We start from the raw sequence: 144,179 nt of genomic DNA on the forward strand, positions 1-144,179 counted from the left end.
GTTATGAGATAAAGTTTTACAAAAAAATGTTAAAAGAATGAAAAAAAACTTTTGGAACAAGACACCAAGTCATTTCTTAGTGTTCAAACATAAGCCGATAGATTGATATAGTGTTAATGTTATATTTTTTATTGAAGCTGTGTTTTTCTGTTGTTTGTGTCCTGTGATTATTTTAATATTCATAGCAAAATCCTTAAATACCTTTATCTTGTTGTTATTGTAATATACTTGCAATATACTTATTAGGCTTCAAACATTTTCTTCTGTTTTCTTTTTCTATATTTTAGCAGGATGCTTTCAAGAACAAGAGTACATTTCACTGTAGGTTACATAATACAAATAAAGTTGAACTGAATTAAAACACTTTTTAACAGTGTTTGATAGTGAGTTGTTCACTGGTCAATCAAACACAGAATAAAAAACCATAGGTTAAAAGCTGTATGTGACAAAGTAATGTAATACCATTAGTGTCATTATTGAAAATTGATTGTAAATCAATAGTGATAGTAGCTTGATATCCCAAAAGAAAAGAAACAACATGTCATAGATGTGAACTTGTCCTGTGGTGGTTATAATTGAAGTTGTGTCCATGTCAGTGCCATCAGGTGTTTCCTACAAATGAACTGGGTAGTGTCAGTCTGCAGTTTGCTGCGTGGCTCAGAGCGCCTTGTTGCGACAGCCGTGTCGTCCTCTCCCTCGTTGCTGTTGCCATTTATGGCTGATCGCCCAATGAACCTAAACCATCTCCCCTGACAGACAGCCGGTTCACGCGGACATGCAGAGTTTCACAGCTCCAGCCGCCTCCGAGTGACCCTCTGACATGTGGCACACTGACACTTTCCTCTGGTGGCCAATCAGTTTGGAAACAACAAGGCACAACAATAGCAGCTTCGTTACTGTCAGCGCGGATCATAGCACTTCTAATGCTTAATGTCACCTCCATAAAAAGATAACAGAGATGCTTTAATTAGAGGAGGACATGGCAGCAGTGAGCTTGTGTAGGTCCGCTACAGAGATGAGAAGGAAACAGCTTCTTCCTCAGTGAGATATCTCACAATTGTCAAGCAGTGAGAAGTTAGAGCTTCTGAAAGAAGGGGTGGTCTTGTTTTCATCTTGTTTTTCTGTATCACTGAAAACAGAGTGAGCAGCCTGACGATCCGATGTGTATCACACAGCTCCAAAGATTTGTTACGGGACGACTGATAATATGAACACAGTGTGCCGCAGATTAATAATAAAAAAAGACAGGATTTAATCTGACCAGGAATGGACTTTTCGATTAGAGCCAAAAAGCACTTCCGCTGGTGGACAACGTGTACTTTACAGAAGCGATGTGCAACCTTTGTCCTATCAAGAGCCATTTCAATTTTTACAACATTTTACAAGGGCCATATTGAACACACTAACGTAGCACACTAACCTCTCTAATGCGTCGGCTGGAACCGCTTCTCTGGAGTGAGGCATCTGATGTCAGATGGTAGTGATAATGATGATGATGATAATGATAAAGCTCAAAGCTGGTTTTAGGAAACACGACTTTCGTCAAATAAAATCCTCAGCTCTGGTAAAGTCATGGGTGGCTTACAATAGTTGCTTCCAGACGCGCACTGAACTACGGATGAACTTTGGATCTGCTGATATTCTCTGGAGGGGCTGAATGTGAGAACGCAAATTTCTGAGTGAACACATCCAGTCTTTCTCTGTTGTTTCTTTGGCCTCCGCAGGATTCATCATTAACAAGTGGGTCTGTTGATGTGATTCTGACATGTAACAGACTCAAAAATGTAAAGATACCAAAAGAAAACAAATATCTCAGAATGAGATGAACAAGCGATGCCATTCACGATGAAGACTCCAGCCGGTTCATAATTTTGTTCATGCTATAGACAAAATTATAAATTGTTACATTATTACAATTAATATTTTACATAACTGCTGCATGACCCCTCACCTGAAGGCTCTGGGAATATCTCTCTTGTTGTAAATGCGTCTGAGCAGAAAATCTCCTTTTTGCATGGTTCATGTGTGGAAGCCAAGGCAACTCCAGAGAAAGGCCACACAAAATTCACAATTATGTTTTTGTGATTCTGACATAGATTTATAAATCAAAGGTTACTCTTCAATTCAAATGTTTGAATGTATTACTGCAATAAATCCAATGAGGGCCTCTGTGAATAAAATATCAGTTATAGAAAAACGTGGGGATCCAAAAGCTTCTTGAAATGCGTTCATGCTGAACTTTGAGGTTCTGCCTGGGATCAATTCATCCCTCCCTCTATCTGTACACATTTCCTGTGGCACTGGCTGGTACTAGACCCCAAAGCAAAATATTTCCACCCCCACTCTGAACAGTCAGCACACTGTTCTTGTCATCAAACACTGCTGCTGTTTTTTTCCCCTCCACACACAACTTTGGTGATTTTTGGTAAGAAAGCTCAATTTTAACTTCATCTTTCCATGGAACTTGTTTGCAAAACATGTAATCTCATTCAGATGTTTCCTTGCAGACTTCTTAAGAATTTTATGATGAGGTGGCAGGTAAAGTTTCCTCCTGACGTCCGTTCTGTGCAGTTTATGCATCACTGCTGCACAAAGGAAAGGTGCACCCGGCTCCTGTATCAGCGAGCCTCTCAGCAGCTCTTTGCTTTGCCTGTCTGTCCAGTTTTTTCTTGATCTTCCAGGTATTGTCTTGACTTCCCGTTTCCTTTAGTAGCCCTTTTGTCTACTGGTTGAATTTTGAAAGCTGGAAACACTGATGTGTTTTTATTGCTGCCCCTGATTTGAAGGCATCTGTTAGCTTCATTTCCACACCCACAGTCAGTTTCTTACAGGAGCCTGTGGTTGTTGAGGGGTTTCACGAGTTTGAGAATTTACCAAACTTTGAAATTGTCATCCGCTGACAGTTCCTAATTTCAATTCTTGACCTGCCTCCCAAGTCTTAATGAATCAAGTAAGGCCTCAGGAGTGTTGCACGAGTAGAAGGCTGTCCAAACTTTTTGCCGAAAAACATCTCAGCACTTGAAGTGATCTGTGAAAGGAGGGGGAGATGAGGAAGAGAAAGACTCTCAGCTGGCAAATGCGTTTTCAAGCAGTGATAACTTCCAAAGAGGCTGGTCAATAAGTTCTAACTCCATTAGTTTTTATTTTCTAACTTTACAAAATATAAAGTCACAGTGGATTATCATTTCTATGCCCCTTTGCTGCAGCGGTGTTATGTACTTCTTCTCATCTCTAGGAAAAATATGCAAATCTGCCCAGCAGTGAACTTTTGCATACAACTGTTTTTGGAAAGAAAAAAGGCGAAGACGATGGGATTGAACATAAAATACAAATAAAAAATCTGTATCTGAATATCTGAAGCACATGCATGTTGCCATAAACCAAAGAAACCTGACATGTTAAAATACTGTTGATTTAAAGCTTGAAAAAGGAGTTCAGTGTGTGTGTGTGTGTGTGTGTGTGTGTGTGTGTGTGTGTGTGTGTGTGTGTGTTTGTGTGTGTGCGTGTGTGTGCAGTTTAAGTAAACACACACAGTTTTACTGAAAATGGGTGTATAGTGGTAGTGTCATGCAGACGCTTTGTGATAAAGGTAACATTAATCCAGATTAATTCAATCATTACTTATACATTGTATCAAGGGCAAAAAGGATTAGTCACAATTTGCATCATAAATAGGCCAAATAAACAAACAAACACAAAAAGCAGAGTTAAATAAACCTTGAAGTGAAGTCCTTGTCTGCTTCTGTCCGTTTTATGTGCACTCTTTATTAATCAATATTTGTTGGCCATAATTACAGCTGCTTCGCCTGTTTCTGAGGTAATGGAGATTAATTAGTGACCTGCAACAAACGCTGTACGTAAAAAGGGCTAATGAGCTCTGCGCTATGCTTTAATTTTTAAGTGATATGCCAAGTCATCTGAGAAAGCAGGGAATTAACTTCACTCTTTAATTGTGTTTTTTTCCCCACTATTTATCTGTGTTTGTTATTGAAGACCCCCGGCGGGTCCATCTTTATAGTCAGAGTCTCTCAAGCAGCAGAGCAATGATGAATCAGGTCCAGTCGTGTGAATGGCCTGTCTCCTTGGGACTAACCCTTACTTAAGGTGACCTTCCACAAATAAAACAAACAGGAGTCTCTCCGTCTGAAATCATGTTGTTTATTAGAATCCAAGATCTGAATGCTTTTACACAAACATCCATAACTAGTTAGTTATAATTATACATTTGCTTGTTTTAATAATGAATGCAGACATTCTGAGGCTCCATGTTGTACTTCTATCTTCACATTCACCTGCTCTGGAGATTAAAATAATAGTTTAATACTTTCTTTCTTCACTTGCTGCAGATTCAAGTGTAACACTGAAGTATAGGTAAATTAACAGACGGGGAAGTCGTTAGAAAAGGCTTTTTAAATAGGCTATCAAGACTTCCTGACAGAGTTTGTTTTTAACAGTAACACTTCCGGCTTTGAAAGCTGGAGATCACGATTCCCTGCTCGGACACCGCCGAAATTTCCCAAATATAGAAATGATAAAAGATTCCTTTGTCAAAAAATAACCATCAACAACATATAATTAACCACCAAAACTTGAAAAAACAGACGAGCCGGCTCATAAACAGTAACAAAAAACTGAAGAAGACTCAAAATATCCCTGATAAATAACCTTTATTGTAACAAGAATAGAACAATACAGATGAGGTGGGTTAAATCAGTGGCATCAGTAGTAGTGTGCATATGGATAATGTAGTGCAATGTGTTATGTTGTGAAAAATAAAGTAAACACTGAACAAAAGCAGAAGGTTGTGGCTGGCTGGGGCAGGGGGCTGACTGCAATTGTGAAATATTTCACAGCAGAGCAGAGATTAGAGAAAAGAAAAACTCATTTGTGGTGCAGAACTGTTTCTCCCTCTCCTCCTCTCACATGAATCATCTCGTGCCCCCTCGGATTTACCTGGCGACAGTTTGGAGGGGGTGTAAACCAGAGTGTATATGAAGCAGTTAAAATGAGCTGTACACACTAAAACTGCTGCTCACACATCAGTGTTTACAATCTAATAAAGTCACACAGTGTCAGTGACTATTTACATTTGACATTAGATCAAGTTATTTGATGTTTATTACTGTGAGAACATTTTGCTGATATTGCATGAGGTAGATGTTTGTTTTTTTAAATATAAATGTCGTGAATATTTTACTTTCACTAAAGGATATGAATACACTCACTTCAAATAAAGGCTTTCTCCAATTTTCACTCTCATTGGCTGCTCATCAAATTAAATCAGATCATGCAGACATCTCTGGGTTGTGGAGACCATGTGACAATCTGCAACAAGTCATGTTTCTGTTTCTGTCTTATGGTACAGACTTCAGCCGTGTCACCATCTAAAATAACTTTTATTTTGTAAATAACCAGAGCCGATTTCGTAACGATTATCAGTTGCCATTTAAATGTGTTTATGTTGTTGGTTTCTAGAAGTGCTGCATAGGCTCAGGATCACAGGTTTGCCCCTGCCAACAACTCCCTCCACCTCCTCCTCCTCCTCCTCCTCCTCCTCCTCCTCCTCCTCTGTCATTTACACTATGCAGAATTTGAATTTGTAGATGACACATTTATTCGAACAAAAGTGTCTCCCCTGTTAAAACAAGGAGTTGTGTGTCTCCTGTCCCTGAGGACACACAACTCATCAACTCCTTAAAAAGATGGGGAGGTGAGATGGACTTCTGGGCATGAGGATGCCTCTCTGCTCACACAACACCAACCTGGTTTTATTAGCCCTCATGTACATGTGTTTAGTTCTGATTTAAGGTGACGTTCTCTTCATTTAATTTTAGAATTTTTTTTCAAATAGCAATTTCATATTTTGTTGAGTATTGTTATGCCTTCTCTGATCATAGTTTTGCACTGTCCTCTTTCTGCGCTGTCTCATATTTCAGCACCGTAAATCTTGAGTGCTTTTCTTGCAGTGTCCAGTTTAACTTTTTCAGGTTTATTTTATTTATCTCTTTATCTCTCTATCTATGTATCTGTCTATCTATCTATCTATCTATCTATCTATCTATCTATCTATCTATCTATCTATCTATCTATCTATCTATCTATCTATCTATCTGTCTGTCTGTCTGTCTGTCTGTCTGTGTGTCTATCTGTCTGTCTGTGTGTCTGTGTGTCTATCTGTCTGTCTGTGTGTCTATCTGTCTGTCTAAGTGAGTGATAGACAGATGAGCTTCTATTTAACCGAGGTGACATGACAGGAAAAGGATCGTTTGTCTGTGGAGTTGCTTCACACATCGATGCTGCGGTGTGTGTATGTGTGTGTGTGTGTGTGTGTGTGTGTGTGTGTGTGTGTGTGTACAATAGCATCTCTTGGCCTTTTCCTGGAGAAAACCAAAAATATGTGATTCAAGTTGTGACAACACTTCCTACGCCGTACCCCCCCCCCCCCCCCCGCGCTCCGCCCTCCCACCCCCCGCACCCAATGGCTCTTCGCCTCCGTGACGTCTCCTCCTCCGGGCTGCGATTGGCCCGATCCTCCGCCTGTGCCCGTGACTGACATGAGCGGAGCCACAGTCTCCTCCCAGCGGCGGCAGACGCTATTTGAGTGGAGCACTGGCGGACTGTTGTACACAGAGCCGGGCTTGGTGGCGTCAATGGGAAGCGTGCGAGACAGTGGCAAAGCGAGTTACGGTCTAGAGTGAAATCCGCAGGCTGCACCATGCTCTCCAGGTCCATCCCGTGCGTGTGGATTACATTTTGCCTTCATCTCTGCTGCTACGTGGACAGCGGGGACGCACAAAACGCGAAAGAAGGTAAGTTCCCCTAAAGTTTGGGACTCTCCTCCATCCCAGCGCATTTGGAAGACATGCGTCAGAAATGACAAGAGACGTGTCCAGATCCTGAAGACAGTGTCCGCGTTACCTTTAATTTCGTCAATCATATTTTAATCACACGTAAAGGTAACAACCCAGAAATGTGGATGCGTCCTCCGCGCCGGGATGAGGCCGGCGTGCGCGGGGATGACAGCGCTGTGGTGCCTGTTCGCGGGCTGTTTGTCGGCGACCTCTCCGGGTTTTTACGCACCGCGATTAAAAGCCGTAGGAACACAGGCACAGACGCAGGAGCTGCTGCTTTAATTCCCCCCCGGTGCCAGCCAGCGGCGAGCCGTCGGGATAAGTAGCCTGTTGGTTATAGATTAACAATCTATTACGGCAAACCAGGGGAATACCAGCGGATCGATCGCTCCGGCAGCCTGGAAACGAGTGTGCCGCGTCCGAGCATGGACGCAGTTTCCTGGGGGTTTACTTCCTCCCGGCCAGTCCCGTTCGATGGCCGCAGAAAATACAGCAAGACTGACGCGGAGTCGTTAACTGCATCGGACGCTCAAGTTGGCAAGAAAACAATAAAAACAGCAGAGAAAACAGGAGAATTTCAAACTCTAAAAATAACACTTTTAATTAGTCGGATTTTGGCTTAAAATCAATGTCACGTCATGCGTAAAACCCGAAATCGCGATTCCTTTTTTCTCGCTGATAAAACTACATTAACCTACAATAATAATTGTAATGATAATACAAATTAATACTAATACTAATAGTAAAGGAGCCGATGTGATTGCGGATATGAAGTGAACATCCTCGGTGTTAGGGGGGGATTCCGCAGACCTCCATATCAGACAGTCACCTGTAAGACATCATATTTTAACGGCGATGCGTCCTGACTCCTGCACCCTCCTCTCCTCTCTCTCTTATAATATTTCACACAATTAAAACAACTTAATTTCTAAAGCCGCCGCCGCCGCGGTGCCGCTTTGCGCTCTCGCTCGCTTCCAGAACATAAAACAGACTGGTGTTATTCCCCCCCACCCCGCTCGACAAAATCTCTTTAGCTGATTCAAACCGCAGAAACATGCCGCCTGTTCACCTAATTTCACTGTAGTTTTTATGACCGCTTTGTGCCGAAAATAAACTCGCCCGTCTTCTGCAGCCAGTTTGCGCTATGGAAGCAGCTGCTGTGGCGTTAACGCACAACAACTTCCACGCTTCTCCCTTAAATCTGGTGTTTTAATAAACTGTTGCACCGAATAAAAGCACGGTAAGTAGATTAAATTCGCGTAAACCTGTGCGTAATGGTTCCCACCACATTCTCATAAGTGTGTTACGCTTTGTTCTTTATTTCTTCATAATGCGCACTGTCTGTGTCTTCATTTCCCAAAAGTTCCCTCCGCAGACAGCGCTGCAGTGTATGTATATGCTTATTATATTTTTTTTATGCTTTAGCTTCTACAACCAGAAATTGGGTCATGCTTATATATGCGCTATAGATATAGATGTGTGGCCTGTCACTGACACCCAGCCCCAGTGCCCCGGTGAGATTTAACCACCTGCCTCTTGGTTTCCTGTCACTAGTGATTCTGCTGGACTCCAAGGCACAGCAGACAGAACTGGAGTGGATCTCCTATCCTCCCAACGGGGTAAGTTTGCAGGATCTGCGCGCCACAGGCACACAGATGTACTCCTTATCTATATTTATATATATATGTCTAGCTTTCTCTGATGTCCCACATCTGTGATAGGAATAATAATATTTAAAGAAGGTTTGAAATGAATACATAACGGCCCCCATATTTCTTTGCTCAAAAAATTCCTTTCCTGAGCACGAGATAAAGAATACAGGTGGAAGTTTCTGCCACTAAACTCTCCGGGCTTTTGACATTCAGAGCACAGAGGCCTGAAGCAAAGCGCTTCCAACCAGCTAGTCTGATTAAAAGCAGGCGGCGAGAAACTTTTTAAATAAATAATGTGAGCAGAGGAAGAGCAGTCATCCTCTTAAGATCTGTTTGTGCGATAAAAATGCAGCCACTAATCTCCCTTAATTCACTGCAGTTTATTGTACAGAGCACCGACTGAAATGACTGTATTTCATACACCTTTGTCAGTTTCATTGCAGAGTAATGGTTCCCCGTTTGGTTTGATTGCTGATCATTAGACTTTTATTATATGATGGATAGACGTCTGTTACATTTGAATGGAACATGGTGAGGTTCCCTGATCGATGTATTCATCAAAATGTATGTTTTCTTTTGACAGTGGGAAGAAATCAGCGGCTTGGATGAGAACTACACACCTATCCGCACGTACCAGGTTTGCCAAGTCATGGAGCCCAATCAGAATAACTGGCTTCGGACTAACTGGGTAGAGAAGGGCGATGCTCAGAGAATTTTTGTGGAACTGAAGTTCACCCTGAGGGATTGTAACAGTTTGCCTGGTGTGGTCGGCACGTGCAAGGAGACGTTCAACTTGTATTACCAGGAAACGGATTCAGAGGTGGGCAGGAACTTACGGGAGAACCAGTACGTGAAAATCGATACGATCGCTGCAGACGAAAGCTTCACTCAGGGTGACCTGGGCGAGAGGAAGATGAAGCTGAACACAGAAGTGCGCATAATTGGCCCCCTGTCCAGGCGGGGCTTCTACCTGGCCTTCCAGGATGTAGGGGCGTGCATCGCCCTGGTCTCTGTCAAAGTTTACTACAAGAAGTGTTGGTCTATCATCGAGAACCTGGCCACATTCCCCGACACCGTGACGGGATCAGAGTTCTCCTCACTGGTGGAGGTCCAGGGCATGTGCGTGAGCGACGCAGAGGAGGAGGCCGACAACTCTCCCAAGATGCACTGCAGCGCCGAAGGGGAATGGCTGGTGCCCATTGGGAAATGTATATGCAAGGCTGGATTTCATCAGAAGGGAGATGCGTGTGAACGTGAGTGCCTCTTTGTTTCTATGATCAGAATGGAACATATTTTTAGTATTACTTTAATTTGCTCATTAGCATTACCGAAGTTGTTTTTCTTGCTGAAATAACTTTTGGCAATCTGTCAGGGGATTCCTGGATTTCACACAACATAAAAAAAAAAGTATTTATGATTTGATAATGCAAAGCAGGAAAATGTCACTTTTGTTGGCAAATGGGATTAAAGAAGCCGATGTGACAGCAGTAAAGATGGATAAAGTATTGAGGACAAACATCCTGATTATTATAATTGGAATCCGTGGCAATTGATTACGAGGCTCCTAATTTATAGCCATGATTCTGTTGACACTTGGATTAAATAATTGGAGTTTAGCTGCTCGGCGCAAACACTGCTCTGTTTCTTACTGGCAGGGGGCCAAGACAATCACTTGCAGAATAAACCAGTCCTGAGGAAGTCCAGCCAGTCAGTCAGTGTCTTACTGCCTCAGCCAAATGACCAGGACAGGGAGGGGAACAAATAGCCGCCGTGCTTTGGCATTTAGGCCTCAGGATATTTATGAAGAGCCTAAGAGGAAGGTCAAACCGAGCCTCGCCGTGGCTCATTTACGTATACGACGTTGAGTTGCTGCATTGTGCAACTGCCACTAACAATAATATGCTTTCTGTCACTCTGAATGCTCATAGGATTATTTTTTAGTGGCCACCTGATTTCAAAGATAAAAATGACTATGGATTAAAGGGAGGTGACTTAGGTCACAGAATTTAAGTGGCCTGCCTTGTCAGCAAAGCTTTTTTGTTTTTTTTTGCTGCAAAGAGGGCAGCCTCATTCTAAGGAGCTTATAGGGAGCAGCAGCCAGTAATAATTGAACGGAATGCATCTAAGAACAAATTAGTGTCCCTGGCAGACAAGCTTTTATGCCACGCTGTCTTCCATTAGAGACCCCTCTGAGGGAGGTGTGTTAATGAAATATATTAGGCCATGTAATTTAGAGCAACACAGCCCACCTCAAGTTGTGCTATGTCTCCGGTGTTTCCAGGCTATCACTGATTTAGCCCCACGGAGCTCCTCTTTTTTGTTCTTGTTGTTTTAATATGCAAAGATGTAGAATCCAGTTGTGCCCCTAGGTGGAAAGAAAGCCCGTGATTTATTTCCGCAGGGAGACTGATGCAGTGTAACAGCAAACAGCTCCGGCTTGTCAAAGTAATTTTAACCACCTTTTCTAATTATGTCTTAATGCAAAACCCTCAGAACCGAAGACTGTTGTGTGTCTCTATTAACTAATCAGTTCACGTGTCAATTAAAACAAATGCCTGCAGATATAATGGAGCTACCTTTCGGATGCTTTAAGCCTGAGGAACATGGTTCCTTAATGTGTATGTGGATCAAGTTCCAGTCTTGACGCTGCACCTTTATGAGCTTTATCTCCACTGAGGCATGAGAAGCCTTTGTATTAAGGGGTAGTTAATCTAAATAAAATGAGAATCACGGTGCACCATCAGCACTTCTTCCAGCAGCTCCACTGACATTAAATTGTCCATTCAGTACTTTTTCCCAGAACAATCTAAAAGCTATTCAGACTATATCTACCAGCTGAACAGCAGAGCAATAAGTCCAAGTGGCTGTGACCATTAAAAATGGGAGATCCCGGCTTTTGGACAATGGGCCGACTTGTCTCAGTGCTGTAAAGGACATCATCGTTCAGCTAAGGGGATTTTGTCTAACGGTATGTCATGGTACACTGTCGAGGGTTCCGCGTGCTTCCAACAAACGAGGCTGTACAAAGTGTCGTCCAAACATGTCTAAAGGCAAGGATATTTATACTTATTCGGAATGTTCAAACTGGGAAGAATAATGATAAACACTTTTCAAAAGCATTTGTGGGGTTGCACTTGGTTGTACACAAAAAAAGGAAGAGATTTAGTTTGGTGACAAATGAAAAAAAAATGAATGAAAAATCCCGGCCAATTTTTCACAACCGGCCACCTGGCCAATGGCTGCGTGAAATGGACATGCTTGAGGATTGTTGGTTTCAGGAAGTAATGTCCCTAATCCACTGATTCCGACGCTGGATTGAGGGTTTTAGATCCTGTTAGAGGATCCGACAGGCACGTTGTTTGAGGCATACAGTACTGCGGCTTTTAGGGATTAGCGCCACGTTCGTTTAACTTTTCAATTTTTTTTCTTCTGTTGGTGTGTTCTCCCCATCACGTTGGAGGCAGGATGTAGCGTCACTAGTTCATGATATCCAAAACTTTACTTCAAATGCAATTCAGCAAATTTGATAAACGACTCCACCAGACAGTCCTTAAACAGCCCGTTATTTGTTATCGGCAGTTTGCTATGGTTATTAAAATGGTCACCAAGTGAAATATTCCGAGGGCGGGCGCAGGTGGAGTAAGCATGTAGAGCTGTCGGTCATGACATTTGAGGAGCTGCCTCTGGGGATGCAAAGGCCTCTTCTGAAATGTGTTGTGATCCACTCATTCATCACCGTCAGCGAAGAGGGACCCCTTGTCTCTCACCCCTACGCCCCTCACTCCCCCTGTCCCTCTTTAACCCTTTGTGTGGCAATCTGTGGCAGTAAATGTCACTCATCCTCTCGGCCTGCTGTGTTCGGCGGGCCTCAGCGCGATGGGTGCTGAAAAAGGCCAGTTGAAGTGTCCCCGCATTCTGCGCAGGCTTCATTTTGCGAAGAAGTGCGTGTTGTGAAAATAGCGCCCATTCATTCGCTGGTCCTGTTTAGCACTGGCCACTGGTTGCAATGGAGCCACAGAGTCGTTAAGACAGAGAGAGGGCCCTTGTGGGAGGACACTGGTCTCTTTGTGCCGCTCAATCCCGGGAATGTATGTTGTCCGATTTTTGACACATCAGATCATTGTGGTCCTAAATAACCAGTGCCTGTGACATGATTAACTATTGAGCCTCGCCCCAATAAGGGAGAGGCCTGTATCCGGGGTGGAAAACAGATAAAACAGGCCAAACCGTGCGGCTATCAGTGCATGCTAACGAGAAAATGAATGAGAGGATACAGCATCCTGTAGAAGCTGGCACCATCCATCTTGGCTGTCAGGCAGCTGGACAGAAGTTAGTTGGAGACTGATTGATGATCGAGTCCCCCCCCCCAGGGAAGGGGCTGGGCAGTAAGGGTCTGACTGTGGCACCTAACGTGTTTGGAAGCCACCAGGCGGCTACCCGGCCCAGCGGCCGGCTGGAGACAGAACGCTGTATTTAGCATTTCAAATGAAGCCAGGACGCCAGGAGTCAAGAGGTCCTCATACAGCTTGACGCTCCCCTGATTGATAAGGTGTGAATTTAATACACCAAATGCCTGTCTTTACAACAGCTCCAGCGCTCAATTATGCAAATGACAGGTGTGCACAGTATCCACAGGAGACCCAAACGGACTTAAATCAGTCAAGACTGAAATAATGTGTTGATCGATGGGAGCTCTTCCCGTCACTGCCAGTGTCTGCTTCCTGTGAATGGTAGCATTCTTCCACAGCCCACGGCTTTTGCTCCTTGTTGTCCTGGCCTGGCAGGTAGCAGTCAGGCACAAAGATGGGCCATTCTCTGCTCAGGATGTTGCTACCAATGCAGCTGACAGGGTCCTGAAATTGATCGCTCAGGGGAGGACTTGAGACATGAGATTTGGAGGGACTGAAATGCTTAGTGCGAAGATGATTAATGGATTGATCGTTTAAGTCATTCGTCTAAGTAAAATGCCAGACACTCACAGGTTCCTGTGTCTCAACACTAGGATTTACTGCTCTTCTCTCTTGTTTTATTTGAGCTGGAATATCTTGGGCTTTTGGCCGGTTGGCCAGACAAAACACATTTCATATTTGATAACAACGCCGTGGGCACCTCAGAGTCTGAGATAACATCTTCAGATGTCTTGTTTTGCACAACCACTAGTCCAAACCCTGCAGATATTAAATATATTATCACAGCAAACCGAGAAAATCCCGAACTTTGCACTACCTGTTTTTATCCTTATTTCACAATTACTTGAATTATCAAATTATTAACAAAGTTATACATAATAATTCCTGAATTTAACTGATTAATTTGCTCAACTAAATATAGGTGTATATTTGAACATGGTATAACTGTCTCAAATGATAGGGTTCCTACTTTTTTTGTTTAATTTTGATGTTCATTGTATTTCTGTATTTTACAATTGAGCCTATCAGCTCTGCCCCCAAAAGACTGTTGAAATAATAATGATAACACTACGACTACAACTAGTAATAATGATTGCATTGGTAGGTTTCTGCTGGAGAGAACAATTGCTGTTGAAATTACAAAAAAGGGGGCCAGTCAGAAGGGTTTTACATTTCAATGGAAGTACCACTGAGATCAGATGATTATTACTGTATTACTGTGCGGATCCTTTGCTCTATCTGGTTCCCTCTCATTAGTGTAGACTCAACCACAGCTGCTCCCTCCGAGGATGAAGAGAAAGGCACAATGTTTGAAATCGTGATTTGGCAAGCTGTGAGGATGAACACTTATTTTACTTCCAAATCCAATGACCCGATTTAAATATACACATCCAAAATAAGAGGTAAAAAGCAAGAAGTTGTTTTCCGGGATACGCTCAGTTGAACTGGGGCCAGCAGCACTTTCTGCGGGATCCAGCTACCCTGTCAACACGTCAAATTAAGTACAAATGGCTCATTTAGCTTAAGAAAGACATTCACTGGGAGGCTCATTCACAAAGCCATTGGGTTAGGTGAATATTTTTCACAAAGTTATACACATATGAACTGCACTTATTCACATGGTGAAGCATAGGCAAGGAAACAAAAGAGCTGTCATGGCTAATTATTTGCTCCGGCTGACTTTCTGCATCTGTAGATGTCACACTGAGGTAAAGATGGATCTAAAACCATCCTCTAAGCACAGAGGGGTCAAACTTAGAGAAGGACTGGAGGCTGCAGGGGCCTGGTCACTGGTAATGGGGTTTGTCTTTCCCCTCTGCTAATAGGCTTCAGCTACTGACTCATGCATACATGAATATCAAGCAGGTGATGGGAAAGCTAGAATCCAACTGTTGTAAGCGCACAAGCCTTGTTCAGAAAACTCCACTGGGAACATCTTTACCAAAAAAACATCCTTATGGAGTTTCCGAATACAAGCACCCTCGTGTTTCTTTACACTTAACTCTTGCACGTTGGCCTGTTTTTTTGCTAATTTCTTTTACTCTATTTACAGGCAGACTTTATTTATGGTATAATAACAAGTTGTCTTTGCCAGGCATGCCATAGTCTGCTATTTCTGTAGTCATTTAGCAGACTCAGACACAAAAGCAGTTGGCATGCCAGTGCAACAATACATTTAAAAAAAAAAGAAGAAATAAAATCTAATACAAAATCATAAATTTTGCATCATAGAACCAACATCTGTCTATGAAAGGACAGAGGAGAGTAAGGGTAGAACATTTCGATAGGACTTTTTAAGCCTTAAACCTGCTGGAACTATGGCAGTTCAGAGACAAATCAACTGGATTTGTTTTGATTCTAAGGAGAAAGGTTCTGGTTTCTGAACAGAGGTATTAACAGCTCCCCAAATTGGAGACACTGATATCAGCAAATATGTTGAGGCCAGGAGAATGTTTTGACAAATGGAAGAAAAGCTGTGATTTTAGATGCACATTGCACCAAGCAGCTATTTAAAGCTGTTTCACCACAGTGCACAGATCATTGTGAAGGTCTTGGAATCTGACCTGCCAATCCAAATTTGAGACCCTACGTTGCATCATTTGAAAAGGCAGAATCCAAGTAAGCACCCCTCAGTCCCACGCAAACAAAGCCATATGGTCAGTTGTACTGGTACGGGATTTTGTTAAGCCCCTAAAAGGGAGACCTTTGTGACTTTGTGTCAGATAGTGTTATTTCCAAGGTGACATCAATGTCCAAATTAGAGGTCATTGAATATTAACTTCATTTACACATGGCTGCAGACCAGTGCAGCGCCACAATGGAGGCCCGCCTCTTGTGTTTAGTAACACGAGCGCCCCGGCTGACAGGACACTGTCAAGATGGAAGATGGATGATTGCAGCAGTTGACCCTTGATCGCCGGTGGAGTCACCTCTCTGCCCCCCCTCTCTCTCTGCATGACAAAGGAGCTCTCCCCATGGTGCAGCGGCCCTCGTCTCCACTTGCACTAACAGGTTCAGACATCTCCATCGATCCCTGCTTCCACATCTCTTGCATTTCTAAGCTTTTGCCCTTTTTAACTACCCAAACTGTGGCACAGATGTCTTTTTGTGTAATTGCGTGCCAGCTGACTGCTTGAGAGGGATGTGATCAGACAGGCGAACTCGACGTCACAACAGAAGACAATGCCCGCGGTGTTCTGTGTGGTGTCCCTGTGGCAGGAGGGCGAAAGTGATATGTGAGTGGGGGCCCAGGGTCTCGCCACCTAAAGAGGCAGCAGGGAGAGCCCTGTTGTCAGTGGAGCTGCTCATCTGGGAGGCCTCAGACCACTGGTTCTGTACTTTAATCCTCCTTTAAGAGGAAAATCAATAACTTGTTACATAACTTCACTTTTTTTTCTCTCCACCACTTAAATCCAGTGCAAAGGGAAGTAGAACTTAAAATGTGTTTCAGATGGCTCTGAACACATGAGAGATGGAGCTCTCAACACAGCACTGGCTGGCCACAGTAGTGCTGTGTGGCAGGTTCGACATTGTTCTATTTATTTCTGTCACAGCTCTGCAACTGGAGAGGCTGTGGGTGGATTTCAATGGGCGGGGGCTGGGTCAGGAGGGTTTGGTAGGAGTTGGCACAATTGGGAGATAATGCTCAATTGCTGACTGGGGACATTTTCAGTGCTGATTTTGCTTTGGCAGCAGGGGGCTTTGGATCGATCAGACCTTTGGACCCCGTGCTTTCATCCCCAGAATGTAGAGCCCTTGCTTCATCTGCATCGTCTTTTAGAACCGCTCCCTTTCAGAGCTGACCACCTTATCCATTAAAGGAAGGTTGCTGCCTGGCTGGCCTTAAGGGCCATCTCTCCTGTTTCCATGTGAGTTAAATAACCTAAACAAAAGACGATTAGGCACGGACATTTTCCTTGTCAGAGAGAATCCATTTCAGAATGCTCACTCTGCATGATAAGAAGCAGAGGGCTCTTAGTGCACAGACTTAAGATACAGCTCAGGCGGAGTGAGAGGGCGTAAATTCTCTGATGTAATGAGTTTAATCTTAAAATGCCCTTCATTTTCCACCTCCAGATCCACGCAGTAAAATCAGCAGGAGAGCAAAAAGCGAGAACAGGTGTTCACGTTTGTTGTTTGCAATTTGTATCGCTGTCAGCGGCGACTCCAATGCAGCTGAAGCAGTTGTCTTCTGTGTGATCCTGTTACCTCCTGCTATATATTTCACTCATAACCTTATTAGATGGATTTGTTTGATGGTCCTAAGTAGTAAAGTTTGCAGGATAAAACAGCATATTTTTCCCATCAACCAATTTCATACAAAAACAATACCAACTTTAGTCTGTCTTTAATACTGTGAACTCACTACTAGAGATGAGCCGGATACTCGGCTGAAACGAGTATCCGGTACGGATAAAGCACTTTTGCCGAGCACGAGTATTATACGAGTAATACGAGTCAATATCTGTGCTCGGACTGAATGAAAATCCTCACACAGCGTCACAGCGCTCCTCGCCTTCACACACCACTCTGCTCACTCACACACAGAACAGCTCTCTGTCTCTCAGTCACTCAGGTTCGCGGGTCTTTTCCGTTAACGTTTAGGGTTTCTTCAGCTTGAAGTTTGTTTTTATTTCAGTTTGTACTTACTTATTAACCAGTAGAGTTCTGTTAAACGTGGGTTCGTTCAGACGTGGTGCTGGTAGAAAGCGACTCGCGTTGCGTCTCTGCCTGTCGGAGATTTTTTTTTTTTTTTAACAGTTTTTTTTTTTTTACTTCACGCATAGAGTGTCTGACTACTCTCTAGCGTCTGGCTACTCTCTCTCTCTCTCCCTCTCTCTGCCGGTTGTTGGAGTTTTTTTTTTTTTTTTAAACCGTCAGTTGGTTCTAACCAGTTTTATATTACTTCACGCACTGAGTGTCTGACACTTTCTAGGTAGTAGTGGTATAACAAATATTACAAATTAAGCTACACACACACACACACACACACCTGGTGTGGAAATAAATTTAAAATAAATTAAAATAAAAAAATCATAAAAAAATTTCAAAGTTAAAAAAGAAAGTTATGTTGAGTATGAAAACACTTGTTATTACATTTCACTTCATAATTGCAACAGCATGTGTTGTAATCATTGTTGCAAAACTTGTTCTGTAAATAGTTTGTTTGCTATTGTGATCAAAATCATTGATCTGAAGCTCAATGCTGATGCTGTCCTGTAATAGTTTTCTAATCAGCAATAAATATAACAATTTCTGATCAACCCATATCAATTGCATGCTTAAAATAACATACTGGTTAAAGCCCCGCCCGTTTCAAGACAACCCGGCCTACTTCCGGGTTAAATCTAACCCACTCCCGGGTTAAATCACTACCACTTCCGGGTTAGGCCCCGCCCACTCCGAGTACGGATACGGATACAGATAATTCATATGGTTAACAGATACAGATACAGATACAGATAATGCTGTACTCGCTCATCCCTACTCACTACTATTTCTGTGGCGCTCAGCCCGAAGCCTATTCGTTCCTACTAAGATGAAAATAAATCATTAAAGGTGAGTCATAAATATATTTTTTAAATTCTTAAATAGGGGCTCATAAATTTCCCCCAAAAAAGCAGCACACAGCAGTTTTTATCAAGCATTGCTCACACAGCAATACATAGTGCATTTGTGGGTCATCGTTAATACACAGTTGTTTCTCTTGTGAGTAGTCACAAAAGCAAGATGGTGTTTGAGGAGGATAGCCTGTGGTTTTGGTCTTAAATAGGGTCTGTTGTCAATAAAAATAGTTTATCTCCAGCCATATTGTTTATAGGGTCGGTTCACTCAATTACCAAAAAAATCACATATGTTATTGACCCATGCAGATAGTGTTTGGTTTTATTACTACTGAAGATTTCGGCCTCCCTGAATAAATATCTTTTGCGCTCAAATTAAAAGAGGACGTTGACATTTTTTAAATATTTTTTTCTCTTTCCTTAAACACTAACCTGATTATTCTCAGAAATCCACAGAAGAACCAGAGTCGACAACTAGTTTAAAAGCATTCAGTTATTCCTTCATTGTATCGGGTTGGAGGCAGAAATGAGGTGAACTGACCCCTTCAAAGTGACTGTGCTCATTAACACGTACTCGTTTCATAAAGAGGGTGATCAGAAACAAATAGCCTGCAAATCATTAGTGCATGTGACAGTAATCTTGGTTTTGGAGCTGATCGCTGGTTTGCTGTTTAATTCCAAACTGTCCCACTTACAGGGTTAACCGACTGGACTGGCTGCAGCATTGCTCTTAGCACCGCAGCAGGAGCATTAGCTTCAACTGGAGTATAACTTAATCAGTGTGGGGCTTTGATCTTTGCTGTGTACTGCCAAGCAGGCATTTCCTTAAGGTTCTCCCTGCTCAGAGGGCAGAGCTGCATGCCCTCCAACAGGGTGTAAGGGAATGCTAATCTTCTCTTTGTTTCTCGTGGAAAGCTACTTATCTCCTGCTAAGCACAGGTACCTCAGCTGAATGGGTTGATTGTCTGCATGTGTAGAGGGCAGCAGCAGCAGCCAGACAGTCATTCCAAATATGTGGGGGTGGAGGGAGAATCCAGCACAATATGACATCAGATTCTTGAACCGGTCAAACTTGTGTTTCAGTGGCTCTCGTCTTTAGCCTCATTGTAACCATGTCCGAGCCTCCTTTCCTCTCTAAGCCCCGCTGGAGGTGTTGGCGTTGCAAATGTTTGGGATTGAGAAACTCTATCTCCGTCCTGTGAACAGATTTTCCGCACCACCTCAGTTCTTTTTTTCCCTTTTCTTTGTGTGTACTGCCACTGTATCCCAGAGCGAGGTAGGCGCCGGCTCTTCTCTTAAGTGGAAGATAAACATGTCTGCAGGCAAAAACTCAGCTTCTCTATTTTTACAAAGGAGAAAAAAATCGATTACTGCAATGTGCTCAGAGCAAGAAGAGGAAGAAAAAAAAACCACCTGCTGCTACCTTCATTACTCCAGTGATCAGGCAGAAAAACAAAACATGTTGGAATGTGAAGAATTAAAAGTAAACAGAATAAGATAATTTTTTCAGCATGCTATTAGTATACCCTGATTACCCTTTGGATGAACACAACGCTAGAAGTCAAATGTTAAGCCAGCACTGCAGTAGGGTTAAGAAATAAATTCAAGGTGGATTTCTTTAAAAGCCTTTGCAAGCTAGAAGAGTCCACACATCACCAGCAAGATGAGATCAGTTGAGCTGTCCTTCGGCTTTTCAAGCAGAAGAAATATACTCAGCTAGAAATTTTCCCAGGTCTGCCGGCCTGCGTTGCTCGGAAATTACTCACAAGATGTACTGCCTCTTACATTGCTGGGGAAAACACCACAGGCTCTAGTCCGTAAAAAGCGATGCAGCCATAGTTCAGCATGCATAAAATGCCAGTAAACACAGCCTGATGAATGTCCACACCAGGCCCTATTTATTGAGGCAAAGAACATAAGTCACATCTAATAAAAGCAACACACACGGGCCCGCGGCTACATTAATGCATAAGAACTAAGCTCTGTGTGAGCTATTGACATCCTTCCCTATAATCGTAACACACGGTCATGGTCCTAATCGTATGCCCTGAAAGTAAAACTGAGAAGCACAACACAGGAGCTGGGTTTTTAAATAGTATTTCATGGTTGTCTGAACATCCAGCGAGACACAGGGCATCTTGAAATAGCAGACAGGGAATGTTTATTGCAGTATTAACGTAGGATTTCAGAGTAATAGAAGTGAGCAGGAACGTTTAAAAGAGAAAATGTCTTTTTTTTCTCTTAGCTAGCACTGCATAGCAGGGATATCTACTGTACTTTGGTTACAACAGAGATGTTTCCTCTGCTCTATTGATTCTTAATTATGTTTCCTGTCATCACATTGTTTTTCACTAGGTTCAATAATTTCAATTTTAGACCCAGTATTTTTAAAGCACTTTTATATTTCGAGCTGGTTGTGTTTAGACAATTTTAAGATTTGACCCTGGTTTATGACAAGGAGAACTCTCTGCCCACCCGCTGGGATGGAATACTACCTGGCCACTGCAGCTTTAATGTAGGAGAACTTTTTGACACTTTTCATGTCAGGCTTCAACAAAGAAGACCCACTTTGAGGCCCCTTTATGGTCCATATTCTCAAATTAGCACATCGAGCTGACACACATGAAGGCTTTCAGGGCCCCTGGAGTTTTGAGGGCCTGAGGCACTTGTCCCCTCTGCATGGTTGGTAATCCAGCTCTGCATCGGAAAAGTGTGGCTTCTTTTGTTAAATGAAAGGGAGAAAAAAATCTATATTATAACATTCTGAAGTCAAGGTTCATCAATCGTCTTTATCCCAGCAGCTGGCAATTGTTCAGCTAGAAACATACAGTGTGTTTGCGGAGCAGAGATCTATATTGCAGAAAGGTGCCACTTACCAAAACTCTGTAATTGATCCTTGTAAACTGAAAATAAATTGATATAGAAACATTTCAAACAATACAAAGCCTTAGGAGGAGAGTTCTACACTGGTTGTCAGTATCAGACAGCCTCAGAGGAAAGAGACATGGAGGAAACATATTAAAAACCAACAGACCAATGGCTCTTCATGGTACCAGACCATTGTTTAGAGTTGATACATACAAAGACGTGTTCCTATCGGACTAGCAGCGGCCATTGCAAGCGTTTTGCTGAAATAAATGGTGTTTTTTGAGAAATAAGAAATAAACTGTTTCCTTTATCACGCTTGACCCGTTCCACCTGGCATTCATCAGCGACTGGGCCTGCATGTTGGTCCTGTCGGCTGCTCTCCTCCCTCTGCCTCTTTTATCACTCTAATGGGGTGCTATCTCTAGGCTGCTCTCTCCGGGTTTCCGCAGCCGCAGCTCGGCTCCCTTCAGCGCGCATTCTTTCCACATCCATCCCGACACATGGGCGGATTTAACACATAATCAGGCCGGACGGGAGGGCAGTGGGGGGGTGGCTGGCCCTGACAGGACTCATCATGCTAGGACTGTTGAGACAGAAAGGCCCACACTAGTCAGCATCACTGTGGCTCTGGCAGTCTGCGAAAAACGAAGCGAATCTCCCACATTCCCTCACTGCAGCCCACATTGACCCTCCTGTCTGCGGCAATATTGAGACAGATGGGGAGAAACTCAAAATCAAAGCTGCCCTACTTGGACAAGCCAGTCCCCTCCACGCTGAGCCGTAACAGGGATTGCAACCTTAATTGGATTTGTAGGTTGTAAGCAGGCAAGGACACCCAGTGTCCAGGTTTCGAAGACAGTAATCATCAGAAGCTTTTTGACAGGGTTTTATGAAAACAACACTTTACCTGTTACCATTCTTTCTGATAACTGAAGCTCGAACCTTAGATTCTAGATAAGCATCAACTCAAGGGTCTGTAAGAGATGGTGTTGGGCAGAAACTCAATATCCCAGTTGCTCAGCTCCGACAAGCCAGTAGTAATAAGGATTTTAGCCTTGATGGGATTCGTGGGTCACAAGCATATAAGGACAGAAGTTGTGCAGTTTTACCTCGACAGGTTATCATCATCAACTAGTTTTTAGAAGGGACTGGCATTCCTGGTATCAACATGTGAGCCGAGTGATCCGATCACAAGTGGACAGCTCTGAGTCAGTTCACACTCGACTTTAGAATGCGTCTCCACATGTGTCTCCATTGGCCACTTGTGATTGGATCTCACTTCCTCGCTTTATATGCAAATAAACATGTAGCTACATATTTGGGTGTTGTAGTCAGTCTGACTATGACAGAAGGGTCTGATGTGTCAGTGTGTTAGTATGAGAGAGTGAGAGATAACAGGGGGCTGCACACAGCTCTGTGATGAACTCATCTCAAGAAACAAAACTAATTCTAAAATCAATATTTGGAGGTCAGCGCTGATAGTGTGGAAGTGGCCACGAATAAATCAATGTATGTGAAACATTGAGACGTGTACAAATATTTTCTGTTTGTTGTGAAACTGTAAACGGGTCAGAGGACCTCAGATGAGTCGGCGGTCTTCCAGCATCCCAGACCACTAAATGCTTCCTCAGCATGCATCTCAGGTGCATTAATTTAAAAGTTTATGAACCAATAACGAAATCATACTCAACCTACTTATAATTATAGCTGGAACCTTTTTCAAATACTTCGTAAATCTTCTTTGGCGCAAGAGAAAATGTTGTCACTTGTCGCCATCCATGAGGGTACATCCATGGGTTCACACACTCGATAAATAGATCTTGAAAGTTGATCCTACTGAAACCGAACATTTTTCAAGGTTAACCAACCAGTCCGGGTGAATAAAAATAGAAAAACGCATAGAAAAAAACTAAAAGACACTTATGAAATTGAATCCGTAAGCAAAGGCACAGGATTAAGATGAAGCTCAGTCCACATGAAGAAAGTAACTCTGATTAGATTTGAGAATGGTTATCAACGAAGTTTGGTTTTCAGTGTTTTTGATACTTTAAAAGCTCAAAATATACTCATCTGTACTCCTTCAAAGGTGCAATGAGTACTCCTCGTCATATTCACTACTTTACAGATTTGATCCTTGATGCCATGGACTGACTTTCGGTTGACTCTTTTCTTTAATAACCAGCCCCAGCATATACATAGAAAAACTGGAACACTACACAGAGAGCGAAAGGGCAAATTTGGAATCCGAGGGCAGAAGATTAACTGAGGGGAAAAAAAGAAGTGCCACGGCGTCAGCCTCAACCAGGGAAAATAATTATTTTCTATTTTGGCCAGGATGGGATATGTCAGGCTGTCGCATAAGGAGTCATTGCTTCCCTCCCCTCCCTGGCTGTCCCTCACCCACAGTGTCATGACACTGCCAAAGCGTGAGAGAAATTGGATGTAATTCAAGAATGTTAAGAAGCTCAGCTCGGAGGAAAAGGAAATAAACCAAGATGTTACAAAAATACAGAAATCCGTTTCACCCCCTTTTTTGTGTGTGTGTGCATGTGTGTCTGCATAAGATAAGGAGACTTTGTTTTACTCTCCGGGCCAGTGTGGGTGCTGTGATTGAGACACGACAGTCACAGTTTGATTATCTCTATTCCACTACTCTGAGGTCGTCTGCTTTCCCAGGCTCCTCTTCCTCCCTCTGTATAAAATTGCTGAATGCAACTCGAACCCCCCTCGAAGGTGTTTGACCACTGGAAGGGAAATTAAAGATGCTGGTTCTGTAGACTTTGTGAAGAACTGGCTGAAATATAAGACTTGTTTTTGCCCATCTTCTCTCTATTGTTTCTGCTTAACCTCAACCCACTTCTCAAAGGACTGACTAATTTCTCAGTGTCGTAAATACGACGGTTGGTGTATCTGCGACAGAGCTTTGTTAACTGGTCCGTGTCAACAAGCACAAGCTATTAGTCGCTCATTATCTGTGCCTGAGGAAGACCAGACATACATAAACAAGCCCTTTTTTTTAAGGGGTCACACTTGTACGCTTCATCCTTTCAAATGCAATAACACAATGGATTGTGAGTTCCCTTGTCAAAGTAGGAGTCTTAGGTTTTGTGCAATGTTCCAACTTGTTTGTGTGTCAGTGTTCTCCAGTGAGGTGTCAGTCATGTTGTCAGTTAAAAGGCCACTGGATAAACGGACTCGGTGTAATTGCTCGGTAGATATTTCCACTCGGATGGGAAGTGTTGCTGCAGGGACGGGCGACAAAGAGCCTCTCACTCACCATCGTTCCCATCTCAGTGTCTCAGACTGAGAGCGTGTCTTTGGCATCTGGTGCCAGGGACGGGAACTAGCCAGCAGCGAGTCAATGTGCAGTCGCTGGGACAGGAATGCCGGGGCCCGAGTATAGAAAGCTGTGTTTGTACTTGTCACTCACTGATCTGCCAGTGGTGGGGAGAGCTGCAGAAACACTGAAGTGCCCATGTCATACAGGCATTCCAGTTTTGAGGCCTCATTTGCCGCCTTGTTGCTTCTGTAAACATTTCCGGGTGCCAATGGCAGTCGGACGCACTGATAAACACATGAGCTGTAACTGAAAAATGAACTGCGCTTTGCTTGTGAACATGAAGGATAAGAGCAGTTTATTAGAAAGGGGGCCTTTTGGTCATCATGGATTATGGTAACACTGAAATTACCAAAGTAATTAGCCAGATTGGTGACTGTGGCATCATGGTATCAGTCCATTTTAGCAAATATTACAGGCAGTCATACAAGTTATAAAAGCCAACAGTAACATTAGCATCGGTGGTAATACAGAGCAATAGGTGTGAGTGTTATTTCTCTGTTCTTTCCTGTCCGTTACTTTTAACCATGACTATTCCTGCATTAACATCTAAAACATGTCTACCTGTCCAGTAACTGCAGATAAAGCTATTTTAGTAGCTAGATAGTAGCTTTAAAACAATTGTTTTTTTTTATTTGGAATCACATTGAACAATGCCATGAAACATTAAAGGGAAAAGTTTTATTATGTTCAAAATAAGGGAAATGGATCAGAAAACAAAGACTGACGTTTCATCTTATTTATGATGAAATTCTTGACATCCACAGCATGAGCAAACAAATGTCACAGGTGCTGGATCAGTACATTGGGATGGTATTGGAATCGGTATTAACTATATATTATATGTCACTTTTCAGTATTGCAATGTCAAAAAAGCACTAGACCTGTTTGTATCTAGTTTGGAGAGTTGTGCAGTTACATCATCCAACATGTTTATAGCATTTCCCAAACCAGGAGAAATCTGTAATTTAATCAAAGTAACATTTAGTTTTATTTCAGTGGCTTCATATTGTCAGTGTTGTCTTCGTCTGCCAGAAAAGTTTGAATGGACTTTTTATCCAGTTTTAAGTTGCATTTTTATACACACATTTTAGATCGTGGTGGTTTTTCACTGTATGATAAAAGATTATAGTCTTTGGACTTTTGAATTTTAAGAAATAAGATTCACAAGCTGAGCACCAACTCGGTTCTCAGCTCTTCCCAGATGGCCTCTGAGCATAATTTGTCTCCTGAGCGATACAGAACATTAAAGGAATTCTAACCAGTAGAGGCTGACCGCATCACATCAATGATGTCGAAAGCAATACGTTTCTTGATCTCAGTTCACCAAACTAAGTCTTTTGTCATTGTTTTGAATTTATGTTTTGAGTTTTTGAATGGCCCTTGTGTGGCCGAGGGAGAAAAAACAACCTTAACCGATAAAAATCCTTACAAGGCCGTGGCCCTCCCAGTCTTTGTGCTCGTCCTAATCTTCACTGTGGATACTCTGGTTTTGTGGAGTGGAGGATGCGGTGAAGATAGCCCAGGTCCCTGCCAGGCTGTCCCCCTCCGCACACTGGCCACCCAGCAGATGAGCTCTGAGAAACCCAAAGGCAAACAGACTGGCTGGCTTATCAGAATGTTTAAACAGCACGGCATGGTGGGAGAAAGCAGTTTCTTAAACGGGATCTAGCCAATCTTTAACCTGCTGGAGATAGCCCTGCAGTGTCATTATAAACATCCATGGGGGGAGCACTTACTCAAGTATCACATACTGGGAATGGACATGGTTTTCTTCACTGTTTGTCCAACATTATCACTCATCGGAATTGCACATAGTCCATAGGAGCTAAATATATCGAGTACGCACTTGTAGAATGAGTGCCTCGCCTGGCCAGCGTTCAAGAGCGCCTCTCGCAGCCCCCCTCATGGCTCTGCTTTCAATTACTAGTTCAAAAAGGCAAAGAAAGATTAGAGATAAAATCTTGTTTTTCAACTTTTTTCCTCTTGGGAGTATGAAAAAGTTGCTGCTGGGCTTTAAATGCAGAGTGACAGGGCTTTCTTGTAGCTGAGACGGGGATACCCTGATCCTCAGCTTCCTCATCAGGCTGCCCTGGAAGTGTTAAAATGAGAAAATCTGTGCTTTTCATTCCTGACCTGTCACAAGAGATGGTGGTCAAATTACCTCAGGCAAAAAAAGTGCAGAGCAGAGCGGAGAACAGGAATGGCAGGAACCCAGTGTGAAAACCATCGCTCGTCTTCCCAAGTGGCTCGTGAAAAATGCACGTGTCAGTTTTTATGAAGAGCTATTTAGTGTTTCAGAAATCATTGCAGTTCTGCAGCTGTTTTTCCGAGGTGCCGCTGCTCTGCTCGGCACACACAGCCGGTCAGTGCGAATTAACTGACTTCAAGGCTAAACTAGACAGACCCAGAACAGACATTTAACTCCTCGCTAGTATTTAATCATTAACTCAACAAACAGATGTGATTCACACTGAGGTTGTTCTGTCTTTGTCTTTACGTGCGTTCATGGCTCTTTTGGGACTTGACAATCAATAGTAACTTCATAAAAACGACAATAGTGTTAACTAGTTGGGTTTGTAATTGTGAATTTATAGCAACGGGGTCTTTTTTGATCAGTCGTATAAGTCTCAGGTTTGCTATGAATTATTTGTTAAAGGTTAAATGCTGAAATGATCCATGCACATGCTTTGCTATGTGCACTTATCTGTGGGCTCGGCAGACGAATGTTTCCTCTCAGAGACGTGAGTTGTTGTTCTTAACATGCCAGAGCCCATTTGCTGACCTGAGAATTCACCAGAATAAAAATAGCCTTGTTATTTTCCCCGCTCAAAGTGAGAGGTAGTAGTTTATCCCTGTGTGAGCGCCTCAACGTGATGCCATTTCATGGCTTTGATAAGGGGGCATCTTCATTGTATTACCGGTTGCTTCATGATGTGAAACACAATGGGTTGTGCTGTCATGCCCTCCGCACGATGGGAATTCAGGAGCAAAGCGATGACTTCTTCAAAATGTGTTTGCACAAGAATAATATCACCCCGACACACTCAGTGATTGGTTGTAACTGCTGAAATCACCGGTGGATAAAGTCCTGTTTGAACCAGAGTTTACTCAACAAAAAAAAAGGCTGTTAGAATTGCTCGGCCTGTTGATATTTGATGCTGGTTATCTCTTTTGGAAAGATTTGTTTATAGCATGAGGGTAATAACACATCAGCGAGCCCGTGGGTGAAAATGAGCTGTATCGGCCCCGCTGACTCCTGGACATTTCGACTGCAACTAAATTGATTAAACATGAGTTAAATTACAATTTCTTTAAAAGAAGATGGTTTTAATATTATGTTGGCTGTAGCAATTATTCAGATACAAGATTTTGCAGGGAATTCACACTGCAGCTGAAGTTTCATTAAGCAGAGATTTTGTGGTTCACGGATAAGTTGCATGAGATCCCCACATTATCCGCTCTGTGCAAACAGGGTTTATAACTGTGTTTTTGTTTTTGTTCTCCTCTTCTTCCTGGAGCCGGACTCTTATGTTTTTCTTTTCTTTTCCCTTTTCTTCTTTCCACAGCATGCGGTCGTGGTTTCTACAAGTCTTCCTCCCAGGACCTTCAGTGCTCTCGCTGTCCAGCGCACAGCTTCAACGACCGCGAGGGCTCCTGGCGCTGCGACTGCGAGGACGGTTACTACCGAGCACTCTCTGACCCTCCGTCTGTGGCCTGCACAAGTAAGTCTGCCATGCCGTTGCTAGGTAAACACAGCGCACACCACTTGCTGGGATCCAAATTTAAACAGTCACACATGCGAGGGAAGAAAAAAAACACAACCTGGTCCCCCCCAGGCCAGTCCTGCTTAGTCAGTCTGCAGTGGCCTCATGAAAGCCCCAGATGTGTTCCATAGCAGGTCGTCTGCCTCCCAGTATGTCATTATAATTATGTTTGCAGGCTTGGATGTCTGTTTTCTGTCTTAGCTGGTTGCTAATGATGAGAGGAGCAATTTGCCATTTCCCGTCTGAAAGATTGCAATTACAGTCAGCAGCGGCAGCCCAGGCAGCACCCTGTGTCTTCATTTGTCCTGGCCAGTGTAACAGCTTTGTGACAGCCATCGATGGCTTACTTACACAGTCTGAAGGCTGGTGCTGATTCGCTTCTAAATCCAAACTCAAACACATATATATATTTTTATTCATTTCAAGGTGCTTCTGTTTTTTTTCTTGTTCCATTGCCTATGTGCAACGGATGGGGCACAGCCCAGCAGGGCAATGTAAGCTCCCTGCTTTATCTGGAGGTAGACAGCAGCCCTAAACAGAATCTCCGCACCTAATCTGTCTGCCTTCCTTTGCTGATAATGTGTCAGAATCCTGGATAAACTACTGGCTTCTGGCTGCCTGATAAACACCTCCTGTCATCCATTTTTTATATATATCTATTAAGAAAAGCAGATAAATTAACCTTTGGGATTCTGTTCATTTACCTTGTAGCATTTTTCTGCTGATTGAAAAAACAACAAAAACCCATATGCACATGGAGGAAAATCAGCACGCCTGGTTCACATCCTGAGCAGTGCTGCTTTTCTCCCCCCTGAACACCCAAAGTAGGCCAAGTAAAAATCTCTAATGTCTGAGTTGGTGTGTGTGTGTGTGTGTGTGTGTGAGGTACAGGGAGTGCTGGTGAGATATTATGCAAATATTATAATTTTATAGAACTGCATGGGCTTGTTGTCTGTGCAATAAATCAGAGAATCGACGAGGATTATAAGGATTTGAGTTTGGATTTGAGGTTGTAAATTTCATGTATAAAAAATGTTTATCATTTATGGGTATCGAGGGTTGAGCGACATCTCTGTTTATGCCTGCCCTTAAGCCTTTTCCAATTATTACGGCACATGCTCAGTGCAGAGGTAGATTCTTTAATTCAACTCTTGTGGAAGAAAATATTCCTGGAGGTTCCTATTAATAGGAAAAATATATTAATTTTAACAAAGGGTGAGATAGAGGTTTGTCTGGAAAAAAAATTAAGATTGCAACTCCGATAAGAAAGTTATCTGCCTCTCACTATTAATGAGCTGATATCCCACAACCATTATCTATCTTCTAAACATCAGCCTTCTATTTTTCTATTCTTTTCAGTCGGCTGTTTATCGCCTCCATGTTCGACAGATATGAAAGTAATGTTCCGTGGGTCTGTCTCCAACTTCGCTCTCAGGACATCAGCACATGAGCTGTTCAGAGAGTCTGCCATTTCCTTTTTGTTTCTGGATTCACGCTCTACAGAAAAAGTTGCATATTTTACTGTCTAAGTTTCATCACATACTGAACACTTATTCTTATTATGTTCTGAGTATGGATTGTGCCAAACTGACCAAAACAAATACAACATAAAATGCTGGTATTCAGTGAAATCGAAGCACGCAAAGTGTGGCAGCCTTTACAATAGTAATAGGAGCAGCTAGCTGGACAATAAACTGTGGCCTCATGTTGAATAAGCAATTAGGTTTGAGGCACTTTCTTTAGATATTTCCTTTTTTGTCCCGGACTCAGATACATTTGACCAATAAGGAAATTAGCAGGTTTGTGGTGACCTGGATTATTCTCAATGTGAAGAGAACTCCAAGAAAGTGATAGTAAATTCTAAAGGCAAAGAGAATGGAACAGAGTGGGGTGGAGAGGGAGGTCAGCCGGTGCCCAAAGCTTCTGTCCCCCCCTTGCCATGCTAATCCAGTGGTATCGTGTTAAAATATAGAACAAAATCATGTTGAAAATAGGAAGTACATTAGGACATAAGATATGGTGTGACGCTACCATGAAGCCCTGTCTTGCAATCCCCTCTCATGATTGACTTTGATCATTTCAAACAAGCAAGAAATGCCCTGTGGCGTTGACTAAACTGAAGTATCTGACAATGCCTGAAGAAAGTTACTGAGCTCAACTCGAACCTGTAAAAGTTCTTTACCAAGCTCGGATTTGTCTGTTTTGAATCCATTCCTGTTGTTGTCTAAAACAAACAAGGACATAACTCAGGCTAAGCAAATCTAAGGTCGGCCAACGACCACAAACCACCATCCAACCATACAGATCTTGTTGTAAAAGACAGGTCCATTACTCACTTCTCCAGCCATCCTAATCGGATGTTAACACTACACTCCAACATCTCCCACTGATCAAGGGCAGTGGATAGAACCGGAAAAAGTTCCCACTTCTTCTCAGTGTCCTCTGACTGTTCCCTTCTGGGTAATCACCTTGGCCAAGTAGTGCAGTAATTACTGAAGCTGGCTAATGCACACTTTCCATTATTCATTTTCATTAACTCGGGGTCTACACTTGATGACCCCATACCATTATATGTAAATATGTATTTTTAACTTATGAATATGTCCACCATCCTCCTCATTCACCCAGCGCAGTTTTTGTACGGCTTTCTGTTCGTGCATTTCCTCATTCATCGCTGGATTAAGTCAGTGTGACAAATGGTCACTGTGATTTCCTTATTCAAGCCTTATCCAGACCAGGAAAGAATAGTAATTGAAAATGAATTTGCACTGCCTGAACAAATAGCTTGATTGACAGATTTTTTTTTTTAATAGGGGTTTGTAAAGCTACCGTATTGGAGGCCTTAGCAAAACAGTGTGAGGGATCTCTGCCACACAGAGATTACGAATGTGGATTTGAGAGGAAATGAGATGAAGATGTAATGTAGAGACATGAAAAGCCAAACCCACGCTGAATAAAGATGAGGGAAGAAGTTCCAAAAACATAGTTCCAAATACATTGTTTCCCAAGTGATATGTGCCGAGAGGGGGCGGAGAAAGAAAAAAAGAGAAGTGCTTTGTCTGACGAATATTTGTCCAGGCCATTCATATGTAAAGTTCTGAGAAAATTAGATATACAGGGCCGGCTGTGGGGACGCATTTTCACCGGGGCCGAGGCACAGGGCTTGAGCTGTTGACAAGCTCGGGAGTGGACATCAATCATGCAACAGCTGGGAGCAGTGCTGGAACAAGCAGGGGGCTGAAAGCAGCAGGCGCAAGTGCTCGGCCCCTCCTCCCAGACCCTGCCGATAAACCCCCCCCCCCCCCGCTGTAAAAAATGTGCCACCTCAACAAGTTGATATCTGTCAGATGGCCCATCGTGCCTGGAGTGGTTGTGACAGGGCTGAAGAATGTAGGGGCTAGTGTTGCCAACATATATCAGAAATGGATTTACCAGCAAGGTGGCTCTTGGGCAGAAAATTAGCTGTGGGGACCTTTTTTGGGGAATGTTTTAATTGAAAGCAGTCTAATAATGGAATGTGATATGCATTGGATACTAAATCTAGATTGGCCATGAGGCTGATCCAAACATAAAGGCTGTTTGTTATCTCTTGTCCGTGTTGCAGTGAGATAAGGCCATACAAAGGGAACGCAAAACTGACAACTAACAATGTATATGGAGACATCGAACTTTTCGGCGATTGTTCTCTCATTGGCTGAATGTTTCCCTGTCATGGCAAGAGAGCCCCTCTCAGCTTGTAGCTCTGCAGTGTTTTCATAAAATGAAAAATGTCTTAAAAAAGAAAAACTCATGTTTCTTGCATATATTTTCTCAGGGAAATCTCAGAGCTCTTAGTTTATGCAGCTGAAGTGCACAAACGTGTGTGTATTGTTCGGACACAGTCTTAGTGACAGTTCCTTCAATTTTTTATTTTTTAACCTCCAGAGAGTGATGCTGAAATGGAATTTCAGCTTGTGGCACGCATTTTGTGCTAATTGCATATCCAATATTGAAATCACTATGGTGTTGAAGTAGTCCTGAAATTTTAGTTATCATGACAACAGCAGTCGGAAGCCCTTCAGCTAAACCCCCCCTAACTCTTCTTCAAGCCCTCCTCTTCAGCCTCATACAGGTTCTGCTGAAGCCACATCATTAGAGGCTAGGTCACGGGGCCACAACACACATTTGTAGAGTGAGGATTACCTCATGGGCGATTTGAATACCACTCACCCCTGCCGCCCTTCTCCCCACAGTTCCCCCCTCCCCCCCCCCCCTCACCCCCCAATTAGAGCACAGCCGGCTAATAGGCTGTGGAGAGTTAAGGCAGCCCTGAGCACATCTCAAGGCCGATAAGCGCTGGATTCTTCTCTCCTAAGCTTGGATTTAGTCAGGTCTCACAACTCTGCACAGAGTAGAGATAGGCTTTGAATAATGACCTAAAAACGACTGGTATGTTTCCTATATGGTAGATTATTAGATGTAGTGGTTACCCTGTGGGCTTTTTTTGTAATTTTTTTGAACCACTTTTACACAGGGAAGTTCTTGTCCACAGATTCAGAGTTGAATCTGAACCATACAAATTCTGAGGCACGAACTATAAACTGTGCATGTACGTATTCCATATGTATGCACATCAACAAATTTACCAGCAAATAAACAAATTCACCAACACACACATGCTCACTCATGCTTGGTCACAGTGGCAGTGTTGGAAGGAAGCTAGCAAGTGATTGAGACGTTTCAGGCTGTGGGGGCTGGCTGGCTAATCCGTGAAATGAAACTTGACTGGGAGGAGGGGTGAGAGGAGCGAACACGAAAGATAAGACAGAGTGGGGAATGGGGTGGGGAGGGGGGGTGTGGGGTAGGAAAAAAGCAGAGGGAGAGCGACAAGCCCTTGAGCCGTAAGAATGAGCAGACAGACAGACAGTGGAGGGCTCAGGATGCGGCGCAAATCTGTGCTGCAGGTGAATTGGGGGCAGAAGAGTTTCGTGTTCCTGAGTTCAGACAGAGGCTGTTTGGAGAAACAAAGAGACGCCAAGGCAGACGAAGAAGAAGAAAGACAGCTGAAGGATTGGGTGTGCTTCAAACAAACTAGGGTTGTACGATGTGTCAGATGGTTTGAAGGGAAAAGAGTGTATACCTTTTTACAAGTGGGCACACTTGTGGCTGCGTAGAAGACCTACTTTCTCCCATTCCCTTTAGCTCTCTCCAAGACGTTTGTGTCTTTAATGTTTATAGTCTTCACCAAGTCTCCAACAGCAAGTCGTCTATCTCTACAGCCCTGGAGAATGGACTGGCTACACCCATTGTCATTCTGTGACAGGAGAATAAACTATTCACGATCATCTTGGGTGGCGCTAAACCCAGGATGCAGTGACTGTGCCGCCGCAAATCAGTGGTGGGGCTGAACTTGTTTTGAGCTGCTTTCAGACTTGCACCGAATCTCGTGACACTCCTGCCAGCCCCCTGGTAAAAACTCGAGATAATGTCCCTGCGAGATAATGTCAGAAAACAGCAGGAGATTTTAGCGTTGATGTCGTTCCTAAAAGGTAACAACTGAAAATAACAAAAATAGAAAAGAGGGGCCATACAGATAGAAGATATTGATGAAGATGTCCACCTAGAAAGACAGCCAGATTCAAGGGGTTTGGCAATAAGGGTCAACGCAAGTGCTGTTGTCAGAGATCCCTGTGTTGTCGTGAATGCATCTGACAGGAGAATCTCTTGCTGCGTTGTGATATGTGAAGGGCAAACCATTGTGCGGACGTTCTCCGGAGTTCATTTCTGAAAATGACTTGCACTAGATTAGAAGAAGCGAACACTGGTGAAAATGGCAAATGCCCTGCAGAAGGAACTCCAGAACAGGTATCAGCTCAGAGGTTGCTGCAGTATTATCCTCACAGTCTCAATCCTGTGTGTCAGACTAGTCTTCATACAACCCATTTGGGAAGTTGTCAAAACCCAGCCCTTGTTCTTGCTTTCAGAGCAGTTCTTTTCAGACATACTGATAGCGGTGAGGGAAGAACGACAACTTGCAGGGTATAGCGTGCAACTGAAAACAAGAGAAAATACAAAGATTACACAGATCAAGGAACGGTCTAATCTAATTTCCTTTTGTCTCTTGTTGCTCTGAAATCACCGTTTTGATCTTTGGCACCTGAGACCTATATGTGAGTGGCACAAGGAAACTGATGCTATCATTACCAACTGTGGCAAAATAAAAGACCCCTGAGGCTTGGACTTGAGGTGGGAGGTGTGTGTGTTTGTGTGTGTGTATGTTTCTAGGTATGTATAAAGGGCACACCTTCCCTATTGTCTGCAACAAAGACTGAGATCATGGGGCTCAGAGTGTCAATGCCAAGGCTGAAGTGGAGTGGCGCTATCGGCAGTCACTCCTCTCCACTTCACCTGCCACAGGTGGCTCTTTCATCTTCCACGTCCACAGTCTGTCTCTTATCTTACCCGATAATCATGAATATGGATGTCTCCATCGAGGCCTCACTGCTAAAAGGGGGTGGGGACGGGGGGGGGGGCAAGGAAAAACAACCAAGTGCTGCATTAATGAATATTGTGATAGCAGCTTTGGTTTGGTGCATATGCATGACCTATTTTGTTAGTTAATGTGACAAACTTAATGAGTTGAGACGTCCCTCCCCGAGATTCCCTCAAATAATATTTTCTGAGAAAACCGAACGATTTCCATGAATCTCCCAGAGAACAAAACCAAGATGTTCTTCACAACCTTCATAAACAAAGAATACAAGTCATAAAATCTTTACTGTGTTACAGGGAGTTTATTTATATCAACATATGGGTCATAAAAGCCAACAGCCTGGAATTTGAAAGATCTAAGCAGCAATTTGTTATTCATCGTTTTACGAGATTAGCTAATCTCCCTGCTGTTACGTTTCCAGGCAAATGGTCCGTTTGGCCGTGTTCACGTTCGATGCCGTAGCGCTGGTTGTTTCTGTATGTCAAGTGAAACTGTATATGGCAGCTACAGGACAGCGATCATCCAGGTTTAAAACTCGTGCATAAATTCTGCGGATCAGGCACTTCTTTTTTTGGGAGGCATTCATTTTAAGTGTCCTGCTGTCAACGTGATATACAGTACCTTTTCAAAGAAAACCAGTAAAGCCCCTTCCTCCAACTGGGGGATAGTTGTATATTTTTGGAAAACAGGAAGAATTCGAGATTGACTGTCTGTGGCTTCTGATTCCCCGCGAAGCATTTTTCTGACCGTGTAACCATGTCTTAGTCATTTCCAGCAGCTGCAGATTTCATGCTGTTAACAGTCACTATGCGAGCAAAGCCTTTTATTTATAATCTATCTGGATGAATCACCAGCTAGGTTTGCATGTGCGAGTGCACTGTTAAAAAACATTAGGTTGCTTCCAAATCAAAATATGAGGCTGGTCTAATCATTATTTTCATATTTACAATAGCTCTTGTTATCTTGACAGGAAAATTATAGCAACCATCGGCTCTATAGAGCTATTGGTTCACTCCGCTCTCATAACAATTATATAATATGTACAATTGAATTCCTTAATCTATCTGTCTATCTGTCTATCTGTCTATCTATCTATCTATCTATCTATCTATCATAGACAGTAACATAAAATCTACTCTGACTATAGAGTTATTCTCCCTTTGAAACTCTGGACTCCACTGGAGGATTTCACACCCTTCTTTGCACTGACCTTGGTGTCAGCAAGAGCTGATTTCCTCTCTGTGTACCTGAACCTCTTTTTTTCTGGATCTGAGTCTTATTATAATTGAGTGTCAGTGTTTGGCTCTAGGGCTGAAGCTGGCATGTCCCGGACAGTTTTTTCTTTTCTTTCAGAGAACAGAGAAAACACAGATCCAGTCAATGCACAGTCTTGGCTGTCACTTTCCTGGGCATTCAGTTATTTAATTCTGGTTTCCTCTCCGTGTCCACCTCTGACAGGACCTCCCTCGGCGCCACAGAACCTGGTCTACAACATCAACCAGACCACTGTTAGCCTGGAGTGGAGCCCGCCGGCCGACACAGGCGGCCGCAATGATGTCACCTACAGGGTAATATGCCGGCGCTGCAGCTGGGAACCTGAGGAGTGTGTTCCGTGTGGGCAGAATGTGGGATATTCTCCTGCACAGTCAGGATTAGTGGACACCTACGTGACCATCATGGACCTGCTTGCCCACGCCAACTACACGTTTGAGGTGGAGGCTGTCAATGGGGTCTCGGACTTGAGCCGCACACAGAGGCTGTTTGCAGCGGTGAGCATCGCCACTGGTCAAGCAGGTAAGGCGTGTTTATTTACAATGATTATATTGAGCATGAACATTTCTCTCCAATGTTCTTTTGTGGGGTAACAGCACTTATTCATTGAAATTATGTTTCTTTAGGTTTTTTTTTATTATAACATTTGTCTCAACCACAGTAAACACTAGAATGGCACTCAGTATACCACATTACAATGTGTAATGATCCTGAATTCCTTTCTTTTAACCCTGCACCAAAATGGCATAGTTTCTTTTGTGGCCTGTGCCCCATTTTTCTACCGACTTTGGTACAAATCACTGCAGGATCTTTTGCATAATGCTGCTGATAAATAAACAAATAAACCAACAAACAGACACAGACCTCCTTGGCAGAGGTAATAAAAAGAATATGTTATGAGCAGGTCCTCCAGGTCCCTACTACAGCCAACCCAGAATCCGACATCTTGTAGAGCATTGAGTTGTTTCTTTCACTTGGGAGAGATAGTTTAACATTTGGGAAATATGCTTATTCACTTTCTTTCCGAGAGTTAGCTAATAAGATTGATAACAATCTCATGTGAGTGTATTAAGTACAAAGGTGGAGCCAAGTATCAGTCAGCCTAGCAATAACTTAAAGACTGCAAATGAGAAGACACAGCCTTGTTTTTAATGTTAAGCTATACACAAAATGACAATTAAAATTTAAAAAATGTTTCCTTAAAAAGTATCAGTAGAGTGAAAGTCACCTTTTTTAAATCTCCCCCAAAACCTTGATCTCTTTTTAAATTTCCATTTGATGGATTAACCAAACAAGGTAAATAATGTTGATAAGAGACCGTTAGAGGTATTAGCTGCTAAGCTAACCATGTCCTGATGTCAGTTTAGTATATTATATGGGTTGATTGATCCAGAAAAATGTCGCCATATTTCCCTCAAAGCTTAAGTTAACACATGGGGCTCAACCTTTGCTCCAGCTGAGAGAGCATTAGGCATTAGCAGCATGGTAGTTTCATTTTGAGAACCTCTCCATTAGCATTAATGACCATAGTCTGAAATGAGCCATAATGTTTCCAGTAGGCATATTACCCAGATTAATTTAATGTTTATATCACAGTGGTAAACATTATTAGCTCGGCAATGATGCAGACTCCCAGTGGCCCCTAAAGAGCCAATACAGTATTTGCAGCTCAGTCTCGAGGGGATCTACCGTAATTAAAATGGTGTATTTTGCTGTGACTCCAAAGCCTTTATTTGTTCATTATTTCTATGGATCCACCCGACAAGAGTCCTTTGTCATGCTCAGGCATCCATAACACAGTTGGTCCAAAAGACTATGATTTGAAAACTAAAAAAAAGAAAGCTACAAACTGATCACAGAACCTTCGCTGGATGAATAACTTCTCTTTCCCCTAACTACACCTGTCCCTGCGCCATGTGATGGTTAATTATGCCACAGACAAGTATTCCTACATCTTCTGCATGGTTTAGTTGTTATAGTGTTACTGTAAAGAAAAGGTGCTCACGTGCCAATTTTCTCTCCATCACATTTCAATAGGCTGTTGTTTGTTACCAAGAACAGTTTATTACGCAATAAACACGGCAGTGTATTCCCTGTGTGCATGTGTGGGAGGGACAGACATAGAGAAAGAGATGCACCGTTGAGTAAATGTGTGTGGGATACAGTGTTAGGGATGATGTATTTCTCAAAGCTCATTGTTCATGACAGTGACGTGAGCTGGAATGTGCCTAAGGGTTTCCCAGCCAAGGACACAAGGGCGTTAGCAGAAGGACGACCTGCGAAGGAAAAAAACTTAAAACAATTAACACATGCTCTTTTAGAGTCGCTCATAATTATACTTGTCATGTTGACAACAGACAATTACCCTGTTAACCCAGCTGAATATTTAGTCTTTAGCTATTTTGAAAGAGGGTAGCATGCTTGGCCAAGACAGTGTCATGTTTTATCACTTTGAAGTAAGTACCATTTAAATTGCTATAACACTATAATTAGTGTAATTGACCCGGGTGAAAAAGGTCGCTGAAAAGTTTGTTTGCCGATTCCATTAAGTTTTGATACGTTGTAGTTTATGCCAGTCATCAATACATTTCATCATTGTCATTTAATTAAATGCGAACACGCCTTGCTTTCTGGAATTATTTTATGGGAAAAGGTTGGAACAGTCTCTGAAACAGTATTTAGAGCATGATGCAAAACTAAAACTCCTCTTTGAGACCCAGGCTAATTAAATTCCTTCAGGGTTCGAAGCTTTTCAAGTCAGGGCAACCCAATCCATCTGTTCAATGGGACAGAATAATACATTTAAATGAAGGCTGAAAGTTCAAACCGCATTAAAAAGAATAAATTGAATATGCTGAAAGAGAATAAGCATTGGTACATCATGCTTTTTTATGCATGGCATGACTGAGTTTATCTGTACCGTAGTTAAAGCCAAATGGCAAGTGAACCCTGAGGGATGTTTTGACTGGTATACCAGATTTCTGTCAAAATGTTTAACTAAATGTACCAATTTACTGGCCATTCCTGGTAATTTTGGGTAGGTTTCAGAACAAAAAATATTGAGTTGGGCCTTCACTCAGGGACCACTTACCATCTTTCTCCAGAGCTTTAAGATCATTTCACACAGCTTTTATGAATGTCTGATGATGTGAGTTAAATATTTAACATCAGACATGTTATGAGTTCAGGAATGACTTGCTTCGGATTGAGGAAGGTAAAAAGTTATGATTTGGGTTCAAATAAATTCTTCAATTTAATAAGAATGAACTTATTGTCATAGTTAAGCGGTTCAAAGTTGAGGGAATATTTGCAGCCATAGTTAAAAAACAACTAGTAATTACCTTCAGTTTGCTTTGCTGATCCATCCATCCCAGCTTCCTCTACATGAACTCTGTGGCAGGTCAATACCCAGCGTTGATGCCGATGGCAGTGTGACGGCCTCTCCTATTTCCCATGTAGAGCAGGCTTTGGCTCCACGCTGCAGGGCTCATTGTCCCGCTCACCGGACCATCATTGTGTCCAGCGCTCTCTGGTTGTTGTGGAATGCTTGAGCGCTTTGTAATTGGTAGGTCGCTTCTTCCTAAAACAAACGTTTCTTCCTGAGTAAGCATGCAGGACCAGTCATTTGAAAAAGACTGCATTATTAAAGCTTTTATGGCTCATCATTCAGAATTGATTAACCTCTGTGTGGCGGCGACGCACCCGGGCCCCATTGCACTGAGAGAACCTTAAAAAAGAGAAGCCCTCTCCTCCATCCCTCCCATCTCCACCTCACGCATGATAATCAGCATGAACATAGGGCTTGTAGCTGGAGAGTGAAGGAATGAACACGCACGGTGTGAATGCAGATGGTGCTCCATCTAATGAGGAATTCACACCTCCCCTAATTACACTAAAGGAAATGTCTGGTGAGAGGCTGGAGCTTCACAAGGTGCTGAGTGCTTATTGTTCCCAGAAACCTAATTACGCCTCAGCTCTGTCTTAAATGACTTTAAGTAGAGGCTGTGAGTTCGTAAGCTGGATTTCTCCGTCCGCACTGCGTTGGAATAGAAATTCGTCACGTTGAGGATTTTTGCTGTTTTCGCCGCTGCAATGAGCTGGAAGTTAAGAGCGCGTTTCAGTCAGCACTCCATTGTGAGTCAACAGTGCCACAGAGCCACCCTCCGAAGGGCCCTCCCTGCTTTGGCTTTCCTCGAGCGCACTTGTAAACAAGGCCTTTTGTTCTTCCGGCACACTTGTGAGTGGGCACTGCTCGTAGAATAACCATTAATATTTATTCAAGCGGGTGTTCACATCTCTGAGCCAGAAGAAATCACTGTGGAGAAGGGCACAGAAATAGGATTTGAAATTGGTTATGGGTAGAAGACCTGTGTGCGTGTGCACATGTACTGTGTACACACTCACCTTGAGACCGGTGGAATGGGGTTTAGGTGCAATCAGTAAGAGGTACAAACAATGAGTGAAAGGAAGATTCTGTGGAAATTAATTTTAATGTTAACTGTTTGTGTTAGCCAGCAGCACAAAACCTGTTACACTCAGGTAGCAACTTTTACAAAAGTTAGGCTGGGCTGTGAAATATTCAACAGCAAAAAGTGGGTAATGTAGCTAGATGTCACTCTTTAGATTGTGGTGAGTTTGACTTAAAATGTCTTGGAATGCCAAAAATGCCTTAGCTGTCATTTGAAAAATGTTTATCTGGTAATGTAGACAATCAAATTTCAGATTATATTTCTGACTATGTCTATTTGTTACAAATATTTAAGTTTGTAGTAAAAGAAAATCGACTTCTGAAATATTTGGCTATTATCTACTACCTGCATCTATTGGTCGTAGGGAAAAAAACATATTAATTCAAGCTTCAAGCATTAGAAAGTCGAGTTGTTTTTGAGCCGTGATACACAAACTGCTGTTGGTAAAATTCAAGCTCAAACTCTTTTCAGCCATTTTAACAAAAGGCAGCCACAGAGAGGCTTCCTCGGCACGGTGTCAATTTGTTTGGAGTCGAATCGGAGTAGATGATAAAACAGTAAAACCTTGCAATCCTCATTAGGTTGAGCAAATTGAAAGTAGAAGTGGAAGTCGCCGCCAAAAATAATGGATTAATCCTGGAAGGCTATTGATGTAGCTCTTTCCTCTTTATAAATGTTACACCAGCAATTGTCTGTTCAATGACAATTTGTGTTTGTTATCCATGATGTAAATGTCATTAAGGGGCATTTATTGAAATAGCGAGACATCTAGTATGTATGAAAAGTATATTATAACAGTTTATTTTCTGTTAAAATAATTATTTTACCCCATGTTTCAGCCTGAACACATCCCCTTCACAAATAATAAAAGAAGCATTTGACCCCTGCCACACACCAACACTGCACTGTGCAACACAGATGCCCCCACCACTCTCATAGCTCAGATTGTTGCTCCATTGTCCTCACCCTATCTCAACTGATGCATTTCACAGATAACTTTTGATGGTCATTCAAACCTATGGAATCTTAGTTATGTATGCAACAGCTTTATCGGCTGGTTTTTCATTTCACTCTTTCGCCTGAGGCATCTTTTATTAACCTCAGACGCTGGGAGCAACATGTGAAAACTGCCATCACACTTACGTAACCGGATGAGTGTCTGGAAAGAGCTTTAGGCTGCGGTGACTTTGACTGGATTGTCTCTGAATGCCAGGCCATCAATCCAAACCATCTGATAAGAAAGTCATGATGTGGAATTTTAATCAGCCTTTGTGTGAGATACAAGCGTCACACAATTGACACCGGCAGAATTTGGCAATAGAGCTATCATCAGATTTTATTTTTAGCAATTCTTTGCCTCAGTTGTTGTGCTGCACCGAATGCAGAATGCAGGATGGTGTTATAGTCCCCCTCAAGTACAAACCTACTTACACATTCCAAGAGAACAACAGGATATTCCCTTTGGTTCAATCTCTCAGTGCAAAAGGAAGAGAGGAAAAAAAAACACAAGAATGTAAGCTAAGCATTTGACTTTGATCTGGAAAGCCTCGGTGCCCTCGCATTGCAGGAGCAGCGAATAGTTTCCCTGCCTCAGTCAAAGTCTGCTCCGCTGTCCTCCAGCAGTTTAGTGTCTGGAGTTCAAACAGAAGGAGAATTTACTGCAACAAGGGAGCAACTCATTAAGATATTAATTGATCTTTGGTGTAAATTGATAACCCAGCTCCTATGTAGGAATCGATACGGCCACTTTATTGACACTTTATCGTCTCTAAATGGATATTAGTCATTACATTTGTGAAAGTAACACTTGGGGAACAATAAGGCCATTGATTATCCCTTTTTGTGTTCTGATCTGCCATGGTGGCCCTAAACAGAAGGATTGATTGATTCCGAGGAGTCCCCAGTGACCAGTGGCAGCCAGTGTAATTTTCTGGTTAAGCGGATCCTCCTTTGTAGCATTTGTCCCCGGGTTTTACGTTACCTGGGAGCCCATTCTTTTCACCACAGCCACTCCACCACCACCCACCAGCCGCTCCACATGCTCACAGTAATTTGATGAGAGCTGGGCAAAGCACTGAGATTCAACAGCTGCAATAAAACGGTGGTGGTCTCAGAGCAGCAGCTCGGAGCACTTAACCTGTAGCTTTTCCGTAAATGCCTCCTGATTTGTCTGTCACCCAATCCGTCAGCAATGAATAATTTTCATGGAAGGTGCACTTTAATTACTTTCCCATTTAAATGGCATTATCATGGCCTATCTAGGTAATTAATCTCACCAAGTATCCTGTTTCAGCCTTTTATTGCTGGCAGACGAGCTCCCTAAATCCCCCTGAATCTGCCGTGCTTGAATGAGTCCTCCCTCATAGAAGCCGGTGTTGTCTCTTTCCCCTTCACTTGGTCCCTATCGCAGCCGTTGGACAGTCCTTTTCTCTCGGCGCAGGGAAGCCTGTCAGAGCAATGGGCTGTTTTAACGCCTTGGAAAGGACACAGGCAGACACATTCATGCAGGGTTGTAGTCAAGAATAGGCCTTGACTAATACGGGTTTAGAGGGCTGATGGCTGCTGATATGCTGGTGATATTCTGTTTTCCTTACTGTCAACAAGTCTCATAAAGGAACAACACCAAACAATAAATGTCTCCTTCAAACAAGTATTGTGTTATTATCCATAGCTTTGCACGAGTGTCTAGTTGTTAGCCTTTTTTTAAATGAAAGTATACCATGTATCTGGGAGCCATTTAAAAACATCCCCACAGTTGTCATAGAATATATTGATGTTGTAGAAAATATAGAATAAAACCATCTTTGTATGTTAAAAAAAGAAGACATTTTATACCTTAAGAATTCAGTGTGCGCATGCTTGATTTTATTCGAGCCAGTGTTGAAAAGTCCCATAAATGTCATTAATGAGAACTCTATAACTTGTTAAAGTTGATGTTTTAGTGTGACAGCATCATTAGAGGAAAGGTCAAAGATTCTCTTTAGCCTTGACCATGGATGTGATTAGTGAATTTGAGAGGAACCTTCAGGTGGATTGTAATGGTTCTTTTATTTTAAAGTTTGACATTTTGTGCATTTAAAAAAAAAGAAAAATAATCTACTGCAGCCATCTAAACAAGTGAATGACGGTGGATTAAACAGATTTAGCCTACATCTATAACAAAAAGACTAGGGTTGAAGCATATCAATCTGTGCTCCCATAACTATCATCAGGTCCCAAGACCAGATCTAGTTTCCCCTACCAGAAATATTACAGAGGATCTGGACCAAAAGAAAAACACGACATTAGCAATAGTAATAAATTGAAGATGGTCAGTGCCTATACACAAAAACAGCGTGAACTCATTTCATTGTTCCATTGTCTCCTAAAAAAACGGTTGTTTTGTTCCAAACTTAAAGCAGGTCAAATATCCACATAAATAATGTGACTGTTATAAAGTGTTTATACATATACCTACTGTTTATGGATGTTTATCATCATTATTATTATTTATTCATGGACACTGTTAAAACTAGAATTCCATTTACTGGATTTTGTGTTTATCTGTGCCTCGTCCATGTGTTTGTGTCTGTCTCAGGATCCTGTCTCCAGCCCTGTTTATTGGTGTTTGGATGCAATGTTATTAATTTGGAACATTTGTAGCGGGCGATATTATTTCATAGTGAAGACTGTCAGAGAAGCTGCAACATTGTGATGCTTTTGGCTCAGCTGGGAATATATGGAAGTTGAAAAAGGAGCGCTGATTCTCATTCAGCCTCATCCTATAGGCAATGTTCCCCCAGAACAGACACAGACACGGCTTTAATTATTCAGACCTCTGCGAGGCAGCAGAAAGAGACTCAGGCAGCTTTTTTCTTTCTTTTTCAGGGGTTTGGCAGTGTTTACCTTCCACATAACAGCTCAACTTCTTAGTCAGAGTCGCACCTTTCTGAAATCATTACTTTTTCTCTCACAAACGTCAGCCGATCTCATTTTTCAGCCCAGACATTTGACAACTCATTCTTTGCAGAAGTCGGCCGCTAACAAGTTTCCCCTAGTTTTGTTGCACTTATCAACATTTTAGTATATTACATTTTTGTGTTTGTTTGTGTTTGTGTGTGTGTGTGTGTGTCTGTGTGTTTTCACGACATCTTAAACTGCTCTATAAACAAACAAGGCTCCTCTGTTGGAACAAACCAGGAAGCTGAGACATTGAAGAATGCTGACTGGACGCCACTGCCTGTTTACATGTTGGTGACCCGCGGGTCAGGTGATGAGGGTGACAGCCCACAGAGTCAGACGTCGCCCTGAAGTCACCCCACAGAGCAGTTTGTTAATCTGCTGCGTAGAGCGATGAGCTAAATGCATTAAATGTGCCAAGTTATCAATGTGTCAGCAGGACTGAGATTAATACGATCCCTTTATTAGTAAATCTCTCTTTACGAGCAAACTAAATTCAGCTCCGTGAGAGGCAGCGCTAGAGCTGAGCATGTGTCATTCTCTGCTCTGGACTCTTCATGTGACCCAATGATATAGTTGTGAAAATGCAATTAAACGCTCCAGCACACAGGCTTTAGTTTTGCTTTGTCACTTTATGTGAATTAAAACTTATAACATATCCTAAAAATGTCCAAAATAAGATGCTCGTATTAGTAAGTATGTTAAAGGACAAAAACACCTCAAATTATAAAGATAGGAACATTACGAACCTCTTTTGTTATCAGGCAGGCAGTATTTAGATTTTGGGACATTAACTATCATTCTGATAATGAAAGAAGTTGAGAGCAGATTTGTATACACCTTTTTCTGTAATTTGTATTATAATAAATTTTTCCTAGCTTTGAATATAATGAAAAAACAAAAAACATTCACTTTCATTGTATAGGGCCTGAGGTGCATATGAATATACCAAAACATTTAGATGAAAATAGGTTATTTGTTTTCCTAATCTCGGTGAACCAGCTTTTAGTATATTTAAATAAGCTTGCAGTGTGAATAAACATCAGCTAACCGTGCTGCTGCCTTCATTAGGACCGTATTCTCCATATATGAGGGAGCAGCACATGAGCAGATTAAGGTGTGAGTGCCTGAGCCCTCCCCAGCCCCGCCACCACAGGGTGACAGATCACGAGCAGAGAGTAGTCGCTCAGTGAAATTACAGACCTGAGGGGTAGTTGATGAGAAATGTCACTGTCGACAAAAATGGAACTCTAATATATTCCGTCTCAGGTTTGTTGGACACATATTAATGTCTCTGCGAGAGTGCCACTAATTGAGGTAGTCAGTCTGGTGCAGCAGATGAGGCGCGGGACAAATAACAGTGTGACCTGCAGAACAAAAGAGCTGCATTGAGGATGTACATATTTAGCAGCAGGTTGAGCAACAAAGACCACATTGTAGCACCGGGATGCTCCTTATTAGGCATCACCGCTCCTTAAACGGGATTTTTTTATTTTCAACAATGAGCATTTTTAGCAATGAAGTTTATTAATAATCGAAAAATTCAGAAGCCAGGAGATGAAGCTGCTATATTTAGTGTTCGGCCTTACTGATTAGAAAAATGCATCAGCTGCAAAGCAAATCCAATAGATAGAATTTTTCGTCACTATGTAACTATAGCTTTGTATAGTCCCCAAGAACTATACAAGTCTATACAACTATGCATTTCAACCAGAGGGACCAAGTTCTGGGGAAATATTTTACCCCCCCCCGATAAGTCCCTGATCGGAGGGTAGAACTTTACAAAAGTACAGGAATCTTTCGGGTGGGGCCTGCAGTGAGGAAGAGGCCCGATTGGTTGAGGATTCCAGTGTTTTATTAGTCGCACGTCAATCTTCACAATAGCTTTTCCAATGTTTTGAAAATGCTTTGTCAATAGTGCTTGATGGTAATCTTTAGATGGAAAACCCTGAAGGAGATGATATGAGCCTTATAACTGCCACTGGCCACAATAGCTGAGGAAAAGTTTAGCAGTCTGTCAGTGTGATGATATGAGCTCGTCATGTGAACTGTCATTCAAATGATTGAATCAGGGTTGGGAAGGTGTCAACACAAGTTGTTTGTCTAATTGACAGTGGAATTCAGTTAATTTCTTTGTCAGATAAATTTTGTTCATGTATATTTAATACACATGAACATCACCATATTGTGATATAAAATATATCCCCCACTGACTGTGGGAAATAATTGTAAGGAATTGATCTTGAAAATATTCCGTTGTGCCTGGAAACAGTAGTTTGAAAAAAAGAAGAAGAAAAAGACTTAAAGTCCACTTACAAGCTTTTATTGGTGCTTTCAGCTCCATTGACTGGTCATCAGGGTTTTCTCAGTGTTTGTCACACCTATGATAAAGCTCTCATGTAAAACTGAGATAAAACTCCAACTGATCTTTACCAAGTCATAGTGACCCTGCTGAAACAGCCAATGAAGCAAATACGTGATCATTGGGAAAATTAATTGCTATTGATTTTTGATCATATATTAATCATTCAAGTAATTTTTCAAACAAAATTCCAAACATTCACAAGGTTAAGCTGCTCATTTGAATGTTGAAAATGTAGGAATCAATAGGGGCCGTCCTTCCTCTCCTCTCCAACACCTTGAAAATGAAAAAGCCCCACTCTAGCGTCCATGTTCAAAGGTGCCGTGTGTGTTTTCATGTGTCGACCGGTCAGTGAACGCAGCTGGCTTTATGTACGGAATGCAGCAGCTCTCCGTTTTCAGCCCACGGGTGAATGTAAGGCCTCAATAAACACCCAAATACTTTCTTTCCTACTCCCTCTTCTACTCAGTCGCTTGCCCTCCGTCTCCTCTCTGGTGCACATTCATGCAGACGCACAGCCACATACCGCACTCACCCTGTCAGCGTGCACCTGTGACTCCCACAGCTTCTCTTGATATGGAACACATGCTGGGGAATCTCGCGGCCCCGGCTGCAAATGGCTCCGGCACTTTGCAATAGGGCCATTCGAGTGTTTCATTTCCTGCCCAAGGAGTTAAAAGGACTTCCAAGGGTAATAAAAAGTTGAGCGAGGCCGCATTCCGTAGGTGCCCGACAGCAACGAATTCCCCCTACTGGTCAAAACAAACACACACACTAACACACACACACACACACACACACACACACACACACACACACACACACACACACACACACACAGCAATCCCAAGTCAATAGCTAACCTTTGATGGCTGTTTCCTGCAGGCAGTGGTGTTTTGTCTGGTGGTGCAGATGTATTGTTCGTAGCCCAGACCGTGTTAGCGTGTTAGTGAGAGGGGGCACGTGTCTCTTATCACCCACAGGAAAGCATCAACATCAACTGCATGTTGGTCATGGTGTCTGAGCATCGGAGCTGTTACATCACCATTACTCAAAGTTTTGGTCTTTTTTAAAAGTAAAGTTATGGGTATCTGGGTGATGGTGTCCGTGCAGCCTTCATCCCAGGATCATTTTGCTATTTTCAGCAAATGACCTTTTGACCTGGTTCAGTGTAACTTATCGATCGGAGCACGCTGAGGAAGACGGACGCATAATCGATGTCCAAGGGACTTACTTTAAATCTTTTAATTTCAGTTCTTTGGATATCATTTATATTTAAATACGAAGATGCATCATTCTATTTAATGATCTGTGCTTTTCATCCGGCAGCTCTCTGCTGAGCTCTCAGTTATTCTCTCGTCTTCTCAAACAGGCTAAATGGTGCAAATCAACTGTAAGGGCTGGTTTCACAGTGAGTCCTCGACTGAAATCAACCTTCAGTCACCTTCTGAGTTTTACATTAAATAGCCCTTAATGTTTAATAATCAGCTTTTGAAGTTATGATTATTCATTTCTATGAAGTGATATAGGGTTTGTTTGACCTCACAAAGCGCTTTACAGTAAAGTTTTGCCATTCATCCATTCAGACACAAATTCATGCAGCAATTTGGGTCCAGTGTCTAACCTGAGGACAGTTGGTCACACAGAATGAGAGAGACTGGGATCAGACGTTTGTTGAGATTTGATTGATTGATTAATTGAAGCACCTACCTTCTGGTTAGTGGACGACCCACTCTACCTCCTGGGCCACAGCCAACCCATTACATTACTACTACAGCAGCCAGTGATGTTATGAGAGCAGCTGCCGCTGGAACCTGTGTAAAAATAAACAGGTGGCCCTGGAGTTAAGTGGTTATGAGGCCATTTCATTTAAACAACCTATACTTTCTTACAGTTGTTCGACTGTCTAGAGGCTTTGTAGGTATTGAGAATATCAACCCTCAGACTTAATATTGTTTAACCAGATTAAGTTAATTTCTTTAGGTTTAAGCAACCTTTCCTGATACATCCCCATATAGGAGGACTTTATTATTCTTACATTTGTCAATAGGACTCAATTACCACAAGAAATAAACACTAATGTTGCTCTGTGTCTGTTTAACGTGCAACTAGGGAGCGTGTTCGCTTTAACCATTCTTCAACTTAATTAGGTGATGCTATGTTGTTTCGCAGGTGTTGAGTTGTCAGTTTGTTCAGCTGGCCCGCACGTGGCCTGAAAAATCAATTACTTCATTTTAAGAGCTTCTCCGAGTTTCGAACCAGGGGTCCTGCATTGCTGTGCTTTGAGGACGTGCAGTCACTCTTCAGAACAGACCCTCGTGGAAAATCTCAAGCAGATGCTCCTGAATTTCAGCTCCCATCGGGCATATTGCTCACTCCATTTGCTTATTAATCAAATTAGCACAATCTGTTTTACACAGAGGCCTTGGACTGGTAAAGAATTGAAATTGAGCCAGTTGCCCACATAGTCCTGTTGGCAACTCAGCCTCCTGAGACACACATTGGAGTGGCTTAATGACCAGTACAGCATTGGTCCTGTGGCCCCATGTATCTTCTGAAGCAACATGTGTAATTGAGAATAGGATCGTTTTAACTGATTCTGTGTTGATTGCAACTGTAAAAGTGTTCAGTCTAATGGAATGAACCAGAGGACATAGTACTTTAGAAGAATGAGCTTGTTGAATCTGTGTGTGCGGTTGGCTCCCCCTACGGTGAGAAGCGTACATGTAATTAATCATGCGATCCGTGAAAAGCTGCTCCTACACTTAGCCGTGAGAAGGGATAGGTCGCATGATAAATGTTTCTTATTTTTCACAAACAGGGAAGAACCTCTGCTCTCCGAAGATGTGTTGAAAGCATTCTTTTCGAGTTATGTTTGTAGAAAGGGAAGGAAATGTGCAGCGCTGAAACGTTTTCTCATTCATTCCCAGCACTTTGACTGAACACGACCTGGATTTTGTTTGCCGGAGAGCCTGCTCTTTCAAAGCGTTGGCTTTTTCCTCTCGGGTTGCGGACGTCTATGAAACGGTTCGTGGCTGCGGAATTGGCAGAGATTTGCGTCCGTGAGCGTTACTCACTGGAGCTTTGTGAGATGAAAGAATCTCCGCGAGGGGAGATTGACAGCTCGGCTTTTTTCACTCTTTCATTGTCTCATCAACACACTGTCTCCTGCAGTGAGGAAAACTAATTATGTCTCCGACCCCCTGCTTCACCCTCCACCCTCTCCTCCCCTTTTATTCAGATCATCATCAGACTTGGAAATCATAATGAGTTTGTGGCCGACCACTTTGGCTTTGGAGAAAGGGAGGGGGAGGAAGAGAAACTCTGAAAGTCCATTTGCCTCAACTCAAACAAGCCGCTGGCAATTACGGACCACCTTTTGACCCCCCGAAAGCTGTGGCCTCAAATTCATTCGGGCCCTGACCAGGACCTGGTTTTGTCCTGCACACCTGCCAGCTCCCTCAGCTGTACTTCCAATGCTTTTAACCAGTGCTGTGCCAAAACCTTTTCGTTATCAAAGCAGAGTTGAGTGTGTGACAGCCATCTGGTGGGATTCTTTTAATTATTTGGTATGAAACAACCGTAAAGAAGATGATGGCAGCCGAGGATCTGAGAGGACGTTGGTGTTAGACGCAGAGCAGATGGTGCTTCACATCTGGGCTTGAGGGAGTTAGCGAGGGCGAGCGGGAGGCTGTGACAAGGAAGCATGGCCGCGTCTCTCAGTCCCTTCGTACTGGATGATCTCCTTCACCCGCCCGTCCTCTCCGCTCATTCTGCCACAGCCTCGGACAGCTGGGACAAAGAGCTGCTTTGCAAGTGCTCAGATCGGAATGAGGCGCGGCGGGTCCTGCTGGGAGAATATGATTCAGGGTTTGATGACAGAGTGAGGGTAGAACGTATATACATACGCATACACAAAGATGTAACCTTGAGAGAAACACCTGACCTGAAGGAGGATGTGGAGGAAAAAACATGGTTTATTTCCTTGTTGTATTTAGATGAAAAAACTGCATCCTTGGATGTTTTCTCAGGGTCTCTTATTTGCGTTGTTATTTTGTTATTATTTGATGGATTCCTTCCTGATGCCTTGACATCTTCTTTGATTGGTTTATTCCTGTATGATAGAAAGTTAAAACTTTTACTGAAACTTTTCTTTTCAAGAATTAAGGATTCTTACTGGATAGTAAACTGAACAAATATCTGAAGTTTGGACTTTTGGTCTATAAAGAGGTCACCATTGACTTTGAGGGAACGTTGTTGCTTGCAAGTTTCACATTGTATATATTAAATAAGTTAAGAAAGAATAAGTAACTGTTAATTGCAGCCCTAGAGCTTACCGATGATTCTGCAGTGAAACAGTTGAACCTTATTTTGTTCAGAAAATCTGGTGAAACATACTTCTTCATCTCTGCATCATATAAATGAGCACAAGCTTCACTCGTCCAGGAATTATCCTGTCCTCTGCCGATGCTCTTTCTTCACCAAAGAGAAAAAGGAACAGCAGAATTGTGGTGCAACCAAAATCGACCAATACTTAACTGTGATCCCGAATTGACGTATGTGATTTTTTCATGCCATTGCATCTCTTATTCATTATACATTTTTTGCAGAGTTGTTCATGGTGGGTTTGTGTATCTCCTAACGCTACACTCCCTGGAACTAAGCAGCCGCTGTGTACTGCGTGTGGAGAAGCACCGAGGCCGTGGAGAGCTATTCTTCTGTGTTCAAATATATTCTCCGAAGAAAGATTATATCTAAATGAAAGCTGGAAGAGCTTGTATCCTTAGAGACCGAGTTAATTAAATTTGTAAATTCCTCCCAAATCATCTCCCTATCACACTGGTGACTCGCCATCGAACGCTGCCAGAAAGTGTGTCACAATGCGTTAAGACCAGTGTACTTTGGCAGCAAATGTCTGGATGAGAGATGAAATTAACGGCCTGCAGAGACCCCCGCGTTTTCACCAGGTCTGGCTTTTGTGAAAACACTCCTCCAGTGAAGAGAGATAATCACTTATTAATGTCAAGACGTTATTTGATTTCGTCTGCCATGCAAAATGAAATTACCTCTAGCTCACTGGGTGTATTTCAACCGCACGGGCTTGTTAATCTGACACATTACGGGTAACATCCGGTGCTTTTCTGGCTTTAAATCGCAGCTGATAACACAAGGTGGATTCAGGCTGGAGGTCCAAAGTGTGGCAGCTGCTGGAGACAAGCACAAGCTGTAAAGTCTTTGCCCCCCCGACACAGTGGAAGCCAAGCAGGGCGTGCTGCAGGAGGGGAAGACTCCTCCCACGCAATGTCAACACGCTTTTTTGTTATTTTGTCACCTCCAGCCAACCCAACGGCAGCTCGCTTTAAACTGTGTGAACATGCCCGGCATTTGCATTAGAATAAGTCGCTGCTCTCCAATTAACTGGTGACAAAGTGGATTGGAGATACGCTAAGTAAACACACCGGACGTCTGACACAAAGAGGCAAAAGCCGCTGTCTGTCATTGTTCCCGGGGTAATTGGGAAGCGGTTTTGGGAGACGGAGCTCGGCACCCTGAAAAGCAAACGCTTGCATGCCCCCCCACCCAACTCCCACTACGTCTTAAGCCCCCTTCGCCTCCTATCAGACAAAAATCACCAATTACAGTAATGGCAAATCCCATAAGCCAATACACAAAGGCTGACGATGATGTGACACCTTGCTGGGTCTTAATCAGGACGTCTGGCTTCTTCTCTCAATTTGGAGGCTCTCCGTCACTCGCCTTGGTTTTTACATAACTTTTAAGTTTGGCCAAGTTTCTCATGCTGTTGTTACACACTTTGGGGACGAAGTTCGGGCCGGTTAACCCATTCATTCCTGTTTGGCTGTAGTGTACATACTCTACATAATCTGGAAAATATAAATTGGATTATGAATCTGATTAAATGACATCAGCAGGGAACAGCACTGAACGGCTGGTAGATGACTTCTGCTAGGACCGATATACTGACAAGCCTGAGTAACTTGTGCGTGTGTGTGCGTGTGTGTGTGTGTGCGTGTGCGTGTGCGTGTGCGTGTGCATGTGCGTGTGTGTGTGTGTGTGTGTGTGTGTGTGTGTGTGTGTGTGTGTGCGCGCGCGCTCCCCACTGCTGGTGGTCCCCTTCTAGTAGGGCATCTGCATCACAAACAACAAACTAGCCGCCCCACCACCGCCTCACCCACTCTCCTCACCCGCCCCCTGCTGCTTCTTTCTGAGCCTGAATCCACACAGCTCTGCACAGCGCAGCCGTCTATGTAGATATGAATGGTCCCACCAACTAGTCTTGAGTTTAATAGTAAAGGATTAAGGCAATTCAGACAGATTCACAAAGGACGGACCGGGGCAGCAGTTTTTTAATTGTCTATATGTGACTAATGGCAGTTGTGGGCATTAAGGGAGACAACACAATGTGTCCATGGCATCGGCTGCTGATTGCTTCCATGCGGAGGCTGAGAATGTATTTGTCCAGAGCTCGGTGTATGTGCAGCAGGGATAGATTAAAATGCCTTTTTATTCCTTCTTATAATTCCGTCTCTGTAAAGAACCACTTTGTCAGCTTCTCTTTGTGCCGTACCTGCTTGCCTCTCCGTCTCAAAGAAAATAGAAATATGATTCTGGGCAAAGAAAAAAAAAAAACAGTTAAGCACAGATTGGACCTTTTTTTCATTTCGTCTGGCCACTCTCCAAACTTTAATCAGTTTGCTGACTTCAAGGAGGTACAATACTTTCCAAAGGCTTCTTTCTTACCCAGTAGGGGAAAGTGATTGGTCTGCTTAGGCTAGAGTTCTATGTAACCATTCCCTACTTCTGCCGTTTTAAGCTCGCAACAAAGTCATGAAAGAGCCAGAATGAGAAAATATTATACATCTAATAGAGCTGTTACAAAAAAACAAAAAAAAAAACTGTGGATTGCTTAATGCCACAAGGTGCCACCTTGAGCCTGCTGGGTGTATTATGTTGCTCTGCTCATAGTAGCGTTTTGAAATCCTTCTCAATATCACCGTCATTTTCTCTCCCCGGCTCCGCTGATGATCTCTGACATCTCATTAGAGTGTCTGTTATTCGTATTACTCGCACTAAGGCAAAGTGATCGCTCTGGATAGTGTGAGGTAAATTCCTGTAACCAGCCAAAGAAGAAAAGAGTCATTATCAAGTCCAATATATAGTTGGCAGCAAAACACAGACACTTTGCTCGAAGGAGAAAGTACAAGCTATGAGATTGTTTCCCAAGATACATTTTCAAGGCTAATTATCTCCCAATAATGACATCATTATCATGGTAGTGAGCCAGGGCTCAGGCTGCTTGAGAAAGAAGCTTTCTTTTTCACACGACACTCAAACATGAAGCAAGTTACAACACTTTCTTCACATAAAAGGAAAATTCAAAGAAGCTGTAGTTATGTTTATTTAAAATTCACATTTCTGCTGAGATTTAAGCTTTAAATGCGAATACCACCCGCAGATACTCCACCAGCACTCACGTCCGGTACGGCTGTTAATTTATTCTATGAATATATTTAATGAAATGTTTATTTTGGGATATTCACTGTTAAATTAGTTATTTCCTCACAGCCCGCTGGGATGGGGTGTGAACTTCCGCTGCCAGCTTCGGGTGTCAGGCACAGGTGGCGACAGCAAGTCGAGTCGAGAGCAAGTCGAGTCGAGAGAAAGTAAAGTCAGTCGTGACCCCGACTGAAATAGTCTGGTGTGTGTGTGTGTGTGTGTGTGTGTGTGTGTGTGTGTCTATGGCTGGAGAGAGCGGCAACTCTGTGTCCTCGGTGATTGAATTTCTCCACTGGGTCGTTCATTGACTGTTCGTGCACAATGACAGCTTTTCATGAGGAGAAATGTTTAATGCCCACGACGCTGGCACCGACCGGTTCTGTGTAAAATGTAAAAATTCTGTGTCAACATTTGTTTAATGTTTGAGGTTATTTGTGAAAACCACAGGTTTATTTTGGAAGATCTGTCGTGTAGAATTCATAATGATGCTGTGAGATGATGTATTAATGAGACAGTTGTAGGTTATGTTGCTCATAAATGAACTGGACAGTTTTATGAAGACAATAGATTTTTATTTGAGTTTCAGGTTTTTGATTTACTGGATTAGCCATAAACAGACCTTAATCTCTGGACATTTTATGCATAACTAAAGATGAAGTGTAACTTTATTGGTCCTGAAACCTTTTTCACTGAAAAAACAAACAATTAAAGCACGAAAAGTTGCTGGTTTGTTTGAAACCAACACTTCATCTCAAAGCTGAACACACTGCTGTTTTTCTCAGGCCATTAATTCACTAAATCAAAATATCGCTGCAAATGTAAATAATGCAAAATTTAGATTTACATTTGCCACAATTGAGGATTATATTTGTTTCCACCCATAGAACCCTGTGATCGCAATGGTATTAAAAAATCCAAAAATTGAAATTCTCTGTCATAGGTCAAAGGTCATACTTGGTCATCTTTAAAAAACCTGGTCTTGTTTATTTTCCCTTTCCCCCCGCAAGAGAATCAGACAGAGGCTTTTGGCTCCCGCTTTCTTCTGGAGCCCTCGTGTTTGTTTAGTGCCGGTGTAGCAGCATCACCGGGTCTATCTCCATGCAGCGGATCTGACTCCGTGCCCAGCGACCAGGCCAGTTACTTACGGTGGAGGGGAGGGGGGCAGGTAGGACAAAGGACAGTGAATATGCAGAGGGAGACGATCTGGGCCGAGCTCAGCCGGGCAACCTGAGAGCCGGCTTTGTCTCTGCATGCAGGCCGTCACTCAGCGCAGTTTCGGTTGAAGCCGGTCAGGAGCGGCGGTAGGCTGGCTGTGCTGGTACGAGTCTGAGAATACTCTTTTTGGACTCTACGGCTTTTTAGCACTGCAAACAGCTTTTTACAAGACACTCCATAATAAATCATAGTTATGAATTTGATCCTAACAGAATGTTACGCGCAATGAGTTGTGGCAAACCATCTCTGAAATTGTTTCAAAATCGCCATGTATATATATTTTTTTAAAAACCCACAATTTCCACAAGCCCCGCAGAGATGGAGTCCCTGCTCATCTCTCTCTCTCTCTCTCTCTCTCTCTCTCTCTCTCTCTCTCTCTCTCTCTCTCTCTCTCTCTCTCTCTCTGTGTTTAACAGTCATTTATCTTTCTCACCTAGCTGCTTCCGCAAGTTAACAGAATATAAAAGTGAAAAGATGTGGCTCAGGAGGGCGTTCATCTAAAGGATCGACACTATTCGACACAGCGGTACTCATGAGCTAATACCTACATAAAAGTATTCTTCAGGACAAACATGTCTGATGTTTGTGTTTGTCGAGTGCGGAGCGACACACCCAGTCGTGTGCTGCCGTCTGGTTCCCGTCACGTCCTGTGTTTTTTGCTTTTTGTCTGGGCATAGAGAAGACATCAGGCGAGCTCATGGCAGACAGATGAGCGATGGAAGAGTTCACTGCTGATGACAGACATGCACACAAAAAAAAAAATACCAATACCCAGAACTACTGTCAGCCGCTAAGCAGGCCATTGTTGTTTTTCCTCTTCCACATGCAGTCTGGCTGCAGGCCTGTCTGGAGTGTCTGGCCTGGGGTTTACTCATCACGAGCGCAGCTGCCAGCATCAGGCTGTCCCCTTGATTACAGGGCTGCTGCTGAGTCGACTGGGCGTTCCAGTCTTATCCCTTATCACCAGGTGCATTCACTCCGCCCGTGCGCGGCTCCGGGTCCACACGTTTATGCGATTGACTCAGACCGACCGCCCATTACAAGGACTGGTATGCTTCTGCGTGTTAGGCCATGATCCACATTCTGTTTCTGTTCTCTCATGCAGAGTTGGGTGTTGCTAGGTGGAGGTTTGAAGCAGGCTTTTATTGGATCAGTGTGGGATTTAAAAAGTGTCTGAGTGTATATCTTATGACTGGCAACGTGAATGTGTTATTTTTATTTAACAGGCCATGAGGAGTCAATGCTTCACTGGAGATGTTCCTTCCTCCTCGTCTTGCAGCATTTATTTCCTCTCAAGTATCTTAAAGGCTGTTAACATAATCTTTCTCCATTTACTGTCATTATCACATACTGTATACTCTGTATTGGGTTGTGGACGGAAGTCTAGAGCAGGACCCAGGGCCAGAATGACCCGATCCTGTTGGCCTCTTCCTAATCCATGCAAGTAAAGCACAAACATTGGGTGTGGATGCAACTTTTTTAAATAGTGATAATCTGACAGTTTAATGTAGGAAATATTTAAAATCTTTAATCTATTCAACTATTAGCTTGATTTTTTTTATACAAGTACCAACCAAAAACTCAACGATTTTAGCCCCTTATACATATAAATATACACATACACAGTGTATATATATATATAAAAACATAAATAAATATACAAATAGCTATACAACACATACAGTATACAGATACATAGTCATAAACCAAAACATGTACAAATGCATATACATATACCTATACAAAAACAGATTTACATAAACATGTTGGCAACATAAACATATGAATTTACATATACATACAAAAACAGGCATATACATGTATATAAACTTGTAACCAATACAAAGTTTGGAGTCTGGAGTCACAGAGAGCTTTGTTTACTAAATGCAGACAGAACATTTCCAATGAGTTGCTGAAAACAACATAATATTATGCTGCGTTTTAGCATCTGTCAAAGGCGTTCCAGAAAGTTGTTTGAGCTTTGGGATCAATACGATCATAGAAATGGGTTTTCTTCTTTTTAACGTGCAGCCTCAGTGCCTTATCATACTGGAGTTCTGTCATTCAGACATAGACCTGGAAGCGATCAGGATAATTTTGCAGTTCCTTGATCAGAAGATGAAATTTCTTCGACCTCTCAGGATTAGATGGACCCAATCTTTCTCCCTTTGTGTGAGAGGACCACACAATCATCCTCACTTTCCGACTCAATTTGATCTCCAACTGTGAATTTTTGAAACTAAAAGAATAATAAAACACATCAGACTCAGACTTGAACTGAAGGGCCAGTGGAGCTGTGTTTTTTATTGTATTTGTTTGTCTCTTTTCTGGGTTGTCATTTCCAGCAAGGCTTATTTTGACTGTGGGGATGAGGGCCAACCTCTCAGCGTGTGTTTGCACTTTTGCAAATTCGTCCCTCTTGATGCGATCGATGAGATTGTTTTCAGTCTGAAATATCCAAACATCAACCCGTTCTGACCACACTGGGAATGCTGATACTTTATCTGGCGGCGCACTGAGCTTGTTGACAGACTCAAAGTGCTCGGCAACCCGACTCTGGCACTCGGGGAGAGGGCTGCACCTTCAGCACCTTCCACAGCTGTCCACAGCAGTTGAGCGGGGTCATTTTCAGTGCTTGTTGGACTCGTCTCGGACTCAGACTCTGATCTGATATAACAGTACAGTGTCTTGGAGAGCTTCAGGCCTGCCCCAGATCTGTTGGCAATCAGCAGCGTGTTGGACCAGACTGCTCTGTGCTAAATTACAGAGGCGGCTGGAGGGGCCCTGGATATGATTTCCCTGGGATGGAGCCTGTCCAAGACTGTGATTAAAGAGCATATGAGCACTGATTAATATGATCATCTTCCCTGATGACAGAGGTATTCCTATAATAAATGGATGTTTATGATGCCAGACCTCAGTGATCATGCTATGCACCCACATTCTGCAAAATGGCGGTGGTGGGTTTAATTTGGAATTTAAATATTTCTCGTGTCGTGTGCCAAACATTAGATTCATTTCCTGATGATAAGGGATTGAGAGCGGCGTTAGGAGCAGCTGCCTCTGCGTGAAGCTGCAGATAAGTGTGACTATAGAGGTTGAAACCTCAAAATAATAGCAGTGCCTCAGGATTCCGACCCGGCACAGTGCATTTTGTGAATTATCTCACTTTTCAGTCCCCGGTGAGCTCAGATGTCCAATCACGGTTTCAGATTGGAGCGCGGGGCCCTCAGGCTGTGCTTTGACATTTAAGGGAAGCAGAGAGGTGGAAGGCCATTTGGCTGCTTAGCAGCCCCTGTAAATATCCACAGTCACCGCGCCGGGTTTGTGCCGTAATCGGCTCTGTGCCTTTTCACTCCATAGTCTTTGTTTTATTAAGATAAACGATAAAAGCTGCTGTGTATGCTCACGCGTATCTCTGCTTAGCCTGGTCATGTATTTGAAAAGACATGCCTTGCAGCTGCTTGTAGCAAAAAGGTCAGCGAGGCAGCGGATAAGCAAAGCCAAGCGTGCACATTATAACAAGTACCAGTGCTTTCATTTCTCATCTGGCCAGCGCCTATTTGTTTCACAGTGTATTCTCTCCGACAGGCCATGTGCTGAGCTGGAGTTAGATAGCATCATTACAACACAGCTCACCAGCAAAAGGGATTTGGACAAGCATGGCATGTTTTTATGACTTCATCAGGCTGCATAGGCAATACTGCACATTTCAGGAAATTCGGCAATTAAGGGCGAGGATATCAGGCTTTGCATCAAGCGGTAGGGCACTTGGGGATTTACTCTGATAAAGTGGGTTCAGATGAACAAAAAAAAGGTTTATTTACACTCTCAAAGAGCTTTTCCTCTGTTGTTGACCTCTGTCGTTTATTTCCAGCGACCTCCCGGAAACCGGTCTGCATCTCAAAGCGTTTAGGTCCGTCCCGCCACGCCACCTTGCATTACATCCTGCACACACATGCCGGCCTGCTGTGTACTGTCACAATAATTATGATTGCCAGAGTAAGTCAACAAATGTTCTAATTTGGCAGCCTGGGATGTTTTATTACGAACAACTGGGATGCTTATGTGAACAGTTGAGCATTTTAAATTAAAAGGCTCAGTTTTATATCTGTGGTAAATCTGTGCTTTTGGCTTAATCAAGCTGCAGTGCACATTTAGTTTATGTTCCATGTCATTGTTCTTGGAGTCATATTGCTGGTTCCCATCTGCCCAGCTGATCGTGACCTTCTACAACATGGCCTGGCTTCAGAAAGACATGGGAGGAAATTACATTTCACACCTAGCTTTATTAAAGTAGGTCTCAGCTGATTGCCAGTGATCACATTTGCTTCACAGCTCGTATTTTATGCTTTCTGTGGAAAAACTGTGAAAAGGGGAAAACATACATTTGAATAGAGAGCGAAGCCAGAGGGGAGGGCTGCCTTGGTTTTGCTATAGCCGGCATTGTGTGGGCACATGAGTCCCTGAGCACCTCTGATTGGACTTGAGACGTGTGAGTGAGTCTGGTTTGTTCCATAAGATCATATAAGGGTAGGTTTCTAAAAAACGTTTAATTTGAAGTGAATTAAAAATGTTCCTTACCACAAGAGGGCCCCATATTTGTCAGCAATACGTGAAAATGCATCTTATCATGAGTGATTTCAGGATATTTACCATCCACCAATGAAATTCGTTAACCGTCAGAGAATTAGCTGAACTGGTCAAATGGATTTCACTTGAATAGCTCTGCTTATATACAGCCCTTCAGGACTTATTCAGAAATTATTCAGGACTGCTTTATGACTAAACATCAGTTATACAGATTTGTTTTTGATGAATGATGGAAGCATTAACTAGATTAGTTACAAAAACTGCCTTTCCCATGAGGATATTTATTTATTTACTGTTTGTCATTTAAATGATCTATATCTACAATCCTTGAAAAAAGGAAATTTACCATCGAGTATGTTGGACACCAAGGACATCAATATCTCGACTACCTTATTTAGAATAAGACATTATTTGGATTAAGGTATTTACATGAGTTACAGAGCATAGTCTGTTTATGACTCATTGCATCCGATGTTATTCTGCCAGTTTTAAAAGCCCAGCCGGAAATAGTTTATTGTACGACACAAATATATTCCATTTGATGCTGTCTTATTGTTATTTTAGCAAACACTACAACTCATTTGTTGTTAAGCGGATGTAAACTGCTTTATGTTGATGTCGCGAAATGCTGTGAAAATGTTGTAATACCATTAGTACCTATAGACGTCGATATATAATACGACTGAGGTCAGAATACTCCATAACATCTTAATTTGATTATTTATTATTCGAGTACGACATGCAGTTTCTTATTCAGACCGTTGGCCTATAATCAGGTTAATTCTGGAATAACGGTGTCCATGTATACATAGTGAAGATGAGCACAGTTGACATTTTGATGTTGGGTATCAGTATCTGTCTCCATTGGCTAATTTTGGCTGGACTCTGACTGTGATTTAAAAGGACACACACAGCAACAGAAGACCTCATCCATGTTCTTTCCAGCATTTAGCATTTAAAACTCATGGAAATTGTCTGTATGTGTTTTGAATCAATCACCCCAGTATTTCCGTGCCCAGTGTGAACAGGCCCGTCATTTCTCCACCACTGGTATATGATTATGTAAATGTAGCCCACGGTACAATGGACTGGAAATGACTCTATTCTTGCACTACATGAGGGAAAATAAATATGGCTATTGCATTGACTTGAAGAAATCAGGGAGTGCGCTAAGAGCCACTGATGATAGGCTGCCAGCCCTGCTCCCTAATTTGGATACTGACACAGGAAAGCCGGGTGCTTCTTAAATAAGTCCCTGCTGGCTTAACAATTATGTAACAAAGCTGACCAGTGATTTCTGCGTCTGTTACACTGCCGAGTGGCATTTTGATGTCATACGTGAGCGTGCAGCGCGGAGCACCACTGCACGTTCAAATGAACTCACTGTCAGAAGGCATTGGAGGAGCAATCATGCACAGTGGTGCCTTGTGTATTCATGTCAGTGTAGCATGAATGCAATTTCCCCTCGCTGACCTTCCACTGTGATTCTGATTCCTGGCTTCACCGTTGCGAGCAGGGCTATACTTATGCTGTTAAGTGTGGGTGATGTACTCTGCAAATCACTAAACAAAAAAAAAGGGGGGGAAATGCTTTAACTTGCTTTGAGCGCTGGGAGAATCCAAGAAGGGATTCAATCAACTGAAAAAATTCTTATTGCCATCTAATGTGCTTCTTCTACGGCCAAACACATCCCAGCATCATTTGATTAGCACATTTCTGTCAGACCTCACTGTTGACTGTCACTCTGAAGACATTTTTTTGTGGTGGGGGGATTTGATACCTCTCTGCTGATCTGGGGAATTGATGTGAATGTATGATAGTGGGGTCCTTGAACTGGAAAATAATGAGGGGAATTCGGATGGCTGTGTTGAGCTGTCAGCGGTGAAAGCATCTGAGTTGTGTTAATAATCACCTCGTCACCTCTGGAGCTGTCAGCCCTATAGAACATGAAGCATCCCAACCAGGTCCCCGTCAAATCAGGCCGTGCTAATTGCTCTCGAAAAAGAGCCACCTCTGACCCGCCCTGCATGGTCACCAAAGGTGTCCCCGCCGTCGACCTGCATTGCTATGCAGCGACTACTGCTTCCTCTGCCAGGCTCAGCTTTTTCACAGTTGGTTCAAGGGTATTTCATGCCCCTCGTCTGAAGTACTGATGAATTGGAATCATCAGAATGATACCGCCATTCTTTGTTGGAAGGACAAAGCCTTTGCTGTCTGTGGCCATTATAAAGGAATTACAATGATGGGTGTACGTTTGGTTTAAATAGAGATGGGGGCAGATTTAAGAATTTAGCAACAATCCCCTCTAGCATCACACAAGCCGTTTTCAGACATGAACTCGTGAGGATGTTCGCAGAACTAGGTCTGGACTTTCTACAGAGGTTGTCTTTCCCACATGAACACCGCAGCAGGAGATTGTTCACTCAGACACAACCACAACAGCACAGAAGTCTCCGGAGCGTTCAGGTGAGGGGTGGTGCAGACGGCAGAGGCAGGATGAAACCTAATAATTCTGCTGCAGAGATCACATGTTTTTATTTACAGCACATCGACACCGTTGTCAGCCCTTATCACTGAAAGCTCTCTCGACATCTTTGTCGGTGTTAAAGCCAAAATCCCCTCACAGTTAAGGAATCTTGGCTCTGTCCTCCCCTGTTCCTCCTGTTTGGGTCCAAGCAGAGGTGACCTGGCACCGCCTGGTAGTGGCATGTGAACAGCCATGCCTCAATGCCACTGGCAAGACACTGGCTCTGTCGGCCAGGAGCAAGTAACTCGTCAGAGCAGTTCTGACAGTTCCCCCTCACGTTCATCTTTCACCGTCCTTCATCCTTTACTCCGAGTGCACATGCAGGATAGTAAAGGCAATGCTGCTTTTTATACAAGTACTTAAGTTACGTAGTTTTATGATGCTGTTGAGCTGCACTGCAGTTCATCTTTATAGAGAGGCCCTGCTAGTATTTGGTTCATCACATTTATATGAATTAAGTATGCCAAAATAATCCATTGCTCTTCAAAAGCTCCAGATATTACAGGAAAACAAAAGGCCATTCCAATAAATCAACACCTCCGTCAAACTAATTCATTAAAATTTGGTCATTATAATATACTGATAATTGCGAGCCGTTTGGCAGGTGTCATAGTAACCTCCTGAACTGGAGAATCACTATTTTGACTGAAGAGCTGGATTTGGGATATGAGTTGGGTTTCATTCATCACTGCAGTCATATGTATTAAAGAAAATATGTGAAACTATATACAGGCTGTACAAACACTGGCGACTGTGAAAGGAAACAGAAAAAGTGCTTTTGTTTGATAGAAATGTTATGTTGCCATATAGAGCTCTGGCGTACACATGGTGATCCTGTGCAAAGTTGTATCGCTGCAGCTTGTTTTACAGGGAATCTTTATTTGATGAGATGAAACAGTTGTCGTTATCAATGTCGTTTGTTGCATCCAAAATACTTCACCATTGACACTGCACTTGTTTTGGTCCTGAGTAATACACAGAGGGTCGAAGTTCAAAGTCTGAATCGATGAGCAGCTGATGAGGAAATGAGACAGGCAGACATGATAAATACACAAATATATACATTATCATTAAATTCTTAAGGTACGTGGCCCATTGAGTGGGTGAATGGCCTTCAGAGAAAGTATAGGACAGTATGACCATCTCCACAGTCAGACAGGTGCACAGTAGCTGGGGGTAGATCACTTCAACCCACTCACACAAGCACATATTTTCTCCTGGTTTCACACAGGCATGTTCACACCCACCCACCCACACACAAACATGCACAGGGGCTGCTCCAGCTGTAAAAAACAACCCAGCTGAAGTCACATGAAATTTGGCAAAGTGATTGCGCTGTCTTAAAATGTAAATTGCATCCTCGGTGCAAGGAGAGACAAGCGTTTCCCCGCCATGAGACGATTACACGGAGAGCGGGCGACAAGGAGCAGGCGGTGGTTTGACACTGAAACACAGTGGCGGAGAGTGAAAGTGTGTTGGGGGGGTACACTTGCCTTTAAATCCAGCGACCCATGAGCAATTCTCAACTCACGCGAGAAATGTCTCCACTTTCAACACAAAATGGTTTTTCATTTAACCATGAGCTCAACTTAACCAAACTGCCTGGCCTCGACTTTAAAAGGGAAATTGCATCAATTTTAGACAAACAAGTGTGATTACTGTTCTTCAGTGGCCTCTGAGAGACTTTCCAAGTCTGAGAAAGAAAAATAACCCCACTCCCGTTGATGTCATCAGGATTATCTTGGCTTGGGCTTGGAGAAATACCGGAGAGGGCGAGGAGATGCTCCCGGCTGCCGGAACAAGTAGCCAGCATTTTGAGGCTATCAGGAGGAGACCGCTCCTTAAACGCTTCTCCTGAGCTGCCAGCGTTCAACATCAGTCACTTTCGACTCTGTTGAGGGAGTCACAACATCAAGTTGAAGTAATCTTGATTGTGTCATACCTCGTTAGTGTCAGCCCAGCCCGGGACCAAACGTCGCCAGGCTTTCCTTTTCTTCTCTAACCGGCTGCTGTGAAAAATATCCAGACTCCACTGAACTGTAAATACTCGGCTCTGCTGCGACGGAACAGGAAACTGAATGGATCCATACATGTATGTGCATGAAATGGGCAAAATTCTTGATATAATAGGGAGGAAAAGGAGCATTTTAAGTATGTTAACATAGATTTCTGATAAAGACAGAATGAATGATAAACAAACTTTCATTGATTTGTGAAATTTGTTTTACGCGTTTGTTTGTTTGCCATTTGGGCCTCACAGGATGTTGTTTTAATTATTATTATTTCCTTAGAGACATTTTCTAACTCGAATTAAAAACCTGTTTAAATGAAAGAAAACTCTGAAAACACCAAGAATCTTCTGCACCTCAACACAGATGGTTTCCGTAGGCGTTAACATACACGAGCGCATCCTGAAAATAGGACTAATTCATTTATGGGTTTAAAGCATCGATACGGTCTGCGAGGCGAGCACGGAGGCGGAGAAGACGCTTATGTAATGAACCACCTCCTCTGTGCCTTTTTGCCTCGGAGACGAATCAGGCAGCTGAGTGAAAGAAGAGGATATTAAAAAACGCACTGCCTAATGTATTCATAAGATATTCAAATGCAGCGCACGGTGGAGACGGGCTTCTGGATCAGTTAGCGTTAAAGGAGGTGCTTTTCAGGGTCACTAACACATTTTCTAATATTGCAAAATGAATGCACAAATGCATTATCCAAACAGTCTCTTTAAGACCTGCTTAGCAATTATACAGTTTCCAGCCCCACAGGTCTGAGAGTGGCCTAATGTCAAATCAGTCATTAATGGCTGTCGCGCGCTGACTTCTGAGTGAGACAGAGAGAGAGCCAGAGAAGCAGGTTCTTGGAGAGTGAACACACTACTCTGGTCTTCGTTGGCAGCCCCTGAAAGATGGAGAACGACTTCTTCCCCGTTCTGAAAATCACCTTCCCCGGAATGAGCCCCCTTTTTAGCCCGTGGAACAGCAGGTCTGCTAATACTGTTCACTGATCTCATGATCTCTGTGGAAACACAGGGGCCCCGGCTGCCTGTCACCCATGGCGGGGTAAGGGAGGGAAGGAGGGGGCGAGCCACTGCTACTACAGCTGCAGGCCAAAGGGGGGTAAATGGGGCAGATCTGGTGCCTGAGCCTGCGTCACACTCTTCAAGGAGCAAGCTCTGTGGGAAAGTAGCTCATCTCCGGCAATAACACTGCTGCCTCTTGAATCAGTGAAGGGGTCTGCCGAACGAAATTGGAAAAAGAGCTTAATTATTAATTGAAGTGAAGTGTACTAATATATCAAATATCTCCAGATATCTGAAATCTAGATCTGTCTCAGACTCTGTTAGTTTGAGACAGTGCCAACTTGCTAATGGGGTGCAGCATTTTTGGAACTTGCCCCATGCTAGGAAATGAAAGTGAGGATATGTCAGGGTATTCAAAAGGTCACAACTTGTCAATGGGTCCACCGACTACAGCATCATGGGAAGTGAAGAAACCAGGGTCTTTAAAGCCTGTCCCATGTAAAGGAGTTCACTGCCACTGCTGCATGTAATGTCTCTTGTGAGTCCTCCAAGTTCATGGAAGTTCGATACTAAATTGCTAGAGTTTGCCCCCTTTCACGTCACAATGATGTAATAACATTGGAGGGAATAAATATTATTTAATAAAGTAAAAAGAGATTTTGGATTTCAACAACAATTGGGATGAATCAATGATTTTTCATTATTTCATTTTCTGTGTTAAAACAGCATGTGGATCATTTTCTTTCTAACTAATTGACCTGAGAAAGAGGAGTGAAAGAAGTTCCAAAACCCTCGGGGAAGACTAAACCAATGTATATCAATGAGTGCAAGAGCTCTGAACAGTGTAAATATATACCCTGAACTAGTGTCTATTTATGCACATGCAGGGGAGACGAATACATCTGCAGGGCATGAAAAGTCAGATTAAAGCAGTAAACACAGACAAGAATCAACATTTAGTGCCTATAAACCCCAATCAGAATTAGATGCTGGAAGAGAAAGGTCCGTATTTCAAGGACACAGTCTGGACAGGGGGGAGAGAGAGCAGCCAAATTGGATGGAGTTAAGCTGCAATAACTGCTTGTTATGACTCTGGAGAGAAAGCTCAATCGTCCCTTTGACCGGCCGCTGAGAAAGGCAACATTGTGTCTGTGCTTTGGGTGGATCACAGCGGGACATGTCACAACAGCACGTTTTTGACAAGGTCTCGGGTTGTCCGCTCTCGTGTGCTTCAGTGTCAGGAATGCTGATGAGGCCTAATGAGCTTTTAATCCAGCCGGAGTTATTAGTGGCAGGCCATCTTAAAACAACCTGGGGTCAGCTGCGTGAAGGCTGCAGAGGTCCACTCCCATTGGATCACTGAGCAAGGCACTTCAGTGCTTCAGCAGGTTGTGCTCGTCCGGGGGAAAAGCACTTTTGTCTCCTGTTGGTTGTTGTTCAGTATCAAGGCAATTATAGGATATGGCTGTCTCTTGACTCGTGGTTAAGAGTGTGAAATTTCAGGTTTTGGAACATGGTACTCTGCCAAATGGTGCGTCAGTGGGTACGAGTAAGCTGGATGTTCCACCTCATAGATATAGAGATAATGAACTGAAGTCATGTGATTACCGCCATTTTAGGATCCTGATCTTCTTTGGTGCGAAGCCTCAATTCATAATCTGTTCTTTTCATGTGAAAGCACTTTGCTGTATCGTGACATGAAGTGGTTTCTACCTGGGAGTTCAAGTCGTTCCCGGGACAGCTTTTCAAACTTGCTAAGACATGTTAATTAATACGTTTAGCCCCCGGAGCGGCATGAGTCATCACGTTTTCACACTGTGTTTACAGAAAAGATTTGGGGCTGTTTCGAGTGCAGATTTGCAGTAAGCATATCTTTTGAAAGCATAGTCTCCTCAGGGTGCGGTTTGCTAATCCAAAAAAGCTTGCCATCTTTTTCCTCTCCGGGATCCTTAAGAATAGTGCTGTACAAATGATGCTGATTACAATTAAGATAATGATGGTAATGACGGGAAGGTAATGGAATTTGTTCTAGAAGCAGCAAGCACAGCTGCACAACAGTGATGCAGGGGCCAGATTCACCCACTGGTTTTTACTAAGCCTGGTTCTAACTGATAAGTCTCTGTTTAGACTTGTTTAAAGAATTGACATATAAATCCTTAAAGGGGAGTTTCTGTGTTTTCTGACTTGGTCCCTAAATGTGGCTGTGTTGATCTTTTCGGGAATCACTCCAATGAACAATAAACAAGGTAGAATGAGCTGTGTCATATTCAGTGACAAACCCACACGATTCTACCACTGCTCATTGCTGCATGCAGCATTTTAGCATTTCTGAGATCGTATACAATTAATTGTTTTGTCTATTTCTAACTCTGTCTTCTTTGATTTGCATGCAAATGTAATTGTGGATTTACTTATTCCGAGAGGAGTTAGCATTAGCAGTAAATGTGGTAGTATTAATAGCAGCACGCTTAGCAACAGCAGCAGTAGTAGCCGTGTTATTACCGCTGCCAAAGAAGTTAGGCTCTGTTTGTTAGCAGGATTACAGAGAAAATGCTCAGATCAAGAATGTTTTTCTCTTTCTTTGAGTTTTCCCAAATTTGTCATTGATTTCACAGAGAATAATTGATGGGTCCTTGAAAAAAAATCAAGCGTATTTAGGGAACTGATATATATGATTGTGTGCAATTTGGTGCAGATCCAATATCCGAGTGCCATTCTAGTAATGTTTCGGAATGAAATCAGCAGTGTGGTCGCTGGTGCTGCAGCTGTGCCAGTACAATAGTTCTAACAGGTGTTTTTGCAGCAGTAGCAGCAGCTGCACTAGCTGTTGCAGCAGTAATATTAGGAGTAGATCAAATGAATGACAATAACCATGCTTAAACCCACATTTGTGTCATGTAATAAGATCAGTACAACCCTTTACCTACAGCTGAAAAATATAACTTTGTATGTGAGCTGTTTTGCAAATCTAAATGTGATAGCACTTAATCTGGCAGCCAGACACTTAAAATGAGACATTCAACGAGCCTTAGATAATTGGTGTGCAGAAGACTGGTGTCATGGGGTTACAGGTACACCCCTCTCCCTCTAACAGGCTTTTGCAACGGCTCTGTCATCAGGGAGAGTAAATGCCTGCCTGTTCCGCTGGAAATGTTGGAATTAATTGAAGTGAATTGTCATTTATAATCTACATGTTGCAGTTTTCCACGGCCTAGGGTTACGCTATCTTCCGCTGTGTGCACTGTAATTGAAATTTCGATCAGGGGAGGGCAAACATTTAGAAGCAACGCATGAATATTCATGCGCTCGTGAGTGTCTCTGAGCGTTTGTGTGCAGAGAGGCTTCGCCCTTCACTCACTGACATGTTCTTGTCCAAACAGCTCCATCCCAGGTCAGCGAGGTCATCAAGGAGAAGGTGCAACAGCGCAGCATCCAGCTCTCCTGGCAGGAGCCGCAGCAGCCCAACGGCGTCATCACGGAATATGAAATCAAATACTATGAAAAAGTGAGTGTGCAGGAGATTTGTCTGTGCCTTTGTCTCTCTCTTCCATCTCTCCGTTCACACACACTTTTGCCGACTCTTCATTTTGTATTCTGTCGGCGTGCTGCTGTGAGTGGAATTCACAAGATTCTGCAAGTACCGTCTTCGTCTCGTAATTGCAATAATGAATGAGATGCTCATAAGATTTTAATCAGGCTATAGTCCTCCACAGCCACCCCCAAACTCAGGTTAGCACACGCACAATCCGTGGCTGCTGCGAGGCCAGAATTAGCAATCTCTCCTCTCCCCTCCGACATAGATTATAGCACTGCTTCCCTGTGTTTCCAGTTCGAACACATCAGCTCTTTACAGCGAGGTTTAATGGAGCGAATTTAACCCAGCAAATCAAAAGCAGGGCGATGCCAGTCCTGCTGGCCACAGCCTCACACACACTGACAAATCAGTCTCCTGTGTCACACACTGTGGCTGTGGTCCGCCCAGCTGTAAAAGTGGAAAATTGGAAACAACGACTACACCCCTAACAGACCCTGGCATTCCATTTGGGCTCTGAGCCGAGCAAAGCATTTACAGTTCAACAACAAAGCACACAATGCGTGTGGCCTGTGCATCCAAATGGATTCCTTTATGGAGACGATATTTTCCTACGTGCTTGTGTTCTTTATGTGGCCGGGCCTCAAATGGTAATACAAAATAAGAGGTTTTCCGCAATCTACAGTCAGTAGCAAGCATAATGAGAAAGAAATGCTAATGTAATTTCATACATAGTCATCATAAATCTCAAATATGTGATTGAACGGTTGGGAAGTATAGATTATAGCTATTTTCAGCATAAAATAATGTAGATTTCCACAGTAAGTATTCTTTCACAGAAATACTGGTTTCCTTTTAGCTAATCAATTCCAACTGATTCAACAACTTGTTTTTTATTTTTAATCTGTCGTCAATCCACCTTTCTTCCTCAAATCATTCAAGAAAAGGTGCCACTTAAAAAAGCCACTGGAAGTGTTTTGATATTTAACATCTATCCAGGAAACCTTACCTCTCACTGATGGTGGCTTTAACAGCAATTTAAAAGAACCGGCATGGTAGGAGCAGCTGGAATTAAATAGTGAATGAAAACAGTAACTCAGCCTGGCAGTGACATGACTCTCCTGTCGTGCAGGTGAAATTAGTGCTGTAGAAATGCATGTAGATATACTGCACGTTATGCTTTATTCATCACAACAAGTAAACACAGGGGAAGCGTTCAGTTTGCATCCACAGCAAATTAAAGCAGCAGCAGAAAACATGGATGCGTCTCACTAAAGTTTGAATAATTCAGCTAAAACAGGGAACATTTGGAAGAAAAGCCTGTCTCCTTTTAAAGCTTGTCCGCAGCAGCCATAGATAAAGTAATAATAAGCTTTGCACTATTTTAGGTGATACAGTAAGCAGACTGAATGTTACAATGGACACTGTGAAGCCACACACATTCCATTTGCAAAGTGCGGGTAATTACATCCTCTGAAGTCTATCTGCTGTATATTTGAAAGACGTCGAGATAAGAACACTTCAATAGGACTCAATTATTAGCTGGGGGTTCACAGCAGTTTGGTGTTTGTTTGTTTTTCTGCCGAGCATCATTTGGGAATAATACAATGATTTCTTCACAGGATCAGAAGGATAAGATTTACTCCACGGTGAGGTCCAAGTCCACATCGGCCACAGTGAACAACCTGAAGCCCAGCACGGCCTATGTGTTCCAGATCCGGGCCTTCACTCATGCGGGCTATGGGACCTTCGGCCCCAGACTGGAGATAACCACCAAGGAGGAGGCCACAGGTAGGGGGCTACACAGAGCAGGGACACACACTTTTTCATTTTCCGCTGCTGCTACAGTTTTGCATTATATGCTTCACGTGTGGCAGGGATGTAAACAGACATGTTCCACTATGAGCAGATGTAAACAGCATCCAGCATCTGTGTCGTGATGTTCAGTTCAGATCCAGATGTTTCAAATGGTTTGTCCTCAATGACCTTCCATTAGGTTTCAGGTTATTTGTGCCCGTGCAGAGAGAAGACGACTTGTGATTTTCATCTCAGGATCTGGTTTGATCCAACTGCAAAATCAGACACAGTTTAGATGCAGTGTTGCAATGTCCTGCTTTAAAGTCTGTGTGACCCTTAATGTAGCGTATGTTTCATCGACAGCTTCTCTGCCGAGTCCTCGTTGCTGAAAAAGAGATCAATGTGTTTCTTTTTCCACTCTCACCACTCAAAATCAATTTAATGTCATACTCAGTCCAGCCATCTTTTCCATTGATTTTGTGTCAGGTGTGTTTCATTCATTTCACATGGCTGCAAACAAAACCTAATGTTTGCATATGTGATCCAACCCAATGTTTTGGAAGCAAATGGATGCAACAAAGATGGGTCTCTGATCTGCTCGTGCTATTAGGGAGTAAAATGGTGAGAATTAGCTGTGAGAAGTGATGCGTCATTGTAATTCAGTCTCACTTGTGCTTTTCGTTCCATCGTGTTTCACCTCGTCCCACTTCTCCTCGCGAGCTTGCACCTTGACCGCAGCAGTATATCAGCACATCACTCTAGAAAAAACCACCTGTTAATGTCTCCACTCATTACAGTAACAGCCCAGGGAAATTATTTTCTCTGAAGCTAAGGAAACACAAATTGCTTTGACTTTATGCTGAGAAGACATCCTGGGACAAATCTCGAAAGCATAAGGACAAGCTACTGTAGCGTCGTGAGGATAAACTCATTTAAAGCTAATCAGTTACATTAGCTCTATAGTCTCAGTGTGATACTGTGAGTCTCACTAGTCTTATATATATATATATATATCATTTTCAAAGTTCAGACTACAATAAAGGAGGTGCTACTCCTCCCTTTATTAAATGTTTTGGTAATAACATGACATGTGCTACGTTCAAAGGATATCAACATTATGCTTGTTCACGTTCTTACCCAGGACACAGTAGCCGTTGCATGAGAGAAGTCACTGTGATATATATGTTCAATAATTTAGTATGGCCATCAAACGATGTTATAAAAATTGAATTGGCCCTTGATAGGGAAAAGGTTCTTCACCCCTGCTATAGGCTAAACTCTTCAGTGTAAATTATACAGGATGTAGGCAACCTGTGAACAAGGGAATGATTCACAGCCCAAGACTCCGGGGTGTTGTGCACAGTCACCATGCTCAGCTGGTGGTTGCCAAGAAAGTGTTCCCAATTCCAACTCCTTCTCAAACCACAAAATGTTGTTTTAACATGTTCTGTTCACGTGGGGCTCAAACAAATTGCTCATACAGTGTTAATTACTAGGATTTAGAGGCTGTATATGTTTTGTTGTTCTTTCAAACCAGACTGTTTATAGTACTTAGTAACATCAAATGTTAGTAAGTTGTCTGCAGTCACAAAGGTTAAGGATTCATTAATACAGAGTTTGGTGCAAATGTAATCGAGTGGATAATGAATAGGATTTGCTCCCCTATTAGTCACCTTTTGAATTCCTTTTTCTTTAGTTTAGAGGCCCACCGTCTAACCTGCCCACCATACTGCTCCCCCCCCCCCACCGTCCTCACAGCCCACAGTTCTGCACAAAAGGACACATTAATTACTCATACCACACGCAGAGTGTGCCCTGTAACAAGGTTATAGTTTGCAGTCTAGTCAAAGTGTCCTTGACCAGCACAGGGAACCAGCAGCCTCCTCCGCGAGAGCCTCAAGAGTGAAACCTGCTCGTGTGACTGTGACAGTTGAGTCCTCGCACTTTCCTTCCCAAAATAGACAGTTGGTGAAACATTGAAGGTTGATTGAGTAACAGCTGATCAAATGTCACCAGGTTTTTCATCCCCACTCCTCACAAAGACAACAAGAAAAAAAAAATCATTATCTTCCCAAGTATTTCCTTCGCCTCAGATCCACTCGATTTAAAATGCATGAATTTCCACCGCTTGCGTTGACTTTATACGGCGAGCCGTTCTTCTGAGCAATCGGCAGCGTGTCAATGCAAACAATCTGCGCACTATGAGAGCTCTGAATGGGAAACAATCCAACCTGAATGTGTCTTTGTTTGAGATGAAGGGCATCGCCGTTGCCGTCTGGGACTATTAAGCCCACTTTCTGAAACAGTAGAGCCGTGTGTATAAGGACGGCTCAAAAATAGAAGCGTCCCTCCTCCACTCTTCGAGGGGAAGGAGAGGAAGGCGGGGGTGGGGGGGTGTTATCAATCTCCATGCTGCTCATTGGGCTCAATTATGCCCTGCAGTTTTTGCTCTCTGATGTGCTGACGTTGACACTGTGCATTTCTGTCTTTCTGCATGTCTGTCCGTGTCATCAGCTGCGATTGTCTCCAGCGAGCAGAACCCCGTCATCATCATAGCAGTGGTCGCCGTGGCGGGAACCATCATCCTGGTGTTCATGGTGTTCGGCTTCATCATCGGGAGAAGGTACGCTCTCGCGGGCCCCATTGACTCTCCGCTCCTGTGAGTCTGCGCTTGTCAATAAGCCTTTCTGTCACTCACAGGCCTCCACGTCTGTGGCGTCGTCACGTGCACACACACACATGCACACACGTGCACCCATCATCTCGTGGCATGCTGTGCTAATGGGTTGTGATGCATCTTTTTTTTCTTTCTCCAGCGCAAACCACATTTTAAGGCTGTTTTTGCAGAACCATTATGAGGCAAGAAGTCCTGTGTGACTGAGAGAGCCTACGGGCAGGATGAAGTGTGGCACTGATCACAAAGCACCCTGCCCCTTGTCATTAGCACCATTCCCTCTCATCTGTGTTTGCATCTGCACGAATGGCATTTCATCAGAGCTTGTTTTAATGGTGGATTCTCCAGATGCCCCAGATGCTTCCACCTGGGACACATTTAGTGACAAAGAATTGTCTGTCTTCTTTTCAGAGGCATGACTTTGTCAAAACAGCTTGTACAGATGTTATGCACATCCCTCTGGAATCAGTATTAGCACTATCTGTGTAGAGATGATATAAAAACAGAAGATCAACTGGAGCTTAAAGCAGATAATGCCGACCATTTCTCCCAAAAATACAGTACAAGTCAATAACATATTAATTTAGGCTATGTTGAGCCATATAAAATAAAAACAACTATATACAATACTTTTCAAAGTAAGGTTTATCAAAATCTAATATTTTCCCTAAATGGTGCTCTTGCTTGGCATGCATTCCAAAATTCTCGGTAAATTCCCATTTCAAGAATTTCTTTATTTGATATTCTCAGTTGTCATCGACATTGGAACTCTCACATCTGAAACTAACCCTGACCCCTAAATTGTCATTGAACCCACAATTTTTGTTCAGCAATAATTACGTTCCACACACCATGAGCTCCGCCTCTAGTGGAGTTTTTAACCTTGACTGTCAGAGTTGACGTCTCTCATTAAAGGATCCTTTTGAAACCTGGTGTATTTCCCATAAATGTGACCGTGACTCTGCAGGTTGTTCTAACTTTGCCACCTCTGTCGTTGGGATTTAGGTTTTTAATTTAAAATCATTTCAAATACTTTTCAAATACTACTTACTGTCTCACTCTGAACAAATGTGATCACAGACTGTAGATGCCAAGAAAGGCCATTATGCTAACGGAGCTACATCTGGGGCTGGGGCCGACCTAACCTGATCCACACACAGTCATTTGGTTAATGTGTAGGTCACAAGTTTCACTGCAGTTTTACTGACCTTGAAGGGAACTGAGGAAAACTTCTGTAGAAAAAGCTAAAAGCAACGGTGGATTTCGCCGTGGACTAGTAAGAGCATGAGTCATTTCACGGTGATGGTTCATCGTATTTATATGAAAAGTAGAAAAACAGATGAGGGGATAAACCAAACCGTCCTCAGAGAAAACATGCCTCAAAAAGCTGCTTGTGTTCCTGCGGTTGCTGTTCTCCACTGCCGACTGAGGACGAGAAGTGTTGCTGCAGAGAGTGAGAAATGTTGTTGACTGTAACTCCAGCAGTGAGTCCACAAGAGATGCTTTTGCAGTGCGCACCAACATTGTCGTCGCTACAGCTTTTATTTCTTCTCCTGAAAATCGACTGAAGAAAACACACAGGCCGTATGCACAGACGAATGAAAATTATAACAAATATAACACGTTTAGTGCTGTAACACCAGCAACAAACACTAGCATCTGGTTGTATTCCTGAAAATGCTCATTGTGTTGGATAATTAGCCCCAGTTAAAAAAGATAAATCCCCAAATAAAAAGAAATCGACAGCTCAGAGCGGAGTGAAAGGGTGATTAGCTCGACCAGCAAACCAGATCTTTTATGTGGATCCATATGAGTTTGAGCTTGACGAGCGAACCCAGCAGCTACAGTCTGTGTTTACTTTTGGTCACGAGTGTTTGAAATGAATCAAGTTAATTTGTCCTTGTTTCCCCCGAATTTCTACAACTAAGGTGGCTAATGCAAAGTTGCCTCATGTATGGAAAACACACCATGATTAGCCTTAAAGGGCATCAAGTTTCAGATCATACATTCTGTAGTTATTTTATATGACAAAGAAAAAACATCATGGGAGACAAATATGCTATTTTTGTTTGTCCTACATTGTTTAGTTTTTTTTATACATTACAAGGCACAAGACAAGACATTGACAAAACTATACAAGGAGGACAAAAACTGAAAACAGGTCAGTCAACATAATGTAATGTGTGTGTGTGTGTTGTTTTTATCTGTAAAAATGGAAGAAATAATTCTAGTGATAATAATTATTATAATTAGTATTAATACCATCACCATTTGGTGGGGAGAATATGTTGGGAATTTCCAAAAAATATAGTATGATACTAATAAATTAAAGTGATAATTACTATAACAATCTTTATAATTAAACCAATTTGATAACAATAATAATAATAATTGTATTCCAACAATAATCTCACCCCCAAAAAAAATATTGAAAAAAAAAAGAGAAAAAAAACGTTTAATAATAATAATGAGTGTCTTGTTGCCACCAATATTATTTATAATAAAATTGGGTTAGGGTTAGTTACTACTATCATTAATAACAATCTTACCTTCACGGGACACATGTAGTCAGATTCTTGATAATTGCTCAAATCATTAAAAATAAATTATATTATTGTCAGTTGATGTCATTTCTTAGTAGTCTCACCTATTCTGATAAAATCATCTCAACACACTTTCTGACTGTTTCCAGAGATCAAATGAGAAAAACAATAGCCAGGCATGCTGAGTTAATAAATGTAGTCACAGTGGCTGTAAGCGCAGGCAGTACAAACAGGATGGGGCTGTAAGAGTTAAGAATGCAGCATGAACACATGCTTTCCTTCTCTTTTCTTCATCCACAGTAAGTGCATATCCATCACGTGCGTCTTGCCACCTGCTCGAGGGAACCTTCAACACATTGATATTATAAATTTGTATTAAAAGACATGTTGAACGGTCCTTTGCAGTTGATATGTTGCATGAGGCGATACTCAAGCTACTTTCCCAGGCTGCTGGGTTCGCAGCCTCTCGCTGCTCAGCTGGGCGTCTTAAGAGATTTGTCATGCACAGCGTTAGTTGCCACATTAAAATTCTTGTAATTTAGGGCATTTATTTCTCCCGCACCAATCAGTTGATTTTTGCCACTCTCTTCCTCTCCCCCCCTCCACGCAGGCACTGCGGGTACAGCAAAGCGGATCAGGAGGGAGATGAGGAGCTCTACTTCCAGTGTGAGTGCCTGCATTCATCAGCCCAAACACACACACACACACACACACACACACACACACACGCTATGTGTCTATGTATAAGTATGTGTCCACACACACACACAGGAACGGTGCCTTTAAACCCGTTAGCCCCCACAGGCATGACTGTTTCATCCCAGTTCATTTGATTTGAGTCAAAGCCGGAAACAATCCGGTCGGCATCTGCTGCTGATTGGCTGGATTCAGTCTGTGGAGATGAAGAAGTCAGGAAGCTTCAAAGACATGAATGTGACAACCGTCAGGGAGGCAGTAAAGGGCTGACCCATGAGGGAGGAATGTTCTCTAAAAATGTAAAAGCCATAACTTGGCCGGTTTTTAGCGAGTGACAGAGTTTATGGTGTACACTGCTTCCAGGCAGCTTCTATCAGTAAGAGTTTTTTTTTTTTTAAAACACTCATACACCACCCCTAATGATGCCCCTGGAGAGACAGCTTCCCCGAGTGGTGCCGTAATGATCCACGCTGTAGGCAAACTGCTGATTTGAAAACAAAGGGTCAGGGGTGTCACAGGGGTACAGCTCGAGCAGTGGCGGTGCTGGCGAGCCCAGGTTGGCTTCTGCTAAGTGTCTGACAGATCCACCTCGGCGGCTCACCACGGGCCTCATCTGCCGAGGAAGGAGAGAAAGACAGGGAGAGGAAACGGAGAAAACACAAACAAGATGAGTGTCGGGCTTAATGGAGGGATCTGCCATGCAATGTCAAATGACAAGACGCTGCCGGGGCGACAGAGGCTAGATAGCGCGCGCGTTCAACATATGGACACAATTTGTCTGCCATGTCGCGGCGAGGAAGTCGTGATAAGACGTCTCCTATCAGATCCGCTGACATCTGGAATGGACAAAGCAATTATGGGAGCAAGTGGAGTGAAATCTCTCCTCGCCACAGCGGGAGACATTCGTTCTGTTTGCGCTGTTGGCTCGGCCACCACCACCTCTCTCCTGTGTACAGAGGAGCACTTTCTTTCCAGCTCGCTCGTCAGCTGTGCTGTTTTGTACACTGTTTATACAATGTGCTCTGGCTACACTCTTTTCTCTGTGCTCATTAAATTTTAAAGTTGACAGGTTATATTGTTATCAGTGAAATTTAAAAGGCACAGTGTAATAGGACCCATGGGTTGTATGTTCAGTAAATAGTGCATAATACTGTAATTTGCTGTTAAATTGAGGAACTGTGCAAAACGTTAATCCCCTCAACCGTCTCTGGCCTTTGTCTAACCTTGTTGGTTTTTTCCTTATTTTTTGCAAACTGCTTCCCACTCTCACCTCATGGATATTCATGAACCAGTCCCATATCAGTGTTGTTTTAAATTGCATGGATTTCATTTTTTTTTTTTTAAAAGAAAAGTCCTAAATGCCTCGCCTGAGGCATCAGTCAGGCAAAAGAATTAAAATACAGTCCCTCATTCCCGCACAAAATCTCATTTAGTTTCATTTAGTTACTTCATGAGAGATAATGCAGCTTCTGTACTGAACAGACCTCCGTCCTTTATTACCTTATCTGTCACCAGTGTTCAATTCTAGCGTCATTGTCAGATTATAATTACATATTGTCATCTTTAAATAAACATACACTCTGGAATAAATGCTTTATTTTATGAGGTATTTTGCTGCTGTAATATTGTCTGCAGTCTCAACAAGCACCACCACCAGTCAGATGTAAATGGTGACGCCACAGCAAAATGCTCGAAGGATTTGAACTCACTGCTAGAGAGGGATCGAAACCTATTACCAATTCATTTCATAGCTTCATATTGCATGACCTGAACAAAATCAGTGAATACTTAACTTTGACAACATCTACTGTATTCTGATCTTTGTAAGTATCCAGAAGCTCATTTCAAATGTGGGACAAATTCATAAACATTATTTTATCTGCACACACATCACTTTGGGTTCACAAACTTAAATGTGAGATTCCACAGTATTCGTTGTGCGTAAAGTCAAACCCCAAAATGTCATGTGACCTTGACGATTTGCTTCAGGACAAGTGACATAGCCATAACAAACTGATACAAATCTTATCATGATTTTAGTCACATACTTTAATTCTGAAAAGTTAAATATGTATGTATTAATTCACATTTTAACATTTCAAAGAACCTAAAATGTCACTTCACTTCATTGTGTGCTTCCATTAAAGCATTATTTAATCACTGTTGCTTGTACAGTTTATTTCCTTGAGCTCATTGATATTTTATCAACATGAGATACCGTAGAGGTTCAGGAGAAAATTAAACAGCTCTGCATCCCTGTTGCTGGTGAGGCAGCTTCTTCTTCCACAGTGCAGTGGTAGGGGGAAAGGTAACTCGCAGCCTCATAAAGGCCCCTCGTACAGGTTACTCAAACCTTTGCTTCACCTTTGTGATGAATTTCCCTGCGTGAAAGCCCTTCTGACACCGGCCGCTTACTGCTCAGCAATTCCCTTTGAATCCCTGGTCTTAGCAATCGTTTGCCTGTCAAGTGCCCGATGGTGCACAGTGTGCATATTTAATCGTAACAGTAATCCTCTTACCTTTCTACAGTCAAATTTCCAGGCACCAAAACCTACATCGACCCTGAGACGTACGAGGACCCAACCAGGGCTGTCCATCAATTTGCCAAGGAGCTGGACGCCTCCTGCATTAAAATCGAGCGGGTTATTGGAGCAGGTGAGCCCATCCTGTGTCTTTCAGCCTGTGCTGTTTAGTCACTGCATGCTCTCATATATCACGCTGACAGCCAAATATTTACACCTTGAGTAGGGACACAGCTTCATGCGTTGTATATTGATAGTGCAATTGCGAAGAGGAGAAAAAGTTCATTGCAATTAATGTGTGCCTGGTGGAGGCAGTCGCAGAGATACCCGCTGCTGAAAAATTGCTGCCACATGGGTTTTACGGAGGCGGTCAATGACAGTATCTATGCATCTCTAGCATGTCTTATTATAGGTCTTGGTTACACTCCCCTGAGTATAACAAGATGTCGCACTCCAATTTGTATTCCAGCTCAGCGCAGCTCCTTTGTCTCAAAATACACTAATAAATTTGTCATTGTGAGGGGCTTGATTTTTCTTTTTTCGACCTACCCAAACCGATCGCTCACTCACAAACGGTTTCATCCCCCACAGGAGAGTTTGGGGAGGTGTGCAGCGGCCGGCTCAAGCTGCCGGGAAAGCGGGACATGTCGGTGGCGATCAAGACGTTGAAGGTGGGCTACACGGAGAAGCAGAGGCGGGAGTTCCTTTGCGAGGCCAGCATCATGGGACAGTTTGACCATCCCAATGTTGTTCATTTGGAAGGTGTGGTGACAAGAGGTAAATACGCACAAAGGCAAGAGGAAAACGTAAAGTCTATGCGTATTTAAAATCTCATCATCAGTGCATGTTTGTGTTTGGAAGGTAAAAGCGTCAAAAGTTAGAGTGACATTATATCTGATTAAATTTGCCACACTCCCTGTTTAATATGTTTTCATTCAGACACTGTAATAAAAGGAGCAGATGGTAACTTTTAATTAAAAGCCAATGAAACACGCACCTAAAAATAACTTAGAAGCTGCTTCAGCGCAGACGTTTATTGTAAAGCCTTTTGTAAACAAACAAAATGTAGTTATAATTAAAGTAATCATCTCCTTTTTTTCTCTTGTTCTTTCTCCTTCTTTTTCTCTTTTTCTCCAGGAAAACCAGTCATGATTGTCATCGAGTACATGGAGAACGGCTCATTAGATGCTTTCCTCAGGGTGAGTATCACCTTAGAGGCACAGGAGGCTCATAGCAGCATCTTTAATAAGTTGTCTTTACATCAGAGAGTGTCCCAAAGAGCAGGCGGTCTGCAGTAGGATCTGTGCATCACACAAATATCATAAATCTTGTGCTGGAGCTGCTGCAGTGCTGTGACCTACATTTCCCCCATGGTCAGCGAAGATGGCTGACCCGCCTGTGCTTCTTTGTACCCTGCAGAAACACGATGGTCAGTTCACAGTCATCCAGTTGGTGGGGATGCTGCGGGGCATTGCGGCGGGAATGAGATATCTTGCCGATATGGGATACGTCCATCGAGACCTGGCTGCGCGAAACATCCTCGTCAACAGCAATCTCGTGTGTAAAGTGTCGGACTTCGGCCTGTCCAGGGTGATCGACGATGATCCGGAGGCTGTCTATACAACATCTGTGAGTCAATTAAAGCAATTACTCTCTCTACTAATCAAAACTCCTAAATAAGGCACAGCCTGCGCATGAAGATAGAGCAGAAGTGCCAGGGTTTGCCTAGTAGTCTGCACCGCCTATATTTTAGCACACAGCTCTCATAAAGCTTTGATAAAAAAAAAAAAAACACAGGTTACACTGTGTTTAATATAAAAACAATGTTCTAGTCAAGTTTTTAGTTTGCATCTTAACATTGTACTGGAGCCATAGACCGCAGGAGTAAATACAATAAAATTGAAATATATTACATTTAAGTAAATCCAGTGAGAATAGAGGGAAGACAATTAAAAAAAAATTGAGAAGAAGAAAACAGGATCAATGTAGATCAACATACAATATTGATCTAAACTGTCAATATGTTCATAGACTTTAAAGGGAGGATACAATAATTTGCTTAGTCATGATATGGAAATAGGACTCAATTGTTATCTCTTTTGATCTTTAATTGAGTAAATCTAGAAAACAATGAACAGATCAAAATAACATAGTTGCTGCTTTGCAGATACTGTAATAAGTTACTTCAAGTGGTAAATATCTTGAATAATAGCAGTAATATTAATCAAAAAAGGCAATGCAGTTCATCCAGATGAATATTAAAAAGTAGAATCTGTCGTCTTTAAGTTACTGATGGTGGGCTCTGTGTTTCTTGCTTTGTAATAGTTTAGTATTTGAATATGTTTAATTATTATTTACAATAAGCCAACAAGCCTGCAGTTGTGGACATTTCAAAGCTGTTTATAAATGTACTCTGTTTCTGACCCTGTGTGTAATTTCAACATTCTCTCCAATTGATGTTCTAGGGGAAGATGCAGGATGTTATGAATTTGATCTTTGCTCCAGCCACTGACCTGCGTTTTTATGGACAGGGCGGCAAAATACCTGTGAGGTGGACCGCCCCCGAAGCCATCCAGTATCGCAAATTCACCTCCGCAAGTGATGTGTGGAGTTATGGTATAGTCATGTGGGAGGTGATGTCCTATGGGGAACGGCCTTACTGGGACATGTCCAATCAAGATGTGAGTTACTGCCCCATAGAAATGTTTCATGTTCTACATCTTCAAATAATGAAAAACTGTATTTCCTCTCAGAAAATTACAACACAGCATTTTTTTATTTTTTTTTATATCTAAATAACTTGTCATCTTGTAGATTGTATTTGTTTTATATCATAATAACAAAATGTCATTTTATTTGCCTTTTGGACCATTGGTCAGACAAAAGATGCATTTTGAAGAGGTTGTTTTTGGTCTAGAAAATGTAAATCTCCTCTATGAGAGTTTGTAGACAAACAAATCAATAATTTTATCGTAGAAGTAATTCTAATAGATATAGTATATACATGGACAGATTTAGAGACACTGAAAAACTGTGGGGTCTGAGTTTCTTTAAGAATATCAAATTTCAAAATCATCCATAATGTATTGCTTACAAACGACAAACCAGTATAAGGAGTGGTGGTGCTGTGGAAGATATAAATTACCTCTGATCTACATCTCAACTATCTACTAGTTTCTAAACTAAGTATAATAAAGGGGCCGGCATTATAAGAAAATAACATTATCTGTAATTCTCCCTGATGAAGTTGTCCCAGTAAAACAGAGAAAGTCTCTGACAAAACCCAGTTTGTGGTTTTTCCTTTTAGGCTCTCGTGCACGACTCTCATGAGAACAGCTCAGCAGGGATGTTAACCTTGAGTTTAATTAGTTCAAGAAGTCTTGCTCGATTCTTGCAGTCTAAATCCATTTGAGGGAGAAAGAGTCCTGAAATGGGACAGGCAGTCCTGAGAACGTGGGTTTGATGGTGCTATTAATATGAAGAACAGGAGTGGAATGCACTTGTTATGCAGGATGCTTCAGATTCAAATTTAAGTTCATAATGACTTATGGTAATGGAAACCAGTGAGAGTGGCAATGTTGAACCAAGAACACACAACTCGTGCATATTCTGGAGTTTACCCGGACTTTGCTGATTGTGTTTCCCTTGTGGAATTCAAAATTTGTGAAGTCATAGGTAAGCTCTGATGTTAAAGTGCTACTTCACATATCAGGCTTTCCTATCAGGGTACGACACAACCTGTCAAAATAATTTCACGATTTCCTCTGTGTGAGGAAATAGTCCCTGCTGATGTCATTGTGATGTCATCAGGCTGAACTTAGCCTGAGCACAAAGACGCAAAAGACGAGCTTTAATAGAAAGTATGCTCCAGATTATGTTTTCAGAGCTACACCCAAACAAGCAACAATATAATTCTCTGCAGCATTAAGTTTGACCATTATTTTTATCTGGCCCTTTAGAGTCCCCCAACTTTATGGAAGTACAATACTAAATCATACAGTACCTCTTTAAGTACCTAGGTTATAGTTGTTTTGACACCTTTAAATGAAATATTTAGCACACTCATTCCCTGCAAGGGAATTAGTTTACATCTTCTTTCTAGTACGTCAAACAATGCAATCATTGTACAAGTTTAATATTGGATGAGTTCAAAACCCTAAGATGACTCAGCACTATCACCTTGCCCTTGTATCCTGAAGTAATAAGACAATAAGTCTTGTTGAAATGTTAGAATCACTATTGCTTGTATCTCTAATACAATCAAAGCACAAAACAGTGATGCTGCTGCCGCTTCCCTGCTAACTCCAACTGATGGAGTCCAACCGCGCCAGACCACTTGAAGCTTTTTCCCATCGTCTGACTCTTGACACATTTTGATTGATGGTGGAAGGCGAGTGATTGTGGCCTTTAAGATTCCTACATGGCGCCCCGGTATTCAGCACCCGCAACACCGGGGCTTAACGTGATTAAGATTCTTTGGTGCTCCAGAGCAGTGGCGTGCTGATTGAACAATCAGATGTTAGAAATGCTAAACAAGATGTCGGGGCATTGGAATGGAGTATGTGGTGTTTTGCCACTCCAGTACTTGACAGACATCAATGTCAGAAATGTTTGCGCTTTGTCAAGATGTCAGCAAACATCCTCCGGGGATGCTGGGAAGACATAATTTGCATTTTCCCCAACAGTTTCAGTGTTTTGACACCTTTTCCCTCCATGACTCATTCTTGTATGCAAGGTCCTGATAGGAATAGCTGATGAATATACAGTGTGCACAAACACACACACAGCCCCTCATCCACACAGAAAAAGAAAGGGAAGGGCTCAAATCAAAGTGCCCGCTGCGCCTACTCTTGTCATGGTGTTGACTTTTAATGAACTCTCTGCTAAACTTCCTGCATTAAGTGGATTGACAACAGAAATCGTGGTTCTATTATTCATCAGAGGCTTTTGTTTAGACATATAAACAATGTGGGAAAATTAATCTCGGCTAAGACAATACTTTTAATTAAAAGGTATAAACAACTGTGGCATTGTGACATATACAGTATCTTAGTAAACATCTAAATTATTCTCACCATCTTCATAGCCAATATGTAAGGACATTGTGAATAGTCAGACAAAGCTTTACAACAATAGACACATAACTGACTGTTATTGTGGAGACTCTAGCTCCATTGGAAGGATTCTCTTCCAAGTTAGTGGTCCAGTTAATTAGAATGAACAGGGGGATTGGTTCCAAGCTTGTCTGAATGTGTGACAGTTAATGTGCTCAACGTTTTTGGACTCCATTTTCCACCTGAAAACAATCCATATCTCAGAATTCAAACTGATCAATTAAATGTCCCCACAAATGATAGAAATTACCATGACATGGACATAAAACATAAACTTGGTTATGTGGGCTTTTAAAACAATATCTTTCAGGTAGTTTTGTTTCAAGTGGGCTTCACAAACAGATGTGCAAATCATTAGCTATGGTCCTTGCAGGGAGACACACAGTAGGAAGATCTCGGCAGCGTCATTCAGGAAGAGAAACCAGTTGGACGTCCTTAGTATGTGATTGGTGTGTTGGTGTGATGGGATCAGGCATCAATCATTCAAATATTATTTGTATAGCCCATATTCACAAATCATAGGGGCAGAACAAGGTGCAACTTCCTCTGCCCTCAACCTTTACGTGAGTAAGGTTCATAAGGGTATGATCAGAAATGTATGAGTCCTCAATTACTCCTCTAACTGATCAGTGAAGCTACTTTTACAAAAGTTTATTATAAAACAACTTGCACTTAATCATCCACTCCAGTTCGGCCCTATGCTCCTTTGGGTAAAAACATTCAAGGTTCTTTACTAAAGGGTTTGGAGATAGCATGATACTAAAGGCTGATTCTTAATGGTTTAGGGGTTGGGTGATTGTTAAAGGTTATGGCTGGGGATTAATACCTTAAAAGTTTGGGGTTTAGGGTGATACTTAATGCTGACACCAACAGTCCATCTGTTTTGCATTATCCAGGTCATTAAAGCGATAGAGGAGGGCTACCGTCTTCCAGCCCCAATGGACTGTCCGGCAGGGCTGCATCAGCTAATGCTGGACTGCTGGCAGAAAGACAGAGCCGAGCGGCCCAAATTTGATCAGATAGTTGGCATCCTCGATAAGATGATCCGCAACCCCAACACCTTGAAAACCCCAGTGGGAACGTGTACAAGGTAAGGAAACAAAGCCTAGTATGATTTGTAAAAATGTGTTGTCATTCAAAAAAAGGAACTTCTACTTTTATTTTTAAGTGCATTAGCGGATGATCCAAAGTGTCCACTTTATGATTTAGCGTCTGTAGTTCACAGATGAAAGATAAATCCCCAGGGATCGATACCCCAAAGCAGCTTCCATGGCTTTATGGTCAGTAGCAGGGCTTTTAAATCAATCTCTATAATGAGTTCCTGGTACTTTAAAGTGCAGCGGGGACTCCAGACCTCGCTCTGACGTCTGTCAAATGAATTCCATTTGCAGTCAGAACATATTTTCCAGAGGTGAGATTGAGACTCTGGAGGTTAGAGCTGGTTAAAAAGGCACTTAACGATATAGAGACTGTATGAGGGGGAATGTATAAAGATATTGGCCAAAATATTTATCAAGCAGAAAGGTGACAAGCTTCATCTGTTTGTGAATTCTGTATTGATGGAAGCCTCCATTCAGCTGCCTCTCCCTTTCTTGCAATTGACCGCACTGTCGGACGCCTTTGGTCGTTGTTTTGTCTGGTTGACTGTTGTTCAGCAGAACGCTTCCCTCTCACACTCGACACAAACATCTTTCTCTGCTCATCCCACAGACCAATTAGTCCACTGTTAGATCAGAGCACACCAGACTTCACCGCTTTCCGCTCCGTGGGAGAGTGGCTGGAAGCCATCAAGATGGAACGATACCGAGACAACTTCACAGCGGCTGGCTACAGTTCCCTGGAATCTGTGGCCAGGATGTCAATCGAGTGAGTAGATCCAAAGTCCTCAAGAGGTTAAGCATCAGTGGAGAACATTAATGCCAGTGATCTCACTTACACGCTCCTTCTAAACTTCGGTAAACAGAATCTACTTTCTTCTGTTTTACATTCAATTATAGCTTCACGGCTGACTTGAAGTCTGTGTAACTCTGTACATTTTCAGATATTGGTTACGACCTTTATTTACCCAAAGTGCAGAGAGAACAGGGCTTTATCTAAGTCATGCCTTCATTATTTAATTTCCATGTTTTATTACTTTACTTAATCATAATTTAGTCGTAAGTCTCTCTGTGTATTGATCCTCCTGCGCCTCCTGCTTTAATTTGCAATTAATGCAAACTAAACCCTTTCTCCATGTTTACTTGTTGTGTTGATGAATTCAGTGTTGTTAATGTTTACACAGAATAAATGCCATCACCTTAAAAACAGGGCCAAGCTCTACTCGACGCTTTATATCTGTGTCATTGCTGTGTAGATAAATGTCACTGAATCACTTCACACATGTTTCACATTTAAAGTCGTTCAAAAGGTTCAAAGGGCATCGTTGTTCATTTCCTTGTTTGACTTTTAGAGTAAAGATTTACACAAAGTTAAAATACAGTGAAGAAATTATCAGGATTAATTGCAATTGACCATGCCAGAAGAAATCTATGGCCTACCAATGTACAGATGTTCATGACTTGATTATTGTGGCAATAATAAGAAAATGGATCACACTTTCCTGCTGCACTATGTCTGAAATTGGTGTTAAAATGCATTATTGAAATTCACAGCCAAACCTGTGTGATTGTCTGCCTTTGTCTGGTCCCCTTACTCACTATAATGAAAATCCTGAAGCTGTAAATCTCACTTGTTTCGTGCCGTGCTGTGGTCCAGTGCGTTGATTGATGTGTTGTCCTCTCTTCCAGGGACGTGATGAGCTTGGGGATCACGCTGGTGGGCCATCAGAAAAAGATCATGAGCAGCATACAGACAATGAGGGCCCAGATGCTCCATCTCCACGGCACCGGTGTCCAGGTGTGACTGGGACCGGGCCACCTCGGGCAGGGGCGATCACGGCAAACAGAGCGTACCTGGAGCAGCGCCTGGGACGTTTTACCAGGATCTTCAAAGTAAACAGACATCTGTTATGTCTGACTCTTCCGGCTGTGTCCGGAGTGAAATCATTCCTTTGTTCCTCAGTGAAGGATTGTGGTCCGCATCTTCAGAGGGCACTAAAGAGAGGAAAAGGGCAACAAAAAACAAAACAGTAACAAAAAAAGAAACTACCTGGACTTCTTTGTTCTTTTCTTGTTTGTTTTTGAGGCGCTTACAGACTCAACCACATATCAAATGGCACATCGGAAAGGAGTTTGACGCAGATGTTCCTTGAACTTAATGAGTGATTTGAGTGCACACAGCGGCCATGGATTTCCTTTCACGAGAACAAAAACATCTTGCAATGGTTTCACTTTCTTTGTTTTTCTATCTGTTCATTTTCTTTGTATCTGCCACAGTGACATGTTGTGGCGCATGCAGCAATGCTTTTTGCTCTTCTATCTAGACTTGACAACAGGGTAAACTCCTCTTTTATCCAAAACGGAGGGAAATCTCTCGGCACAGATCCCAACGTCCCCGTCTGTGCTGAGACACGCCGGGCTGTTTGAACTATTTGCAGTGGTTGGTGTTTTCATGCTATCCTCACGTGCTTGTGTGCGGCCGACTGGAGTTTTTGACGTGGTGTCAACCTTTCACATTTTTGTATTTAGTAATTTTCCCAAGAGTGCAACACTCGAGGAGACGGAAGATGTGAACTCTTCTTTGAATCACAAGACTCTTTTTCTTTATCCGAGTAGCAATATCCTTTGTCTTAGTGTTCACTACAGGAAACACACAAACCATTACTTGGTTGTTGAGTAGAATGTTTTAGCACTGTTGAAAGATTGTATTGAAATTGAAGCCAACGCATATTGTTTTGCCATGATTTTGCCTAAAATGTTGCACACAGGAATTTGTAAGGGTGGATCCAAGAAAAGTGTAGACGTAATACTGCCTTAAAATACGTTACATTCATTTTGCCACTATTTTAGGCACTTCAATGGCAACGCTTTTTGCGATTCATTATTATTTTAATTTTTTTTTCTTTCTATCTTGAACTTGAACAGACATGGTTTAACGCCACAAGCGGCACAGTCAGCGAAGAAGAGATGAATTTAACAGAGCAATAATTACCAGGTAGAAATGGTCCTCACCTGAAATTCTGATTTTTTTTTAAGGTGCTAGGTATAAACACATGCGAGTGCTGTGCTGAGACAAACCCTTTGGAAAGATTCAGTCACCGCTGGAAAGGAAAGGGATGTACCTCTTTAACCTAAGAACGGTTTTGGAACGTGGTCAGACACATACAAAAAAAAGAAAGAAACTGCTGTGCCAAGTCATCAAATGAAATAATCATGTCGTACTTTGCCACTATGATAAGCTGGAGGTTTGATGAGAACCGAACATGGCAGGGAAATGTTTAACTGAGTGGCTGCAGAGATGAAAGAGGCAACTTTCGAAACACAAGAAAGGTGCCAATTAGCCTTGCTGATATTATCTTACACCAACGCACTGCCCAGATATCAAAGCGCCCCTTCAGGGTTTGGGTGTTAAAGTGCGGGAGCGTGTGTCAAGCACTGATCATGTCGCTTAAGTCCACGGCCCAATGCAGCCACCTTTGTTTATTCATGCATCTCCACCGCTCATCCCTCACAGGCATAAATGGAACATGCATTAAAGTGTCTCTTGGGATTGCTCCTCTTTTCTCCCATACGCATACGGTGTGTACTGAGAATAGAGACGAGGGGGTTTTGCAGAAGACGTCGTCCTAAAAGCCAATCAACCCATTCGATGCCATCTGTCTCCACTTCACATGCAAAAAAGGCGTGTTTCCATGTTGAGTGTGCTTTTTGTGCAGTTTCAATAAGAAAAAACACTTCACAGTAAACAGAAAAAAAAAAACATTTGCAATTTCTTGTATTGCTCCTGCAGCCCGAGATATACATCTAGATATTCACAGCTAATTTTATTAAAGTTCTTTATTGAATTTATATTTAAATTCCACGAAATTCTAATCAAATTTTAACACCTTTCTAGTGGGTAAAGCTGAACTAATACGAAAAAATTTGCAAATATTGTCGTGACAATAAATGTTAGTTTAAAGTGTACTGCACAAATAGGTTATCAAATCACATGAACATTTCTTGATCTCTCAGCTTTTGACCTGTAAAATTAAAAAAATGTGTGAACTTCATCTAAATTCTCATTTAAAATATGGCTGAATTGCAGAAGCAGATTAGGTGCCTGCAGTGAACCACCACAGTAATTCACAGTGTTGTACAGGTTATTATCTCTCTTTGACTTCAGTGCAGTATTGCCCTGACTACATATAGAACTCTGTTATTGTTTAGTGTCCATGTGTGTAAACTTTGCTGTCCAGTGATGTGGCCTCTTGTCCTGTGACGATCACAGGTTGGAATCCAGCCCTGCAGCTTCAGTGTGACCCGGTCAATCACTGTGCCTGCACCATTTAATTAGGAACCATATTCAAAATGAAACCAGTTATTAGAGCCCACCAAAAAACATTCAACTGTTCTATTGAACAGGTGTTTTAGCATGACCGGTTCACTACAAAGGACCTGAACACGCTCGAACGCACATTCGGAAGCTTCAAACTGTATTGGCCTGTCATGGACGCACCTTCAGATCCATTGTCCCTGTGGGACTCGCGCTGAGCTGCTCCAAGCCCCCGTGTCACACACACAAACACACACATCCTCACTTTATCCATACAGCAAAGCTCAGCAATTGGGTCTTAGCCAGACCTTTGAATTGAATACCGGCATAAAGTCATTCAGTCAGCACAAAACTCCCCAGTTCACAGGCAGCACTCTGTCTCACCACCCCCCATCCCGGCTCTGATTTTCAAACCGGGCCCCTGGAGGCTTCTCACACCCTAAGGTATAATGCCTCTGATCCCCTCTTTCCTCCCCCTGTGCTGGGAGAAACAGCAGTTTCGGCCAAATTGAGATTAAATTGATTCATCGTCCAGGTCACCTGTCACCTTCACCAGCGAAGTCACTTTACTGTCTGTTTTAGCCTGTTTCATCCCCCATTCTCTTGAGCTTACTCAGCTTTGGACAAAGACAGGTTTTGCTGTGGCTGTATTTTAGCAAAACGCACACACACACATAATCACATAAAAGATAAAACACAGGAACCTGCAGGATGTAGGCCGTTGGTCAGAATCAGGAATCGCTGATAGAGTATGAAGTTATTTTTCAAATCTCGTGGTACAGCAGTTGGACTGAGTTTCACCGCCTTGGCGAAGTGGTGGATAGTTCCAAAGAGTGCAGCACTGTTGATTGTGTCAAACAGAGTCGAGATGTGAGGGAATCTTTGTATATGTTCTAATTGTAAAACTTGTACATTTTATTTATATTGTTTTTTACACATATTACTCAGTAGAGAGCTCTGAATACATTGAAAATGCACTATATTTTTATATCTTGCTGATGAATTATTGTCACCCACAAGATTTCAGTTGTACATAATTTCTCATTTAGGACCAAAGACAGTTGATAGGATCTCCATCTTTACTTTGACTTTGTCTATTTTTTTGCCTTTTAGTTTGTTGTACAGTAATACAAATTGTCAATGTATTATTTATTTTTCTGTGATGAAAGTATTGAGAATATTCACTGGTCAAAAGTATTTTCCCCCGACGGAAGAAGATCATTTAATTAGACAATTTCTTGTTACATAGACAATTCTTTTTGCTTTGTAACCTTTGTAATAGACTGTACATATATTTTTGGAAATATAATACAATCTCTATAGAAGTTGTGTGTGTCCTTTGCTGTGCTTCTTACAATCTGGCTGGTGCTAAATCTCATTACCTACTCTTAGGCTACATCACCATTGATGTAGATACATCAATCAATCAATCAATCAATCAAATTTTATTTGTATAGCCCGTATTCACAAATTACAATTCATCTCATAGGGCTTTAACAGGGTGTGACATCCTCTGTCCTTAACCCTCAGCAAGAGTAAGGAAAAACTACTAAAAACCCTTTTAACAGGGTAAAAATACGTAGAAACCTCAGAGAGAGCCACATGTGAGGGATCCCTGTCCCAGGACGGACAGAAGTCCAATAGATGCCACGTGCAGGAAAACATCATCACGATTAAAGTCTTCAAGATTAAAGATTAAAGTCTCTAGCAGCATTTGATGAGGGTAGACATCCCGAAGGACAACCCCAACATGACATGCCAAGCAGTCCCGCTGCGATCACAGTCCATGGTCAGCAACCATCTAGACCACGATCCACCATCCAGACCAGACGCCACTCCAATCCTCAGTCACCGTCCACCGCTGCCCACCAGGACCCATCACGAGCCACCACCGCGGTCCTGGTCCACCGCCCGTGCCCAATGCCAACGCGACACAGGGTCCGCCACCAGCACCACGATCAGCCCACATAACTCAGAATCCGCCACACTGGATCCAACACTGCGACCCCCGGTGCGCGATCCACAAACCGCAATCCATGGTGCGGCCACAGAGGCCCTGGATCTGCGGGTGATAAAGCAAAGGGATTCCGGGGAAGGGGGATAGGGATGGAGAAGAGGAAGGAGAAGCTGGAAAGAGAAGCTCCGTGTGTCATGTGTCATAAAATAGAAAAAGTTACGTTCTTCCGCACTAATTAGCTCTAACTATAAGCTTTATCAAAAAGGAAGGTTTTGAGCCTACTCTTAAATGAAAAGATGGTACCTGCCTCCCGAACTGAAAGTGGTAGATGATTCCACAGCCGAGGGGCTTGATGGCTGAAAGCTCTGGCTCCTACTCTACTTTTAGAAACTTTAGGGACGACAAGTAGGCTTGAATTCTGGGAGCGGAGTGCTCTAGTGGGTTTATAAGGTACTAACAGCTCTTTAAGGTAAAAAGGCGCTATATTATTAAGGGCCTTGAAGGTGAGGAGGAGAATTTTAAATTCTATTCTAGATTTAACTGGAAGCCAGTGTAGCGACGCTAATACTGGAGAAATGTGCTCTCTTCTCTTTGTTCTCGTCAGGACACGTGCTGCGGCATTTTGGACAAGCTGTAGAGTTTTTAACGACTTATTGCTGAAGCCTGATAATAATGAATTACAATAGTCCAGTCTCGATGTAATAAAGGCGTGGACTAGTTTTTCTGCATCTTTTTGCGAAAGGACATGTCTAATTTTTGAAATATTACGCAAGTGGAAAAAAGCGGTCCTAGAAATTTGTTTTAAGTGACTATTAAAGGATAAATCAGGATCGAAGATCACTCCCAAGTTCCTGACTGTTTTGTTGGAAGCAAGGGCAATGTCGTCTAGCGCAGCTATATCTTTAGATAATGTATCTCTAAGGTGTTTGGGGCCAAGTATTATAACCTCTGTTTTGTCTGAGTTTAATAAGAAAAAATTGCTGGTCATCCAGGTTTTTATGTCCTTGAGACATGCTCGAAGTTTAGTTAATTGATTACTTTGTTCAGGTTTTATTGACAAATATAACTGGGTGTCATCCGCATAGCAGTGGAATTTTACCGAGTATGTCCTGATAATGTTTCCTAGTGGAAGCATATATAATGAGAATAAAATTGGGCCGAGCACAGAGCCCTGTGGAACACCATGGTTAACTTTGGTGCGCACAGATGACTCATCATTAATTTGCACGAATTGGGAGCGATCAGAAAAATACGATTTAAACCAGTTAAGGGCGGTTCCATTAATGTTATTTAACTGTTTGAGTCTTTGTAATAAAATTTGATGGTCAATTGTGTCGAATGCTGCACTGAGATCTAACAGAACGAGGACCGACACAAGTCCCTGATCTGAGGCTATTAAAAGGTCATTAGTGACTTTTGCCAAGGCTGTCTCTGTACTGTGATTGGCTCTAAACCCCGATTGAAAGTCTTCATATATATTATTTTCCTGGAGAAACTCACACAGCTGATTGGCTACACATTTTTCTAAGATTTTAGACATGAAGGGGAGATTAGATATTGGCCTGTCTGGGTCTAGAGTGGGTTTTTTGAGTAGGGGTGTAATTTTGTAGGAATGGGATCTAAGATACAGGTTGTTGGTTTAGAACCTGAGATTATTTTGATAAACTGATCACGGGTGATCAGAGAGAAGCTGTCTAAGTAATGGGCAGGATTCTCAGCCGTTTCTGAGATCTCTGTTGTTGGGAGGGAATTAGTGCCAATTGAGGGCAGGAGATGGTTGATTTTATTTCTAATAGTTTGAATTTTATCGTTAAAAAAGGTCATAAAGATATTGCTATTTAGGGATCGAGGAATACTGGGTTCGGTGGAGGTGTGACTCTCTGTCAGCCTGGCTACAGTGCTGAAGAGAAACCTGGGGTTGTTTCTATTCTCTTCTATTAGTTTTGAATAGTAGGCGGCTCTTGCTTTGTGGAGAGCCTTTTTATATTCTTTAACACTATTCTTCCAGTCTATTAAATTTTCAACATGGTTGCTGGAGCGCCACTTCCTTTCTAGTTTTCTTGATAACTGTTTTAACTCATTTGTCTGGGAATTATACCACGGAGCTAATTTACTATGTTTGACATTTTTCTTTTTTAGAGGCGCTATTGAGTCTAATGTTAATCGTAACGAGTCTGCAGAGCTATCAACGAGGTGGTCGATCTCAATGGAGCTCAGGTTTTTAAAGAATTTGTTGTTTATATCTACTCTACTAATACGGGTTTAAATGTAATTGGAATTATTTCCTTAAATTTAGCTACAGCACTATCAGGTAGACATCTAGAAAATTAATTTTTTTATTAGTGGCTTATATTCAGTTATTTGAAAAATCAAAGGTTATTAAATTATGGTCTGATAGAACTGGATTGCGCGGAAGACCTGTTAAATTTTCAATTCCGACCCCGTACGATAATACCAAGTCAAGTGTGTGGTTACCACAATGAGTAGGTTTGTGCACACACTGACTGAAACCAATAGAGTCTAGTATTGAAATAAATGCTACGCTAAGGCAATCTTTATTATTATCAACATGAATATTAAAGTCACCAACAATTATAATTTTATCGGTCTTTAGGACTAAGTTTCATCATGGATTCAATCAAAAGAAAGCCTGGAGTGCTTTTAATTTGAAAGGGGTTAAGGAAGTGATGCAAATATGTAAGTTTAAGTCCGGTGTGGCCCGGACGTGATGCAAGATGGTTTTCCAGAAGAGGTCTAATGTGAGAGAAGCCTTACTAATCAGTGAAGGCCATATTGTGCCCAAAAATACCCAATCAGGAAGCAGCTACGAGTGTCAACAGCATAACATCTCCATTTCTGCCCAACAATATTGTTTTTTTTTTCAAATGGAAACTTAGTAGTCCATAGTCCATACAGGTATAAGCATTTAGTTAGAGGGGGGCACCATCTTTTGACATTTTGATACTGTAAATATGATAAGTCTAATACCAGAGGCTGTGATTTATGATTCAGTTAATGTATTTGATTAATTTACCAAGTGCTGTGTATTAACAAAGGATTAATGCAATTACTGATGATCGATCCAAGATTTAAATTGGATGAAGTGTGTTTAACTATTAGCTGATACAATGGACAACGGTGGGAGATGATATCAGTGTATGTGTTTATGCTTATACTACTAAGAGATGCTAAGACCTCTGCGAACAAAATGTAATAATATTAACTTTACTTTGGCATCAACTCACGAGTCATGAGTAGAAAGGAAGATGGATTTTCCGACGATAGGAGGTATTTTTCACAACCTGGCAACCTTTTAATTGTAGAGGTTTATAAATTTTTCATCAAACATTTTTTAAAGTCAGTAAATTGCACTTATAACCTTTTGCAAAGGATCTCTTAGTCAGAAACAGACACCACCTAAAAGAGCACATCTTAATATCACATAGAACAATGATATAGGGAATACTCACTGGAATATAAGAGCTTTTTTCTAATCAGGAGAACAGTGTCATGCTCAGGTGAACAAGAACAAGATCTAGAGACAACAAGAGCTACGGAGATTTTCTTGGAAATGCAGTAGTTGTTTCCTAACAAACTGTATTTTTGTTCTTCTCTTCTTCTCTACTCTGTCAAATTGAAAAAGAAAAAAATGTCCCGCGTTTTATTAAATTAATACAAAGCCCAACACCTTGAAGAAACCTTTATAAAATTCTTTCAGAACTACAGACCCGATATAATATCCAAATCCCGTGGGGATCCCTCCCGACATCGCAGCACACAACCCATTTTTTTTCTGCAAAGCTCTGCTCTTACTGTGATTTATTCATCGGCCACCTTCTCAATTGGCCACACAGCTCTTACAGGATGTAGGATGAAGCTACTTCGCAGCTCGGGCGCTGGTGCCGCCGCACTTCAGGCGTGCAGCTGTGTCCCTGCTGACAGAAGAACATTGACAGGAGACAATTCTGCAAAAGCCAGGATTACATCCCAACCTTTTTAAAATGACCACTTTCTACGTTGTCTGTGCATAACAACTGCTGTGTAGTTAAGGTATAAAATGATAGCGGTTGTGACAAACGAACTATGGTTAAGATACGGTTTGGGTTAACTCTCTAACTCGGGACAGGTGGTGGACTAGTGGCAGAAAGTTGGACTATGGGCTGAAAATCCGACGGTGGTCTCTGGTTCGACTCCAAAGTGACAACCGTGGAGTGACAACAAAAAAACATACCTGGATGGACAACACCTGGATCTGTTCCCCACTGTCTAAGTGCCTACCCCACCCCACTGTCTAAGTGCCCCTGAGCAAGGCACCTTACTCCCCCAACACCTGCTCCCCGGGGCAGCCGTGCATGGATGCCCACTGCTCTGTGTGTCCTCCTGTGTTCACCAGATAGGTTAAAGGCAGAGAACAAATTTCCCCCCATTTGCATGTCGTGCATGTGTGTGGGACCAATAAATGTATCTTCTCCTTCTACTTCTTCTTCTTCTAAAACATGAGGATGGTTGGAAGTATTTATCATTTAATTCATGATGTTTGCTTAATTTTGTGAATTTCTTTGTCCTGGATAGATAACATCCCAGTTACTATCCACAAAATGAATACTATTCCTGTTAAAGTATTTCCCATCTTTTATCCAACAGCTACTATTGAGAAACAATTGTGTGCACAGGCTTACTGACTTGTTTGTGCATGCACACATGTCCAAAGACCGTCAGAAGTGTCCAAACAATCTTTCCCATTTTGTAATTGAATCCTGCCGAGATGCCGCTGCTTTGAAGGAGCTTGGGTGGATTTCTTCTGATCACATCATTCAGCAGTTCTGATATTTATTTTGGGAAGTCCGTGGCTGTTTCCAAGCCTGTTCAGCTGTCTCTGTTAAGCAATGGTTTGGCTCTTGCATGATGTTGGCTTCCTTCCATCTGTTTCTCCGTGGCTCCTCCACACTTTCCATTACTTTAAGCTACAAGCCTGATCCTGCTTAAATGGTGAGATCATCTTCAGGGGTATTACAGTGAGAGTCTGCGAGGAGGAAAACATTCTGTGATGCGTTGTCTTCGAGCCTGGCTTTAAAATCCAAAGCTGGATACTTAGTTTAATAGTCAGTGGTTACCCTTGAACTGGGACTGCGTGGGACTCACTGGATGTGCCTCCTCTTTAGTTATTACTGTCTGATCAAATCTCAGGATGAGAAAAGTGAGCTGCAGCTTGGGCGCCGAGAAATTACCAATGACCGATCTTTGTTGGAGTGGATAGTTCGACGAACACACTTTCATCAAGTTTTGAAGGGACTATATAGTCTCTGTAGAAATCTACTCATACAACCATGCAAACAGAGAGAAGGGAGAGCAATGCTAATCATTCAATTCAATGGCAGCTGTACAAACTTCAGAGTGACTGTAGTGCAAAACCACATGAAGCCATGCAGAGAGGTGCCATGCAAGTGCCTTTGATCCTCTCTCACTGGTTCAGTCGTCATCTTTCTGTCCCGCAGCCATATTGGACTGTGTTGGAGGCATTTTTAAGAAAACCTGTTCAAATTAGAGAGACAATAGTCTATTCATCACTGGTGTTATCATGTTATCTCTGAGTTATTAACACCTTCACATCTCAAAATGCTGCAATTGGAAAGTTACTTTACGTCATGTTCATATTCATATTCTGAGCACATAAAATAAAAAAGGGGATTGTATGGTGTTTATTTCTACAGGTTTTCAGAATTTGGTCCAAGCAGAAATATGGTAAGACCAGCAGCCGGCAAAGCATGAATAATGCAGAGAATGATTAATTTGAGGGTAAAAATGAAATCCATTTATTATACGTAAAATTCAAAGAGGACTTTCTTACCATTAAACACCTGCATGGCTCTGTACAGACCTTATAGAAACGATGACTTTGGAGGCTCGTGCAGAACTTTGAACTCTTATCCAGCAGCTGCATGTTTTATTCTTGTTTGAGCAGGACCCAGTCTATTTGGCCACTTACTTCTATAGCAACACACGCACCTTCATTCATAACAAAGTGCCAGACAAAAGTCGTCAGTGGCAGTAATCATTTGATCAGAGATATAATGTGTCGTTATTCCATACAAGTGGGTACGAGCCCAGTTAAGGCACTGTTATCCAATAGATCTAAAAGTGTTCAATTGATGAAGCTTGGATTAAGAAAAATCCAAATATTTATATTTACTGTTGATTGTCTAATCCCCTCATTATTTCAACTAGGTGAGAGCGGGGTAATGTGAGACACCCCCTGTATCTAGGCAACGGAACACATTTGTGGTCATGTGACTATTATGTTTTCAAGCCCCTCCCGTTCCCCCCTTGCCATGAAGGAGAAGTTGGTGCTCGTGCTGTGGAAAGTATGTTTTTTCACAAAAATGTGTTTTTTGCATGTACAAGTACATTTTCTTGCTTTGAGCTTAATCAACTGTTGTGTCAAAACAAATTGAATCAGGTAGAAAAACTTATATCATACATGTTGATGAACTTCCAACATATAAAACCATGTGATTGATGCTAGCTGAAGATTAGCCTGAATTGATAAGAGATGTTGTTTTTCTAAAACGATGGCTGTGGGGTAAAGTGGGACAAATGCTGCACAAGTTAAGTTTAGTCTTAAACATATTTTAGTGTTATATTACATTATATACATTTTATTTTTAATGTCATAAACATTGTAGAAAAGCCATCATGCCAAGAAACTACACCAGGAAGACAACCTGGGGCCAAACACCCCTCGCAGAGATGGAGAGTGCAGCCGCTGAGGTCATGCAAGGAAAGAAGTCCTTAAGAAAAGCTGGAAGGGATAGAAATATTGACAAGACAACCCTCAAAAGATTCATAAAGAAAAAGGAAAATGGGAAGTAAAATCAGTAGCCTGGGGTGCAGTAGCTGAGGTAAAGAGAATATTCACAGATGAGATGGAGGAGGAGCTTGCCAAACACTGAAAACAACTAGCTGACCAGTTCCATGGCCTTGCTCCAGTTAAGTTCCGTGAATATGCAGAGAAAAACAATATCCCTGTCTCTGCCAATTGGACAGAGAAACAATGTGCCGGTAAGCTAGGGTGTGCAAGAGATCACATGAATCATAATAATCATAAATGTGCTTAATTGACCAATCCCCATGATTCTGTTACAAGTCCGATATTAGTTTTGCAATGTGTGGTTGTCAATCTAGCTGTCGGGATTTTAACTATTAAAACATTTGTTGTTATGGTAGTTTTAAAGTGGAAAAAGTAAGTGGACCACTTTACCCCATTGATTTCTCTGGTCTGTCTCACTTTACCCCTTAGCTGGGGTAAAGTGAGACACAAGACCACTTTTTAAAATATCATATTTTCACTGCCCTTTGTCCTGAAGACATTCTGTTAATTTCCATTGCTTGAAAACATCCTGAATTAATGGGAATGTGTATATTTTACTGATATATCATTTTAGCTCGCCTAGAGGGGAGCAAATGTAAAAAATGTCTCACATTACCCCGCTCTCCCCTACCAACTCAAACTCTATGTTTTTTCTATTTTTAGTAAAATATAAATTTTTGGTCACTTTGTAATGAAATAGCAGTATGGTGTGGCTGCATGACAACCAAAGATGCAGCTATATTGGTGGCACCATTGACAGGTCACCAGCTTATGGCTGAGCTTACGGGAAATCTTAAAGTTTCCAATGTACCTACGCTGCATGTTTTTGAACTGTTGAGAAACCCAGACGATACCCGAATAGACACTAGCAGCTTTCAGACATGCATAGAACTCTGCAGATCCTCCATATTTTCTCCAGAGGAGGTCCATGTGCGAGCACAAATGTCCGAGTGGAAGGCTCCTAAGTTTCTGCAGACTGTTTCTGCCTGGCCTCCAATTATAATGTCCGTAGAAATTCATGAGAGTTCTATGTGTGAATACAGCAGGGATTCACAGCTGGATCCACCGCGAGCTTCAACACGCGACAGACACAAAAACAAAAACAAAAGGGAAACAAATATCTACCGGTGGAAAAGCGGTGACACACATGTAGAAGACACAGACGAAGATGTTTGTGGGGATAAGAGTTTATGATGGTGTTGGGTTACTGTAAACATGATCACGTGATCCACACAGCAGAGTTAAAGCGTCACTTCCTGCCTCTGTCTCCTGCATCCGGCTGCTCCACCTCTCGCCTGAATGATGCAGAGGATTTGTTGCTGCTGTGAACGCATTGTGCATGTGGGTAAGACAAACTCCGAGTAAACTCCAGACCCAATTCTCCGGACCTAAACCACAGGTTGTGTCTGAAAACAGCTCCAGAGAGAGCCTGCAAACTCCACAAAGAAAAGGCCCAAGCCGGCCGTCAGGTTAAAACACAGGATCTTCTTGCTGTGGGAGGACAGTGAAACCAGCTCCACCTCTGTGCTGTCCCAAAATGGAAAAGAATATTCGCAATTATGCTTTCATTAGTGTATAATCACCTGAGACTTAGACCATTTTCAATATCTTTAAAATGAGCCCTTTATATTAACATTGGCCCCATGGGGGGGGGGGGGGGGGGGGGGCTTTCAGAAGTTTCTGTGAAAAGGGCAGGGGTATTCAGTTCATTAAAAACATGCAGCTTCACCACTAGATGTCACTACATCCTACACACTAAATAATTGAGGAATTCTTACCGATATATATATATATAGTAATTATATTAATAAGTGTAGATGTATCATCGGCAGGGGTGTGGATACAAATTTTGCGACGGACACAGCTTTTTAGACAACTTTATTTATTGATAGCTATCTAGCTGTGTTTCAGAAACCACTTACCTTTAATTCATTTTATTTGTATAGTGCCAAATCACAACATACATTATCTCTAGTGACTTTTCATAAAAGGTCAAGACCTTAAAAATTTTAAAGAAACTCAACTTTAACCCCCATGTAACTGGAAGCCATTGATTTTGATCTCTCTCAATTATATTAATGTCCTTTTTTAAGCCAATTTCCTCCCTGCAATGCGTCATTTATTGGATCTTCATGAGTACAAAATGTCTTCATCCACATCTCTCCAATACACTGATGCACGCTCCACAGAAAAAAAAACAGAAGCAGCCGGCCGACTGCCAGAGGATGACAAAAGGGAAAGAAATCATTTGTATTTGGCGATTCTGCAATAATCCTGAGCCCTGCTTCACCGTTATTACAGTATCTAACATTTTGCATCTAATATAGAAGTCAAACAGGGATATGGAGATGAATGGTTCTAAAGTGTGTAAATTGATTAGGAGGAGTATGGAGGCCTGACTAATGGTTTACCTGTTTGACTCCACAAGGAAAACAGATCACGGCCCATTTAGAACACAAAGGCTTCGCTTTGCACAGTGCAGATGTATCCTCTGGGTTAATGTAATGAGGTATTTACAGTTGCGACCATGTGCACTTTTCACGCCTCATCTCTCGCTCTGTCTTGAAGAGAACTAGAGGTGACTCCTGGGGAAAGAGGACGTGTATTCTGAAGGAAAAGCAGTCGCTCCATCATCAGAGGTTTAGCCTGAAGGAAGGGATCATAAATGTATAATCCATTTAGCTGTGGATAAAGTTTGTAATTCCAGTGTTTTTGCTCATCAGACCAAATTGTAAACACTATTTGCTTTGGCCTGTTTCAGATTAGCTGACGACTGGTTAATACTAAGATAATTAAATAATGGACCTTTGCATCCCGTGTGCCACATTTCCACAAATAAACCATGTTGTTAAAAAAACATCATTAAAATCATTGCCTCTATTACTCCTAAAACGTATCCTCATAAATTAGGTCACAAGACATTGCGTCCAGATTGAGCACTGAAGACTCACAGATCTCAGACCGTCTGCCTGAACCCTGCAGCCTGCAGGACAACATATAGATAGAGACCCGTGTGGGACCCTGGTGTGAACCAGATCAGTGACATGCTTGTAAGAGCCACGGTTCAATAAGTTCATGTTGCAGGGCACAGTGTCATACACAGGTCCAAGTGCTTTACGATAGCAAAACACGTGAGCAACATCAACATTAGATTTATTTTCAAGGTGACAACGCCCCCACTGTGCAGTCCCTACAGCGCCATTACTTACAGCCGCCAGAGCAATGTAGCTCTCACCTTGAGCTGCATTATGCGTGACTATAACATTCTGCATAGCTAATATCATACACACCTGATGATAATGTGTGCACTGTTTTATAGTCTGTGACATATTGTCAGAAGAAATAGCATGACATGTCAGATGTCATGTCGGGACAGTTTTTTTAAGTTATTTTAAAGTGCAGTTGCAGACTCTGGAGAAAGCAGCAAAAGTAGATACATTTTGAACATATACAAGAAAAACAAATCCAAGGTCTTCCCTTATTAACTGAATAGTCATTGCTCATTCCCAGGTAAGAAAGCAGCACACATTATCATAATGAGCGTAAACAACGAGCATTAGGTAGGCCATTCGATCAATTCATCTGGGACAGATAAAATTATTAAATGAGCTTTTTACAGCCCCACAGTTTCAACAGATGACAGATTTCTTCCCCTTCTTTTTATCCTCAGAGCTTCTCATTCACTCGTTATCATCGGAATGTAAACGGTCTGAACTCATATAGAGCTTTCCTGGTCTTGATGACCACTCAAAGCACTTTACAGTTTTTGTCAATCATCCATTCACACACCCATCCTCTCAGTTCATCTATGTGTTCAGCTCCTTCTCTATCATACATTAATCACACACTCCAGGCACGGCCGTCAGGGGCAATTTGGGGTCTTGCCCAAGGACACTTTGGCCAACCTTGCAAGAGATACAAAAAAAGGCTCTGAAATAGAGCTTTTGCTGCCTTTAACCGGGTCCCACGTCTGATCGAGTGGTCCACTCTTGTAAGCTAAAATGTGACACTGCATGCACTCAGGTCATGTGTTTAACCCCCATGATCACTGATTGGTGTGCTGAGAAGCTATCACAGTATAATGATACACCCTTGGGTTTTTACTACCTATATTGGACAGTTGATGTGTGGGAACAGACAGGAAACCAGGGGAGAGGTTGATATGGTAATGTAGGGGTGGCATGAAATGCAATGATATATCTCATAGACGTTAACTACTCAGCTACTGACACCCCTTTTATACATTATACAATAAGATATAACATTTGAACAATAAAGTTTGTTATGTACGATCATTTATTAATTTAAGGGAAGAAGTCTGCCATGGTTGTAGAGGAATTAGGCCCTGGTAAGACCTGATATTAACATGTGTCCCGAGGGATCTGATCACAAGTGGAAAGCATTATGTGTTTACACCTGGCAATAAAATGCATCCTTAATGTGTCCCCAGTGACCAGCTCTCGGCTCCCTGCTCTATACTGTAGGTAAATAATCATGTCCGTCATTACTGTTGATGTGAGTTTACAGATGGTTTCCATTTGACCATACGAGTGTGTGTGTGCGTATGTGTGTGTGTGTGTGTGTGTGTGTGTGTGTGTGTTTCAGTGCGAGCGAGAGAGAGTTAGAGAAAAGAGCACAAGCAGAATCAGGAGGGACTGTCTCCGTCATTGAGAAGCTTACATTTTGACCAGTTCTGACTGGGACCGCATCTCAGGACGGATTAGGGAGCATCCACAGCTTTAGTCAATGCTGAACTCCTTTAATTTAAGGATGAGAGTGAGGGCTTTGACCTCTACTGACAGGAGGCCAACCATAAAATGACAATAAATGCATTGCATCATTAAAAATGTCTTTATAATAGTAAAGGTCTCCCGCTTTGACAGTGCAGCCTGTTGGAGCTTTTTGATTCAGCAAACAGCAGAACTTTGCCTTCATTTTCCCTTTTATGTTGTGTAATCCTGGGTAAAGAGCCACTCCGGCTTCATGTGTCAGATGTCAACAAAATAATCTGAAAATCAAACAACGTCTCGTGGCTTAATCTCCTCTCCACTTTCATCATTATGAGGGTAAACATTATACTTTCTGCACAAAGTACTTGCATTCCTCAGAAGCCACTCTATCGCTTACTCAACAAGTCAGGATCCATGATTGTGGCGGAAGTAATTAAGAAGCCTGAGTGAAAGTTACAAGGACATCTGAGCAGCACCTCAAGATTTAAAGAAAATTCAGCAAATAACAGGCAGTGGTTTGAAATCCAATACTGCCTGGTGAGGGGAAATATGTGATTACCCAGAAATTTTCTTTTCTGGGAAAAAGACGATAAATTTGATTAGATTTTAAAAAAAATAAAAAAAAGTAAAAATAATCGAAAATTTCAATCAAATTAACTAACTTACCTTTGATAAAATTCAACTACATCTATTTACATGTTGTTCCAACATTTGAAAAAACTCCAGGTTGACTCCACAGCCTGTTTGTTAAAGTAGTGATTTAAGTGGTAATATAAATGTTTTTTTGCTTTACCTTATCATTACACAGTAAATATTATTGTTCACATTGTAATGGCTACAGAATAATAGAAGAATACAGAATAATGCCACCATCAGCGTTTACACCGATTCCCTATTGGCCTCACTTTCACTGTGCCCCATACCAAATCATGTGGGAAGGTGGAGGCTTGATTTACAACACGAAGGAAGACATTTCTGCCACTGTGCAACTAAAACAGGAGAGGGATAGTACTTTTTGTTCTCCCCAGGAAAGGGGCGGACAGAGGAACAACCCCAGTAACTGTGGAACCTTCACCAGACAAAAGAAGATGAGGCCCTTCTCCAAAGATGGAGAGGAGGGAGAGACAAATCACTTCTCCTTGCACAAGCATTTACTTGACGGTCGAGAGATCTAGGACATGAGAGGGTCCAAAACAAAACCTCAGTTCTATGGGATCAGTTGGGAACAAAACCAGCAACTGTATGTTTTAGCCTGCCTTCATCATAGCTATCCAGCAGGCAGGCACCATTATTATATTTCATTTATTTAAAAAACATTTAATAACATAAAACCTAACCCAGGTTGTTTTTCTCAACGGGTGCGATGCCATCCCCTGCCAAGGCTAAGAGCAATACTCAATATGAAATTATGCTAACTTCACATTACCACTACAGTGAACCTGCTTTTCTTCTCTTCTACTTGCAAAGTAGTGTTGACTGTTCCAGGGTGTTGCTATCAGCTCCTAAAATGTTGACTTTATGTATTTCAATTACATATTAAAGTTCCATGTAACTTTGTTTCAATACATTCTGTTCAATGCATACATTTTTGTATAGTTTAACTTTATTTAATCAAATCACTCGCATGTGATTTGATTTACAAACTCAACATGACAGGAAACACTTCCTTTACATTGAATTTATGTGACCAAGTTACTTGGAACTAAAATATGAAATTGAAATACATGAAGTCAACATTTGAGGCCGAGAGTTTTTTTCAGTGTGAGCAAACAGGAGAGCAGTCCATACTTCAGGAAAACAGCACCACTTTTAATAAAGCACACATGTTGATTGCAGGTCTTTGAGGAGCTGTAAACTTCTGTCTCAGGCCTGAATGTCAGAATTGCTACACGGTCGTAGGATGCAAATCATGGTTAAGAAACATATTGGCTTCCTGGTGGGAGACTTGACCTAAAGTAAACATTGTTATTCATGCAGGCTCGTACAGATAGGTGCACCACAACTTGATTACAATCGTTTGTTCCTGGCAAATCCAAAGATAATGTAGTTCTAATGCAAATTTGACCGCCCTACCTTGAAGAAAGCTGCAGTCCAATTTCTCTTCTCTTCCTGAAACCGAATTCCATCTTGATTAAGTGTTGCAGCCACAGTCAGATTCATCACATGTCTGTGTTCAGAGTGTCTCAGGATGCTTTGGGCTGATTGAGAGTGACCTGGCCAACTTTTTATGGCTGGGCCCATGGCACTTTTCTGCATCAAATATTTAAGAGGGCTGTAAAATATGTCTCCCCCTGCTATGGTCCTCAGTCCCCAAGGTAGATGATCAGTTTCACAGGCTGGCAAACGCCTCTGTGGGAAAGGTTGATGGATTTGGCAGATACAATGGTTTCTTCAAAGACACAGCAGAGCGGAATGAGTGATGGTGTTGCCGCTATTAGCTCGCCGCTTGCTGAGAGAATCTCAGCTCGGTTTCCAGCTCACGAGAGGCGCCTGAAAAACAAAAAAACAACATGAAAAATAATGCACTACAAAAGATATCTTTTTGAAGATCTATTTTTTGTGTAAATAAGTTTTTAGGTGGTCATGTTTAAACTTCGCAGAAAGCATGTTGTTTGGGTTTCATGCATTTTTCTAAACTGAACTCAAACTGACAACTCCCTGTAATAAATCACTCAGCACGCTGGGAAAATGTACCGTGATTCTCCAGAGGAAACGCTATTTGGAATATCACTGAAAACAAAAATGTGCTGGACTCATCATGCACATCTCACTGCAGATATTGTGAGTCCCATTGTGAGAAACGGTTTACCTGTTTGCTGTGCAGGAAAGCATCCAGCTCGATAAGGTTACTGTGAGATCGTACTGTCGTGTCAAAAGATTTCAATAATTAATGAGGTTAAGCTGCTGCCACATGCCTTTATTGCCCACAGCAGTTTTTTCGCAATTTTGAAGACACACACACACACGTGGTTCCTGCTGCTGTGCGGTGGCCACAGTGATTTAACAAAGTCAGAGAAAAGGACAAAAATTAAGAATCTTTGCAACTTAGCTACAACAGCCCTTTTGGTTTGCAGAGGTATAAAGAATGACCACTGAGCAGCTGGAGGCAAGCTATGAAGACTGAGGCAGGGAATGGTGCAGACCAACCGTTTGGTGATTTATCCACTGGGGAGGAAACGCCGAGTGGCTGTGGAGCATGTGTGGCTTCCCCCAGCAGCAGGATGGAAAACAGGCCGATGAGCCTAATTCACTGCTACCACCACAGGGAGATGTCATCTTTTTAAAGATGACTGTTGACTGATGTGACACATCTGCATTTTGTAATGAACAACTAAAATGTATTTCAACACCAAAACTATACAATTGTAATATGATTTGCATGAAAATAACACAAATAGAAGCCTCCGTCTATCAATAATTTGATGTTGGTAGTGACAAGGCTTTGTTTTACAGGAAAATGTAGATAGAGTAGCCCCTGCAGCTTCAGATTTACTAAAAGTTCAAATATTCAACTAGAATATCACTAAGTTGAGCACATACATTTGATAAGGCCCAACAGTCTACTTGGATTTAATCAAGCTGCACCAACTCACACAAACTCACAGAAATCACTTAAAACTCCTTATTTCTCCAATCAAGATCAATGTGTTGTTCCCTGAGAAATTGGGGAAATTGCCAAAAAATCTTGCAATGTTAAACTGAAGAATTATTCTTGGATTACTCTTTGCCCAGACCATGTTAAGATTTGTGGGTTCTGTCTTGGCCCATGTCCCATCCGTCTACCACGTCTTCTAGAAATCTGTATGGGAGTTTGTTCGTCATCAAGCAGACATACAAACAAACCAACGGACTAGGATGAAAAACTGCTTGATGTCATGCACCTTTTAAAGTTCAAAGTATATTTGCTTTTGCAGTTATGTTGAATAGAAATATCCTTTGCAGGAGACAGGCCTGACATTCCTCTTTTGTTTGGTTGGTGTGAGACTGCGTCTCAAGGTGGATGTTCTATGCCAGCAGTGTCAGAGTTGGCAACGCTGTGATGCTCAAGGAGACGGAGCTCAGCTCTGGCAGAATGCCATTTAGATGTCAGGAGGCAGGGTTCGGCTGCAGTGGGCCTCGGCTTCAGTTCAACCCCTGGCTACTATGTGTGTTTTATCAAACTCTCTGAACACTAGGAAGTAAAAGTTAGTTTTTACCCAAAAACTCCCTACTCCTAAAGGACAAGAGTGAAGTACAATCAGGAATCAGAATCATTAAGTAACACCAGCAAACACAATAGAATATATTGTGAGCAGCAACTTCATAAATAATGATAAGAGAAAAGATTATTAAACTAGAAATATGTATATCTGACAATACATAGCTAATAGAACAAAAGTGTTTCAGTCAACCCATACAAAACAATTCTGCAAGAATTAAAGGTCACAAGAAAATAAAATCATCCAGTCAAAGCTTCAATACCTGTTTGAGCAGAAACATTAAAACATTAGTGGATGACTCTGAGAAGCTAATCAGAAATTGTAAAGTTATCACACCTTAATGTGTAAAAAGCACATAATAAAAAATAGGGGTAATACCTTGTTGAATTAGTGTTTTTGTTAGTGTCGTCTTTTCTAATGAGTTAAATGGAAACAGACTGTGGGTCTGAGAGCCTGATAGTTTCTTCTCTCTGATTTGCCGCTTTCAAGGACGTGTAGCCTATATAAGTGTGTGAATGGCCTTTGTTTCACTGTTTACCTGATGAAGGTCCACAGGACAGTGTAAAAAAAACCCTATTAAATAAACATAGAAACCTCAGAGAGAGCAACATGTGAGGGATCCTTATCCCAGGACATAGAAGTGAAGGTGAGCACATCAATACAATTACATTTAACTCATTGATTAGTTGATCGTTTTTAACATAATGGAAAGCTGGCTCAATGTTTAAAGTATTTATTTGTGTGTGTGTGTGTGTGTGTGTATTTGTATAAAGAAATATATCATGCGTCCGAGGCTGAATTGCAAACTGCGCACAAGGGACAACTTCATCTCTAATCGCACAATGTCGATGACACAGGTCTTAAGTCAGGTCCTATTTCATTACCTAATCCTGAAACCATGATCTCCAGGTTCGCTCCCTGTGTCAAAATCTAGTTTTAAAAGCTTCACTAGTTCAGCCTTATGCTTTTGCGCTTTTGATCAAATTACTACACAGCAAAACTGGGGCCAGGTCACTTCTCATCCACAGACGAACCGCACACACTTTACAGAGAGGAGAAAAGGAATGCTGGGAGTTATGGGGGCTCAGCAGCTCATGCAGGTTAATCCCACAACCCTGAGAGCAGTGTTGGCTGCGACGGAAACACAATTATTTCACTTGTAGCAGCAAAACAGAAGTGTGCGAAAGTCAGTGATGGCTGGACGGGGGGATTGATTGAGTGATTTGTGTAGTTAAAGCGATGATACATCTTGTTGTGCTGTCAGTCGGTGCACATACTCCTGCCTATTTACTGGCAGGAGTATGTGCACTCCTGCGAAGCAGCAGTGTGTGTTGATGGTGGGATTAAGAAACTTTGGTAATAAGAGAGTGATTTTTGGGAAAGTTCAACTGATTCACTCGGGGGGCAATAACGCACTGACATTTGGGAAAACTCAATATACTATGTGGTGGTATTTACTCCAGTTACAATCGCTGCGTGTTTGGTTTGGTTCAAACTTTAAGTGAGTCTCGGAAACCCCCTGCTCTGCTGAGTCAGCACTGTCAGGTCTGTGTGGGACAGGTTACACTTTATGGAATAGAAAAACAAGGATAAAGTCAGAGAAGCAACACAGGAGTCATACTTTGTGTTGTGCGCAGTTTCACAGTGTATCAAAAGGTGTGGTGCTGGGAGGAGCACATTAGAGAACACTACACACGCACATTATGCTGTGTGACAGTAAAAGAGGAGCCCTCTTAAGGCTGCACTGTATTCAGCATCTTGCCATCAGAGCGGCGGGGAGTGAACAAAGCCATCCAATCAGGAGGGATCAGTGGTCACGGGTCAACAAGAGTGATGTGGTCGAGCTGTATGCCTGTGTATGGACAGCACGTGCTTCTCTGCAAATCACCCTCTCACTGGGCAGCTATGTGAGGCACGGAGTGGCAGAATGGCCCATTGTAAATTGTGCTGATGAGGAGATGTGGGGCCGGCATTGTGACACTATTATCTTTCCATCTGACATGAGATGTGCCACATTATTCACGGTGAATGAATAGATGGAGGATCCCAAAGGCTTGGGTGAGCGGAGACAGGCAAACAGAACAATAGATGAGTATTTATGCAGTCGCTGAAGTGGTAGAGCCGCCTGGAGATAACTCACAAACTGATCTGTATATCGTGCATGATACGCCATTGTTTCAGCAATGATTAGACAGTGCGGATCTTCAAAAAAAAAGGAACAGCAATTGTCAACATCTGTCCCCTCTGTCCTTTATTTTGCAACAACACATTTGGCAGATAACATCTGACACCTTTCAAATCAGCCACAATCCATTACAAGTCTTACACTCAATGTTCAATAGTCTGGTCCTACTGGCAAACAGCTGCTTGGGTGTCCTCTCACACGAAGCTTGATTTTGTTTTATAAACCCAGCTGATAAACGCGCCTCGCGAATTATCCAGTAATTACTGTTATAATAACTGGGGTGCAGTTAGAAAGTTAGTAATGCGTGTGATGCACCTTGAGCTGTTGGCAGAGATGGGCAGCAGAAGCTGGAGGGGCCCTTATGGTCACTACATCGACCAGGGCGGGTGGGTCGATGCTCCGAAGCCAGATCCGATAGGGGTCCATAATGGGGCCTGTATTGATCCTAGCATGGTGTTCACCATATGAGCCTAATGGAAACGACTGCTGAAATACAAAAAAAGCAGGAAGAGTGCTCTCCACTCTCGGAATTTGGATCATCGGGGCTGACATGTTCACTTTATCATGCCCTTCAGACAGACACACCTTTTCTGAAAGTTGTTTATCTAAGAACTAGAGCTAATATAGTAATAGAGCTAGTGAAGAGGCTCATTGTGGAAAATGCTGTCCTTGAATGCCTTGCTCCCTCCTTTGAGTAACTGCTCACAGCCACTAGCTACTGTATGATGTATAGCCTACACCTACCCCAATGACCTTGATGCAGTTTATTGAATGTAAACTAGATTTCCGTGTGTGGTAGCCATGGTATATGGTTCTACAGGGTCATTGTCAGACTTAAGGCCTGATAAACAGGCAGCCTTGTTTTGATATTGATTGGTCTTGGGTGGCAAATATGTTGGGAGCTGAGTTATTTCTGCTGCTGTGTGGCACATATCACACCCGGGAATTCATGTGGCAGTTCTGTAGTGCACTATTTGGGCCCTTGCAGGAAGTAATGAGTCACATGCATAGGGAAACAGGGAGTTTGGGTGCAGTCACAATTTATTGTTATTGGTTGCTTTTTTGAAAACTATAATCACGCTTTTTCCCAACCCACAATAAAAAACAACTAGATTTAAAATAAGCCCCAATTCCCATCACTGTGACTTGTGATACATTTACAGACAATCTCGTGAGCAGGAGTTCTGGGGTGAAATACACTGTTGGTGAGTAACTGCCTGGTCGGATGAATCTAGATTTCAGCTGAGGGAAGAACTACTCAGTATTTGTATGGTGTTCCTTAGTAAAGTGCTTGGTAATGTATACTGTACATCAGTGTAGTCATAAGGCTTGATCTTTGTTATTTTCAACGAGGTCAAGGTTCAACCAATGTGAACCTCTCTATTCCTATTTGGAATATTGACTGTTGGAGATAACAGGCGCAATCATAGATACCATAGTTAATTATAAGCAAAAAAAAATCAAATGTCATATTTTATTTAGTATTTTCTCACCTTTCTGTTGAATGTTTTATATTCAGTTTTAAATAATTGACATTCAAGAAACATTATTTTATTTTGATTCAATGATAAATGTCATTCTTTACTGCAGCTATCATTACGGCACATTCCCTGATTAACAAATTAACCTTCAGATCATTATTCAACTGTTTGTTAACAATAGTGAACAAGAAATGTTTCCCTGCAATTGCTCATTCTTATTGCAGCCACTTGCACAGCTGTCAGCTGCAGTGCACATCTGCAAGGAGGGAGACCAAGCCACTGCCATCAGATACTTTCCAACACACAATACAGACTCATGGCATCACATTGGAAACTTTTCCACATCCTGCAGAGTTTGATCACTCGGCTGTGATTTATGCGGAAGGTCAAGTAAATGTAAATTTCTTCCAGCAGGTTTCACTACAGTGTGAGTGTCATGGAACCAGTACTTTCTTTTCACTGTCCATCTCCCACAATGCACAGACACCGGTGTTGAAATGGAGAGTCTTTGCAAAAAACAGTGATTTGTTAAATCCGAATAAAGATTTGACAACTGTGAAAACCTCATAAATACCATTCTTTGGTTTTTACTAGTTTGAAAGGGAAAATTTATTCTGCAGTAAAAACGGAACTGAATGTTTAATCGAGTATTTTCACAAATTTTATTGTACCCTGTTTTAAATTAAATGATTGCTGTTAGTCAGATCTGTTGCAAAAGCCAATCTGCAGAAACTCAATCTGCACTCTTTCATTCAGTGAAGCTGCTCCCTGCCAGTGAGAAGGTAGTGTACTATTAATACTGTGCAGAAGGTCAGGGTGTTTGAAATGTTCTAATGCCAGAGTTCCAGGGCCCATATCAAACTGCTAAAAATACATATTTCTAACTGATAAGAGGAAACGGCTACACTTTTATGGAGTGAACTTTTTCATTCCTAAATTTAATCTAGAGCATTCTTTAATGAAATTCTCAGTGCTGGGGAAATATGCCTGTACCCACTGGTAGAAGTATGGGTTCATAGGATGCAGTATCACCCCTTCCCCAAGGTGGCTGAAGTACATCTGTCATTGTATTACTGGGAAATAAACTACAACTTGGCACCCCTCTTCTCACTTTGTGTCACCCACACTTGATTTATGACTGTTTTGGGTTCACGTCACCTGTGGTGTGAACGATGGCCTTCACCTACACAGGGGCGTCTCACTGTTTGTAGCTCACATGCTCCACTGCTCCCTGGCTGTTCCCATGCACAGCCATGATGTATGAACAGCCAGGGAGCTATAGGGTAACCACGGCCGTTATAATTTGATGTCCTCCACTGCCCAAGTCCATGTCAGACTGGTTTCAGTTATTTGATGCCTGCATCTAGTAGTCAACTGGTTTTCTCAGGCCGCTTCATAATCTGAATCAATCTTACACCCTCTCTGGACCAAATGCTTATCAGAAAAATAGAACTGATTCTATTCTACCATGAACACCCTCACCTAAATCAAAAGACAGACTCTTTGCATGACTCTGAGGAGCAGTGCCCATTTATACACCCCTACCTAGTGAAGCCTGGGCGGGACACAATAAGTCTCATTCCAGAGTACTTTTGATGATTTGGAATCATCATTTAAAAACCCATATAGGTCTTGGGATTGTGCATTTAAGTGCCAGAAGCCTTTTACCAAAGATGGATTCATTCAAAATTTGGGTTGGTTACTCACACCCTGACATTATTGTATTAATGTATTATATTATGAATCCACTTGGTGTGGATGTGACACTAGAGGCTCAAGATGATGTCTCTAGCACTAATTCAGAGAAATCTTGGATTTTTGTAATCCAAGAAAAAGCAGCATTAGTGACTCCTCTGGTGAAACACATGCGCTGAATAACTATTCAACTATCTCCCATTTCCTGATAAAAAATGCAATAATACTTTTGGAAGTGAACTCCTAGTTTAGGCCCCTATTTATCTATTTATCTGGATTTGGAGATGGCCATAGCACCATTACAGCAGCGACTGTGCTCATAAACTGTCCTCTCTGCTCTTTATTATAGAAAACACTTTGCAGTTTTGTTTATCATTTATCAACAGTTTGTGACACTGTTGATCACAGACTACTTCTGGCCTCTGGGCTTTGATGACACATCCTGCAAATGGTATCGGGACATATTGCAGGGATGCAACAGCAAGACTTTAATTCAGGCATTTTAAGATGGAAGGTTCATTGTCACTTATTTCGTATCTCGATGAAATATGTGCCACTAAAGCATATTTTGATGCATGTTGTACAATTCTTTATGCCTGTGCACCATCTGTGGAGTAGGCTCTGACAAATCTTCAGACTTCAATTTGTTTCAAATTAATCAAAGGTCAAGAACCTGCGATTATTATTTCTGTAGTATTTGGTCCATGAGTGGGCTCCAAGGTTTGCTCAATGAGAGGCTTTCATTTAAAGCAAAGGTCATGCTTCTTCCAAGAAGACACATTGCGTATGCTCAATCCGCTATAATATTAGTCCTAGATTATGGTGATATTTAGTATACTCATGCGGGCTGTTTTAGAACTCATGACTTTGAACTTCGTCAGACACTGCCTCCTTTTTTGTTTACAGTTTCGCAGTGTTGCTCCCTCTCAAACTGTTCTACAATATAATGTCTCTTTTTTGTGTGTGTGTGCTGGACATTTTGTGCAGAGCTTTTTACCAACAGCCTATGGTGGAGACTGAAGTTAGAAATCATGTGTTCATCCTACCTGGTTTATCTGCAATGAAGATCGTATGGTTGATTTGTTGTCCGTGTGCGATTTTTTATTATTCACTTAACTGCTGTTGTTTGTTCATACATTACACGTCGGCTGTGTCCGTGGTCTGTTAAGCAATCAATACAATGTTCAGACCCAAGATCACAACCTTTTGAAAGAAAAGCTCTGTCATTCAACTCAATATAAAGTATCGCAGTAACGGAACAAACCGTGCTTTCACTTTCAGGGCGCCTGTGGCTCAGGGGATAGAGTGGGTCGTCCTCTTACCAGAAGGTAGGCAGTTCAATCCCAGTCTTCCACATACCACATACCAAAGTGTCCATGGGCAAGATACTGAACCCGAAATGGCCCCTGAGGGCTAGGTCCTCATAGAGAAGTGATGCCTATAGAAGTACTGTATGAATGTGCGTGTGTGTGTGAATGGGTGAATGTAAAGCGCTGTCAGTGTTCATCAAGACTAGAAAAGTGTTACATAAATACAGACCATTTACCATTTACTTTGAGGACAAATTGCCAAACTGGATGGTGTTGCTATGATGGACCTACTACCGACCTCAGCACCCCTCTCACCCTTGACTGTCTGTATCAGTCTGACAAAAAATCGAAATGATCTGATAGCGATTTTTGACCCGTGGTTTGACCCAGTAGCCGACTGCTGCTGTAGTTTATCTACAGAGTCAGATTTTCAGAGTTACTTATTGATCGTTACAGAGCGCTGGTCGCCTCTTTGATCAATTTTGATAAATATTCAAAGTATCAAGTGAGCAAACTCTGCACTGCACTTCCGAATTAGAACAGTTTGACTACACATATCATGTGTGAAGTACCTGAACCTGAAAAGACACACAGACAGTCATTTGTGGAATTAGTAGGTAGATGGCATTGGTAGGCGAGCTTAAGACTCAAATCTATTTGTCACCAAACACACTGAGGCATTTGTATCCCTTGAAACTCTTCAGATGAATACTGAGCATTGTAAACTGGTTGTTGTAAAGTATTTGTGCTTTGGAGGATTCAAAGACATTGTTGCTGTTTTTTGTTGTTGGTTTTTCTTTTCATTTTACTGGTATCATATAAATGTTCTCCTTGAAGGACATGCCTGCTGGTAAGTTCTTATATTTGACTTTTTCATTGTCTTACCATTATTAACAACTCGGTTGTTATCACATATCAAATACTGTATAACCCTCAAGCCTCTGTGAATTCCAGAGCTTTGCTGTAAAAGAGCTCAAAGCTCAGTTTCGCTGAATAAACAACAACAAATAGCATAAGAATAAGATCCGTTTACTGCCCTGCAGTATTTTTGATGTTTTAATCTGTATCGGAAGTATGTTTACGAAGGAGTTGAACAACATCAGAATTTCCAGCATGTACAAAATGTTTACTTAAATAAGACATTGATGATAATAAGAAATCATTGAGCTGACATATATCTCTTTGTGATAATTTGTGGTACCTACAATGTGCTGCTGTGTTGATACAACACTAGTTTTCCCACTTGCTTTTACCCGATGAACTTCCCAGAACCCGTCAGGTCCTCTGGTCCTGGCCTCTTAATTAAACCCGAAGTCAGAAGAGGAATGTGTTAATATGGTTCATGTCTGTGGCACAGCCTCCCTGAACACCGACCCCATTAGTCAGGCTTTTAATTGATTTTTAATTGTTCCATACATGTTGGACTGTGTTACTAGGATATCCTTTTATCCTATTCTTGTATTTTGGATTGATTTATTTCTTCTCTTTTTATTCCTGATTTATTTCTTCTCTTAAGTATTATTATCTTTGTTATCTAGTACTTTCTGTTGAGGTGTTAAATTAATAAATAAATTAGACAGTGCTTCCTCAAATCCCGTTATTATAATTTTACTTTGTATGCGGATAAGTGTGGGGAGTGGGTATTGTTACAGCTTTTATTCTGTAAAGCACTTAGTCTTACATTAGTTTTTATAAAAAGTGCAAAACAAAGTCTGATTTGTCTATTGATTGAAGTTGATCTCATATTCATTTCTACTTTAAGGGTCAGTCAGAGCACATACTGTATGTTCCTGCAGCCAAACAATTGTGGGTTCATGTCCAGTTTCACTCTCACACCTGAGCAATACTTCAGTTACCATCCAGGAAGAGCCAATATCAAAATCTAGATGTTGGATAGTATGAACCTTCTGTAGAAAAAGATGATTTAGCTGAGGCAAAATAATTGCAACATAACACAACGTCACTTCATCTGAGGCCAAACAGAATTCCAATTTCAAACCTGAACTGCAAAAGCGTAGGGGTATTACAACTGAAATAATACCACCACCATTAATCACATACACACACACACATACACACACACTCACACAAAGAGGCCAGAGGATGCTGTGTGTGAACAGCAGTGAGAGGACGCTGGCATCTTCCTGACGTGTGTGTGTCAGACCATCGGAGCAGGTGAGGAATGGATGTATATTTACGGCTGTGTCACTGGCTGCATTATCATAAATATTGAGGGGTGAGGGGTAATATTTATGACTGATGGACAGAGTCTGTGAACAAAGATTAGTTCTTGTGTACTTTTTGGCTGAAGATGGGAGGTAAACAATGGATTTCTCAGATGATAACCTGGGATTCTTCCTCTAATCGTGTACCATTTTCAGACACGTCCTGCAGAGGATCTCCGTAGAGTTGGGTCCGGACTTTCTCCTTATTTCTCGTTTCACACATGCACACTCAGCAGGAGGTTCTCCACTCACACCCGTTCACAGCAGTAACAAATAATCTGCAGGATTCATACGAGGGCTGCAGCAGCAGGCAGAGGAAGGATGTAACGTAAGGGGTGGCTGTGGCTGAGGGGTAGAGTGGTCGTCCTCCAACCTGAAGGTCGACAGTTCGATCCCCAGTCTGACCCATCTGCATGCGGAGGTGTCCTTGGGCAAGATGCTGAACCCCGAATGGCCCCCACATAGAATAGCAAAGTGCTGCGAATACATGCACTGTATGAATGTGTGTCTGAATGTAAAACTGTACTGTAAAGCGCTTTGAGTGGTCATCAAGACTAGCTAAATAAAAAAAAAATATATATATATATATTAATTCTGCTGCGGAGAACATGTGATTTTGTTTACAGCACATCTCCACCGCTGTCGGCTCTTATCGCCACAAACTCTAATGAAACTATCTTTGCTTTTTTCTTTGCTTGTGGTGAATCTAGTGGGGGGGATCTCCTGCTCTGCGAATCTGTGTACAGAACTTGGTGCTGCTCTCACTGGACTAGTTAGTCCAGAAGCTCAATAGGTAGAACAGTTGTCCTTAAACATCTAAAGATGGTGCCTCATTAGATACACAAGCAGCACTCGCCTCTCGAAATCCAAAACATTAAATTCTTGGACCAACAGCATTTGTCTACTTGACTCAGTCTGTCTCCCTCTGAACCGCATGGATAATCACATTACAGTTGTATTCATGAGGGACAGATTTTCATTATTATAATTTAAATATTAAAAAAAAAAATTTTTATTCAACTAGATGAATGTCGGTTCTACTCGTATACAACTGAACCGTGATCCCATATGTAAATGGAGTTTTTCTTTGTGGGGGGTGTTTCACAATGATCGTGTGAGACAAACATTGACTCGATCTCCATCTGTACTCGAGATGATTGTGACATCTCTCTCGGCACGTGCTCGGCCTGCAATTAATCCTCCGGATTTGATTTTGTTCATTTGCATAAGTGATTACGTTAGTCTGCTGCAGCCTTATGTTCCACCTGTGTTAATTGCTTGATGATAGCACAGGGGGATTTGGGACTAAAGACAGAGCTCCATTCTCAGGGGAAGCACCCCGCAGTGTTGTCTCCAATCTAACACGGCAGGGTTTTTTTTTTGTCTAGTTTATTTTCTTTTTCTTGCGTCTGGAGCTGAGAGCAAAACGCCCCTCTGTGGAAGAAGCTGTTGACCCTTTGTCAGACTTTATACACAAGGTCGCTCCAGCGGCGGAGCCAAGATCAATTGCATTCATGTCATTTCTGCTGACGCTGCTGTCTTGTAGCAGGTCAGTCCACTTGCTCGAGCTGTCACCACACACTAACTCAGCTGTGTGAAGGATCCTCTGGCTCTCCTGCACATTCACCCATGTTATTACTCCTGGATGAATCTAATTTGTTTCCGATAACCACTGAAATTGTCACCTTCACATAAACAACAGCAGCACACTGTATGTCCCCTCTTTGACATCATATCAGGTGTGTATGCAGGACAAAGAGGCCGTTGTGTTGCACAGGATTGCATGATGAAAGTCACCAGTTAAAGCTCACCTATTGGTGTGGTTTGGTAGAACGTTGTTGTATTCAGAGTACAAGCCAGCCTTGTGCTGTATTGGGATGTATACATAGCTGCCTGCTAACAGCTAACTCTGAGGTAGAGCTGCAGTTTGAAGTGACAGTTGAGTTGTATGTATTGCATGTTTTGCTGTATAACATAGGTCTGCTTATATGACCTTCATCACAGGTTAGTGCTGATGGTTTTCTGAAAAGTCGGAGGGAGGCCTCTCAAGCATGCAGAGCCAGAACTCATTATTGTTCACATCGTAGTTTACACGAGTTGTGGGACTGTTTATTTTAGTTTGTTCTGTTGTAAATTTATTGTAAAGGACTTTGAACTGCATTTCTCATGTAAAATAAGCCACAAAATTAAAGCTTATTATCATTGTTGTTACTCCAGACAGAGAATTGTACAGTGCCCCATACCAGCAATGCACTTACAAGTGAAAAAGATAAAACATTACGGGACACACACTCCACGTTGATAAATAACACAACACAAACAAATCAAAAACTACAAATTACACATAGAATGTGGATTAAGATAATGACTGACAGCATCTTTATTGACAAGAAGGTAGTTTTCCCCCAGCAATGGCAGACAATGGAGAAATTAAATAGCTCTAGACATTCTGAGCATTTCACAACATTGTTGTACTCAGTTGCTTTTTCAATGTCCATTATACTTTGACTTCAGCAATAATTATCCAGAGATTTTAACACAGTTCTGGTATTTGAACTGACCCTGTATGAGTGCATGAATACTTCACTTAATTAAACAGATTAATTAATGGGCTGATATTAATGTCAGATGTCAAATATAGCATCTATCAGGGAAGATGAAGTAGTTTAAAGTAATGTTTCATAATGCAATACTACAAATAAGACATTTTAAAGTAGCTGCTTGCTGGTAAAACCTGTTTGCATTTGGTCTTTGTTGCATCTCTCCATTAGGAGTAAATCTCCCTTAATATTTGTTCCTTCACTCATGTATGTCTTTGGGTTTTTGTAGCATTCCTTTCTTTTCAAAGGGTGGATTTCTCATTCAGGAATGATACGCTTCATTTTTACCAAATGATGTGCTCACCTGATAGAAATGTGGCCACATGTGCTCGGCTCAGATCAGAGAAGGCGGAACGAATCAGTGGAGACATTGAGGAACTTTATCTTCCACACATGCAGCCAGTAAATGAGAAGTCAAACATGACTCAGTTGATTGAAAGTGTGTGTCTGGTTTACAGGGACATATTACCTGACCAATCTGTTTGAATTTTGTACATATTATGTGGGGTTGTGTGAAAACGCTCCTCACGCAGAAGAAACAAGATATTTCATGGATTAATTTAGACTTTTCAAAGAACCGGAAAGCAACATGGGCCGAAATGCTTCTCTTAGCATGTTCAGCTGTGAAATTGTATTCAGTTCTGTGATATTAGAAAGAGATCTCTTGGTAGAGATAAAAACAACCAACTGATCTAAGAAGGAGGTTTCCATTTTAAGAACCTCAGCTGGGATCAGTATTGATGAACAGTGGAAGTAGTTGAGACGTGGAAGTCATTCCTCAGAGGGTGTGCAGCCTGTGAGAGAGCACAGATGTGGGAGAACCTTGCCCAAAGCTACATCAAGCTACAACCCCCCTCTCTTTCTCCCATGTTGTCCCTCTGAGGACACCCACACGATGCAACAGAGATACCGTGTTCTCTCTTTGTCTCATTCTCCTAATGGCCGCTCATGTTCTTTCTTTTCCAATGCCGTGTGATTATGTTTCTCCTTGTTTATATGTCAGCCAAATAGGTCTGCTGCTGTAGCCTAACAGAATGATTGTGCCTATGAGTGAACACGCAGAAGATATATTTTTACTGTAAATTACTCATAAGACTGTATCTTTTCAGGGAGGTGACTCATTCTTCATCATGGCAACAGCACCGTTGGCTGTGTTAAACTCCCTTTGTTTTCTTCTATGTAACAAGCTGACAGATCTGGTGAACCTCCCATGGAAAAATGCAGCAAAGCAAACTTTGTTTGGAGCCTTCTGGTTCAAGTCCAGCCAGGGACCTTGGCTCCATGTTATCCTACCCGCATGTATCAGAATATCTCCATTGTCAACTGTCTAATAAAGACCCAGTGCCAAAGGTAAAGTTGCCATTGTAATGGCTGGTTAGACCAGAAAGTGGCACCGCAAAGTTCTTCACAGAATATACAGTGCTTGTTCAAGGCTCAGCAGTAATCGCTATTTGCAAGGCAGAATGGTGAACTGCAGTTGCTGGAGAATACAAGCTAATAGGCTAACCTTAAAGTAGACATGTACATGATTTACAGTTATAGAGGAAGACAATAGCAAACTGCTTGAGGGTCGGTTACAAAGTTAATTTGCTAAACGGATATTACATTTATATAACGAGACATGTAAACCTAGTCTTACCTCTCTCAAAAAAGCATCTCTTAACATGAAGCATCAACTGAACCTGGAGGGAGCAAGGCAGCTAATTATGACAGTGTCCTTCATTTCTCCTTGTGGATAATCCCATAGATTACTGTTTGTTGTAGTTTTCCCAATAACACACTGACAAAATAGCTTTATTTCTGTTGAAAATGATCTTCTACATTATATTATCGATTGGACTGGAACATTTAGTTCAGGCAAACAAGGCCTATGTCATTCACTGAAGCCCTGCAGGTTGTGTTAACGACATCATACATGAACAATATTTATTCCATTGCGATGGCAGTTAACATAACACATGGAGGAGCCGGATAATTGAGCTATCAGGGTTTAACAACTCATTAGGGATGATAAACAGTCGACCTTACGTGATCAATGATAAACAGCGGACCTATGTACTGACAATGCACACACATGAACTCTCTCAAAGAGCAGTAAACATGCTTCTCAAGTGTATTTCAGTCTTCTATATTAAGGGTCGGAACATAGTCTGAACAACCACCTTTTTTCTGTATTTTACTGTCTGCTCATACTGTGCAGTTGCTGGAGGTTTACTCATGCTGTGTGTCCATAGAGATGACTGGAAGCCCATTGTAATGCTCTAAATTAATGTTCCTGTGTTCATAGCGACAATGTGTTTCAGACTCTAAGTGCTTCTACAACGCGGGTGACCTACTGTTCAGTATTGTGCCTGAACGCAGCCTGTGCAGACAAACGGAGCTGCTGATCACGCTAAGCCTTCTGTGCAGACATGCTGTAATGACTGGCAAAGCTGCAACAACACGATAGCCCTTACACTGAGGGTACTGAGGGCTAAAAACGATTAGTTTTTGCCACAAATAAGAGGATGGGTGAGTTATGATGAATTGAATTTACCACATAATTTACAGTATAATAACAGTATAAACCGTTTTCAGACATGAACTCCAGAAAACGGCGATTCAAGGGGATCTAAACTCTGTTTAGAGTTTGCCATTCACATACAGTATGAAGCCACAGCAGGAAAATCTTCGGGTCAGACGCCTTCACAACAAGACAAAAAACTCTGGAGCGTTCAGATCTCTTTTTCAGTTTTGCATCGGTCGCATGTTAGAAACTTCTTCAATTGCAGATTCAACAATCTGCAGAAACTCACTCGGACATTTGCGTTCTCACAGACCATGTATGTTTTCAGGAGATTATCTGGAGTTCACTGCATGTCTGAAAGCAGCTTTAAAGTGGACATAAGTCTTAAGTTAATTGTGGTTAACCAACCTGAATCTGAAGTGGTACCAGCGGGCCCATACGACTGCTCTTAAACAATAAAGGACAAAGATTATCAAAGAAAGTCAGTCTGTTGGCCCGAGTAAAGCCTATCCATTTTTTATGAGAATACAATACTGTCAGCTCAATCAGCATACGGCACAGCATGCAGGAATGCATGCTGCTGATCTCGTTGCTATTTCTGCCTTTCGCTGTCTAAAGCTGACTTTCTAAAGCACACCGTCTTCTGCAGTGCTCTGTGGGTCAGTCACAGTAAGAAACAAGAGAGTTCTAAGGCATATTCAATCTAGTGACACTTCCTGAGGTCATGGTTGGATGTAAGATGTCCATTTTTTTTGGTCTGAATACATTATAAAAAAGATCAGGGTGCCAGGACAAGGCCAATACAGATTAATTGTACAGTGTATGTGTGGCTGATTTACAGAAGAGAGCAGAACAAGAGGAAATCAAAGAAATGGAGGAATGTCGGCCAAATAAATCTGTCTTGCTTGCAGTCTGAGATAACTCTCGTCTGAAGGACTTTGCTCCTCCTCTCTACTGTAAGATAACATCAATATACATGGCATTAATAGACTGCAATTGAAGGCTGTTTCATCTGAAGTAAGGGCTAAAATACTGCGAGGCGGAGGAGGCTGGTGGAGATCTAGTGAAAGGGAATCCATGTCATTTTTTTTATCTGAAAGTCCTTCATTGGATGCACACAGTTTGTTCTGGACACAGATGCTAATTGCATTTTAATGTGGCATTAAAAATAAACCCATAAATCAACTGGTTGCACAGTAATTGGGCTTTGGAGAGTTAGAGGCCCCTTAGGAGACATAATTCCTCTTTCAGGGGAGAGGAGGGGTTATGAACAGGACTGGATTTCAGGACAAACATTCAGCTTTTCTATCTGACCACTGCATGTTCATTGAGGTGCTATTCAGCTTTGATTCTCTGGGCTGATGAAAGGGGGGTATGGTTGAAACAACGTGGAGAGAATCCAGGATCCTACGTGAGAACACACACAGTGAAAATGTTTCCATCAGGGGAGAGGAACCAGGATGCCAGCGGCTGTGAGTCAAAATATGGATGCAATCAGTTAAACCAACAAAACACATCCAGGTTAATCTGGGCTGATTTCATGTCTGTGTATGTCTGCTGTTCACAATTAAGATTTTTCTTTTCTGACCACAAAACTGTTGATTAACCCCAAATACAAAAAAAGTAGCGGAAAAAAATCTTCCATTCTGAGTTTTTTGTTTTCTTATTTTTTCGTGGTGTTGCAACCATACGAAGGCATTGAATGGAATGCAAAATAAAGTGGAAACATGACATTTGAAAAACTCATCAGTGCCACAACCTAACTAAAGACCTCACAGTGAAATATTTTCAGGGGTATAAAGAGATACCATTATTTATGATAACTGTGACATTTACAAAACACGAAATGTGAATAATATACCTGTTTGAATCGCATTTGACTGATAATAAATAAATCTATAAAAATATCCCTATCCTCTTTAGGCTCATTTTTCCCATTTTACAAATTACATCCATACCTGTAGCTGGTGAACACAGTGGAGCATTGAGCAGGTACACAACCATTTGTTTTTCTCAGGAGTTGGTGGAGGCCAAACGAGAGATACAAGGAGAGTATTTGATTTAACTTTAACAGAACCATAGAAACACAACTCTACATAGATGCTAACACTGCTCTGTGTCGGCTTAATGTGCTAACAGGCAGCACCACTAAGTGTATGGTTGGGTTATCAGCTTACTCTGCTGCCTCGATAGAATGTATGCAGAACTTGCAAACTTGCAAACTATATGTGAATCCCTGCAGAGAGGCATACAAACTCAAACAATACAAAACAGGGAGCAATGCATTTCATCTATCGTAGGAAAGTTGGAAGATAAGCTGTTGAAATCTTCCCGTCAGACGTGGCTGCCCTGATCTGTTGTTTTAACAGAATTAGGAGGATCTGAGGTGGATTATTGTTGGGGCTGAACCAACACCGTGTGGGACTGCCGGGCTGTGCTTCGATGTTCCGTGCATTTTACACTGTTGTCAGAGTGATGTGACAGGGAATGAAAGGCTTTTCTGTGCACACAGGCTGAGACGTCGGGAGGAGGAATGTAGCATGCTATTGAACTCTGCTGGAGACACAATGATTAAGGAAAAGACATATTGCTATTCGCCCTATGAATCCGGGATTAAACAAATTCCAAACTGATTACATTTTGGAAAGAGAAACTTGCGTTGCTTTGGTGCCGTGTCAAACTAACCTTGTCATGTGACTGCTGACTGATACAGTGCTTATTTGGCAGGGCTGAAATGGAACTAAGACTAATCTGACACCTAATTGCTACTTTACACCTGCACCTGCACACTGCTGGAGTTAAAGGACATTCTAAACCAATCCAGAGTTCTGAAGCTAATTGTGCACTGCATCAAACAGTCTGTCTGTGGGGGCTGCTAAAACAATCATTCTTGGAAATGTCAGACCAGTATAAAAACATTGGGACAGACCCAAAGATAACAACAATATTGTATCACTTTCACAAAAATTTGCATTGTATATAAATAATGTATAATGAACTATAACTCGTAATGTAAGAGCAATCAGAGTGCTTTATAAACTATTGTGATGTTTTACAGTGGCTTGATAAAGTATTCAAACCCTTTCAGTTTTTGCATAACCTATTAATATATATCAAATTTTAAATGGGTAAAACTGCCATAATTTACCCATCAACTTACATCCAGTAACCTGTTATTAAGAAATAAAGAAAGTTTTTAGAATGTCAGTTAGATAAAAAAAATCCAATCTCTCATTTACAAACATATTCAGACCCTTTAATGTGTCTCTCCAAATTGTGATCAGGTGCATCATGTTTTTGTAATTATCCTTGAAATGTGTCTAGGACTTGATTGGAGTCTAACTGTGGCAAATTGAACTGACTGGACATTCTAGAAAGGTCCAGATGTGTGTGACAAATCCAAACCACTATTTCCAAGAAATGACATTACATACAAAGTCAATGCAATGACCAGGCTTGGTCCACCTGAAGTTGATGTGTATTCGGTTCACCCGTTCCAGTTGGGATATTTGAACTTGAGCAAAAAATTCATGGAACACAATGTCCTGAAAGCCAATTGGAGTGGATGTTCTCTTGACGTCTCCCAACTGGCCACTGGTAGCGCTGGGACAGTCCTCCAGACGCAGTTCCTGGAGAAAACATTCAAATTCCCTGAGCTAACTGAGCCTTCGGATGGTTTTGTGGACCCACAATGGACCCTGCTGTCTTCTCCTGAGTTTCCCCAACAGGTGCAATGCAATAATTCTACTTTCTTCAGCCATGGTTGACAATGGACAAACATTGTGAGGGGGAATAGCCCCCCCTCCTCTCCTGCTGTTGGGCAAATATTTGCAGCTTTTGTTGATTCTCTCTAGCAAGTGATGTAAAAAGTTGCTTCACGTTTGTTCTGTATGCACCATAGTGGCAAAACAAGGGTCAATGATATAAGTGAGGGAATAGGATGAATGCTGCCAAATGCACAGAAAGGACCTGGAGGAAGAGCCTGCTGAAGAGCACACATGACCTAAGCCTGAGGCAGTGAACCACCTTTCAGCACAACAGTGACCCGAAGCATACAGCCTTGTTTTACGCTGGAGTGGCGTCAGCACAACTCTCCTTGAGTGGCAGAGAAAAAATCTTTGACTCAAACCTCTTCAAACATCTGTGGAGAGACAGATGCTTTCCATCGAGTGTGAAAAAGGTTAAATGTTTTGAATACTTAGTGACTGCTCACTGTTTATTGTAAGTGTCATTTAAAAGCAATGTGCATATGAGAAGCATCAAAATGTTCATAAAAACAACAACTATTATTTACTGACTCATTGTTCACCATGGTCCACCTGATAATAATCAGATAATTATTGGATTGTTGAAAATGGAACATATTAAGCAGCCATAGTCCCCCCACACTGGTGAACTCATTCAATTTTGGTTTTTAGGACTCATTATTAATTAATTCCTTTTAATGAGGCATAATAACAGCATTGCATGCTTGCACGCTCTGGTTTTTGTGTGGGAGATGATCAGTGTTTGACTTGATACTTGTCTTTAGCAGTAGAATAAACAGACTTGGTAGATTAATACAAAATGGTTTTCCACCTTGAAATGGTTTGAAAATTATTTAGTTTTTGTCGAGTTTGTATATTCAAAGCTGTAAAAAAATTTGACGTTGTAAGATGATACTCTGGTCGCTTATCTATGCGTTTCCGAACGAAAGAAACAGAGAAGTCCTGAGATTACACTTAAGTTTGAGTTCTCCTACGTCTATGTTACTGAGTGTCATTTGAATCAGGTGTTCAGTTTTGTGTAGCAGATGTAGAATGAAGCCATATAGGTAATGCCGGTCTGTTAATTGGTTGTATTACTTTGTTGCCGGCGGGGTAAAGATTTTGTTTTCACCTTGTGTGTGTGTGTGTGTGTGTGTGTGTGTGTGTGTGTGTGTGTGTGTGTGTTTGAGAGTGTCAATGCAAACCTCTTCTGAAAATGACCTACTGTACCACAGAGGTGGTTTTGAGTACTTCTCAAAGGAATATGTATACCATGTAAAAGTGTGTGCTTTAATTCAAAATGTAGGCAGAGCTTGAAAATGATTATGTTCTGACCAGAGAACATGGACGTACCTCTGACACATACAAAAATAGTCAACTCTAACTGTGCACATGTTCAAATGGTAGACAAACTTATAATAGTTCCCTCATGTCGAGAATATTATGCAGCAGTAATCCAATCATCTGTAGTAGGTAATTAATGTGGCATTAAGCAATAGAAGTCATTAAATGAAATGTAAACAAATGAAACTATTTCATTTTAATTACTTACAGGTCAGGCACTTGAGGCTCATCTAATAAATAATAATTATAATGTTTCTTTATACGTGTATCACAAATAAAGAAAATGTCAGAAGAGAAGTGGACAGACAGAGACATTTAAACACCTGCCAGCAAACCGCCATGTGGAAATTCCTGCTAGAATAGATGTCTCCACAATGTTTTGCTATGATGTCACTCACACATAAATACACACACACACTTGCACACACACGCGCACACGTATATGTATGCGAGTGCAGACAAGGTGAAAAGCATGCTGTCGTGTCTGGTAACAATAGGATATAACCTTAATGGAGAGCATTCTAGGGAAATGTAATGATGAGTAAATGGAGAATTTATGGAGGGTGGATGAGTGAAAAGTGGTCGTCCGTGAAATAAAATAAGCCAAATTATGTCTGTGAGAGGAAATAAGGATGGAATCATTCCCACAGACAGAACCTTAATGTCTGTGCCTCTATGTAATTTCCTGTCCTCGATTTATTTATGTTAAATTCAAGGAAGGGCAGTAACAGCAAAAAGAAACTGACACAGTAGAAGAGAGGGAGGAGAGGAGGCTAGTGGGAAGAGTCAAAGTGTGTTTTAAAATTCTAGTCATTTTTGTTGTCACCCCATAGCAATGTGTCACTGTCAGATGCTTTATCTGTCAGCTGCACTCTTGCCCACAGACAGCCCTGGGCCCTGTGGGAGACTTCACAGTGGCTTTTTTTCCTTCTCCCCATGTTTGCCTGTGGCAGGTGTGGAGTCATCACAACTCTATTAGCTTCACCACAGCAATATAAACACATTAACCTGCAACTCTGAGGAATGCGCTCATTACCCTGCTAGAGGCTCCAAAGAAGCTCCGTAGACTGGTCTTCTAATGGTGGCCAGCCAATATGTGCATGAGATCAAACTGGACCCAAACAGTCCAAAAAGTAAATTAACTGTGTAGTTGTCTCATCTTTGTGAGTGCAAACCTTTTCATTCAACCTGAAGATCTGGAAACAACTCAAACTCCAGTTTAAATTGGACAGTAAAAAATATATCCTATTCAAATAAAACTAATTTAAAAGATAAATACATTTTGTCCAGTAGTTTGTTCCCCCGTCTCTCTCTTTCTCCCTCTACCCCCAATTCTCAATGATGATGATATCTCCCAGAGCTTAAATACAACTTTCTCCCCCAATCGGTCGAGGCTGAGGGCCGCCCACATTGAGTTCTGCTCGAGGTTTCTCTCCTTTAAAAGTTAGAGAGAGAAAGAGTTTCTCTGCACTGTCACCAAGTATTGCTTTTTGTGGGAGCTGTATTATTGCATGGTCTTGACCTTACTTTTTAAAGTGCCTTGAGATAATGTTATGGAAAAATTTATATTTTTAAATATTATTACAGCGCTGTTGTTATCTGGTATATACTGTCGTGCAGTTTTTCAGATGTGAAACTTGGAAAAAACACTATAACAAAGTTTGATGAGCCCATGACTGGACTGAATAAGCCTGGAGGGTTCATGGTTAAAATGGGTTATGTCCTCTATTATAAGTGTGGTCACTTTTTACCTTTAATATTGAGAAAACAACTGATTGACTTTTAATATAAATTTGCTCATTTTCACCTGTACAGCTGCATAGTTAACACATGCATTAAAATGAGGTAAGCAATTGAATGTTGAACAACAGGATATCTGTTTTAAGAAAATGTAATTTACATTAAAGTTTTCCTTTTGATTGTTCCTGTAATATTGTAAAAATGTTTTAAATAGTAGGATAGCAGTGGAGCAGAGTGGGTCTGTTCTTCTACTGTAGTGGGAAAGACTGGAGAGGAGGAGACAGCCTCTGTATCTCTGGTCATCTGAAGGATGGAAATTCACCGGGTATTTTTCAAAAGGAAGTAGCCAAAATAAAGAGTAGTGTCTAATATGATAACACAAACCATATCAGAGAGGGACTGACAGCTCATTTCATTATTTGTGAGACAATCAAGTCAGTGCTTTGTGTTAACCAGAACACATCTGCACTCCTACAGTGCCCTGTGGTATATTTACAAAAAAGAAAAAGCTTTCAGCATTTTCACTGCAACTGAAATAAATTAATGGCTTTTAGCAAAAGTTGAATGTTAAAGGCCTCAGTCATATGGCCTAGAACAAATAACTACCCTTGCCTGCTAATGCACACCACCAAACTAAAACATACATGTGACGCTAGTTTGTACTCACAAGTCAATTAGGCGTGTACAAAAGAGATGGAGAACAGACGAGGACCAGTGGGGAAAGGCTGTGGGTGGATTTCAGGCTCGAAGCTGCAACAGTCCCACGTGCTGCCCTGGCTGCTGACAACAGCTCTGACTGAAGCAGCCAGTCACTTCAATCAACCAAGTTAGCCAAACACTACCACAACGATAGCTATGCTAATGTTGCTAGCGTGCTAATCCACTAAGCAAGATGATCGTCCTATCACAGTAATTTGTGTGCTATCATGTTAATCATGATCATTGCTTTTACAGAATGAATTCAATTAGTGGAGCTTTAAAGACACTACCTGTAATAAAAACAGTCTTCTGCTTGTATCTGCATCTGCTTTGTATATGACCAGCCTCAGCTTGGTGTCACCTCTGCAATTTAAATAAAAGTGGGATTAAAATACTGCAAAAGAATATACCTGTGCTAATGAGAATGTAATCCCTGGGAGATTCCGTGCACAACTGACCTCAACATCGAAACTGCAATGCAAGCAAAATAGTTCAAAATGCAGCTGTTGGCTGGTAGTCATAGTGGAGCTGTGCCCAGGTCTACTGCCTGCTTCTCTGTCTGCTTTTAGTCGCCTATATCAGGACCTTTAACCATAGAATTCCAGGCACTCTAAAGCAAAAAATAACAAAAGCCTTTGTTAAATAAAATATGGCAAAGTAATCCAAATTCAAAAGCAATTCTGCGAGCCTTAAAATTCTCTGTTAAAAAAGCAATTCAAGTTAGGGTTATACAATGCAACATGGACCATTGTTCATCTGGATCCATTTCCTGTGGGTCTCTTCAGTCTTGTGTTGTTCTTGGGTCCATTCAGAACCAAACCTGGATGTGGCCTGTGTTAGATAAGTCACCAGTATGGACTTCTCATTGCCTCCAGTATCAGGTATTAAGTAGAGTAGGACCACTCTCTGCTGTGAAGCTTGCGAGGCTGTGTTAGAAAAAGATGAAATCCCCCTTCACTCTCCCCATCACTGGCATCTTTCAACAAAGGACCAGCATAATGGTTGGCCACAACTCTCACCCCTCTCTGCGGGCATTTCCATCTGCACCCTGATAGAGAGGCCTATTGGTGGAAGTCTGACTGGCTCACCACGGGAGGTTCGTCTACCTCCCTGGCTGTCCTCACTAATCCCTGTCTTAACAACTAGTGAGAGGACCAATCAGAAGATGGCTGGCAGGTCCTCCAAATCCTCCCGGGTCAGAGATAATTAGCCTGTAGATTTCTCTTTCTATCCACTCTCTGAACATGTCTGAGAACAGCACATTTTGCTGGGTCTCAGTGGAATTATGCAGGTGGAGAATGGTGAGGGTCAGCTCCTTGTGTCCAGGCATTCAGGCCTCTCCATGAGATCAAATGTGGGCTCCCTCCCCTCACTTTTTCGCCCCTGAGAATCCTGTATGTCTGCGTGGTGATTTGACAAAGATTAAAAGCTCTACAGCTCTGTTCAAGCAAAGCCACATTCTATTAGCTGTCGGTTTAACTTCTATCCCTGCTCAGTTATGTTCTGTTAACATGTTTCGCCATTGGTTGTTTTGGAAAAGCCAAATTCAATCTGGAAGGGAGCCACCTTGTGAGTACAGCTTTGGGTTGACTAAGACATTCATTGGCTTTTTCAATTACACTGCTAGCACAACAATGGAGATTTTTAGCATAGGTGCCCATTGACGATACTGGAAGTAGTAGCTTTGAGCCTTGAGCAAGTCAACTCATTTTACCTCCTACCAGAGGTATCACCCGTCTATAGGGCACGGTCACACATATGTGAGTCTGTAAATGGTGAACCTTGGGCTCCGTTCACTTCCAATCTGTGTAACAAGGAATCGAACAAAACATCGCTTCCTGTGATGAGGCAAATCATAGGGTGGCTTCGCACAGTTATTCATTGCTTACAGTTATAAAGAATCTTTCCTCTTTAACTGCCATTTCATCTTCTCTCACACTTTATTATTTCAGGTGCCACTGCCGCTTTCAGTGTCTCATCCTTTCAGCTCTGCATTTTCTAGTTTTATTAATCATGCTTAGAAATACCGACAGTTTTTCAAAGACTTGAGCACAATGCTTACTCAGAACTTTGCTCAATGACAATCATTCCCACAGACAATGATTCAGCCCTTTATATTTTGTGTGTAGTGTTGTTGAGTACCTTTTAAACGTTTGTTATTAGTCAAATGTTTTAGTATTGTTATTATTAGCCCTGTCTAGGCAAGCAGCACTAAAAGTTATTGAAGCTATTGTACATTACCATCAATGATATTACCCAACTTCAAGCCCCTTACTCCATTCCCCACCCATTCAAGAATCACATTAAGGTTGTGGAGAGCTGCTTTATTGCTTTTAGCTTTTCAATTAGCCTGGATAATTTGTGTCCACCTCCTTTAGATTAGATTTTAAATGAGAAACATGTTGTGCCATTAATTATCACAATTCCTATTTCGTGGACAAAGCTCTTTACACAACTGAAAAGAGAAGAAAGGCAATGCAAAAGATGGAGAGGAGAGAAAAATGCAAATTTGATGAGCAGCGCAGGGGACTGCTGGGTAGAGGACAGGCTAAGTGATTAGCTCAGTAATAGTGAGAAGGGCAATGACAGTGATATGGGCTTTTTGAGAGTACGATGTTTAGTCGGTTGGGGGTTGTCCATCAGACTTACTGATATGCTACTGTTTTCAATGTTGTGCTGAGATTCAGGTTCATATACTGTACTTCTGTTTGGTTCTGACCTGAGGTGAGACTGGTGAGCTACGGATGATGCTTTTTTGTGTGTTTTTTTTTGCCTTTGTCCAGCACCACAGCATCACTCCCCTCCCACCCAGCTGAGGAGCAAACACTTCACTCCCAGTCAGCTCGAAAAGTGGGTCAGGCCTCTGTGTAGCTTCTGCCGCTGCTGCAGTTTGTCTACAGCACTGCTGTTGCCTCTGGAATCCGTGTACTGCAGGACGTGCTTCTGCTGCATGATAGACCTGAAGTGCTGCAGGCGCACACAGCAGCAGACTCAGCACTGGTAATATACATTAATACACATTATATGTTGTGTATGTACATTTAGCTGAAGATAAAATCTTAAAATCAAGATTCTTTATAGCGAGGAGCTACAGAAATAACCTCTCAGTGCCATTATGTCTTTAGTGGTCATGGAAAACATAAGCTCGGCTCCTACAGCTCACAGAGCTTCCCTGTTGCCTGAATCAAATTAAGTTGGCAGGATGAATATGTCACTTGCTGCTGATCGGTCAGGACAGTCAGCAGCAAGCGTTGTGGGTGTATAATGTGCTAATTAGTGAGCATTTAGGCTGATTGTTTGATTCTGTTACCTGATCTATGACCATATCTGATCAATGAACCATATTTGGAATCTAACCAGACAGTTAGTGCCAGTTTTCTGTACTTCAAAGTTTTTTTACAATCACATAATGATCGGTATGGAAGAAAAACACTGTGGTTTGATGCCCAGCTGTAGAAACATGCCACAGAAAATGGCAGAAATTGCCTAAAGGTCTTCACCATTTTAGCTGATTGTGCTTTAGTTGTGAATATTCACAAACAAATTTACAGTGGACTAAAATATCACAAACTAATGAGCACGCAGTGAGTGTGAGCATGAGGTACAGCAGAATTCTTCAATGTTGAGCCACAGTTGACTTTGAGTTCAGATTATATATGTTGACATTATAGACCTTATAAAACCTGCTTTGGAAATGGTGCACTTGCAGGTCCTAGCATTAGAGTGAATCGGAGATCCAAACACTACACTGCAGTGTATGTCTGCATATACATATGTTTATGTGCTGATGTGCAGTCTTATCTACATGCTGTGTGCACGAAGTTCCTCTAGAGTCGTGTGCTGCTTAACATGTGATAATGACCCCGCCGGCTGAATTGAAATCAGATCACTGTGCTCCCTCGGGACACGCCGCATGTGTCTCTCATGTCAAGAAAAAGCCAGAAGCTGCTTCCTGCTGCAGGAGGGGGGAGGTTGCGGGAAGCAGGAGTAAGGAGTCTGAGCTTTTAAATGAGGCAGGAGCTTGATTAGCTGCGAGGTGTTTTTAGCCAGCCTCTGAGGAAGTGACTCGTGCATGTTTTGGTTTGACAGGCAGATGCAATGGTAAACCTCACGAGCCAGAGCAGGCTGGCAGTGTGTGGCACGCACATGCCAACCACCTCGGAATGAACGGTTTGAGCTGCACTCAAGGGCACACTTATTGCAGCACTTCTTTGTTCTGCTTGATTGCATATTTGACTGAAACTACATTATAATAAATCTTCTGTGGCATTTTCAGTTATTTTTAATGAATTCCACTTTGTTCAATAAACAGAAAGGCTATTAGAAACATTAAAACATCCCCTTTGTTTTAGACTACATTATTATTATACTGTAATATTAGCTGTTCCGATTTCTTAACAGAGCAGCCTCTATTTTAAAAGGGCTGCTGTGCTGCAGTCTCAGAAGAAAACACACCCTCAGGGTTTTTTATTTCACATCTCCACAATTCCAGCACACCGACATAATTGTAACCTGTTTTTTACCCAGAGCTGTTTGAATATTTCCTCCAACGGCTTTTGAAGTTGTAGCAATATAAATCTGTTCACTGATATATTCAGATAAGTAAATACATCTACAGAAACCAAAAATGCAATATATAATGAAGGTCTTCCAATTTAATGAAGGTCTTACACTTTACAGTCCTCGTTTTTATACCTGGAGGCATATGCTAGCCATATTATCACCTTAATCACTGTTTTTCATTCTGTATGAAGATTTTAAAATATCCAGGTGGAGTCAGTTTGATGTCGTACTGAGATAATTTAGCTCTGCTCTATTGGAAAAAAGGCCGAGAAGAAGAACAAGCCACAAACAAGACCAAACCATTACAAGCTATAACTTTTCATCACTAATAAATACCTGAAACAGTCTCAGGTATCACACAAAGACAGAAAGACAAGAAGTACAATAGTATATGTAACACTACAGCCAGTGAAATAGTTAAATTAGCTATTCTTTTAAGCTATATATGGAATATTTATGGTCTATATATATAGACCATGAATATTAGTTGTACTTTTCCCTGAGTACCTTTTGAAGGAAATTATAATGATCCTTCTTGATAAAATATACAGTAGAATTTATTTTAAAAAAGAATACTTTTTCAGCTCCATAGCCTAATCTTGCATGAGCTGTTGAATTCTATTGTATTGTATTTTATTGTATTCAAATGTACCGGCTGCTATGACGACTTAATGAATAAAGTAATCTATCTATCTGTGCTACTCATGGGATGCAGGATGAGATATAGAACAGCATTGACACAACATCAAAGGCAGCACAGAGGTGAAAACTGGTCACCATAATAATGCATAATAATGCTGAATTAATCATATAAGTGCAAAACATTCTGCAACCGCTGTTGATATTAACACATGTTACAAACTATCAGACCAAGGCTTTGGATTTCAAAGAATCACAAACAATTATTGAGTTTAGCTCTTAGGGCCAAGCTTAAAAATTTAAAAGGTTCATGATCTATGAACTAATTCTAACGTCTGGATGAGTGGCCATGGAATGACCCATAAGTATGAAACAATAATAGATATTTTTTTAACTAATAATGGACACTTAGATATTTCAAAGACCAAGATTTTGGGGTTTTCCCCAGTTCCCTATAAAGCTGGAGTCACAGCCACTGACTCCATCAGGAATGAAAAGTCACATGACCTTACCTTAAGACAAGCACACAATAGCTGCTGAGTACACTACCTATAACACCACTGTAATTATTATGTATAATTTATTTAGAAAGTAGCTTCAACCAAACCGGGTCAAGAGGCCGCAGCTCAAATCTTAAGCTAGTATAGTTTAAGGCAAATAGCTGGTCTTGCACACTCGCAGGCACATTTTTGAGGCAATTTAGAGGTCCACTATATAGGGGCCTTCACACAAGGTTGATTGGCTGCAGGGTTCACCGGATCCTTGGCTGTGTTACACTATGTCAAGCAGAAAACCTTGCCAATGTCCATGACAGCAGGAGCTTTATCATTGGCTTTGTCATTTGCCACAGGGTCAAGAACTTGCATTGGTGCCCATTCAAATTCGAGATGTTTGAATTTCCTGTCTCTTGTAACACATTTAATTCCCCGGCAGCCCACCACTCTTTCATAGTTGACAAGACGTGAGCCCATGACTGAAGTCGAAAATATTTCCTGGGATATCGGCTGATCTCACTCACAGTGGCTGCCCCATGGAGCATGACAAGAAACTAATAGCTGCTTGTTCGAACTGACCACAAAAACACACCTGCCCATCTACCCTGCACACGCACTTGCTTTCCAGACATTAGGCCAATTGAATCAGTCTTAACAGCCCCCTACCCTCCCATCAAGAGCTCCAGCAATTTAATCCATGTTTTGCACCTTTTGTAATTCCGCCTCCACTCAAACACCCCAAGATACTTGTAATTACTGACAATAATTGGGTTTGTGTCACAGCCTGGGCTGGACGGGACTCGGATGCGAGTGCATTTGTTGTGCTCGTTTGGCAGGATGACAGTGATCCAAAGCTGCAAAGACAACAAGCATGCCGCCTATTTAAATGTTTGGTGAAATCAAATTAAACGTGACACAAGGAGAGAAAAGGGGGAGTGGACCCCACAGCCTCAATGTGGCCTGGTTGTAATTGACTAGTGTGTGAAAGAAACACTGTTAATATGCAACAGTGTTTGTGACAGCGGCGTTAGCGTGTAGCTTTATGTTTCCATCAGTCAGGAGGGTTCACGGTTTCCCCTGTGCTCTGATTGCACAGGTTTACCATAGGACATTCACCCCCTGGCAGAGTAGTTACCCTCAGTGTTATTTGCGTGAACTGGAGTGATGTGTGTCAGTCAGAAATGGCTTATATAATTACAGTACAATGCATCACTTTTAAATTCATAGCATCAGAAGCATTGAGAACAGGTATTTCCAGATCAAATGATTTCTGCTCAGATTCCCAAAATCCGAATGGGGAAAGTGCAACCTTTCAAGACAATAAGCCTCAGACTGCTAGGGTAAAAACTGCAAAATAGGGAAAATGTAAAGCACCAACCTCAGCGGGCAGGTCCCTGGTGCCATTGTGTAATACAAAGTAAGTGTGCGAGGGGCATGAAGCAGAACTTTGTGCCCAGCAGAACCAGAGCCCTTGTAAGTACATGTTTGAAATAATATCACTGCTTATTGTTTACACCTACATTTACTGTATGTCTAAGAGGCTCCGCTCCGCTGCAACACCGTCTCTTGGATCGTTGCCTAGACTGCGAGCACAGAGAGTTTCAGCGGATGGAGAAGCACAGCACTGCCAAGGTCTGTGGGGAGCACAGGCAGGGCCGTGGGTCGAGACCTTGGCTGACCACTGCACCGGTCCCAGCGTCCTCTAGACTTGTCCAGCTGTACAAATGAGCACCAGAGCAATGCTGCCAATGACCAGGCCAAATCACACACGTGCGTCCGAGGCAGCGTCCCTACACCTGTTGTGGTCAGTGTGTTTACGTTCAGGCTTTGTCATGGCCAGTTCCCTCTGCCATGTGTCTGTGTGATGTGGTGTTGCAGACAGCATCCTCTGGAGCCATCTGTTTGGCCTCGGCCAGCTGGAGGCTCAGGTTCACAAATCTCTGTCTCATTCCCTGGTCCTCGGTTGGCTTTATAGAGAGCAGGAGCTGATCAATGAGGGAAACTTGGAAGTCCAGCAGGAATGGATTCCATGGCCAGTATCCAGCAATCATACGGGAGCTTTTGTGCTCATATGGTTCCACATCCAACCTGACACTCTGCAACAAAACCACCAGTACCTACTATTGTGTGTTTGGTGTATGGAACACAAAAACATTAAAAAGTCTTTCTGTTGAAATCTAGTTATAAATTAATTTGATATATCGGTTTAATGAATCATACCTTTTTATTATAGAGATCGTTTTTGTTATTTTGTAACACTTTTTACCTGGATTATTAAACAAAATATAATTAGTTATTTATCAGGGACACAATTATTTACAATATTGGACAAGTAGGTTCATACAGTCATATAAGCCACAATATGTGTCTTTGAAATCCGATTTTATCTCATTTAGCTGTTCAATATCTGATGTTCCCCTTTTTTTCCATTTAAACTTTCTAACAATCAACATTATTCCAACAGGATTTGTTCAGGGTGATAGCAAAGTTTTAATAATATAGTAACCGAGCAAAGCCATTTGAGTTAATGCAACTTTTTCCACCCAATTTAAGAAATGACATAAAAGCCAGAGATTATATTGCTTCAAGATGCCTGCACCCATCATCATATGTATATTGACGAAGTAATTAAAAATAATAATAATGCCATGCTAACATTTCACTAAGACAACAGAAAAACAAATTATTATAAATAAATAAAAAACCCGAAATATCACTTCAATTCGTTCATCATGGGAGAGAATGTTTTAAAATACTGGGTGGCATTCTTTTGTGTGGTATGCTCTAATGTAATTGTAACTTGTTTTTTTCATCAATGCACAATATTTAGGAGCAGCATGCTCTCTCTCACATTCTCACTGGTATCTCCCCCAGCACACTTCCTCAACTAGCGAACCTTTGAGATCCCTCTCTGTGATCCTTGAGGACTAAGAAGTCTTTGGGCCTGTCATATTTAGTCCATATCCCAAGGGTCCTGGTATTTTTTGCCATGTTCTTCCTCGACGCAAGGTATTAATCCTCATTAGGCTGCAGTGAGGCTCCCATTGACTGCTCCGAGGTCTTTGAACCTGGCGGGTTTGCCTTCTGTTTTCTGAGTTGTGAATAGCGGCCCAGTTCTGTCCAGGGAGAGCCGCCACTACCCTGAGGACAAGATGAGGAGCTGAGGAAACTGGAAGCCTGCTGTTTCCACTGAGGACGTCTGATCTGTATTACTGTGTTCTCTTTCTCTTCAATCTGTTCAAATGGTGATTTAGTCCACGTCTGCCATTCCATTGCTTGCTTAAATATCATAGTTTTACCATTGTTTGCAAGCACATATTATCGTGCCAGTCATTCAATTTAGATTCTATGGTTCACTGTCACTGAGCTCATAGGATGGAGATAAGAGAGAAGTTACATATTTTTCAAAATAGAATACAGATTTTTTAACGCTAAAGTATATGGCCCTCATGTTATTTTGTTTAGGAACGGAGGAAGGATTTTCTAATTTTATAAACTTTTTTTTTTAAAAGCGAATCTGTCTCACAGTTTATTTGACGGGTGTTATTGATATCAGAAATCCACTTTTAGAAATGCTTAAAATGGTCATGAGAATGATCGCTTCCCTCTCCGGGAAGCAGAAGAAGGAGCATGAAATTACTAACGTTATAATGTCTCAGGTAACGGACACAATCTTCTGACCCAAGTTCTGAACTTTTCACTTTTAATTTTAAGACAATGATAGTCATTAGTACCTGTCGCAGGTCAGTCTGATATGGCTAAATAAAAATCACATTATTAAAATGATCTGGTGGCGATTATGACCCGTGGTTTGACCCAGTTGCTGATCGCTGCTGTAGTTTATCCCAGGACGATGAAGAAGACATGTTTAACTCATTCCACAGACTGAAGAGACACTGTCCTGCAACCACTGACTGTGACACAGCGCCGGACTCCTTTCCCTTTCACTGAACGCATCACATGTCCAAATCAAACTAAACTCTGCACTGCACTTCCTCTGGCAATTTACAAATGGCAAGTGTGAAGTCAATAGGATGACGGATTTGCGAGATATGCGCTCCACATACAGACAGACTTGGAGTTAGCAGATATATTTCAAGACACAGCCTACATGACATTATGTGTGGAGGGAGGTAACCTCTTTATTCTTAATGCAACATAATACAACTGTAGTCTTAGACATAAAGTTGTTATTAGGGATTCTACTTTTGTTCAATACTCCCCTAAGCATTTGAGGAGGGTAGTGTGTATGAATACAGTACATATCTATAAAATGATATTGTGATTATCAGCAGGAAATGGTCTTTTATTCTGCTGTGTATTCTTGCGCCATTACTTTTAATATTCACACTGTAAGTAAAAAAGTAAATACATAGATACAGAAGAAGTTGGAAAATGAATGCATTCACAGACCACCCTAGCATGCTCATGGTTGTGAAGTGAAACTGAATATGGAGATTTATATAAATGAAAGGTGACACCAGTCTGTAATGAGTTAGAGGTGATGAGTAATAAATAACTGCCAGTGTCCAATTTCCCAAACAAGGTTATATGGTGGCATTATGTGAGAAGTGATGGCTGGGCTTTATTTCAAGCCAGCGCATGACTGATATGCATGGCTTACTTCTGTAATTGTCTTGGTGCATTGGACCCAAAGACGGACATAGCAATCTTTTCAGCTAGTAATGTAGTATGTGCTAAAATGGCATCAGAAGTGAATTATCACTTCGCTCCCTGGCACAGGGATTCTGCCGCCTCTAGAGATGAAAATCACAGTCACCTCACCTCAGAAGCATCAGAGAAGACTAAGTAGTACAGACGTATCATACATTTGCAGTATGTAGGGTAGCACAGAGTGTGGCGCCCTACTGAGTGGACTGACCGTCCTGCAAGAAGAAGGTCACTCTGACCGCTCTCGGGAAATGGACACAGGTACATGTGCCTCTGAGGGACCTGCGAACGAGCAAGTCCCTAATTACCCGCTGCAGTAATGGCATTGGAAGCCCTCTAAGGGCCAGCACGGGTGTCATCACTTATAAAGTGGCTCTTTTGAAACAATTTAAAATTCAAAAAGTTACACAGGCTGTTAAACACCCTTTAGGCCCTAGTATGCCTCAAATGAACTAATGATAATAATAAAAATATTCATGATTTTTTTTAATATAGCATTTTTAACAATGTTCAAGACTTAAAATCTGATAAAAGAAAATGTATATAAAAAAAATCATTAATCATTAATTAAACATTAAAGCAGTTTGTAGGATGTGTCATTCAAACGCATTAAAAAGCCTAACTGTTAAAGCCTGTCCTGAATGTTCTCACTTTTCGGTGTCCCAGCCTTTGTCAACCTGGCAGCATGTCACATGCTCATTTTTGTGATTGTTTGTTTTGTTTCCAAGTCATCTGCAGGGAATTGAAAACCGGGAGCATTCAGAAAAACACAATATCATAAATTCACACATTAATTACCTTGTTTCACTTTAAACAGGGTTAATGACAGTTAAGGAATCCTTAATTTCTCTGGTTTGGGATTTTCAGTATTTTAATTTGAATGTAGCTTCTCTGAAACACAGCCAACAGCAGATGATGTCTGTTTGTGATTTGAATTCACTTCGGACAAGTTGAAGATCAAAGGATCATCAAATAAAACAGGCCCTGACACTTGTTTTTTCAGACACCACTCTAAAATGTAATCAGAGCAACATCTATCCTGTTGGTGATCACAGCAACGTGTCTTGTTTTGTAATTTGATGCAGAGCCCAAGGTGTCGATTTGACAAGACTCATATCAAAGACGATGACGTGTGCAACATTTCCCTGAGTTACGTAAGTCCTAAGAGAAGTTTCAATTAGCTTTACAGTGCAAATAAATAATTCCTGTTCCTGCCTTCAGCTGTAGGCCACAGAGTGAAGATAAGGCGTGATTCAATTTAACAAGTAATGTTCATTGAGCTTCCAAAAGTAATAGTCACATGTCAGCTGGTTTAAAAAAGTTAAATAAAAGACAAGCAAACATGAATTCAGAGAGTTGGGAGATTTTAAGGAAGTTTGTGTGGGTTTGATTTCTCTGAAGAAATTGAAAAAAAAACTGTAGAACAAAAGTGCGCCGAGCAGTTGACCTGCTCTGAGCAGGTGAGCGGCCAGAGGCAGAAATCACTGCTCCATGAGGAAATCAGTTTTCAGTTTTGCAGTTTTCATGGCACTTCATGAAAATGGAGCCCAGAGGTTGGGCAAAGGGCCGGCTGTCATAGCCTTCTCCAAGGGGACAAATACAAGTTTTGCAAGATTTTTTGAAATATAATAAGAGGCTTCTCATGGTTTTACCTATGCAATAATTATTTGGAACCTTCAATACACACAATCTACATGTAAGTTTTTCTAGAAATGTACCAAACAATATCTGGTCTCGCATTTGAAAATAAATTAAAGTGTCTGTGACCATGTCAGGCAGCGGATGTTTTATACATCCTCTTTTTGTAAATATTCAATGTTGTAAATATTCTATCTTTGTTGATCCACGTGGCATCTATTTCACTTCTCTCCATCCTGGGAGATGGATCCCTCACATGTGGCCCCCTCTGAGGTTTCTCCATGTTTTTACCCTGATAATAGGTTTTCCCTTACTCTTGCTGAGGGTTTAGGGCAGAGGATGTCACACCTTGTTAAAGCCCTATGAAACAAATTGTAACTTGTGAATATGGGCTATACAAATATAATTAGATATGATTGATATTTTTCAGGGCTTTTTTTTTTTAAACTTCTAATAGCTGCTTATTGGTTTCATGGATTAGCATTGGAACGAAGCTAATAGGATTTTACACAATGGTCCCAGTTGGAGCTCAGCTGAATGTCAGGGTTGGTTTGGGGGATGTGACCATTACGCCTTTATTGAGGAATATTTTGATTCAAGTACATTTTTTCTGAGCTCCCTCCTGGTGAGCTACAATTGTTCCGCCTTCTGGAAACTCACTTGAGTAGAGTTAATACCGTGTATATCCATTTTGTTGATTAGGTTACTCGTTTTTTGGGGCTGGGTGGGGGTGCACAGTTGATTTTCCCTCCCTTATTACAGTGGGAGGTTGGGATTAGAGCAAATAGTAATGAACAACGTTCAGACAAACTCATTAGTACAGTCGGACACTATAAGTGCACCACCATTGTGTGCAGAGGAATCATTAAGAATATAAATTAAAAAATAATAATGAATGCATAAACCGTTAACCAGCTCTGATTGCTTTCCTCTAACAATGAAGGGCTCAATGACCACTTCAAAAAAAATCTATGCAGCAGAAACTGAGATGTAATCTTTTTTATTCCATACATTAATCTTGCTTGTCAAAACCCTAATGCCTTCATGACCTACAATTCAACTTGATTGTCGCACCCGAGTTGACCACGTTCCAGTTCAACAAGTCGGCCGTTTTTTGTATCCCTCTATCCAGGTTAGCCATTTTATGCTATTTTACAAAAACATCGTCGAAACATAGAAACAACTTAGAAAGTACTGTTTTAAAACTGACTTAATGAGATACAAATAAAAAGTGCTACAAATAAACAAACACAATTTAACAGCTTTCACTACGATTGGCACAAGATGCTTCTAGACAACCTGTAAACTGAACTCGTAGAATCTCTTGAAATAATGTGTGAATGCAAATGTCAGAAAGAGAGGGTCAAGACTTTCTCCAGAGTTTCTCCAGCCAGCGCCCTAGTAAGACCTCTGGAGACCTCCGTCCGAATGAGTCGATATGATAAAACAGCAGGAGATCCTCCACACGATGAAGATGTCATGAGAGTTACGTCACATTCTACCTCTGCATGAGGGCTTCCCTCGCCTGAACGCTCTGGAGATTGAAAACCAGCTTCACTGAACTGCCATTTTGGATTTTCAGGTCAAGACTGCAAGGTTCTTCGTACTTTCGCAGGTTGAACGCTAACTTCTGTGGGCTTTCCAGTGTAAATTGCAAATGGGGTCTCGGAAATTCCCACATCCTAGTTCAAATAGAGCGTACAAAGAGATTTTGAAGTTTTATGCTATTGGTTGATAATGTAGCATGGGGCCTTAGCCTCAAGCCGAGATGAGGAACAGGCTACAGATGTCTGGTAAGCTCAGATTCCACATCATGTACACTAGGACCAATCTCCACATATAGTAGATACAGAGGACTGACAAGGATGAAATAAAAAAGAAGAAATAAATCTGATAATAGTATGAGACGGTTGACAAAACTGAGAGAGAGCTCAAGACACCTCAACCAGTCACAAGCAAATGCAGAAAAAATCTCAAACATCAATTACAATATTACAAGACACTATTTGGAATCAACCCTGCAAATTAACAACCACTTTGACCATATATCCTGCAAATACAGAAAAACCTTTATTTGATGGGTACATCAAATAAAGATTTAACATTGTGGTTTTATGATTCAGAAATTATTAATGGGTGTGGGGTATGAGGAGATAATGAGTTAGTGACCAAATCTGACATATTTTCATAATGTATAAGTGTGTTTACAGGAAGTGTTCAGGATTAATTAAGCCACTATTCCATAAAGAGAAACTAGACCACTCTAAAGTGACAAACAAAACGATTTATTCTATAAAATTCTTCAGACAAAAATAAGCTGTGATTTGGAAATGAAATTCACAAATTAACAATAGCTGTATAATGAAAGTCATACTAACTGTGAGGCTCTTAGGAGCCATTCCTAAAATAATTTTCTTAGGTACCGGTACTGAGTGAGTGATTTCATCGTGCTTGGTGGGATTCCTGACTCGTCTGTCACACACTGACAATTAGTGGCAATTACAGGGCGCTGGCCTAATTAGGCTGTCAGTGAGTATATATTCAAATGAAGCGACATCCATCGTTTGCCAAATGACAGGCTGTTGTGTGATTTTCCAGTGGTTTGCCACAGTGTGTGCAGCGCAGACCACCTGGAAGGCTGCAGACAGCACCTCTTTTGTATCTGTGTCTCACGGTTTTCTGAAGCAGAGGACTGCGGGTGATCGTGTCTGATCGAATGTGCACTTTAAAGACCGTCACCGAGCCATATACTGACCCTT

The 144,179-nt window shown here is 41.8% G+C and overlaps 2 protein-coding genes across 4 annotated transcripts; one reads left to right on the top strand and one right to left on the bottom strand.

Annotated features, from left to right (window-relative positions):
- The first annotated feature begins 6,616 nt into the window (after window positions 1–6,616).
- Window positions 6,617–91,455, top strand: epha7 (eph receptor A7). Of its 3 annotated transcripts, none has more exons than XM_053445532.1 (17): window positions 6,617–6,809; window positions 8,406–8,470; window positions 9,087–9,756; window positions 28,251–28,406; window positions 36,379–36,714; window positions 69,221–69,345; window positions 70,995–71,163; window positions 73,684–73,792; window positions 76,997–77,052; window positions 79,612–79,737; window positions 80,196–80,381; window positions 80,742–80,803; window positions 81,024–81,233; window positions 82,070–82,285; window positions 85,615–85,808; window positions 86,429–86,584; window positions 87,505–91,455. In XM_053445532.1, the coding sequence occupies exons 1-17, from the start codon at window positions 6,716–6,718 to the stop codon at window positions 87,617–87,619; spliced, it is 3,045 nt and encodes a 1,014-aa protein (XP_053301507.1). In that variant the 5' UTR covers window positions 6,617–6,715; the 3' UTR covers window positions 87,620–91,455. The 3 variants fall into 3 exon arrangements, with proteins under 3 accessions (XP_053301507.1, XP_053301508.1, XP_053301509.1); XM_053445533.1 differs by having other exon boundaries at window positions 82,136–82,285; XM_053445534.1 differs by having other exon boundaries at window positions 79,624–79,737; window positions 82,136–82,285.
- An 873-nt stretch (window positions 91,456–92,328) lies between these two features.
- LOC128460693 (uncharacterized) lies at window positions 92,329–93,225 on the bottom strand (the record flags this gene model as incomplete). Its single annotated transcript, XM_053445956.1, has 1 exon — window positions 92,329–93,225. A coding segment is annotated over one exon (897 nt), but the record flags the coding sequence as incomplete, so codon positions are not given.
- Between the last annotated feature and the right edge of the window lie 50,954 nt (window positions 93,226–144,179).

This window comes from Pleuronectes platessa, chromosome 17 (genome assembly GCF_947347685.1).
Source record: "Pleuronectes platessa chromosome 17, fPlePla1.1, whole genome shotgun sequence".
In the NCBI taxonomy this organism is placed as follows: domain Eukaryota; kingdom Metazoa; phylum Chordata; class Actinopteri; order Pleuronectiformes; family Pleuronectidae; genus Pleuronectes; species Pleuronectes platessa.

Coding starts and splice junctions, on each gene's coding strand:
- epha7 (XM_053445532.1), top strand. CDS start 6,716: ATGCTCTCCAGGTCCATCCCGTGCGTGTGGATTACATTTTGCCTTCAT. Junction 71,164..73,683: donor CACCAAGGAGGAGGCCACAG/GTAGGGGGCTAC, acceptor CCGTGTCATCAG/CTGCGATTGTCTCCAGCGAG. Junction 77,053..79,611: donor TGAGGAGCTCTACTTCCAGT/GTGAGTGCCTGC, acceptor ACCTTTCTACAG/TCAAATTTCCAGGCACCAAA.